Source organism: Panthera onca, chromosome D2, assembly GCF_046562875.1.
Source record: "Panthera onca isolate mPanOnc1 chromosome D2, mPanOnc1 haplotype 2, whole genome shotgun sequence".
NCBI classification, from domain to species: domain Eukaryota; kingdom Metazoa; phylum Chordata; class Mammalia; order Carnivora; family Felidae; genus Panthera; species Panthera onca.
In genome coordinates, this window is record NC_138349.1 from 76,764,430 (window position 1) to 76,876,831 (window position 112,402).

General features: G+C 43.7%; 1 protein-coding gene across 2 annotated transcripts; it reads left to right on the forward strand.

The window, feature by feature from the left end:
* The first annotated feature begins 32,483 nt into the window (after positions 1–32,483).
* Positions 32,484–104,499, forward strand: ACTN2 (actinin alpha 2). Of its 2 annotated transcripts, none has more exons than XM_060642918.3 (21): positions 32,484–32,827; positions 61,363–61,477; positions 62,403–62,522; positions 63,314–63,400; positions 67,130–67,217; positions 68,967–69,045; positions 72,886–72,967; positions 77,220–77,305; positions 78,958–79,050; positions 80,813–81,043; positions 83,795–83,942; positions 85,680–85,830; positions 89,281–89,389; positions 91,294–91,434; positions 93,618–93,800; positions 95,613–95,747; positions 96,880–97,059; positions 97,695–97,841; positions 101,286–101,351; positions 102,461–102,619; positions 104,270–104,499. In XM_060642918.3, exons 1-21 carry the CDS (start codon positions 32,702–32,704, stop codon positions 104,426–104,428), a joined length of 2,685 nt encoding a protein of 894 aa, XP_060498901.1. In that variant the 5' UTR covers positions 32,484–32,701; the 3' UTR covers positions 104,429–104,499. The 2 variants fall into 2 exon arrangements, with proteins under 2 accessions (XP_060498901.1, XP_060498902.1); XM_060642919.3 differs by lacking the exon at positions 77,220–77,305 and adding an exon at positions 75,990–76,075 and having other exon boundaries at positions 32,582–32,827.
* Positions 104,500–112,402: the final 7,903 nt, after the last annotated feature.

Sequence of the window (112,402 nt, forward strand, 5' to 3'; positions counted from 1 at the left end):
AATGTTCCATCTGAGGGACCTTGCTGAATCTTCACAGCTTTTTAGCTGTGCACCTTCACTGGGGTTGGGTACTACGTATTGAGCTGGACACATACTAAGTTAGTTTCTTTTAGGGCCTGACTTATTCCGCAGTTGTAAGTGTGGAATCTTACAAATTGCATAATATGCTCATGGTAAAGAAGTCACTGCACGGGTCCAAACACTACGGATGTTTTAAAAGGATTCCTGTAGGAAAAATACCCATGGAAGGAAATCAGGAGAACCTGCGGAATAGAAAGAGGAAAATCTAATTCTCAGAGTGCCATTTATAATGTAAAATAGAGAACAGTCAACAGTGCAGTAATTAAAACAGGCATTTGCAGAGAGTAATGCTAATAATAATACCCAGATTGTGTCATAGACCTACATGTAAAACGCAAAAGTGTGAAACTGCTTCAAGATAACAAGAGAAAGTCTAGGTGACCTTGGGTTTGGTGATAAGTTTTTATTATTTTTTTTATTATTATTTTTTTAACGTTTATTTATTTTTGAGACAGAGAGAGACAGAGCATGAACGGGGAGGGTCAGAGAGAGGGAGACACAGAATCCGAAACAGGCTCCAGGCTCTGAGCCGTCAGCACAAAGCCCGACGCGGGGCTTGAACTCACGAACCGCGAGACCATGACCTGAGCCGAAGTCGGCCGCCTAACCGACTGAGCCACCCAGGCGCCCCAAGTGATAAGTTTTTAGGTATGACACCAAAAAGTACAATCTGTGAAAAGAAAAAAAAATAATAAACAGGACTTCATTCAAATCAAAAGAATTTCTACCCTGTGAAAGATACTATATAAAGATAACGAAAAGACAAGCCACAGACTGGGAGAAAATATTTACAAAAGACACGTCTGACCAAAGACTGTTATCCAAAATATACAAAGAACTCTTACAACTCAATGATAAGAAACAACCCAATTAAAAATGAGCAAAATATCTGAACAGACGCTTGAAGAAAGAAGAGACGCATGTAGCAAATAAGCATGCAGAAAGATGTTTTACATCACAGGACGTTAGGGAATTGCAAATTAAAATACCAATGAGATACCACTGCGTATCCTTCAGCGTATCCCTTAGCATGGCTAAAACCCAAAGCACTGACAACACCAAGTGCTAATGAGGATATGGAACAACATGAACTCTCCTTACAATTGAGGAATGTCTTACAAAACTAAACGCGTTCTTACTATATGATCCCACAACAGTGTTTGGTATTTACTCAAATGATTTGAAAGTTTATGTATACACGAAAACTTGCGTATGAATGTCTATAGCAGTTTTATTTGTATTTGCCAAAACTTGGAGGTAAACCAGATGTCCTTTGGTTGGTGAATGGAGAAACAAATGGCCGACATCCAGGCAACGGAAGGAATATTATTTGGTGCTAAAAAGAAAGGAGCTCTCTGGGGAGCTTGGGTGGCTCAGTCAGTTAAGCGTCTGACTCTTGATTTCAGTTCAGGTCATGATTTTGCAGTTCATGGGATTGAGCCTGTGTTGAGCTCTGCTCTGAGCCTGCTTGGGATTTTCTCTCTCTCTCTCTCCCTTTGCCCCTTCCCCACTCATGTTCCCTCTCTCACAATAAATAAATAAACATTACAAAAAAAGAAATGCACTGGGGCTCCCGGGTGTCTCAGTCGGTTAAGCGTCCAACTTCAGCTCAGGTCATGATCTCACGGTTCATGAGTTCGAGCCCTGCATCAGGCTCTGTGCTGACAGCTCAAAGCCTGGAGCCTGCTTCGGATTCTGTGTGTGTGTGTGTCTCTCTCTGCCCCTCCCTGGCTCATGCTCTGCCTCTCTCTCTCTCTCTCTCTAAGATAGATGAACATTAAAAAAAATAATAAAAAAATGCACTATCAAGTTATGAAAAGACGTAGAGAAACCTTTTTTGTTGTTGTTTAAGTAGGCTCGACGCCCAGTGTGGAGCCCAACATGGAAATTCAACTCACGACCCTGAGATCAAGACCTAAGTGGAGATCAAGAGTCAGACGCTTAAACTGAGCCACCCAGGTGCTGTGATGTGGAGAGAAATCTTAAATGCATATTGCTTAGTGAAAGGAGCCAATCTGAAAAGTCTGTATACCGTATGACTCTGGCTATATGACATTCTGGAAAAGGCAAAACTGTTAGGACAATAAAAAGGTCAGTGTTCGACAGGGGATTGTGGAGAGAGAGGGATGAATTGGTGGAGCACAGGGCATTTTTAGGACAGTGAAACTATTCGGTATGACACTGTAATGATGACTACATATCATTATACATCTGTCAAAACTGATAGAATATACACCACCAAGTGTGAACCCTAATGTAAATTATGGATTTTAGTCAATAATAATGTCTTAACATTGGTGCACCAATTATAGCAAATGAACCACACCAATGCAAGATGTTAATAAAAGGGGTGATTGGGAGAAGATATTTGCAAATGACATATCTGATAAAGGGTTAGTACCCAAAATATATAAAGAATGATGCAACTCAATATCCAGAACACAAATAATCCAATTACAAAATCCAATTACAAAATTACAGAGGACATGGATGGACATTTCTCCAAAGAAGACATCCAGATGGCCAACAGACACATGAAAAGATGCTCAACGTCACCGATCGTCAGGGAAATACAAATCAAAACCACAATGAGATATCACCTCACATCTGTCAGAATGGCTAAAATCAACAACACAAGAAACAAGTATTGGCGAGGATGTGGAGAAAAAGGAGCCCTCTTGCACTGTCGGTGGGAATGCAAACTGGTGCAGCCACTGTGGAAAACGGTCTGGAGTTTCCTCAAAAACTTAAAAATAGGACTACCCTATGATCCAGTAATCGCATTACTGGATATTTACCCCCAAAATACAAAGACACTAATTCAAAAGGATACACGCGCTCCTATGTTTATTGCAGAATTATTTATGAAAGCCAACTTATGGAATCAGCCCAAGTGTCCACTGATTGAATGGATAAAGAAGATATGATATATATATATATATATATATATATATATATATATATACACAATGGAATATTACTCAGTCATAAAAAAGAATGAAATCCATGCAGCAACATGGATGGAGCTAGAGCGTATAATTCTAAGTGAAATAAGTCAGAGAAAGACAAGTACCATATGATTTCACTTACATGTGGATTTTAAGAAACAAAACATGGGAGCAAAGGGAAAAAAAAAGAGAAAAAGGGACAAGTTCTCTCAACTACAGAGAATAAACTGATGGTTACCGGAGGGGTTAGGGTGGGGCGGTGGGGGAAACAGGGATGGGGATTAAAGAGTACACTTACCATGCTGAAAAAATAAAATAAAGTGATCAAAACAAATAACCAGGGTAACTGTTAAGGGCTTAGGTGAGGGAGTTGATGGGAACTCTCTGTGCTTTCATCTCAATGTTTCTGTAAACCTAGAACTGCTCAAAAAAAAGTCTATTAATTAAAGAGTGCGTAGGGGTGCCTGGGTGGCTCTGTCGGTTAAGCGTCCAACTCTTCCTTTTGGCTCAGGTCATGATCTCACAGTTCATGAGTTTGACCTCAGGGTCGGGCTCTGTGCTGACAGCGTGGAGCCTGCTCGGTCGGGATTCTCTCTCTCCCTCTCTCTCTCTCTCTGCCCCTCCCCCGTTCACTCTCTCTGTCTCTCTCAAAATAAATAAACTTAAAAAAATTTTAAAGTATGTAAGCTTACAGTAGAATAAAGGATTAACTAAGCTTGAAACTCCTACCTACACATTTCTTGTTATGTGGAATATACATTTTCCTTATTGTTTAAGCAACTTCTAGTCGAATTTTCTATTATTTGCAGCTGAAAGTGTCCTGACATAAAATAGCTCTTTGTTTGTTTTTTGGTGGTAGTGTTTCTCAGAATCACACCATTGCCTCACTCTGTATCACTTTAACACATGCATTTTCAGTGAAGAGGTGGAAAGAAGTGTACTCTTTTTATGTAGAAAGCAGAGACACACATATAATAAACAGATACACAGATTATCTCTGGTATTTCAATGTCATTGGGGGACAAAAAAAGGCTAAAAAAGATTCTAGGTGAGGGGTTAGTAATGAAAATATGGTTGAGAATCACTGCTTTCGCATACAAGATCTGAAATTTAGGCAACAGAGTGAGGTACTGAAAAGAACATTTAATTTGTATCAGAAGACCAGCTACATGATCTTAGTTTCAAAGTCACCTAAAACCTGGTTACCAGAGGGGAGGTGGGTGGGTGAAATTGGTGAAGGCAATTAAAACTACACGGTTCAGGTCAGGCATCCGACTCTTGGTTTCGGCTCATGTCAGGATCTCTTGGTTGGTGGGATGGAGCCCAACGTCAGGCTCTGAGCTGGTGTCGAGGAGCCTGGGCAGGATTCTCTCTCTCCCTCTCTCCACCCCTCCCCTGCTCATGCTCTCTCTCTGGTCTTAAAAATAAAAGACTACACTTATCGTGATGAGCGCTAATGTGTAGAATTGTGGAATCACGATAGTGTATGCCTGGATCTAGAATAACACTGTGCATTAATTATACTGAAATTGAAAAATTAAAACAATTTACGGAAATAAATAAAGTCACCTAAACCCTTTGGCCACAAAAATTTGGGGATTGTATTGTTGATTGTTGATCTCTAAAGGTGTATTCAAGTCCTACTAGTCTGAGATTTTATTTTATTAAAAAAAATTTTTTTTACATTTATTTACTTTTGAGAGAGACAGAGCACAAGTGGCAGAGGGGCAGAGAGAGAAGGAGACACAGAATCCGAAGCAGGCTCCAGGCTTCTAGCTGTCAGCACAGAGCCCCACGCGGGGCGCAAACTCACAAACTGTGAGATCATGACCTGAGCCCGAGTCGGATGCCCAACCGACTGAGTCACCCAGGTGCCCCTGAAATTTTTTTTTTTTTAATCTTACAAACATCAACTTTTCTAGCATCCAAATACAGTGCCTTTGAAAGTGATCACAGGGGCAACAACACCATTTACCTTTACAGTGAAAGAAACAATATAAAAATTAAACAATGTTGCCCACAATGGAAGTGCTAGCTGCCATCAGCTTTCTGTGCATAGGGGCTCTTCAAGACCATGCACTGGAAAACTCAATTCATCTCGCTGACGACGATAAAGTTTTGAGAGCCTAATGCAACTGGTCCCAAGTGTGATAAATGCGTGACAGGGCATTTGGGGTACTTTTGGTTGGCTGTTGCCAGGGAATGTGACAACTTATCTCTCTCTCTCCATCTCCAACCCCCCTCTCCCACCGGAAATACACACATAGAGACATAGTCATGCACACAGCAGTTTTCGTCAACTAATACACACCTGGACATTGTAATTGTAACGGAGGTGGACAGAAGAGGCTGTGGTTGGGGAGGGAGCATGGAAAAAAATAAAAGGAAAGGATGAATTGACTGTTTAAAAACTGGGGCAGGTGAAGGGGTCTTGAGCAAAAGTGTGAAGTCTTGAAGTTGAAAGATCTCGCTAAGAAAGGTCTCCAAATGCAAGCAGAGCTAAGTGGTGTTCCAGATGTGACAGCTGGAAAGAAAGCCCATCTCCTGTCTTCTGCACAGACTCGGATAGTACCCAGACATCCCAGGTCCTGGAGGTGTTGGGGCTCCTAAGTTGGTGCCCTACTGTCGGGCAATCACTGAAGGTGGATCCAGGGTCCTTCTATAAGATAAGAGGCAGAGGAAGGCGAGGTCTGGCACTGCGGGGAAGTGAAGAGAACAAATTGCTTTGTGACTACCTGAGGATCACCTCCTCCCCAAAGTTTTCTAAAAATAAGTGTGGGAGTCTTCCAGTGGGCCCAAGATGCTGTTGTTATGCACATGGTGCTGTTGAACTAGTCAGTGTCTGGGTTAAGAATGACATCCTGTTTGGGGCACCTGGGAGGCTCAGTCAATAAAGCATCCACCTCTTAATTTGGGCTCAGGTCATGATCTCTTGTTTCAGCTCACGTCACGATCTCACGGTTTCTTGAGTTCGAGCCCTGATTCCAGCTTGGCACACTGACTACCTGGAACCTGCTTGGGATTCTCCCTCTGTCTCTGCCCCTGCCCAGCTCACGCTCTCTCTGTCTCTCTCAAAATAAATAAAAAAGAGAGAGAGAGAGAGCATGAGCAGGAGAAGAGCAAAAAGAGAGGGAGAGAGAGAATCTCAAGCAGACCTGTGATCGCAGTGGGGCTGGATCCCATGACCCCGGGTCATAACCCAAGCGGAAATCAAGAGTTGGGTGCTTAACCAACTAAGACACCCAAGTGCCCCTTTTTAAGTTTTAATGCAATGAAAATATATCCTGCAGAAATGCTAACTGCTCATTATCTTGTATTACCACAGTCTCCTTTGTAAATAAAATTAATAAAGCAGAGGTCTGGGGAAGAAAATTGGATTAATATTTCTGGGACCTTCTCATCTGTAACAATGATCTCCAATTTCCTCTAAGCTCTAACCATACCAAGCTTCCATAATTCTATGACTTAATTCGACAGGGCTATTTGCAAAACAGGAAGGTTGGATGGCTCATGAAGCAAAAATGAAATGGAAATTTTCATTTCCTATTTTATCACTTTGAGTCAGGCTCAGCTGTAGTCGTAAGTGTCTCAACGATCTGGAAGCAGAATCTTCTAGAAATGAGGTCCCATTATGAAGGGGTGAGTTTGTCTCCTGTTCCATTCGTAGTACTTTTGCCCTACCTGGGCAGAACCTCTGAGCCCTCTCACACCTCCCCACCCATCCTCCCTGGGCTGATGCCCTTGCCCCCTACACTGGTGACTCCAAGAGTCATCGTCCAAGGACCACGCCCAACGTGCATCTGTGCACTTCAACTCCCTGGTTCCTCCTCCTTAGTGGAGACCCCTCCCAACCCACCCCTTGCCTGTGTGCTCTGATTCCACCCCAGCAACCCCTGCCAGAGACCCTTCCTTGTTTCCCATTCCTCCCTGGAATCATCACTCTTGCTCCTGGATTCTTTCCCTCAACATTCAGATTTGCCTTCATATGTTCTATTTTTCTGCTTCCTTCCCTTTTTTCTCATCTCTTTATGGATAAAGTGTTTTTTTCCCTCAATCCAATTTTTCCCCTTTACTACTTGAAAGTTATTTCAAGTATTGTATTTCTACTTTTTATGGTAACTACAGGCGAATTACCACATGATATATAAGGTAACAGCTTCTAAAGTTATACGACATCCCTATCTTCCCACTGGACCGCACAAGGAACATGTCACCTTTTCCTAACGTACACATTATTGTTGCCACGTCTTTACCTTCCAACTTGACTTTTTTTTTTAATGGTGGTAAAATATACATGACATAAAATGTACCATTTTAACCATTTTTAAATGTATGGTTCAGAGGCATTAAGTCCATTCACATCGCTGTACAGCTGTCACCACCACCCATCTCCAGGACCTTTCCATCTTGCAAAATTAAACTCTATACCCCTTAAACACTAACTCCTCATTGCTTCCTCCCCCCAGACCCTGGCAACCACCATTCTATTTTCCGTTTCTGTGAATTTGAACCCGCTAGGTACTTCATATAAGTGGAATTATACAGTATTTGTTCTTTTTTTTTTTTTAACGTTTATTCATTTTTGAGAGATGGAGAGACACAGAGGGTGAGTGGGGGAGGGGCAGTGAGTGAGGGAGACACAGAATCCAAAGCAGGCTCAGCTGTGCTGAGCTGTCAGCACAGAGCCTGACGCAGGGTTCAAACTTGTGAACCACAAGATCATGACCTGAGCTAAAGTCAAACGATTCACCAGCTGAGCCACCCAGGCGCCCCCTACGGTCTTTGTTCTTTGTGTCTGGTTTATTAGCATAATGTCCTCAAGGTAACCTATGTTGTAGTATGTGTCACAAGTTCTTTCCATCTTAAGGATGAATAATATCCCTTCCTTTTTAAAGGATTAATAATATTATAACTAATTAATTATATAATCGATTAATAATACAATGAATATGTGTCACATTTTGCCTCTTCATTCATCCATGAATGGACACCTTGGGTTGCTTCCGTCTTTTGGCTATTGTGAATCACGTTGCTATAACATAGGTATAATGAATCCCTTTGAGTCCCTGCTTTCAATTATTTGGGGTAGATGCTAAATCATATGGCAATTCTATGTTGCTGGCTGATACGGTCATTCTATAGTTAACTTTTTGAAGAACACCATACTGTTTGCCACAGCAGCTGAGCCCTTTTATATTTCCATCAGCAGTACTCAAGGGTTCCAGTTTCCCCAACGTTCGCCAACATTTGTTATCGTCTGTGTGTGTTTTGTTCAGTTTTTGGTTTTGGGTTTTTTTCGTTCGTTTCTTTTTGCTTTGTGTTTGGTTTTTGTTTTTGTTTTGTGTAGGAACCATCCTAATGGGTAAAGGGTGGCAGATTTGGTTTCCTTTTAATCAACATGACGTTTCCACGTTCAAAGTGTGTAAAATGTTAATGATAGGAAAATGTGGTCAATACCAAAGTCCCCATTTGAGTCTGAAACTTTTCCAGATACGTGGCTGTGTGTTCGTGTGGGCAGTTCAAGTACTCTGGCACTGAGTTCTCTTGTGACATTGTGGCTTTGTAAGATCAGGTGGCTTTTGGGTTATAAAGGGAAAATGAAATAGCGTTCCAGTTTTGTGCTTTTTTTAGGGCAGAGGCTGGCAAACGTTTTCCGGGAAGGTCTGGATAGTAAACACTGTTTGGTTTTGTTGGCTACGTATATGGTATCTGTTGCAACTACTTAACTTACTGTACTTACAATAATATATTTGTTAGTAGACTTTGTACAAACAGTGTTCCATTGTCCGCACATTTTATTTTGACTTTTTAACCATCAAGACATTACTATTTTTGTTGGTAGTTTGTTTTTAAGATTACCTATGTATTCGCCGCTTTTGGGGGTGTGTTTTCTTGCTTCTCGGACCTTCTGGCTGAATTTCCTTTCTTTTCCATTTTTTAGAATATCCTTCAGAAAGGGTCTATTGATGACAGAACCTCTTAGATTTTTGCTTTCCCTTAAATGTCTTCAATTGACTTTAGTTGTTCAAAACCAGTTTTGTTGAAGATGATTCACGTTGAGGATGATGTTCTTATAACAATTTAAAGTGTCACGGGTTCAATGCTTTACCGCACTTTTCTACTGTCTTCTGGCTTCTGTTGTTGCTGTTGAGAAATAGATGTGAACCTAACTGTTGCTTCTTTGTGGCAATCTGTCTGGGTTTTCTAACTGCCTTCTCTTAAGATCTTTCTTTCTTTTTGGTGATCTAGAGTTTAACCATGTGTCTACATTATTCCTTCTCTTTATTATACCCTCTTGCTTGAGAGTCAATAAATTTCCAGAATCTGAAGAACAGAATCTTTCATCAGTCAGGACAATCTTAAGTCATTATTTCTTTGAATATTGCCTTCTTCCCATTCTCTGCTTTGTCCTCCTACAAGTCCCAAGGGTAATACTTGGATTGTCTCGGGGCACCTGGGTGGTTCAGTGGGTTAAGCATCTGATTTCAGCTCAGGTCATGATCCCACAGCCTTTGAGTTCGAACCCTGTGTCGTGTCGGGCTCTGTGTTGACAGCTCAGAGCCTGGAGCCTGTTTCTGATTCTGTGTCTCCCTCGCTCTCTGCCCCTCCCCTGCTCACACGCTGTCTCTGTCTCTCTCTCAAAAATCAATAAACATTAAAAAAAATACTTAGACTGCCTCATGTTATCCTCCATATTTTTAAACTTTCTTTCATATTTTCTAGCTCTTTCTCTCTGTGTTGCATTCTGGATCTTTTTCCTTTTTTTTTCCCCCCCCACATCAGTCTCTGGTTATTCACTTTCATTTCAAAATATCTGTATTAGTTTTCTCTTTCTGCCATAGCAAAATACCACAAATTTAATGGCTTCAAACAAGTACAAATGTATGATTTCACTCATCAGTAGGTCAGAAAGCCATTGACTATGGCTGTTTTCCCCTTGCCCATCTCCCACAAGACTGAAATCTGTGTTGTCAGGAGTGTGTTCCTTTCTGGAGACTCCAGAGGAGAATCTGTTTCCAGCTTATTCACATTATTGGTAGAACCGAGCTCCATGTGGCTGTAGGACTGAGATTCCCACTTCCTTTCTGGCTGGTAATCAGGGATTGTTCTCACCTTCTAGAAACTTCCTCAGTCTTTGGCTCGTAGCTCCCCTGTTCTGTCTTCAAAGCTAAGAGGGTCGAGTCTCTCTGACACTAATGCCTCCCATGTCTCTCTCCTGCTGCATCTGTCTCTGACCGCAGCTGGGGAAAGTCCTGCGCTGTTCAAGGCTCAGTATGACACTGGGCCCACCCAGATAATCCTGAATAATCTCATCTCAAGATCCATATCCTTAATTCCACCTGCAAAGTCCCTTTTGCCGTGTAACATAACATATCCATAGGTTCTAAGGATTAAGAAATAGACATTTGGGGGAGGATATTATTTGGCTTATCACAGTATATTCCTAGCTGTGTCTAACCTGCTATTTAACTCTTTTGGGTTTTAATTTCTAATTATTATATGGCTTTTTTAAAAAGTTTTACTTTGGTTAATTATTTTAAAAAATTTAAAAATATTTATTCATTTTTGAGAGACAGAAAGAGACAGAGTGTGAGTGGGGGAGGGGCAGAGAGCGAAGGAGACACAGAATCCGAAGCAGGCTCCAGGCTCTGAGCTGTCAGCACAGAGCCTGACACGGGGCTGGAGCCCATGAATTGTGAGATCATGACCTGAGCCGAGGTCAGACGCTCAATCGACTGAGCCACCCAGGCGTCCCTATTTAATTATTTTAGAATAGTCTTGTTTTTATAGTCCCTTGCATCTTCCTTATGTTTTTAATTCTCTTTTATTTCTTTCAACATATGAAGCACATTTTATTTTATATCCTGACTTCGACAATTCCAGTACCTTAAATGTTAGTGAGTCTGATTTTGATACCTTATAAAATATTTTTGTGAGTCCTTTCTTCTGTCTTCCTTCCTTACGTGTTTTGTGAATTTTGAACAGGAGCTTACATTCTTGTGGGTTTAATTGGTGGGGAGTTTTTGACACCATTTTTTCAGGTGTGTGATCTCCCAGACAGTGTTTGGGTTTACTGCTACCAGGAACGCTAGCCATTGATGACCATTTTTTTGGTTTCGTTTCATTTAAAAACTTTATTGAAGCACAATTAACATATCATAATGTACACAACTTTAAAATGTATCACTTGAGGGGGCTCCTGGGTGACTCAGTCAGTTAAGCGTCCAACTCTTGGTTTCGGCTCAGGTCACGGGCTCATAGTTCATGAGTTTGAGCCCCACATCCGGCTCTGTGCTGACATTGCAGAGCCTGCTTGGGATTCTCTCTCTTTCCCTCTCTCTGCCCCTCCTGTACTCTCTCTCTCTATGTTTCAAAATAAATAGATAAACTTAAAGAAAAACTCATAAAATGTATAATTTGATAAAATTGCATATGCATATACCTGTAAAGCCATCACCACAATTAACAAAATCAGGGGCGTCTGGGTGGCTCAATCGGTTAAGCATTTGACTTCGGCTCCCATCATGATCTCACGGTTTGTGAATTCGAGCCCCGTGTTGGACTCTGTGCTGACAGCTGGGAGCCTGGAGCCTGTATCTCCCTCTCTCTCTGCCCCTTCCCTGCTCATGCTCTATCTCTCTCTGTCTCTCAAAAATGAATAAATGTTAAAGAAAGAAAGAGAAGAAAAGAAAATAAAATGAACATACCTGTCACCCCCCAAAGTTTTCGGGTGCTGCTTTGTAATGTCTCATTTCCACCCTTTTCCATCCCCCAGGCAAACACAGATCTGCTTTCTGTAACCACAGTTTGCATTTCCTAGAATTTGCTATAGATGGAAATCATGCAGTATGTACTCTTTAGTGCCTGGCTTCTTCCTCTTAGCATAATTATTTTGAGATTTAGCCATATCATTTTGTGTGGATCATGTGTTCATCCCTTTATTTACTGAAATATCTTTTTTGTTGTATTAGTTTCCTGGGACTTCTGTAACAAACTGCCACTAAATGGCTCTGAACAACAGAAGTGTATTCCCTTGTGGTTCTGGGGACCAAACGTCTGAAGTCTGGCAAGACAACGCCTGCAGGGTTCTGGGGGAGAAACTGTCCCCTGCCTTTGCGAGCTTCTGGTGGCTGTCTACATTCCTTCCCTTGTGACTGCCTCCCTACCATTGCTGCCTCTGGGTCACATGACCTCTGCCCCTCGGCTGCTTCCTTTCTCCTCTGCAGGTGGCTCTTATTAGGTCACTTCTGATGGTATTTAAGGCTCATCTGAATAAACCAAGATTGTCTCTTAGCTTCAAACATCCTTAACTTAATCCTACATACAAAGACCCTTTTTCCAAATCAGGTAAACATCATTCCAGGCATCAGGAATGTCTTTGGGGGGCAATTTTTTCAGCCTATCACAGCCTACATGGATCATGATGATTTTATCCATTCACCTGTTGATGGATGCTTGGTGTATTTTCAGTTTGGGGCTGTAACAAATATGGAAATTCGTGCATACATCTTTGTATGGACATATGCTTTCTTGTCTCTTGGGTGGGTATCTAAGAGTGGATTGATTGGAACATATGGTAGGCATACGTTTCACTTCTTAAGAAACTGTCAAACCATTTTTCATCAGCTGTGTATAAGTTCCAGTTTTTCTGCTTCCTGTCCAACACTTGGTATATTAAGTCTTTTTTAATTTTAGCCACTCAAGTAGGTAGGTAATGTTATCTCATGGTGGTTTTAATGTGCATCTCTCTAATAACTGTTGATGTTTGTGCATCTTTTCTGTGATTATTTTCAACCCCTAGGCTTTCATTGATGAAGGGTCTTTCCAATATATTGTCCACTTTTTTTTTTTAACGTTTATTTATTTTTGAGACAGAGAGAGACAGAGCATGAACGGGGGAGGGTCAGAGAGAGGGAGACACAGAATCCGAAACAGGCTCCAGGCTCTGAGCTGTCAGCACAGAGCCCGACGCGGGGCTCGAACCCACGGACCGCGAGATCATGACCTGAGCCGAAGTCGGCCGCCCAACCGACTGAGCCACCCAGGCGCCCCTATTGTCCACTTTTTAATTGTATTGGCTCTTCTCTTATTATTGAGTTTTGGAACATTTTTCTATATTCTAAATTTTTTAATGTTTGTTTTTGAGAGAGACAGAGAGAGAAGGAGAGCAGGGGAGGGGCAGAGAGAGAGGGAGACACAGAATCCGAAGCAGGCTCCAGGCTCCTGTCAGCACAGAGCCTGACGCGGGGCTCAAACTCACAAACCACAAGATCATGACCTGAGCCAAAGTTGGACGCTTAACTGACTGAGCCACCCAGGCACCTGTTATATATTCTAGATATAGTTATTTCACTAAATACTATTTGCAAATATTTTCCCTCAGAGTGCTGCTTGTCTTTTTAGTCCCTTCACAGTGTCTTTTCACAGGCAGAATTTCCTAATTTTGATGAAACCCAATTTATCCATTTTTTTCTCTTTTGTGGGTAATGTGTTTGGTATTATATCTGAGAAACCTTTGTCTAACCAAAGGGCAAAGTGTCTCCTAAGTTTTCTTCCAGAACCTCTACCCTTCTGTGTTTTCATTTAGGTCCATAATCCATTTTGAGTTAATTTCTGTGTAAGACATAAGGGATGGGTCAAAGTTTATTGTTTCGTATTGTTTAGTTGTAAACTTTCCTTTGCCTATTTTTCATATGATTATTTGTTCCATCACCATGTTTTGAAAAGACTATGTTTTCTCCATTGCATACCTTTGCAACTTGGTCAAAAATTAGCTGCTCATCGGGGCACCTGAGGGGCTCAGTCGGTTGAGTGTCCGACTTCGGCTCAGGTCGTGATCTCATGGTTCGTGGGTTCGAGCCCTGTGTCGGGCTCTGTGCTGACAGCTCAGAGCCTGGAGCCTGCCTCGGATTCTATGTCTCCCTCTCTCCCTGCCCTCCCTCACTTGCACTCTGTCTCTCTCTGTCTCTCAAAAAATGAATAAACGTTAAAAAAAAATTAGTTGCTCATATATATAGGGGTCTATTTTTGGGGACTTTCTACCTTGTCCCATTGAACTATTTGTCTCTTATTATGTCAATATTACATTGTTTCATTGTTTGGTTGTATAAAAATTCTGGAAATTAGGTAGTGCTTGCTCTCTGACTTTGTTCTTCTTCAATTTTGTTTTGGCCACTGCAGATTCTTTACATTTTTACGTAACTTTTGAAACCAGTTTTTCAATTTTTACAAAAAGCCTGCTATGATTTTTGACTGGGATTGCACTGAATCTATAAACCAGTCTGGGGAGAAAGTACAGCTTAACAACATTGAGTTTTCTGAGCTATGAGCACAGGTCAGTATATCACTCCTTTTATTTATGTGTTTTAAAATAAACTTTTATAATTTTCAGTGTATAGGCCTTCTATATCTTTTGTCATATGTATCCCTAAGTAGTGCATGCTTTTTGATGCTATTATTAATGCCATTATTTTTAAATTACGCTTTCTGATTGTACACAGATGGTATATAGAAATATAATAGATTTTCGTACATCAGTCTTACATCCTACAACTTTATAAAACGCATTGGTAGAATTTACCAGTTAAGCCATCTGGGTCTGGGGTTTTCTTTGTGGAAAAGTTTTCAACTACAATCTCGATTTCTTCAATCAGGCTATTTAGGACACTTATTTTTTGTTGAGTGAGATTTAGTGAATTATGTCTTTCAAGGAAGCCATCCATTTTACCTAAGTTGATGACATTTAGGCGGGGGCATACAGTTGTTCATGATATTCCTTTATTATTGTGAGATAATATAAAATACATGTATTGGTCTCTCCCTCTAGCTCCTGGCACAGAGCTCCTGAATCCCTTGCAATTTCCTACGTGATTAGAACATTAGAAGTATAGCTAGTTCTAATATTTGTCTTTGAACCCATCCCTGACACACGCCTTTTAAAAGCCCTGTAAATTCCTGGGGCGCCTGGGTGGCTCAGTCAGTTGAGCGTCTGACTTCGGCTTAGGTCCTGATCTTGTGGTTTGTGAGTTTCAGCCCCACATCAGGCTCTATCTCCCTCTCTCTGACCCTCCCCAGCTCATGCTGTCCCTCTCTCTCACACACACACACACACACACACACACACACACTATCTCTCTGTCTCTCTCTCTCTCTCTCTCATGTACAGGTATGTGCACACTCTCAAAAATAAATAAACATTAAAAAAACACAGGATTTTCAGGAGGATGTGATTTACCTGTGGGGGAAGCGAAGGGGAAAAAAATAATTACAAACAGAGAGGGAAGGAGGCAAACCATAAGAGACTCTTAAATACACAGAACAAACTGAGGGTTGATGGAGGGGAAGAGAGGAAAATGGGTGATGGGCATTGAGGAGGGCACTTGTTGGGATGAGCAACTGGGTGTCTACCCCCAAAACCAAGAGCACAGTGTATACACTATATATTAGCCAACTTGACAATAAATTATATCAAAAGAAAGAAAGAAAGAAAGAAAGAAAGAAGAAAGAAAGAAAGAAAGAAAGAAAGAAAGAAAGAAAGAAAGAAAGAAAAGGAAAGGGGCTCCTGGGTGGCTCAGTCGGTTGAGTGTTCAACTTAGGCTCAGATCATGATCTCGTGGTTCGTGAGTTTGAGTCCTGCATCAGACTCTGTGCTGACAGTTCAGAGCCTGGAGCCTGCTTCAGATTCTGTGTCTCCCTCGCTCTCTACCCCTTCCCCACTCTCTCTCTCTCTCTCAAAAATAAAATAAAACAGAAAAATTTTTTAAAAAGCTTAGAATTTCAGCCTCACCCTCCATCCTCCAGAGAGAGAAGGGGGATTAGAAATGGAGTTAATAATTAATCATGCTTATGTCAGGAGGCCTCCAAAAAATCCCAGTAGTTCAGGATTCAGAGAGCTTCTAGGTTAGCAAGCACATCCACGCCGGAGGGTGATGCACCCCAACTCCATGGAGGGTCCTGTCCTTGGGACCCTCCCAGACCTCCCCCATGTATCTCTTCATTTGGCTGTTCATCTGTATCCCCTATTATATCCTTTAACAAATTTTATAATATCCTAAGTGTTTCCCTGAGTTCTATAAGTCACTCTAGCAAATTAATCAAACCCATAGAGGGGGTCATTGAAACCTCCAATCAGTAACTGGTTGGTCAGAAACACAGGTGACAACCCAGGTTTGCAACTAGCATCTGAAGTATGTCTATGGGATGGGGGCAGTCTTGTGGTGCTGAGACCTTAACTGTGTGATCTGATACTGTCTCCAGATAGATAGTGTCAGAATTGAGCTCAGTCAGAGGACCCCCAGCTGGTGTTGACTTGCTTATTGTTGAGAAAGCCCCGCACACAACTGGTGACCCGAAGTGTCAAAAGTGAAGTGTTGTGTGTGAGAGGAACACACAGGAAGAAAGACACAGTCTGGAAGACCTGGCTTTTTCCCTTAGGAAACTTTTTTTTAAAATTTTCTGTTTCAATTTCTGTTTAATGTCTGTTTTTAATTTCTATTTAATATTTGCAGAATCTGGTATTTGAGACTTGGAAAATGGATGTGAAAATGTTGATACTCTGGTTACTTTATTGTTGTGAGCAATAAAGTCCTTTATCTCTGATCCAGTGGTCTCATGTCTTCTGCCAGCATCCATGAAACTGAAGCAAGGCCAGATCATTGACTTGCAAATAGGGTAAAAATCTGCCATTTTTTACTTCCTGACATCCATCCTTTACTTTTAACCTTTTTGTGACTTTGCATTTAAGGTGAATTTCTTCCATCTTTAACAAAATGCAAGGGGAATCTATGGATTGAGAGACAATATTTTTAAATCATGTAACTGATAAGGGATTAATATCTTAAATATATAAAGAGCTCATACAACTCTACAGCCAAGAAAAAAAATTTTTTGATTAAAAAATGAGTAGAAGAGAGACATTTTCCCAAAGATATACAGATAGCCAATGGGTCCATGGAAAGGTGCTCAACATCATCATCAGGGAAATGCAAATCAAAACCACAGCAAGATGTCACCTCACGCCTGTCAGAATGGCTCGTATCAGAAAGACAAGAAATAGCAAGTTTTGGCAAGAATGTGGAGAAAAGGCAATGCTTGTGCACTCTTGGTGGGAATGTAAATTGGTGCAGCCACTATGGAAAAACAGTATGAGGCTTCTCAAAAAATTAGAAATAGAATTACCACGTGAGCCAGTAATTCATTTGCTGATTGTATGGCCCTTTGGAACGTCAACTTTTCAAGGAAGACTCTTGCATTTGACTTTCTCTACCAGTGTCTCCTAGCCTTTGTCTTCTGTGCTTTGCGCCCTGCGCGTATGTCCATGAGATCCCGCTCTTTTCTTCTGTTTTTAGCAAATGTCCTCAGGGTGAAATTTGGCTTTGGATGTTAGTATTACTTCTCATAGCTCCTACTTTGAATTAGTTTGGCCTTCTGGGCATGTTTTACTTTATTGCCAGTTCATCCCTGTGTGTGCAGAGATGTTTTTAAATATTTCATCCAGTCTACTAATTGACTTACGTGATTGAATTTCTTTCAATACCCTGCCCTATTAGAAAAACTTCACCATTTCGCAGAAGGGAGAGTGAGGTGGATGGAAGAGGGCTTCCATCGTCTCATAAACTTCACTAGACAGGTAATTACCTCTCTCTATAAACAAAACCCATCCTGTCAACTTCTCAAAAGTACCTGTTCTATTACCAATGGAGTCACGATGATCCCCTTTCTTAAAAGTTGCCTCTCTATGGTACTAAACATTTATAAACATTTTTTTTTTGCATATAGTATGTCATTTGCTTTTTATAATACTCCAGTACTCCTGGTAAAATATGTGAGGCAGAGATTATTCATATCTTACAGCTAGGGAGGCAGAGGCTTGGAGAATAGTTTGTCCAGCATCACACAAGGAATAAGTGATAATGCCGAATTCTGAATTCTCAAGTGCTGGTAATGTGAGATGTGACTTCGATCCTTACAGGAAGTAATTTGTGCAAATATGTCTCCAGCTTATTTACTTATTTTTAGTTTAAACGCATTACCTGGTTGCTATAGTTGAAAGGTTTATGATCAATACTATAGCACAGAATGTGCAAACACAGTGTTTCTCCAACTTTATTGCGCACACATGCCTGTTAATCCTGTTAAAATGCAGATTCTGATTTGTGAGTTCTAGTCTGCCTATGGTTCAGCCTGAGGCTCTGCTGTGTAAGAAGTCCCCAGGTGAGGTGCGGCTATGGGTCCAGGAAGAACCAGCCATTCTTGGAGTAGCAGGGGTTCGGCAATGTTTGCAAAAGAACAGAAGTTACAGCATGAGGGGCAGGAAAGAGTGGTTACAATGTCCTGGGCTAGCAACCGGGTAACGTTGCCTCTGAGCTTGAAAGAAATGCTTGGCTGCTCTATGCGTGTCCCTCCCACCCTTGTGTCCACCCATCATTGGCCCATGAGTGAGGCAGCAGCTCCCTCCTGGCCTGATGATAGGGCACATTGCATATGCAAGTGCAATGAAAACACCTACATCAACACAACCAACCAAACAACCAACAAGAAAGCGTTTGCAGGATGCTAGAATTTGAAGTGACCATCGAGATTTTATAACCCAGGTTTTTCGCTTTCTGTATGTATTGAAATCTAGCTCAGAGAGGTAACGAAAGCTGCCTGCAGTCCCATAGCACAGCCGGGCCCCGGGTCAGCTTGCTCTAATTCCAGTTTGTCTCTGCCATAGCACACCGCTTCTCCAGGCGGCAGCGATGGTTAGAGTGGGAGCAGGCCCCTTAATTTCTCGGCCTCAGTATCCTCATCTGTGAAGTGCGAGAGCTAGACCTGATCTCTAGAGTCCACTATCTCTAATTCTCTGAAAGTCGTGTCTCCTTTATTTCCCATATTAGAAGAGAAGAAGAAATGGGTCCCCCTCCTTTAGACCAAAGGCAATTAACCCAAGCACATAGTGGTGTTTAAAATAAAATTTCAAGTGGGAATGTACTCTTTCTGCTCTTAGAAGCGAGTTTCTGATTCTAAGACTCTATCAAGTGAGAAAATTGCATTGCCTTTTGCCTCATGGCACTGTCTTATTTTCAGCTGAGCTGCCTTAAGGACTAAATTACAGGAGGGACTTGGAACCTAGCTTATCTCTGTGACTGAGAAAACAACAAAAACTCATCATCCTGTCCCTTTATTATCATCCAATCCCCCAGGAGGGAACTTTAATAGCTCCTCAGTTGTGGTCTTTCTAGATCTTCTCCACTGCCTGGCTTTTTATTTTGTTCAGACTCTCAGGGTCCATTATGAGGGATTGGGAAAGAGATACAGTGTAATGGGTCCTTAAAAAGATGCATTTGAAGATTTCTTTCTGATAAAGGAAATAAAAATTCCTAGGGATTTTGTGATTTTTTGAGAAAGCAAGCATATTTTGTATGAACATTCAGAAAAAACAAATTGCGTTACTCAACACCCCATACAAAATAAAGAAAATGACAACAGAACAGGAAAATTTCAGGCTTTCTGCCAAAGAAAAGCAACCAGCCTTTTAGTATATTCAGTAGATCCATAGAACCTGATTAAATGCAGACTAACAATAACTATTTTTTGAATCTCTGCTGGTAAAGGTTGGTCCCACCACTAGGCTGTGTCCCGAGCATGGGACCTCACCTCTGCAAACACGCTTGAGCAGGACATTAGCAACGAAGCCTCCCAAGTCTTTCCTGACCAGACCTCTCTCCGGTGTTCCAGATCACAAGCTTGAGTCTGACTATTGGACATGTCTTAAGATGAATTCACCATCTTCCCCGCTCCTTCCCCATACCCGCCCCTGTCCTTCCTCTGTTGTCTCAAGGAATAGTACATATACCCACTGACCAAATCAGGAACTAGGAAGGAATCTACATTCCTTTTTCTCTCTTCCTCTGTCTCCACTTAATCCATTAAAATATCTTCTTCTACTTTCCAAATGTCTCCCAGAGCCATCCCGATTGTCACTGTCCCGGCTGCCCCTTGGCTGCTGGAATGATTTTTCTAACAGGATGATCCAGTTATGATCCCCTGGGCAAAATCTCCAGGGGGTCCTCCTGACTTACAGAACAAATCTGCACTGTCCAGTGTGGTACAGAAGACGCCACCTCAGGTTTGGACCAGCCCATGTGCCCACGTGTCCAGTTGTATTTCCTGCTCTGCCCCACACTGTCACCGCACATCAGATTCTCATGCTCAGGGCTCTCTACCGGGGCTCCATACCTTTGCCCGCGTTGTTCTCTCTTCCTAACCACCGACCTCAGCTTCTATACCTGGGAAACTCCTGCTCATCTTTCACACCTTAGCTCAAACCCAGCCTCCTCTGAAAAGTCTGCCTCGTCTCACCTGAATCCTGTCTTCCCGTACACCTGCATGTTTGCATATATTTCCATTACAACTATTGAATTATTGTACTGCAGCCCTTCTGTTGTGTGATTCTCTCCCCTGCAGTCTGTGAGCCCCTTGGAAGATAGCAATTTGTGTTGTTCTTGGTATCACCAGCATGTACCATGGTCCTTGGTACTTAGAACAGACTCAAAAAATAGTTGCTGAATTAAGAAGTGAACTTTTTGACCTGCCTTGTCCAAATTGTTTGGCTAAGCCAGAGGTGATTCATAGACAATTTCTGTCTTGTTATACTGGAGTATTCTTAAATTGGAGTGGCCCAGGGAGGTGGGTCATCCAAGAACAAGAGTTGAACCTCCTTTCCCCGAGCACATGTTTGGCAAATTCTTTTGCCTTGGGTTTCCTTATGCTCTCTTGACGAGAATCACTAGACTAAATTCAAGAATCGCATCAGAGGATATTTGGCCAACCTGGATCAGAATCAACCAGCTAAAATGAGATAGACTCAAAGGGCTAAGAAGTTTGAAATCGGGCAGATATGTATTTGAATCCTAACTGCAGTATTTACTACCTGTGCACTGATTTACTCATTGATTTGACAATCATTCCTTTTAATGGTCTACTACATGCCAGAGGTTGTCCTAGATCCTGGGAATAATGAAGTCTGATATTAGTGACGCACTTTGCATGTGCCTAGCATGCCCTTGACATGTGGTCAATATTATCAGTACATTCCTTTACTAGTTTTGACATCTAAAATTCAGACACTGGCACCCTAAGGGATGAAAAATATGTCAACATGGCATTTAAATGTGGTATTTAGTATGGTGCTAAATACATACAGTTTTTGAGGAATTATTCCGTCACCCAAGTTCCATCAAAATTATAAAACATGCAAAAGTCTTGGCTCACCTCTTTCACTTCCTCCTTGTTCCCTTCTAGCACAGTGCTCTGCCCTTTATCTCACATCCTACATTCCCACCCGCCATAGTATTCTCATTTTCCAGATGTTTAAATTAAATCAGACTACCTAGAGCTTAATCTCAAATTCACCAAATCCATCTTGAACGTTGCCTGAGTAAAATAAATGGGTGTTTGCGAACAGTCCATCAACCCTGTATATCATCCAGCGTCCCAGCCCCCACGGGAGAATGCCCTCCTGGGGCTAACCTGGATTGAGTGATTCTGAGGGGCAAGTCTGGCCAGGAGAGGGTCTCTTCCTTAGAGATTCAGATTTGCCAAAATGGAGAGTAGGGGAAGTGGAGTCAGATGGAAGGCAGGGAGTCCAAAGGCATTGCCCAAACAAGGGCAAGGAACTGAGGCAGATACCGAGGGCTGGAGAAATAATCCAGGGTGTGAAGGAGCCGTGGACTTGAGTCTAGTGCCTGGTGGACTGAGCAAACGGGATGTGACCTCCAGGAATGCATGAGACAGGGCTGCTGCTGCCCCGGTGCTTTCTGAGCTGTGATGTGAAGGTAATCTGCAGAAACAACATCTACATCCTAAATGGTCCTCCAGTTAGTGGACTATTTGGGACATACATTTTTGAGCAGATGGAATTCTGATGTTCCTTGCCTTCTGAAATTTCAGGAGGACACATATCCTTCCCCTCTCTACCCTTCCTACATACACACCAAGACTGATGATCAAGAGGTTAAATAAACATTATTGAGACAGTGCTGCCTCTAGGAAGAATGATCTGCCTGAAAGATACACAGAGGCATACGAGATATAGTCTATGGCCGTACCACCCTCAATGCACCAATCTTGTCTGACATGCAAGATACAGTGTTACAGTATTAAAAAAAAGTTGCATACAGTTCATGTAGCTTAATCCTATCTTAAGTTTTTAAAAAATAATACTCATGTTGTGTGAATACACATACAAAACTCTGAAAAGGTTCCACACGAATCTGTCAACGCTAATTGTTCGTAGGGTTAGGGAAAAGCATTCCATTTATAAATGTACATTTATAAAAAACAAACAAAGTGAAATACCCCAAAGCACTGTTGAATAGCTGGGTCTGCACCCCACCCCCCTGTCCTTTTTCACTTCCGTGGGGGACTCCGAACCTTGGGCAACTCAAGAAAGCTGTAAACATCATCATCAACAGAAAAGAGGATGTGGGCTGATGCACTAACAAATGTGGAAAATGCCAAGGTTTCCTGTCGTTCTACGTCTGTTCTTAACAATAAGTAACAATAATTGTATTGGATTTTATCTTGTGTAATTTTACCCACACGGCTTTCTGGTTCTGTGAGAAAAAGACCTAGGTGTCTTAACTGAGGTAAGTTCAATAGAAACCAGCTGTAGGCGGACAAAAAAAATCAAATGCAAAATTAAGCTGGATTAATGGATGTGATGTTTGGTTCTCGATGGTGTATTGTTCTCTGAGCTGGTGAGAGCACAGCTCGAGCAATACAAGCTATCATTTATTATAAATGTAACATGTGCCCATGGTAAAAAACAAATAGTTCAAAATTCTATGAAACAAATAGTTGAAGTTCCCGCATCTTTCCGCCCCCTACCTATTCCCCACGGTTCTCTGATAGGAACAGTTTGGAGTGTTTTCTTCTAAATGCAAAACATTTTATAGACATATATAATTTTCCTCCACAAAAGCCATCACTTTTGAAAATTGCCTTTCGTTTCTAAATCACAGACATCAAAATTGAGAGATTCAGCCTCCTACACACGGACATGTGTCCATGTCTAAAGGGTAGATTCACAAAAATACAATTTCTGGGTCAAAGGGTATATTTATAATTTTTGATAAGTGCTAATAAATCCTTTCCAAAACAGTTGCATGGAATTCACATTTTAGAAACCTGTACACACACACACACACACACACACACACACACACGAGTGTGTTCAGAAAAACAATTAAGAGGGTAATATGACATCGCTGTTGAATGTATGGGTTTTGTAATAATCCACTTCATGTTTGAGCTGTGTGACCTTGAACGAGTTCTACAACCTACAATCATAGCCCCTTTCCTCCTGGGTGGATGAGCAGATTTAATGGACACTTTCTATAACAAGATTACCACAGTGTTTATCGCATCAGGAGCCCTTAATAGATACTATTAATGTGGGAAAATCTGGAAAACAAGTGTCACTAGATAATGGAAACAAACTTTCTGTGTATTGCTTATTGTCTTAAAATATTTGAAATGTGATCATGTAGAATCAGATTAGACATCTCTACAGCTCCAGAAGACAGGGCTACTAATGGGTAGAGGCGACCTCACTTTTCCCAAAAATAAGATGAGTTCAGGGGCCCATAGATTATTCCATTTGGTGGGCCTATGTAAGAAAAAAGAACACAAAATTATGAACGCAAAATTTGGTACAGAGTCTTTGAAAGGCCATACAAGCAAAGATCTCTGAAATTTAAGATTCAGTGAATCTACTTTTCGATAAGTCACTTTTGAGGTGGTGAGTCTTCCGTGACTAGAAAATTATTTTCCAGTCATACCAGCCATCCCATAGGTCTAGAAATAAGGCAGGTAAGCAAGTAAAAATTTTTTTCTTTATGGTATTCTCCAGTTGATTCCTATAGTGGGCGGGAGCTGGAGTAGCTAACATCAAATAGATCTGAAATTCCTCAGTTTCTATGAATCTAGAAGTTATTACCCTATATAAAAATGGCCTAAATATATGTATTCAGAAAAAGAAAGAACAAGTAATTCACAATGTTAGTTACTATCGTATACAATCAGTATGAAATCAGAGTTAAGTTTTTTTGGGGAAGCAAGGATTGTGTGATTGCAGTGAAACAGGAGATTGGAAAGGGGACTGGGCAGGCCCAAGAAAAGATGACAGGAGGAGACAATGGAAGGAGGAAACCAGGAAGGGAGGAAATGAGTAAGGTTGGAATATCATTGGCAGGCTATTTGGATTCTTAAAGAGAACGTGATTCTTGAGCCATGGGATTTTTCGTTAGCTTGAGGCAAGAGAATGGCTGGTGAGAGTTAAGGCAGTTGACCTCAGAGAAGCCTTGATGAGGAGCCTGTGAGAATGGAGACATGCCTTCTCACTGTGGTTCTGTCGCTGGTTAGTTGATCTCAGCCAGATCCCAAGAGTGCCTGGTAGTGTTTAACAGCAGTCCTGGGTTCAACTTCTGTTTCTGACAACTGTTAGTGATACCATTTTGGGCGAGTCACTTAATTTCTCTAAGCCACAGGTTTTCCCTCTGTGAAAGGGGATAGTTATACTTACTTTGGACATAGGTTTTTGTGAGATTTAAATTAGGTAGCATCTGAAACATTCTCCGTAGTTCCTGACACAAAGCAATTAATATATGTTGACTGTATTTATCGATTTTTTAAAAATTATGGACATCTACCATATACTGTTTTTTTTTTAATCAGGTGTAATTGGTATTCCAAATAGTATAAGATAAGTCCTCTAGGAGCGTATAATCCAGTGAGTAAAATTATATATTATTATTTGCTATTCAAAGCAGTATTTGTTAGTTACATATCTAAAGGTTATTTAGAATGCAGAGGTGACTCACTTCAGGCTTCAATTAGCAGGCGTTGTGTTAGAGGAGAAGGCATTTTAGATGACTCTCCCAAAAGGGGCAGAATTTTAAAATTGAAACTTGTAAGATATATTGAAAGAACTACCATTGATAGATACCGAACCAGTACAAATTATTGAGGCAACAGGGAAATACACAGTTAATTTTAATTGTAATTTTTTAAAGTTTATTTATTTTGAGAGAGAGTGAGAGACTGCAAACAGGGAGGGGCAGAGAGAGAGCGAGAGAGAATCCCAAGCAGGCTCTGCGCTGACATCTCAGAACCAATGTGGGGCTCGGTATCACGAACTGTGAGATCATGACCTGAGCCGAAATCAAGCGTTGGGTGCCTAACTGACTGAGGCACCCAGGCGCCCCCAGAAAGTTTTCTTATGCCCTTTGTAAGCCTCCCTCCTCACCCTAGCTTGCATTTTCTGGAATTTTATATCAGTTGAATGGCTGATCTATATGTAGGCATATGTTTAATTTTTTAAGAAACTATCAAACTGTTTTCCAAACTGGTTGTACCATTTGATATTCCCACTGACAACATAGGAGAACTCTAATTCTTCCATGTTCTTGCCAGCACTTGACATGTTCAGACTTCTTAATTTTAGATATTTTTATGGGTGAAGTGGTATCTCATCATGCTGTGTGTGTGTGTGTGTGTGTGTGTGTGTGTGTGTGTGTGTGTTTTTTAAGTAGGCTTCACACACAGTGTGGAGCCCAATGTGGGGCTTGAACTCATGACCCTGAGATGAAGACCTGAGCTGAGATCAAGAGTTGGATGCTTAACCAACTGAGCCACCAGGTGCCCCATCACGGTTTTAGTTTGCATCTTTCTAGTGACCACTGATGTCGAGTATTCTTTCATGTGCTTGATTGCCATTAGTATTTGATGAATTATCTGTTCAAGTCTTTTGTCCATCTTTTCACCGAGTTGATCATTTTCTTACTGTTGCACTGAGTTGTTAATATACTTTTGGATATAAGTTTTGATTCAATATATGATTTGCAAATGCTTTTACTATTTTTCCATACTACTGAGTTCAATTTCCTAATATTTTGTTGAGGATTTTTGCATCTGTGTTAATTAGGGAAATTGGACTGTAGTTTTCTTTCTTTTTTTCTTGTTTTGTTTTTGTTTGTTTGTTTGTTTTGGATTGGTTTGTTTTGCCTGGATTTGGTTCCAAGATAATGCTGGCTTCATAAATGAATTCATAAAATGAAATGTTCCTCTCTCTTCCATTTTCTGGAAGAGATTGTGTAGGATTGGAGTTATTTCATTTTTAAATTTTGTTAGTATTGTCCAATAAAGCCAGCAAGGCCTGGAGATTTCTGAAGATGATTTATTTTTTGCACATTGATCTTGTATCCTGCAGTACTGATAAATTCATTTATTAGTCTAGTAGCTTTTTTGAAGAACCCACTGAATTTTCTACATATTTATTCTGTAATAATTATTATTATAGAACTTATTCTACACTAATATAATAATCCTATAATAATAATGATTTATTATAGAAATAAAATAAAGAGTTTTATTTCTTCTTTCCTAATTTGGATGACTGTTTTTCTTCTTGACTGATTGCCCTGGCTAGAATTGGTAGTACAATATTAAAAAAATTTTTTTTTTAAGTTTATTTATTATTGAGAGACAGAGCATGAGCATGGGAGGGGCAGAGAGAGGGGGAGACCCAGAATCTGAAGCAGGCTCCAGGCTCTGAGCTGTCAGCACAGAGCCTGATGTGGGGCTTGAACCCACAGACTGTGAGATTGTGACCTGAGCTGAAGTCAGACGCTTGATCGACTGAGCCACCCAGGAGCCCTGCTAGTACAATATTGAATAGAAGTTGTGATATCAGATACACCTGTTACGGTCCTGACTCGTTTTTGTTTTTAAGGAGAAAGCATTCAAGTTTTTAATAGTAAATTTGATGTTAGCTATAGTTTTTCTGTTCTTTTTTTTTATATGCCCTTAATTAGCTTCAGGAAGTTTCTTTATAATCTATTTTGCTAGAGCTTTATCAGTAATGGATGTTGGATTTTGTCAAATGCTTTTTCGTATCTATTGAGATAATCATGTGGTTCCCCTTTTTGAGTCTGTTAAGATGGCAATAAATCTGTTTTTATAATCCAGCAATTCCACTTCTGGGTATTTATCTAAAGAAAATGAAAGCACCGACTTGAAAAGATATGTGCATCCTTGTGTTCATTGCAGCATTATTTCCAACAGCCAAGATACAGAAGCCACCTAAGTGTTTACTATAGATAAATGGACAAAGAAGATGTGATACATATATTTTTAACAATGGAATATTATTCAGCCATGAGAAAGAATGGAATCTTTCCATTTATGAGAACATGGATGGGCCTAGTGGTATTATGCTAAGTGAAATAAATCAGACAGAGAAAGATACATACCATATGATTTCACTTACATGTGGAATCTAAAATCCAGGCAAATGAACAAACAAAACAGAAACAGAGTCATAAATATAGAGAACAAATGGGTGGTTGGCAGAATGGAAGGGGGTAGCATACACGTCAAATAGGTGTAGAGGATTAAGAGGTATAAACTTCAGTTTTCAAATAAACAAGTCACAGGATATAAAGTATATAGTCAATAATACTGTAATAATTTGGTATGTTGACAGATGATCAACTAGACTTAGCATGATGATCATTTCACAATGTATATAAATGTTGAATCACAATGTGGTACCCCTGAAACTAATATAACATAGTCTGTCAACTACACTTCAATGAAAACAATAAAAATTGATTGATTTTTGAATATTCAAACCACTCCTGAATTCCTGGAATAAATCCCACTTGATCATGATGGATCCAATTTGCTAAAATTTTGTTGAGAGTTTTTGCATTTATTTTCATGAGAGATACTGATCCATTGCTTCCTTATGCTATTTTTATCTACCTTTGGTATCAGACTAATACTGGTCTCATAGCATGAGTCGGAAAGCAGTCCTTTCTCTTTAGTTTCCTGGTTGTATATAACTGGAATTCTTTCTTAAATGTTTGATAAAATTTACCACAGAAGGCATGTTGCCCTTAAGAGATTTTATGTGTGTTTGGGGTGGAGTGGGTGGGAGAAGTTTTAAACTACCAATTGAGTTTCTTTAATAGATACATGGCTATTCAGAATTTTTATTTCTTCTTGAATGAGCTTTGATAGTTTGTGTCATTAAAGGAATTTTTTGATTTCATCTAAGCTATTGAATTTATTGGCATATAGTTGTTAGTAATATTCACATATTATTCTTTTAATATCTATAGAATCTGTAATGATGTCACCTCTTTCACTCCTGATATAGATAATTTGCATTCTTTTTTTTTCTTTTACAATCAGTATGGCTTTAAGTGTATCAATTTTATTGATGTCTTTTGGTTTCGGTGTAGGCTTACTGATTTTATTAATTTTCCTCTACTGGGTTTCTGTTTTACATGTTTTCTCAATTTCTACTTTGATCTTTATTATTTCCTTCTTTTGTTTATTTTGGGTTTACTCTGCTTTTTTTTTTCTAGTTTTTTAAGGTGGAAGCTTGAGGTCATTAACGTAAGATAGTTCTTTTCTTTCTTTTAAATTTTTAAAATGTTTTATTTATTTTTGAGGCAGAGAGAGACAGAGCATGAGCAGGAGAGGGGCAGAGAGAGAGGGAGACACAGAATCCGAAGCAGGCTCCAGGCTCTGAGCTGTCAGCACAGAGCCCGATGCAGGGCTCGAACTCACAGACCGTGAGATCATGACCTGAGCCAAAGTTGGACGCTTAACCAACTGAGCCACCCAGGCGCCCCAGATCATTCTTTTCTAATATAAGCACTTAGGACTACTAATTTTCCCTTAAGGACTGTTTCAGTGGCACCCCCAAACTTCTGATCTATTGTGTTTTCATTTTCATTTAGTTAAAAAAATACTTTCTAATATCTCTTTTCATTTCTCTTTTGATTTTTTGGGTTACCTAGATGTTACTTAATTTCCAAATATCTGGGGATTTTCTTTTTTTTTTTTTTTTTTTAAATTTTTTTTTCAATGTTTTTTATTTATTTTTGGGACAGAGAGAGACAGAGCATGAACGGGGGAGGGGCAGAGAGAGAGGGAGACACAGAATCGGAAACAGGCTCCAGGCTCCGAGCCATCAGCCCAGAACCTGACGCGGGGCTTGAACTCACGGACCGCGAGATCGTGACCTGGCTGAAGTCGGACGCTTAACCGACTGCGCCACCCAGGCGCCCCTATCTGGGGATTTTCTAGAGATCTTTTGGTTACCCATGTCTAATTTAATTCTATTGTGGTCTGAAAGCATACTTTGTAAGACTTGTATCCTTTTAAATTCATTGAGAGTTGTTTTATGGCCATGAATATGATCAATCTCACTGCTCATGCTGGTTTTCCATAATCCCCAAGTTTCACAGGTGTAGCCTGTTCACACAGTGGGTTTCATTAGAAGAGAGGAACACTGAACTTGGGGATTCATGAATTTTATGGCAAGAAGCAGCAAGACTGCTCTTTGTTTATGGATAGACATTACCTCATCTGTCAAGGTTGCTCGTTGCAAATACAACCTCGAGAAATGGCCTCAATAAACTGCTGCCAGGGTCCTGCAATTTTGGCATACCTGCAAGAATATGTAGGCATCCTCAGGACCACGGTGGATCACTCCTCCAACGATGTCACTGAAGCTCTTTTCATTCTTTTGGATTATTTTTTTTCTCTCTGTATTTTGGATAGTTTCTATTTCCATGCTTTCAAATTCACTAATCTTTTCTTTTGCAGTGTCTAATCTGCACTTAATCCCGCAGTGTATTCTTCATCTCAGATATTGTAGTCTTCATGTCTAAAAGTTTCACTTAGGTCTTTTAAAAATATCTTCCATGTTTCTATTTAACTTTAAATTTTTTAAAAATGTTTGTTTCTTTTTGAAGGAAAGAGAGAGACAGAGCATGAGCAGGGGAGGGGCAGAGAGAGAGAGGAAGACACGGAATCCCAAGCAGGCTCCAGGCTCTGAGCTGTCAGCACAGAGCCCAACATGGGGCTTGAACTCACAAGCCACCCAGGTGCCCCTATTTAACTTTTTGAATATACAGAACATAGTAGTAATAACTGTTTTAATGTCCTTGTCTGGTACCTAATTTGTGTGTCAGCCCTGGGTCAGTTTTGATTGATTGTTATTCTCATTATCATGGATGATGTTTTTCTCTCTCTTTCACCTGAGGGAATCTTTGATTGCTTGCCAGATTGTGGTTTTTACATTGTTGGGTGCTGGATATTTTTGTATTCCTATAAATCTTCCTGAGCTTTTGTTCTGCGATGTAGTTCAGTTACTTGGAAACAGTTCAGTCACTTGGTAACAGTTTATCCTTTTGGGTCTTGCTTTTGTGACTTTTATGACTGTTTGATGATTTGCTAGTCTGGGTTAGAGTCATGCTCATTCTAGGAGTAGCCAAGGAATAATTAGTTCCACAGTACTGAGACAAGTCATTCCCAAGTACTCTACTCTGCTCCACTGCTCTGTGAATTATGAGTCTCTGCCATCCGGTGGTTGGAGCAGACACCCGCCTGGCCCTGTGTGAATGCTGCGCAGTCTTCCCCTTACTCCTCTGAGATGGCTGTCTCAGTATATCATTTAGTGTAGGGGTAATTTCCCCCCACTTCTGAATACTCCATCTGATGTCCCGTGAATTGTGAGGTTTTCCACTCTGGCTAAGGAAAACAGGAACCACTCAGGCCCTTTATGAATTCCAAGGACCATTGCTTCCGGGTCTTTTGGCTGCTTCTTTCCTTGGCCTCAGGTATTTTTCTCCCATGCATTCACTGATCAGACTAGAGGGACAGTCTCTGGAAATCTCCAGGGTTCTCTCTCTTTGCAGCTCTCTCCTCTTCTGTAATTGGGTCTTGCAAAATCTAGCCACCTTGGTCTCTCTGAACTCCCAGCCTAGGGAGACCATTGAACTACGCGTGGGTCCCCTTTTATTGTATTGCACCTTAGAATCTACTCTAGGCAATAAACTGGGGAAATCATAGTTTTCATGTTTTTTTTTTTTTTTTATTTCCTTCCATCATCCTCCTTCTTTGCCTGATGACCAACGTCTTGAAGATCTTTGTTTCATAGATATTTTTCCCCTCGATTTTGGTTGTTTCAGGACGGATAGTAAATCTGGCTTTTATTCCATCTCAGCTGGAATCTGAGGTCCCCCAGTTAATTTTTTTAAGACTAAGATGACAGTTTTTATCATTGTCGGTACAGTTTCTAATTCTTAAAGTTTAGTGACAAACTTGTTCAGAGAGTATGACTTTAATGCAAAATATAAGCTTAAAATCTTAAGTTTAAATCCAGGCAAATTAGTGCAGTCACTGTTTCCAAGAGTGCTTATTCCTTCAACAAATATTTGAGCACCTACTAAGTAGTAGACATCCTTCTAGTTGCTGGTAATTCCGGCTGTGAACAAGGCAAAATTTCTGCTCTCATGGAGTTCATGTTCTTTCTAGTGAGTATGTTTCACAAAATGTTAATGCAGCATATATGCTAATTTGTCAAAGTCGTTTTGCAAAAAGCTCAAAATAATAAAAGTAAGTGATGTAAAAATTCTGAGGAACAATGATAAATCTGAGCATAGTTTCAGCTTGAAACATGTGAAGAAATTAAAAGCTTTTGAATCACGAACAGCTATGGAGCATCTGTGGGCAACTTTTATTCAATTTGGACATGAACTTCAGAAGGCACGTTTCCTGCCTATCAGCTCACATCTAGTATCCCAGTGTGTGGATTACAGGAAGCGCTTAATAAATATTCGATGAAAAAAATTTCAACCTGCTTGTCCCAAAGGACCTCACCTCGGTTCCTCCAGGGCATAACCGATAGGGAACAGCTAACCAGAACCACAGGAATGAAAAGGCTTATGTGCAACATACCAAGGCGAGTTTTAAGTGTAACATGAAGCTGGCTGCTTGTCCTCCATTGTCAGTTCTTTTAAATTTATGACTGGCAGGTGAGTGCTGATCCTTCCCGCCTTTGGTTCGGTTCCTGACATTTTAACACGGTTGATCCAAGTCCCCTGCCTTGATTTCCCCCAGGTGAGGGCGGGTAGAAGAAAACGAGGGGATTCTGTAGCTTTTAAACTTTACTTTTCAGGCGTGTATGTGCGTGTTATCTATGGAAATAGGTGGAAAACGTGAATATGCAAATGATATCTGGAAAACTTGGAGGCGTTGGAGGTGGTCAGGGATCCCGACCATGGGTGCCCCCTGCCCGGGCCCGCGTACACCCACCCCTCCTCCCCTCCGCCCCGTAACCGGCTCGGGCGCCCGCAACCGAGCCCGCCGCGAGGCAGAAGGGTAAGTGGGAGGCGTGGGCTGGTGCATGCAGGCTCCGCTCGCGGCCAAGGAGGTTTGCTGCAGCCGCGCATTGGGGACCCCCAGCCGCCCCGCGTCCCAGCCCGCCAGCACGTGCTCGGCGCAGCGGGGGCGGGGGCAGAGGCGGGGGCGGGCGGAGGGCGGGGCGGGGGCGCGGCCCGGCGGCCACGTGACGGGCGGCGCGGGTATTAAGCGGCGCGGCAGCTGCTCGCGGCTCGAGCTGGTGCTTCGCCCGCGACCCAGCGTCTAGGCGTGCCGCCCCGAGAGGAGCCGCGCGAAGGTCACCCCGCGCCCGCCAGTCCGCCGCCCGCGCCTCTGCCGAGCTCCGCGCGCCCGCCGGCCCCGCCGCGTCTCCGCCCGCCCGCCCGTCCGTCAGTCCGTCCGTCAGTCCGTGCGCGCCCCGCCGCAGCCCCGGCCCCCCGAGCGCCATGAACCAGATAGAGCCCGGCGTGCAGTACAACTACGTCTACGAAGATGACGAGTACATGATCCAGGAGGAGGAGTGGGACCGCGACCTGCTCCTCGACCCGGCCTGGGAGAAGCAGCAGAGGAAGGTCAGCAAGGGCCCCGTGCCCGCCGTCTGCGGGCTCGGCCCGCGCGTCTGTGTGTCCCGGTTCCCCCGCGGGCTCGCCCACTGCGTGCACCTGCGAGTGGGCGCGCGGTGGAGGTGTTGTGTTGTCCCGTGTCATCGTAGCCCGCGTGCCCCGTGAGGAAGGAGAACACGTCCAGGGACGGGCACGAACCCGGGCGCCCTGAGTGTGTGCGCGCGCGCGCGTGTGCGTGTGTGTCTGTGCGCGCGCGTGTGTAAGTAACTGAAGAGTCACAAAACGAAAAACGTTAAAGGGGGAACAGTGTGTGTGTTTCTGCTTTAACCAGTGTCAGACCAGAACCTGAAAGTCTCAGGTCGGTCTGCTCCTGACCCCTGGCGTCTGTGACCTTCGCCGCAAGAGTTATACTAACCTGCACCACTGTGTTCACTTGCCCCCAGCCCATCTCTCCTCAAATGAAAATGTCAAGTGAACATCAGCGTCAATGGGATAGTCACAGGGCTGCCCGAAGAGTAGATTTGCAAATCATTTCTTAAGTGTTTGGGGCTCCTAAGAGAGGGATGCTGTATGGACACTAGACATTCACCAATGAAGTAATAATTATTTCACGCTCTATTTGTGGTTCATTGAGGTAAGCACACAGGGACGAGGGAGTCAGCCAACTCTGAAAGCTCCCTGCCCAACTTGGTTGGCGCTCTGGGGGCCCAGTGGAATATTCCACTATTTCAAGGTTTCTTCTTGATCACCTTGGCTGGAACACGTAGAGAATGTTCATCAGGAGGCTAAACCCACCTCCTGTTTGACTGGGCACAGAGCCTGGTGGGGTCAGGCATGCCATCGCAGACCTGCGAACCCAACTTTATGATGACAGTGTCATGACAAAAGCAAAGTGCCCTACACTCCCGCCTCCCCTATTTTTCTGGGGGTGGAGCAAAGTGGATTTCCCTTCTAAGGACCTGCTTTGACGTGAATAACCTCTGTTGACCATATGCGTGCATAGGAAATGTAGCTGCCACTGTGAGTGAGTGTGCTGTGTTACTTGGTGAATTAGTGTACGACCGTGGGAAACACGTACATCTGTACTTTCTCTCCCAGTGAACAGTGTTAGCGAAGGATCTCTCCTGGAAGGATCTCTCCCTATTTGGATACTTGTCAAATAGCCAAGCATTGTTTTTATATCAAGATTCCTCTTTGGTTGTCTACCCTCTCTGGTAAAATACATTTACTGTTACTACTTTAAACCTCAAATTTGGCTACATTTCACCCTCCACGTTAGTTTCCTAAGACTTCCACTATCCCCACTTTCTTGGAAGCCAGAGAATTGGAAGTGATAAATATAAAGGAAAATAAAATTTCAAATCTTCTACAATTTTTAAATGACACTGTGAGGGAAAACACATGGATTATGAACGTGTCATCTGGACTAGGTGATGCGTGGTCAAACAGAAGTGCAAAAGTGACTTTAATTTTTAGCATGAGTGTTTCTCTTTAAAAAATTTCCCCAAAGTTTTGATTGGTACATTTTCATGGTCATGTTTTTGTTTTTGTTTTTTTTTTTGTTTTTGTTTTTTTTTTTTTTTTTGTATGGGAAACAGTAAATAGCTAAGGAATTGGGCAGATAGTCTGCCCATCATTTTTAGGAATAATAGTCTGATCACAGTGGTTTCTGCTTTTGTTTTTTAGTTTTGGATAGAGCTGATGTCAGTTTCCAAAAGCCACATTGACATATATCTCCTGTCATATTTTTTTTAATGCATTCACAATATTTTTTTGATATAATGGCATTGTTGTAATTTTTGTTTTAAGTTTGGGATACCTGCATGAATATAATATGATAATTGGATAGCCCTTGACATACATTATTATACTTCCTGATCCCGATTCAAAAGAATGCTAAGTTTAAAGTGAGAATTTATTTTTATTTTTATTTTTAAGCTAAATATGAGCTCACACACAGATCTTGCGGGTGTGAGTGGGGAATCCACTGCATTAGGACACAGGTCTGAACAGATCCAGAAGAGAACTCTGTTTCTACTTTTGGTATAGAACCTACTCAGGTCAATAAAATAATATCGAGCTGTGAGCTCAGTGTAGCCAGAGCAGTGGCCTCTATTTATGTCGTATGAGACAAACTGTTGGAACGGGACAAGGGTAAAATGCCATTGTTTCTATTGTGGGCTACCTTCTCCACACTTGCCATTTCAGTGATATGCTGGGTATGAGATCTGTCAACAGATGCTGGTAACACACGATGACGTCTGTGGCGTTATAATGGATGCGGTGCCTAATTATATCCACGGTTCAGAGAGTCTCATGGGCTGTGGTAATCCTTGCTCCCTGGTGTGGAATTCTTTGGTACAGAAGGACTTAACAAAAGTAGAGTGCTTGTTTCTTTCTTTCTTTCTTTCTTTCTTTCTTTCTTTCTTTCTTTCTTTCTTTTTTTTTTTTGATGATTTTTACAAATTTTGGTAAGAAACATATAAAATTGACCATCTTAAGCATGTTTCAGTGTGCAGTTCATCGGAGTTAAGAATACCCACATTGTTGTGTTATGCAACCAATCTTCTGAACTCTTTTCATCTTCCAAGACTAAACTCTGGATACCCATTAAAGAATAAGTTTGCATTCTCCCCTCTCCCCAGCCCCTGGCAACCACTGGTCTACTTTCTGTCTCTAAGAATTTAACTCCGCTAGGGACCTCATATAGGTAGAATCATAACGGTATTTGTCCTTTTGAGTCTGGCTCATTTCACTTAGCATAGTGTTCACAAGGTCCACCCGTGTTACGGGCTGTGTCAGAATTTCCTTCCTTCTTAAGGCTGACTGATATTCCGCTGTATGTATCTTCCACGTTTTGTTTATTTATCCGCAGGTGGACACTTGGACCGCTTTTGTCTATTGTGAATAATGCTGGTATAAACATGGGTGTACAAATACCTTTTCATGACCCTGCTTTCAATTTTGCTGGTTTTATACCCAGAAATGAAATTTCGGGACCATGTGGTAGTTCCATTTTCAATTTTTTTGAGGAAGTGTAGTGTTTTTTCCAAAAAGAGGCAATTCAGAAGACACTGAATTTAGAAGTATGTGCAGGCATTTCGAAGGGCTCCCTTTCTCTTTCAGGGGTGTTTAGTAACAGGGGTAGCGATATACATATTCATGTAAGTTAGGCTGTCTTCAGTGGACTTTTGAAACTCCTAGAGCTTTGGTATTTAGAAGCAAGCTTCTCTTGGAACCAAGGAACACATTCAACCTTCAGTTCAACGGAAGCCTAATCAGGAGGTGACTTGTGAGAACAGCAATGCTGAATATGTGTGCTATCTCTGTGAGCTTGGGGCGCTGTCCTTCACTCTGGGAGCCTCGCACAGGCCTTTTAAGGAAATGACTATGTGTTTTGAAGTATAAAGGGTCCCTACATCCTTAATTTGTTTATGGCTAGAGGACGGATAAACTTTTGTACCAGTCGTTGGGAGAATAAGAGAGTGGTTCATTTATTCTGTATTCGGAACTCTCACTGGTTTTAATCATTCTGGAGAGAAAGTCAAGTTGTTTTGCATGTCTGTCATTTAGAGGGTCCGATTCACGGTTCACCCTGGAGCAAGTCTGCCATCCAGGCCAAAGTGTCGCCGTGTCAGCTCAGGCAGCATGGACGGACACGTGTGGGAGCAGCTGCCCACAGGGTCCAGGTTAAACAGAGAGCCCAGGGGCCTGAGAGTTCTGTGTTCTGAGGAGAGCAGCTGCTGGTTAAGGGCACAAGGTGAAGCTGTTCCCCGCTGCATGTTGCAGTCTGCCTCTGCCTGAATATTTCCCTGGAGAAAAGGCACTGTGTGTTCCAACAAGGTGAACGGTTGATGAAACGCTTGTGAACTTTCTCAGATTGATGAGACCTAGAGGAATCCCGGCGCTCCCTGGTACTCTCTGACCGCGATCAAGTCCCTAAACCTTCAAGTTTCTGTTTCTTTATCTAGAAAATAAAGATACGTGGGACCTTTCTCACCTCGTCATGCTTTTCAAGATCCAGTGGTTAAATCAGTTTACGTTGAAGGGGCTTTAGACACTATACATGTTCAAATGTTATTACCTTCATGTGGCAAATATTTGTTTTAGCAACTGGTGTAGTGGTGGTTAGCTGTGCAGTAGGTCTGCACTTGGACTGCTGGGGGACAACAGAGCACAGATTTGTTCCTTAGTGACTTTGCTGTACTTTTGTTTTTTTATTGCGGAGAAATATATATAAAATTTACCATTTTAACCATTAAAATTTTTTTTAGTGTTTATTTTTGAGAGAGGGAGACAGAAGGAGACAGAGCACACACAGGGGAGGAGCAGAGAGAGAGAGAGAGAGAGAGACAGAATCCAAAGCAGGCTCCAGGCTCTGAGCTGTCAGCACAGAGCCTGACATGGGGCTCGAACTCACGAACCATGAGGTCACGACCTGAGCTAAAGTTGGTCACTTAACTGACTAAGCGACTCAGGCGCCCCTTAACCATTTTTAGGGGTACGATTCAGTGACATTAATACATTCACATGGCCATGCAGCCATCATCCCCATCCATCTGAACTTTTCCAGCATCCCAAACTGAAACTCTGTGCCCACTAAACACTAACTTCCCATCATCCCCCTCCCCTGATATACATTTTTTTTAAGTTTATTCGTTTATTTTGAGAGAGAATGAGGGTGTAAGGGAGGGGCAAAGAGAGAGGGAGACAAAGAATCCGAAGCAGGCTCCAGGCTCTGAGCTGTCAGCACAGAGCCTGACTCGGGGCTCGAACTCACAGACCACGAGATCATGACCTGAGCCAAAGTCGGACGCTTAACCAACTGAGCCACCCAGGCACCCTTTGGTGTACTTTTAAAAAGAGTGGATTTACACACTTGAACTTAGAAAATAAGACGTTGTTTAACATTAAGTGCCAGCGCTCGTTGTGTAAAGAACAAAAATTATGGGAGGTCAAACCAGGAAAGTCATCGTGGGTGAGAATAATGAGGAAGTAGCTTTGTAAAGGAGTAGGACTTGGGCCAGGCCATAATTTAAGTAGTAACTAAATATCAGCTGAGTGGCCAGTCACCCTTTCGTGCTATGAAAGCACCCTCACCCTTTTATTTCCTGGACCCCCCTCACCACCCTCTGACAAAGGGCTAAGGGAACAAGCTTAGAGAGTGAGAGCCTGAAAGGAGAAAGTGGCCAATGTGGCCAGCCTAGGACACCCAGCTCCATATTCTTGGATGCGTCTGCTGCTTCTGATGTGCTTGAGGGAGCAGGAAGAGACAGGCTTAGCTAAAGCTCAGGATGCAGGTTGAACTTCAGAGAGAAGAGAGAGAGGGCCAGCTTACAGGGGACCCAGGCTGCAGGTGATGGAGTCCAAGGGGCCGTGCTTGAAGAAGCCGACTGTTTGCGGAATGAATCGGATGCAGGAGGACCTGAGGCCAGGAGACCCAGGCAGAAGCCTGAGATGGGACCCGCAGGGTAGAGTGGCCAGGTTTAGATCTAGGGGCTGGTAGGAGAAATGGTGAGGAAGGCATCAATTTGAGAGTGGTCAGGAGGGATTATAAAAGTATTAAATGGCCCTGTGCTGTTCCACGGGAGGCTGCTGTATAAATCCAGTTAAGCAGACATGATCCCGCCGTCAGAGCTCCTGGACTGGAAAGTCAAGACCATGGTATTGACAAGGAACAAGCAAACTGATGAGGAGAATCGGTTTACCTGCCGGGAGATAGAAAGTGGCATATTTACAGGACATGTCATCCAGGGCAGGGGGGTGAGCTCCGGGGCTGTGGGACAAGTCATGTGTTCCCGAGGCCATCCATCACTTGAAGGGAGGGCTGGAGTTCTAAGGGGCCCCTGATGTCCAGAGAAGGATGCCGATGGGTAGGTGTGGAAAGGCAGAATCTAGTATGAGCACCAACACACCTCTGACCCCGGAGGGACGGTTGTTCTAAATACACACTTGGTTCGAGTGGTAAGGCAGAAAAGTCGCTTTTTGTCTTCAGACCCTCCCCGAGACGCTGGGGCCCCACGCCTTCAGCCAAGTTCACCAGGGAAGAAACTTGAACTCAAAAGAAGATTCTACAAGGGTGTGGGAGGACGGATATAATTCTTAGCTGGGAAACTTAATGAACGTGGCTTCAGAAAGCTGTCAGAAAGCTGCAGTCAGTGGCTGCAGCTGGGAGACACCTACAGAAAAGGCACAGTCCCCGAGTGGGCGGGGGAGCCACCATGATGAGCAGAGGAGTCGGTACGGAATACGTTGGAGGACAGTCAGAATTGTACCGCTGTTTCCCTGGGAACGGTACTAATTCTTCCAGAAAGAACAGAGAGCAAAGATTAGGGGGAGCGTTTGCTAACTGCTGTGCTAGACAAATTCCAAAGGAAGGAAAATCTTGAGCGCAAGGGATTGGTCTTTCCAAAGAAGTCTGGGGGGAACATTTTCTACACAAACGCACATCTGGGGGCACGCACCTGTCCCCCTCCCTGCAATTTTCCAGATTGGAAACGTTCTTTGCTTTTTTGGTTTTTTTTTTTACCTGCAGCCCTACTGAAGAGCAAAATCTAAACGGACCACAGGCACGGTCTTTCTTTCTTTCATTCGTTGGACATTTTTCGTGTCCAGGGATAGAGAATTGAGTTGACACCACCTTAGGCCTTAAGGAACTTACAGCCCAGTTCAAGAGACAGAAAGGTCAGTGCGAAGCGCACAGGAAGGACACCCCATTCCACTAGGCTGGTGAAAGAAAGGAGAGAATATTTCCCGAATGTCCCACCTGGGTGGTTTCCTGTCGCGGTGAATGGAAACATCTTCCTCCGTGTCACCCAAGCGGGATTCTGGGAGTTATCCTTGGTGCCTCCCTCCCTGTCAACTCTGGTGGAGCCCATCTGCTGAAGTCCTCTGGACCCTGCCCCTTCCTCCTGTTATATACGTTAAGGTCTTCAGAGCTTCTGTGTTTCCTGCCTGGATTAGGGTGGTGGCCTCCTGTGCTGTCACCCTCCCATAGCTCATGCTTTTCTCCATGATCCTGGCAGGAATGATCTTTATAAAACACAAGCCTGGTCATGGTATTTCCTGCTTAAAGTTCCTCTGTGTTTTTTTTTAATTGCCATCAGGAGAGAATTTGGACCCCATGCAGTGGTTTGTGAGGCCAGGTCTCACCTAGCCTCTGTCTACTATTCCATTTCTCCCCCACAGGTTCAAGGTCCAACCCCACAGAGTGGTATTCACCCCTTTGCCTTATGCCCAGCCCCTATGTCCTCTGCTCATTCTGGAGTTCCTCCTCCATCAGGCCCCTCCTCCAGGAGGCTAGCCTTCTAGAACATGGGTCACCTGGTAGTGTTTTGGTCTCCCTCTGAGGGCTGTGGGCAGACACTCTCTGGTTCCCGGAGCCCTGCACTGAGCCTGCTCAGACTCTGAACTCATTTGTGGAATGAAAAAAGTTATGAGTTCTATTTCCAAAAGGCATTTAGTACAATTAAAAATTTTAAGTGTAATAATTAACAACCTAGTTTTGCAGTCTTTATAACTACTTGAGCTATATATGTATTAACTCCAAATCATGCTTACTGTCTAGTGCTTTTAAAAAATATTTTCTTGGAGCGCCTGGGTGACTTAGTTAAGCATCCGACTTCGGCTCAGGTCATGATCTCACAGTTCATGAGTTCAAGCCCTGCATGGGGCTCTGTGCTGACAGCTCAGAGCCTGGAGCCTGCTTCAGATTCTGTGTCTCCCTCTCTCCTTCTGCCCCTCCCCCGTTCGTGCTCCGTCTCTCAAAAATAAATGTTAAAAAAAAAATTTTCTTAAAGTGTTTTTCTCAAGTCCTCAACATGATGGAGTTGTCTGACTTAATCCTTAGTCTAAGATTGAGCCTTCAAAGACAAGCTGCTTAATTTAAAAATAATTGGAATTTAGAGATTTTTGGAATTAAACTTTCATACATGCAGATTTATTTAAATTATAATGTGTCACCATCTTAATGAACAAAGTTTCTGGTAACCTAAATTTGATTTGAAATGACCAGTTTTATTTTCCAGATTGAAAATCTTTACCCACTTAATAAAGAAAATTACAAATTCACTTATGATTCAGATAAGTATAATTTAAGTGTGTGTTTTTGTGGTAAAACCAATTTTTTTGGAAAATGTGCTGTACTTCCCAGTAGAACTGGATAAGAGAGAATAGACGTGGGTGATTCTGAAGAATATATGTGTCCTGGAAAGGACAGGCCAAGTTCATGACTAAGACGTTAGCATGACTTTGGGTTGTCTTGCTTTGTTTGTTTCTTTTTGCCAGCAGGTAAATTTGTTAGATATAACCCCCAGGAATCGTTATACATTATAAATAGATTCTTAATAGTATCTGTGACAACCTTTTCATTAAAAGGCATGCTGTCTTGGAAAAATCTCCTTTTTTAGTGATCATGAGGACCAAATGGACAAAGAGGTGAATATACACTTATTTGGGGCAAATGAGACCTATACTGAATATAAACCTGTGATTGAGTCTTACATAGACAATTATAATTGAGACTGGCCAACCAAGAAATCCTACCTTTTACAGTCATAAGGAATCTTTAAGTTATTTCATGATAGTCAAATAAGATGTGAAAGTAATATTTATTTATTAAAGTTTATTTATTTATTTTGAGAGAGTGAGAGAGAGCATGAGAGAGGGAGAGAGAGAATCCCAAGCAGACTCCAGGCTGTCAGCACAGAGCTTGACACGGGGCTCGATCTCATGAACCATGAGATCATGACCTGAGCCAAGAGTTGGACGTTTAACCTACTGAGCCACTGCTCCATGAAAATAATTATTTAGAAGTTACGTAATGTCATTGCTCTTTATTAGAATTTTGAGGTATTTTACACGTATTAGGATGAACGTATGAAATTCTCAATATTGACCACTTCGACTTCCAAAAATTGCAGTTTCTTCTGTTCAACCCAGTAAAACTATGTTACCACTATGTCCCGTTGTATTTGAGATCCTTGACCAATACCATGCAATAGCCAAACCATAAAACTGAATCCTAATCATTTCTAGCCTTATCTCTAATGTCTTTGGTGTTCATTTAGGGAAGTAAAGGGATCGTTGGGTTTCATAGAAGGTAAAAATGGGAGGTTTGGATCAAGAGCTTGATATTCAATGGAAATATCAAGGAGAAAGGTCAAGCCTGGAGGTTTAGGTGTAGCAGTTATCTGCTCATAGGCAATGGTTGAAACTATGGGGAGGGGAACATGGGAGAAATCCAGAGAAGACAAGAGGACTCTAGATGGGGGGTACCTGGGTGGCTCAATCGGTTAAGTATCCGACTTTAGCTCAGGTCACGATCTCATGGTTTGTGGGTTTGAGCCCCGCATTGGGCTCTGTGCTGATAGCTCAGAGCCTGGAGCCTGCTTTGGATTCTGTGTCTCCCTCTCTCTCTGCCCCTCCCCGACTCACACTCTGTCTTTCTCTCTCTCAAAAAATAAATAAACATTAAAAAAAAAAAAAAAAGGGCTCTAGAGGAAGCAGTGTCATTGCCTGCACCTGGGAGCATTGCTCCTCTGCATGAAGATGGGGACACATCAGAGGACTTGGAACAACTCGAACTGTCACAACGTCTTTGATTTTCTTCCTGGAGAAATCTCACCTTGGTATTCCAATGGAGCTTCGCCAGTCTGAATGTGGCATTTGAATTGATTTAGTTGCTGGAAGAGAAACGCAGGGATTTGGCACCGTGGGATGGGATATCTTTTAGCCGATGAGCTGAGTTATGCTTTCAAAGGAGGTGAAAAGCTGTAAGAAATTATTTATGGTGATGTGCTCAGGTCTGTGGCATGAAACGCTTACTGCAGTTGAAATGGCCAGTGGTAGGCTTTCCTGAGGAAGACTATACTAAAATGTCACGAGGATTGCTGAAGACAGTAGAATTTGTTTCATCTTCTACTAAATGTAGAATTTAACCCCCAGATAGGTTTCCTTTTTTTCTATGTTATCATTTATATAATTAAGGGAGTAGAATGAATTGTTGCCCTCATTTAGATATTTGGTCTTGAGGATTTTAGAAAATATTATTAGTATTTGGGGTTGGGAGAGTGTTGGTCAAGAAAATGATGACAGATGTATTCAGAATTGTAATCAGTTTAGAGGTCACCCACAGAGGATAATATTTTTCTATTTTGAAACAAACGCACTTTTGAGAGGAGGCAGGGGTGAGAGGGTGAGCGTCAGATTGGGCTGGGATGTGGGGAGAGATTTGTTGGAAAAAGGCAAGGCATGCATTTTACATTTTGCAAACTGTGTAATTTCTATCCTATTATTGGAAATTTATGAAATAGGAAGTGGCTGATTATTTTATTGCATACTTTGATCTATTCTGTTAAATTTTGAAACAGAAGAATATTTACAAGAAAAATTTGTTTTCAGTATAACACCAAAACAAAAAGAATTCCAAGACAGTAAAAGTGATACTTTAGTATGTGAAAGATTAAGAAAAAGGGTGGAGAAGGGATTTGGTCTGTTATCCTTAGTATCCCAAACTATGCACTGTGCAGGGCAGAGCAGTTATTTATTGAGAATTACTAGGCACTGTTTTAACCATAGATATTATTTTATTAAATCTTCACAACAACCTTGAGAATGGAGTATTATTATTCTCCTTTTTTTCAGCCAGGTTAAGTGACTTGTCCAAGGGTTGTTGAGGGTGGGGAAGTGTAGCCAGAAAACACACACAGAGTTCTAGATTACAAAGATACAGTTCTGTCTCACAATGAGAGCTTTATCAAATGCAGAGATGCTGCTATTTTATGGCATATTCTGGTCCACCAGGGACGGAGCTGAGTTTTAGAGCCATGCTGCTTAACTCTGAAGGCTGTGCTTTGAACTACTAATCGTTTTCTGGGGTTTTTCAATTGCTTTGTACTCAGACTTATCACCTACAACTCTGAGTAGAATTCTGGGATTCTGTATTCCTAATTTCTCACTTACCAATAACCTGTTGCCTTTGTGGAAGGCTGTGTGTGCCTGTGAATTTTTCGTTCCACAATGTGTACAACTGGGAGTGTCTGATGAAATGAGAGAACTGAGTTTTAGGGCATGGTAAATACTGTCATTCAAGGGTTTTTCTCCAGGTCAGGCTGTGTAGCAGTTGCTTCGTCCAACAGAGGTACCTACAGGAGGAGAAAAGGCACCACAGGGAAAGCTAACAAAACCCTCTCAGATGGAGTTTAGTAGGACACGCCATTAAGGGCATCCCTTTGGAGTTAACTGCTGGTCTGACTCAGTTCCAAAAGAAGCCAGAGTTCATGATGCCTAAGAACTCGAGTCAGCTCTCTTTTGGAACCAGCCAACGAGACTCCAGGAGGCAAGAGCACAGATCAGTTCTCCCCGTGCAGGCGTGCTGTCTTAGTGCAGGAACGCTCTCTAAGATTTGGGTCCCACCAAGATTCAGCATAAACACTGTGACGTCGCAGTGCCAAGGACTCTCTTTATATTAAAAAAAAATTGCTGGGGCTCCTGGGTGGCTCAGTTGGTTAAGCATCTGACTCTTGGTTTAGGCTCAGGTCATTATCTCAGTTTGAGTTTGAGCCCTGTATTAGGCTCTATGCTGACAGTGGGGAGCCTGCTTGGGATTCTCTCCTCTCTTTGCCCCTTCCTGGCTTGTTCTCTCTCTCTCTCAAAAAAAAAAAAAAGATTAATTTTAAAAAAATTAAAAGAATTCTGCTTTTCTTTAACTTCACATTATGGAAAGTTTCAAACATACACAAAACCAGGGAGAATGCAGAACATAGTGAATCCTTCTGAACCCAACTGCCAACTGGCCAAGGAAAACCTGTTTCGTGGATAGGGGATGTCTGATTCTTTTTCCCCCCAGCTTTATGGAGGTGTAATTGGTTGACAGATAAAAATTATAGATATTTAAAGTGTACAGGATGTTTTGATATATGCATACATTGTGAAATGGTTACCAGGGATGTCCACCTCTAAAAGTGAAACAGTTTTTATGCTCAACCAGTGTTTTATTCCGTAAAAAATTTTTGAAAGACTCAGCACAAAGCAGAACTTTGAAGGAGGCCATTTGTCACCTGCTCCCTTTAATCTTTTTTTTTTTAAGCTTATTTATTTATTTTGAGGGACAGAGAGAGTGAGGGGGAGCGGGGCGGAGAGAGAGGAAGACAGAGAATCCCAAGCAGGCTTCGCACTTTTCAGCATGGAGACTGATGTGGGGTTTGAACCCATGAACCGTGAGATCATGGCCTGAGCCGAAACCAAGTTGGACACTTAACCGACTGCGCCACCCAGACGCCCCTCACCTTCTTCCTTTAAATGAAAGATTCCCAAGACCTGCCTTTCCAGACATCACCCGCATTTTAAAGGTAACCTTTCTAGGATGATAATCCCGTTGTCTAATTCCAGGAAGAACCCTCAGCATAGATTTCAGGCTGACAAGAGGAGAGGCTGGCATGGTGTGAGGCGTTTTGGGCAGAGGCAAAGCCTCTTAGCATCCTGTAAATGTGAATGGTTCACTGCTACGAGTTTGTGCCCGTGTGTCTGTGCTGATAGGGTGTGTGCTGTGTGTAAGGAGTCTCTCTCGCCTCCTGCTGCAAACTGATCTGATAAAGTGACCCTATAACCTCTTGCAGGGTTATTGGTCTAGTTCCCTCTTAGTTCGTATGACCTCTGCTTTTACCGCGTTGGACGGTGAGCTTGGATCAGAGACAGGAGGTGGGGAAGGTGTCTGAGGATGCTGAATTTGATACATCTGTGTCTTTATTTCCTCCACCACCCCCAGAGTACAGCCGGAGGAAGGAGAGAAGAGACATTTAAAGGGTTCTTGGGGAAAGGTTATTTTTAGGGGCAGTCTTGCCAAGACTGCTTCCGGGGATTTTATTTAGACCTAGATCAGGCCCTTGCCTGCTTACATGTGTGCATATCTAGGGGAGTCCTGGAAGTGAGGGGGGGGGGGGGGAGGGTGGCCGCATGCATGCCAAGTCCCAGGCTACCTCACTCTGTGCAAAAACTCACTTTTATTTATTTTATATCCCCCCCCAGCTTTACTGAGATATAATTAACATAACATGGGAATGCAAGCTGGTGCAGCCACTCTGGAAAACAGTATGGAGGTTGCTCAAAAAATTAAAAATGGAACTACCCTATGACCCAACAATTGCACTACTGGGTATTTATCCAAGGGATACAGGTGTGCTGTTTCGAAGGGACACATGCACCCCCATGTTTATAGCAGCACTATCAACAATAGCCAAAGTATGGAAGGAGCCCAAATGTCCATCGATGGATGAATGGATAAAGAAGATGTGGTATATATATATACAATGGAGTATTACTCAGCAATCAAAAAGAACGAAATCTTGCCATTTGCAACTACGTGGATGGAACTGGAGGGTATTATGCTAAGTGAAATTAATCAGAGAAAGGCAAAAATCATATGACTTCACTCATATGAGGACTTTAAGAGAAAACAGATGAACATAAGGGAAGGGAGGCAAAAATAATATAAAAACAGGCAGGGGGACAAAACAGAAGAGACTCCCATAAATATGGAGAACAAACTGAGGGTTACTGGAGGGGGATGGGCTAAATGGGTAAGGGGCACTAAGGAATCTACTCCTGAAATTGTTGCACTGTATGCTAACTAATTTGGATGTAAATTTAAAAAAATAAAAAATAAAATTAAAATAAATACAGTACAACTTTAAAAAACATAACAACACTGTATAAATTTAAGGTGTATGACGTGGTGTTCATTTCTCAGGGCCTCTGTTCTTCAGGAAGGGATATGACGAAAAGGCGGAGTGAGAGGTAGGAAGCCCACATCCAAGTCTGCCCAGAAAGGTCCCACTGGGGGCTGTAGCAATAACCGCGTTTCCTTGGACTCTCAGAAGTGGTCCAGGCTAGATGCAGACTCTGTGGTCCCTGTGTTCCGAGGACATACACGTAGCAACCTCAGAACATTAAAATAATGTTGAGACCCAAGTAATGTATATATAGGATAGCAATGCCTTTTCTCAAAATACGGGCCTATTTCTGAACTTTAAAAAATGCAGATATTGGCCAAGTGAGATTTCTTACGTTTTGAACAGATTTAAATACCAGAGTCTAGTAATTTCCAAATCTTTTAATTCATGTATCTTTTAGAAGGCCAAGCCTTGCAGAGAGCCATGGGGGTGGAGCCCTGTGTGTGGAGGGACACGGGGCCACCGACCCCCCACGGTGGGTCAGGCTCCCCTCTGAAATGCATGCCACCATGTGCTTTTGGTATTTGATATGTTATCTTTATGGTTTCATCAATACTGTGTAGATTCACACTTCAGACAGTTTGATATTAATATGTGCTGTGCTTTAAGAATGCTTATTTTGCGAGTCTGAAAAACGAAGGGTCACACGTTATTTAAATAGGTAGCGCGGTCACCAAAGTCAAATTCTATCTAGCTTTGTTCTTCAGACAATTTAAGTTTTATGTATTTATATTTATATTTGAAAACATATATATATATATATATATGTAAACTCTGGGAGTGCAGCAATGATAATAAGTACATTTACTGTGTGATAAAATCATGCTTACTGTAAAAATTCCCCGTGTTTCTATAATCAGACACAGGTGGGGCTGTCACTGGTGGAGTCCTTTAAGGACTTGGTAGGGAGGCCGGAAAAATCCTGTCAGAAATACCTGGTGTGTGACAGTGGGTTGTATTGCTGTAACTGGCATCTGGGTAACTGGATATTATGGACTCCAAAGGATTTCTGTTCTGCGATCCTAGAACTTGGACAGTGTGTACCTTCTCCATTAGGGTTTTGAAATGTGATGTCGAAATAGGGATTTTAATGTGAAACTTGAAAAAAAAATCCTGGAGGAGCCCTCCATTGGCTAACTTCAGAAATCTGGGGTTGCTTAATTATATCCAATTTAGGTCGTTTTTCTTTTTCAGGGAGAAATATGGAGGATTAATGAAGTAAAGCTAGCTTAACGTAATTACAGATAACCAGGATGAAGACCAAAGAATCTAGGCTAACACGTTGTGTATACTTCCCCGAGTTACTTTTTTAAGATACATTTCTGCATAAGTCATACACGTTCCCTACAGAAAATATGGATAAGAAATTTTTAAAAGTCACAATCTAGAGAAAACTGGTGTTAACATTTTGCCATATCGTCTACTAGAACACTTTATGCTATAGTATGGAAGCATATGTTTATGAATTTTGTATCATAGTATGTGATTGTCTGAAATGGCTCACGATACGAAGGCTTCATCGTATATTTTTGTGAACACTGTCCACTCAGCATGAGCCCTAGGCAGGAACTTTTTGAAGGAGGAAATCGGAGCCTGGTTCCCTCAGGACGGAGTGAGCAGGAACTTTGGAAATGGCCGGCTCCCCTGTTTTTACCCCTTCTGCTAACCAGAGGTTTCCCCGTGTGGAGAGGAATCCTGTAGACGTACCTGATGGGGACTATTTCTGGTTTAGGATTGCGCTCTGGCCCAAAACACCAATGCAGAGCATGTGGTGTCTTACGGAGAGCTGTTTCGTTCTAAATGAGCGCTGTAATCCCTTATGAGGCAGCCATTTATTTGGGTCCCTGAAAGTAGTAACATTATGGTGAACTGTTTCTTCAGTTCCCCGGATGGGCTGAGGAGGGAAACATCAGTTTGCTTTTCTAAAGAAAAGCCTTGCATTCATCCTCAGGAACAGAATAATAAAAGTGTAATAAATGTTGCTGTTGCCTAAAACCAAGCAACAGTTGGGTTTGCCCTGTCACTGAGCCACATCTTGCCCATAATTACCCAGGCTGCAAGGGAACAAGTTATTTTGGGAAGCATAGCTCAGGATCAATCATATGTAAGGCTGTTTGTTGGGAGCTGTAGATGCTTGCTTACCAGAAAGTCCTCAAAGGAATTCTCCGCATAGCTCATGCCAGCTTGGGGGAGGCAGGTGTGACCCCAGAGAACTCCCAGCCAGTGGCTAAGTCAGGCTCCTGGCCCGGGAATTGCTCTGTCTTGGCTGACCAGGCACCTGAGAGCTTTCATGTGGTTCTTTGAGCTTACCCCCACCTCCTTTATTTAAAAAACAAAAAACCTTTTAGAGCAAGAATGACTGAGACTTTGATATTGAAGATACTTGATCTGATTAGTTTAACATATGCTTCCAGCCCTCGAATAGTTTGGGTAGAATCTGCGTATTTCTAACCTCTGCCTTTTTCCGTTCAACAGTTACAACGGGGGAGTTTCACCAAGATCATTTACTAACGGTCCTTTAGAAGAGCTAGGGGTTTTTTTAAATAAAAGGTTTTAAAAATAAGTTTTATAAATTTTTATATAAAAATTTTGTTTCCAAAAAATTCAAAACAATTTTTTTTTGGTTTCAAAACACGGGGAATCGGTGGAGCAGAGACGTGTCTGATGTTCTTGCTTGTTACTTTACGTACTTTGCCGATAATAGGAATTTAGAGATGAGTAAGTGGAGCTGAGAAATGAAAATCAAGAGCATGAGTAATAAAGACTCCTGTAAGTGGTGATAAAATGTTTGTGGGAAATTTTCTTGAGCAGGGAGGAAATTAACAGATGGAAATACTTTAGCTTCTAGATAAATGTAAGATCTTTATGAAACAGGGAAACGTGCTAAATAATTCAACCCAAATTTAGTATTATTTATGGTGATTCGTATGAGAGGGAACATGGGGACACGTATTAGACTTTAAATGGAGGCTTTGACATGGAAGAGGAATCCAGTAAGCTGAGACTTAGGACAGTTGTCATTTTCACAGGACAAGGGAAGCATACCGTCACTTAAGATCAGCAAATGATAGACTTCGATTCCGCAGATCATTCTTGTCTTCACTGAAATCAATAACATTTTGATTGGAATAACGAATATTTTAGCGTGTTTGAGGGTTGACCTGTCTTTAGAAAATGGACCCTAAAGCCTGAAGTATGAAAAGACAATTCTCAAATAAAGGTAAAAAGCGTGACTCTCACACAAACATAGAAGTGAATGCATGTTAAAGATGTTATTTAACTCATTAAAGAAAAATGAAGAGGAGTTAACGAGCAGTTCAAGAGAAAATCCAAAGAAGAGGCACATTTATAGGTTAGGAATAGTGAGATGAACGTCCACAGGGCAGGAGACGTTTTTCTATGGGAGGAAGGAGGATGGTCCCTGTACAGAACAGAATGCCTTTCTTGTCTATAGGCAAGAATTATTTGATTGCTCTCCTTTATCTATGATTTAGGAGTTGGACAATAGCATAGATGGGGTGCTGTAGACAAGGCACAGGTTTCCTATTGAAGCCTAGACTTTTCCCGATACAAAGTAGCCTGATTAGCTGTCCTTACCCCTTTCCAAATTCATAACTTTAATCTGTCCCGTCCTTTTCTGGAAGTTGTGGAGGAGAGTCCACATACTGGAGAGGCCATTCCTCAAGCCGGAATCAGTCTGGGCTAGATTTGGCTTTGTGAAAAAACCTAAAAACCATTTTTTTTTTCCTGTTAGCAGCCTTAGGGCTTTACAGAACCTTTCTTTCTGTATTCTGAACAGCCCAGGACCTAAATGGAAGTCAGTCTTAGGAGCCTGGTGACTGAAGCCCAAAATGCACGGTTCAGAATTTCTGATGAAAACCAGACATGGGTGGAACTATCTTTCCAAGTGCTGGGAGAGCCATCTTTAACCTACCCACTTAAAGGATCATCCATTAGCCTGATTCTATTTTCGGATACCCTCAGCCATGAGGTTGTCTTTTATTTTTTTACAAGGGTTTTTTTTTTTTTTTCCTTCTTTTTTTGGCAAGGTTACAGAGTCTCTTTTAACATTTAAGGATTCCGTAATGAAGTTTGACACGATAATTTTTTAAAAACCTGGAACTTGAACAGATAACAGATTTTAAACTCCTCAGTCTTTTTTATTTTTTCAGCAAAAAAAAAAAAAAAATCTGACTGCTTTCGTCTTTACTAATTGTCCCAGAAAGTCTGGCAAATGAGATCCTATTGAGCAAATACTGAGTGTTAGCATGCTCCAGGCACCTGTCAGGAGCACAGAGCAAAGACCCCCGCTTATAAGTGTATCACTTACACCAGCATTTTATTTTATTTTAATTTTTTTAATATAATTTATTGTCCAGATGGCTAGTATACAGTGTATACAGTTGCTCTTGGTTTTGGGGGTAGATTCCCCTGATTCATCACTTACATACGACACCCAGTGCTCCTCCCAACAAGTGCCCTCCTCAATGCCCATCCCCCATTTTCCCCTCTCCCCCGACCCCCCATCAACCCTCAGTCTGATCTCTGTATTTAAGAGTCCCTTACGGTTTGCCTCCCTCCCTCTCTGTTTGTAACTATTTTTTTTACGTGGTGTCCCACGTCAGGTATTTCTGACAGTATTTTTTCTGCTTTCCCACCAGGTCCTTTAAGGACTCTGATAGTGACAGCCCCCCTTGAGTTGTTCGTAGGCTACCCTACCCCCCAATTTGAGATTGCCAGACATCCTAACTTTGGGTAGAAGAGACCCCCGAACGCTGCTTGCTGACAGAATTTGGGGGGGAGGCAGTGAATCATCAGTGGAAAAAGACTTCTTCTTTTTTCCCCACTTACTGTGTCTTTGAGTAATTAAATTTGTATTTCTGAGTATCCCTGGGATTCAAGTTAAAAACAGTATTTTGGGGACACCTGGGTGGCTCAGTCGGTTAAGCGCCTGACTCTTGATATCAGCTCAGGTCATGATCTTATGGTTGGTGAGTTCCAGCCCTGAGTCAGGCACAGAACCTTCTTGGGATTCTCTCTCCCTTTCTCTCTCTGCCCCTCCCCTGCTTGCTCTTTCTCTCTCTCAAAATAAATAAACATTAAAAAAAAAAGCAGTGTTTGGTACTGTTGAGCTTCCAGCTTATTTATGACTGGAATTGTCACCATTTCAAGTGTTGAAAATTCAAATAAGTGCTAGTCCTCTCTGTGTGAATCCAGGTATGCCTGCTGGGTGTTGGGTTCTGTGGGTGATACAGAGGTGAGTAAGACAGGATTACTGTGGTCGTTTTGGTGTCGGCTTGCAGGCATATGAAAGTCTGAGAAATCAGTGTGTGTCTGCCATTTGCAATGGGATGAAATGGGATTTGCCTTTTTTTTTTTTTTTTTTTTAGAGGGAAAGTGACTCATCTTTATTTCAAGGATTTGCCTTTTTATAAGAGTTAATTTTTAAAAACTTTTTAAATGTTTATTTACTTTTGAGAGAGGAGCAGGCAGAGGCAGGGAGAGAGGGAGACACAGAATCCGAAACAGCCTCCAGGTCCGAGCTGTCAGCACAGAGCCCGACGTGGGGCTTGAACTCGTGAACAGTGAGATTGTGACCTGAGCCAAAGTCGGACACTCCACCGACTGAGCCACCCAGGTGCCCCTTACAAGACTTAAATTTTAAGGCTCTTTATACTTAGTGTATTTGGAACCAAGTCCTGATGCAAATGTAGCCCTTTATATTAATTGTCTCTTGGGAATACGTTAAAAAAAAATTACACAGGCATAATATTTTTTCCTGCTATCAGCCAGAATTAATGTTCTGAACACCTTGTGCCTTGAGGAAGTGAAGAGATGCTAACGATGTTCTTTGTTCTCTGACCAGTGGTGTGAGTACTTGTGGAAAATCCGGAAAAGATGAAGAAGACCTGGCATCTTTCCGGCTTCTTGGATCCCAGACCTTCTCGCCTCCCTTTTCTGTCTGTGTTACTGCAACAGTTTATGAACTGTGCTAAGCAACAGCTTGTTTATGCTTAGTTATTGGAGGTGGAATATCTCTTATGCTCAAGTAGACTGAGATCGTGACTGTAGGCTGTCTGTTTTTCTATGCAATGGTTTAATTCCCTTTTAAATTAAACCCCAAAGCACCTCAGCTCTCTCTGAATTATTGCCATCACTGAGTGCTGTTCTTTTGTGTTTCTACATTTGTGACATATTTTGCGTTCTCTTTAATTCATCACGCATCACAGTCAACTCGTTGAATTAGGTCAACGGTGCATTCCTTAGGGGAAGAAACAAGCCATAGGAGAGAGGAGCCGACTTGCCCACACCAGATGCTGAGCCGGTCACAGAGCTAGGCTTCAGATTTTAGGGCTGCTGTTCTTCAGCGACTGCTGACCTGAGCGGTTGCACGCTGTGTTACCTAGCAGGATCTTGGAGCTGTAAGCCGAGGGCTGCCCACTGTGTGCTTAGGTCCCTGGTTAACATTAGGGCTCCGTCTTGCAATTGGTTGTCGCACAGGCAGGATCCTTACAAGTAAGCCTTTAATGCTTACATACTTCTTTCTCTGGTTACATTTTTTTGTAATGTTGTGTGAGTATGATGTTGTGTGGCAACCTTGAAGGTTTGGGATTTTTTTCAAGATCAGATGATTATGCTGACCAGTCAATATTGTGAGTGACTTCTGGGTCCACAGCACTTCCTTAAATGTTTTCCAAGATGGTTATGTGTCTGAATATTTAAATGAAAGGCTATGTTGCTGATTTCTGATGTGATTCTGGAGTGGCCCATCGTATGGATCGCCCAGCGCGTGTCCTCACGTGGTGTGTGGACTGGAATCTCTCTCTCGGCTGAGGGGACGGTGAAGCTTTGTGGTGAACCAGAACGTTCTGCCTCTGCAAGCCACAAGGGGCAGGAATTTCTGCCCTCTCTGTCAGTGGGCTCCCTGCTCTTTGTGAGGGCACTGTCTCCTTTTTAAACACTAAAGCTGAAATCACGTTTACTCCAGAGGAACAGCTCTGACCTCCTCTCCTGCATTAACCAGAGATTTTATAAATCTGTGCAGCTTTCTAGATGCTCCCCACCCCTTACTTTTCAAATATTAAAACACACACACACACACACACACACACACACACACACACACGAAAGGGATTAGAAGAAATCTTGGCAAATTGGGAGTCTATGGAGTGGAAAAGAACACACCATTAAAGTGATTATTGTAAATAGAAAAATAAATGGAGCATTTTTAGAAAAATCAACTTAAACCACAGAGTGGTTTCCGGTAGGCGTACATGAGAGTGTGTTCAGAACCAGTGCAGTAGGTAACGTTGGCTGACTGGCTTTCACAGTTCTTCTCCTCCTGATAATTTTTTCAGCAATTTCATAGAGTTGATCGTGACAATTATCCGGTGTTTTTGTAGCTGGGAAAGTGTCAGGGCATGAAGGACAAACAGTTACATGGGTCAGAGTCAGAAATAGAATCTGAGTTCTGAGCCATGACTGCAGGCTGGGCCAGGCTTGACCTCCGCCTCTCCTGGGGCCCACTGCCCCCGCTTACCTGGGGCCAGTTCGTCCCACCCCACAGGATGCGGGCCAGGGTGGACACGGCGAGCCTCCCGGCATCTCCACTCGCTGGGGAAAGCAAGCTATCGGCAATCTCAAAGTCACAGAGCGCTTTGACAATGCCCCAAACTGATTTGGATCTGACAACAGTACTGTTTCATAATTGGTGGGCTTGAAAGCTAAGACCTTTCTACCCCCTGAGCCTCATGCTATGGGCCTCTGCCCAAATGTCCCAGCCCTCAGCGGGCCCTGTTCTGTTTCATTCAGAAAAATCCTGTAAGCTTTTCTGAGTACCCATTTCAGGAAATGTGACCTGAAATGAGTATTTTATGGCATTATCATCAGTTAAAGCTAGTTTAACAAGCATGAAAGAAATGTATAGGTGTTGTCTTGCCACATTTTTGTTTAGTAAATTGAACAGTTAGTCTTACAAGAGGCAGGCCACACCTAGAACCAAATTGCTGAAAGAATTAATAATTAACTGATAGCATGAAATAGATTGCTATGCAGACAACCGTGTCAGACTCAAGGTGGATTTTTTTTTTTTTTTTTTGGTCCTTATCTGGGTAATACTCTCTTCCAGGTAGAGATATGAACTTGTGTTATGTCAATGACCATAGTTATTACACATCTCGATTAAAAGACCTTCTTCCCTTTTTCTCTGTGGAAAAGTCTAAAATATAGGTGTTTATGTCTATAGGCTTAATTCATTGAAAAAGAAACCAAATGCAAATGTATAGCCTTCAGTAACACAGGCTTATCTCAGCATTTCATGTAGTACTTTTTTTTGTCATTTAGCACAGTGTGCTGATTGGCATAGAATTCATCTTTGAGAAAGACAGTGGTCAGTATTATAGTTCTTGTGGACTTAAACTAGGGGCTTTGCCGGTACATTCTTCATGAAGAAGGAGTGGCCTCGCCCACCGCTGAATGGGACCGACAGTTCTTGGTAACAGCTACTCCTGGGAAACTCCTTCAACAGATATTGTTCTCAGCCACCATGTTTCAGGGGTTAAAGAACATTTTCTGTGCCTCTTGATTACGTTTAGGAATATAACAGAGGAGGGACTGCTGATAGTTTGAATATCCTTCAGGCTTTCTGTGTGAAAACCTCCTCCTACAAGCCATGGGAACACAGCCTTCACCTCTGGGCCCTTCTCCTTTGCACCGTGTTTCTGAAGAGTTTTTATGCCATGGCCAGGGCAGGCCTGTATTCAGGAAGATCAGTCTGTGCCCCCAGGACTGCCCATCCTGGCCGGTGCCTCACAGGTGGTGATTCCTTCTCTTTTGGGAATAGATGCTGATATTTGCTTCTGTTGTCTCAGGAATATACATGTCGAGACAGTGCTTTCCACTGCCTTCCTGCCTTTTCCTTTTGTTTTCATGTGAGCTTCTTTGGAAGGTGGTAAGGACTTCAAATACTATCAGCCTTTCCTTTCTGGAGATACGGATCTTCCTTGACTTCTGATGGCATCACATTTGGATAAACCCATTGTAAGTTGAAAATACCGTAAGTCAAAAATGCATTCTCTACAGCTAACTTCCTGAACATCATAGCTCAGCCCAGCTGACTTTCAGCGTGCTCGGAACACTTCTCCTAGCCTGCGGTTGAGCAAGAGCTTCTAACACCACGCCTGTTTTATAACAGAGTGTTGACTGTCATGTAGTTGAATACCGTACCAAAAGTGAGCAACAGAAGGGCCATGTATATGGGTGCAGAATGTTGGTAAGTGTATCAGTTGTTTACCCTCGTGGTCCTGTGGCTGCAAGGAGCTGCTGTCCCTGACCAGCGTCACAAGAGAGGACCCTACCACATAGCACAAGCCTGGGGAAAGCTACAGATCCAAAATTCCAAGTATGGTTTCTACCGAATGCGAGTGGCTTTTATGCCGATAGGAAGTCAAAAATTAGAAGTTGGACCATCGTAAGTCAGGAACATCTGTAGATGGTTCTGTGGTTTCCTGTCTGGTTATCTTTGGATGGCCCTGAAAGTTTTTTTTCACATGCTTGTCTTTGAGCTGCAGAAAGCATTGGTACTTATCGCTAGGTGTAGAGGCGTGGGGAATGAACTGTTCTCCAGGAGGGAGGTAGAGGAAGCAGGAGAGGAGGTTGGAGAACCTCACCTGTGACTGAGCAGTTTCTGGGTTGAGCTGTGACCTGTGGAGACTGTGGCCTGTTTCCTTGTTGGACTCTGTCTAGTTCATAGAGCATCGTTTTTCCTAAGAAAGGACATCTGGCTTGGTAATCTGGTTTGACCCAAGGAGCCTGCCTCAAAAACCGTGTGGACCTACCCTCATTCCACACTAGTCCTCCAAGATTTAGTTCCCACAGACTTTAAAGATGTGCGTTGCTATCAACCAGCAAGACAAGCCACAAAGAAGCCTTCAGGGAAAATGTATGGGGGTTTGCTCTGGCTGTTGTTGCTCCGTCTCCTCCATAATTAGCAGGCTTTTCCGAGAAACCGAGGACGATTGGAAATGCATTAAGAACGGTCTCTATAGACCGTGGTAATTAAAACTGTAAATAGAATGAAAATGAAACGTTCTAACAAAGCTTAAAATTCCTTTTCAGAGTGCACTGGCCTCTTTGCCAGCTATTATCTCAGAGCTGTTGGGGTCCTTTCTTCACATTCCAATTGGTTAGTTACCTTTATTGGCTCCTTGGAATGCTCATTAAAGATAGAGACCCTTCATTAGACTTAACTAAATAAATTGACCTTTTAGATTAGATTCATTCTCTGGATTTGCACAAAGGAATAATTACCTCTGGGAAATTACCTTCCCTGTTATGTATACCTATAAAAAGGTAGGATCAAACAGACCTCCACGGCGTTGCATAGCGGGGTCAGGAAGCTTGCACGGATTTCATGAGCAGCTTTGGGGTTCTATCCAGGAGTGTTTCTGATACTCTTATTATGAAAGGACTTAAATCATGTGGTAACAGGATAAGGTAATTTTCATCAGCAGTAGTTGCTCATTTTAAGTTGAATCTGAACAAAAAGAACTCGATAAATATTTTAGGTCATGATATTTTTTGCCTGTCAATTCAGTTTTTAAAAAGCATGACCTACAACAGACACATGAAAAGATGCTCAATGTCATGCCTCATCAGGGAAATACAAATCAAAGCCACACTGAGATACCACCTCACATTGGTCAGAGTGGCTAAAATGAACAAATCAGGAGACTGTAGATGCTGGCGAGGATGTGGAGAAACGGGAACCCTCTTGTACTCTTGGTGGGAATGCAAACTGGTGCAGCCGCTATGGAAAACAGTGTGGAGGTTCCTCAAAAAATTAAAACCAGATCTACCCTACAACCCAGCAATAGCACTACTAGGAATTTATCCAAAGGATAGAGGAGTGCGGATGCATAGGGGCACATGTACCCCACTGTTTATAGCAGCACTTTCAACAATAGCCAAATCATGGAAAGAGCCCAAATGTCCATCGATGGATGAATGGATAAAGAAGATGTGGTTTATATGTACAATGGACTACTATTTGGCAACGAGAAAGAATGAATTCCTGCCATTTGCAACAACATAGATATGGAACTGGAGGGTATTATGCTAAGTGAAGTAAGTCAGTCAGAGAAAGACAGATGTCCTATGTTTTCACTCATATGTGGAATTTGAGAAACTTAACTGAAGACCATAGGAGAAGGAAAGGGGAAAAATAGTGTCAAACAGAGAGGGAGGGAAACCATAAGAGACTTTTAAATACAGAGATCAGACTGAGGGTTGATGGGGGTGTGGGGAAAGGGGAAAATGGGTGATGAGGATTGAGGAGGGCACTTGCTGGGAGGAGCACTAGGTGCTGTATTAAGCAATGAATCACGAGAATGTACCCCCAAAACCAAGAGCACACTGTATACACTGTATGTTAGCCAATTTGACAAAATATCATATTAAAAAAAAATCATGGCCTGTTTTCTTGTGCCTGTCCCAACAGGTTATATATATGATTAATCTCAGTATTGTGAGTTAAAAAAAAAAAAAAAAAACAAAACCAAAACCCAAACCATGTTTAAAGTAGTTTTTCTTGCTGAAAATGGGGCCTGGGATGTGTTCTACTGAAGGATAACTGTCTGGAAAGAGCTTAACTGTCCATCCACAGGGAGCTAGTTACATAAAGTATCGTATATGCACTACAGGGAAATACTATGTAGTCATGAAAAGGAATGATCTGTACTGATGCAGAATGACCCCTAGGTTATATTTTTTAAGTGGGTAAAAAAAAAAAAATCCAGGTAGAGAACAATGCGTATACTCTGATTTGTATTAAAGGGACAAAAAACGATGTGTGTATCTGTCTCTATATCTGTCAAAGATCATTGAGGAGATACACAAACGAATGTGTGTGTTCCCTCTGGGGAAGAAAGCTGGGTGGTTGGGAGTAGGAAGAGAGGGATGCTTTTCACTTCATACCCTTTTGTACCACTTGAATTTTTTTTTTAAGTTTTTGTATTTATTTTGAAAGAGAGCAGGTGCACATGCGCAAGTGAGGGAGGGGCAGAGAAGGAGAGGGAGAGGGAAAATCCCAAGCAGGCTCTGCACAGACAGCACAGAGCCCGATGCGGGGCTTGAACCCACGAACCGTGAGATCATGACCTGAGCCAAAGTTGGATGCTTGACCGACTGAGCCACCCAGGTGCCCCTACGTGAAGTTTGAACCAAGGAAATTCATTACTTGTTCAAAAAGTAAATAGATAGGGGTGCCAGGGTGGCTCAGTTGGTTAAGTGTCCGACTTGGGCTCAAGTCATGATCTCATGGTTTGTGAGTTTGCATCCTGCATCAGGCTCTGAGCCTGCTTCGGATTCTGTCTCCCTCTCTCTCTGCCCCTCCCCCAACTCATGCTCTGTATCTCTCTCTCTCTCTCTCTCTCTCTCTCTCTCAAAAATAAATAAACTTAAAATAAAAAATAAATCGCTTCTCGGCCTTTTGGCTAAGATCAAGTGTAAAAAAAGAAGTAAATAGATAAACTAATATTGAAATAAATAAATGATGGACTCTTTGTAACAATCTTAGTTTCAAACACCAAAGTTGGGTTATCTAGAGTAACTCTGTCCCATAGAGCTTTCCATGATGCTGGAAATGTTCCGTATGGGCACCATCCAGCTCAGTAGCCACCAGCCACATGTGGCTTTTGAGCACTTGAAAAGGGGCTGTGCCCAGCAAGAAGTTGCTGTGGCTGAGGTCAGAGAGATTGTTGCCTGTTTTCCCCTCTAGGGTTTTGATGGCTTCCTGTCTCACATTTAGGTCTTTCATCCATCTTGGGTTTATTTTTGTCTGTGATGTAAGAAAGTGGTCTAGTTTCATTCTTCTGCTGCCTGTTGCTGTCCAGTTCTCCCAGCACCATTTGCTAAAGAGATGGTCTTTTTTTCTATTGGATACTCTTTCCTGCTTTGTCAAAGATTAGTAACCAAGAGCACACTGTATACACTGTATGTTAGCTAACCTGACAATAAATTCTGTTTTAAAAAATAAGAGAGAAGTGGCTTGTGCAACTGAGGAACTAAAATTTTAATTTCCTTTGATTTTTATTAATTCACACTTAAATAGCTACACATGGCTAGTGGCTGCCCCATCGACTGGGGATAGATCTAGAGTATATGTTTTCAAGTTGTTCTTCTGTTTAAAGCTGACTAAAGTTTAGATGTGTTTTGGGAGACCTCATTATTACTGTAGGCTCTCCGAGTAAAATGAATTCTTCTAAGTCCAAGAAAACGCCTACATTTTTGCCCTTGAACTTAATGCCATCACATATTTGTTGAAAAAAGTGACAATCAGATTTTTAAATCTTCTTTATTACTCAGGAAAATCATTTTTATGGAAACTATGTCTTTTTGTGGCGTTGCATGAAAGCTGTTTATTTTTTAGGTTTTCATTTTTTCATCTAGAACACAGACCCTATCTGCGTGTCTCCCCACAGAGTAACGTGCCGGGCATTTTGTTCTTGAGCCCCACAGCTGTTGTGAGACAAGGGGACAGTTTGCATTCTTAGCCAGCAGCTGCCAGAAGCACTTCTAAAATGGTTTTGGCAGGAAATCGTGCACAAGTGGAAGCCAAGTTAAATGCGGCTTGAAAAATAAACAGAATGACTTTGGATGTCACTTCATATATAGTCCATCTTTCCACTGAAGATTGTCTTTGTAATTTGTTAACCTGACTAGGCTGTATCTAATGGTCTTTGAAATGCGGGGTCTAGCTCAGGGCCTGAAATATGCCAGCCAGTAGGAAGTTATTCTTACTATTACTGTTATCATTATTTTTAATGACTGACTCTACTGCAAATCTGTTTAATTAATTTAGTTACTGGCTTAACATTGTTGTGCATTCAGGATAAACTAGATGTAGGTAATTAGTGGTTATGGGTCCCCTCCTCTCTTCTCCTTTCTGCGACACAATACCGCCCACCCTCTGCTCTAAAGTAAGACATTATGAACATTCCTGAAACATTATTTATTCATCCGTTCTGCAAGCAAGCTTATTTTTGTTGTATGCAGGGAATAAGCACACTCTAATGTAGTCTGTATTTCCTACAAAGTAAGAGGTTTTCGGAAGGCATAGGTGTGAACATGGTACCTTTTTTTAAAGTCCATTTATTTTGAGAGAAAGAGCACAAGTGGGAGAGGGGCAGAGAGAGAGAGAGAAAATCCCAGGCAGGTTCCATGCTGTCAGTGTAGAGCCAGACACAGGGTTCGATCCCATAAAATGTGAGATCATGATCTGAGCGGAGATTAAGAGTCGGATGCTCATCCTCCTGAGCCACCCCAATGCCCCTGATCATGGTACCTGTTTTGTTTTTTTTTTCTATGTTTATTTTTGAGAAAGAGACAGAGTGAGCAGGGAAGAGGCAGAGAGAGAGAGGGAGACACAGAATCTGAAGCAGGCTCCAGGCTCTGAGCTGTCAGCACAGAGCCCGACACAGGGCTCGAACTGACCAACCGTGAGATCATGACCTGAGCTGAAGTCGGATGCTTAACCAGCTGAGCCACCCTGGCGGCCCTGAACGTGGTACCGTTTTAAACAGAAGGCACAAATTCCTCAGGCTGGCATATCAAATAAATGATTTTCTTTTGTCCCTAAAGGGGAAACTAACAAAATCTTACTTTAGTCTTTCAAGTCGTTCTTTCCACCAAATTCTCCCCAGAGGAGTTCCAGCCTCTTAGACTCCCCAGAGTACATACGATGTCAAGTGTTGTCTGCATGGAGGGGGGCTGACCGCTGATGGGTCTGTGCCCAGCAGTGTCTGGTTCTCGTTGCAGACCTTCACGGCCTGGTGTAATTCCCACCTAAGGAAAGCTGGCACCCAGATTGAGAACATCGAGGAGGACTTCAGGAATGGCCTTAAACTCATGCTGCTTTTGGAAGTCATCTCAGGTTGGTCCTGGATATTGCATAGCCGTCCTACCCGAATCCCGTGCATCCGCGTGTGAGCGCTAGATATGCGTCTAGTTAGAGATGACTGTATCAGAAATTCCCTTTGAACCTGGCTGGGCAAGAACATGGTATTATTAGCAAAGAAAACCTTTCCAAAGAGCAGTCTGCCTGGACTTCTTTTTCTGCCCTGAAAAAGGAGTAAATTCTGCTTAAAACTGACTAATTAGAATCATGTTTGTACCACCCACCTCGAAACAAAATAAAAGAAAAAAAGTGACGTTTATGTGACTACCCACCAAGCTGCCCTCTCTACTCTTAGCCCAGCTAGCGCATCTCCCAAATGTTGTCGTTCATGCAGCCAGCCGCTGTATGTGTTGGCGTAACTCGGAAAACATGAGCTCAAATCCCAGAGGGGTTGTGTTTTGCCCTGAATTTCAGTTGGCTGGATTAGAGTTTGGATGAGAGGAGGGATCACCCTTGAAGAAGTGTGACTGGGAGGGCGATGGCAAGTCTGCCCCGATCCATATATCTTCATAATCAGGTGTCTCAGCCCTGGCAGCCACCGCGGTGATTTGGACTAGGCTCTCCTGACTTCCTCTAATAGCTAGTCGGCGGCTCCAGACGCTCCCAGGATACCAACCAGCTTTTCTCCGTTCTCCTTTGTAAGTTGGCTCGTATGGGGACCAAACTGGAGTCTCCCGGCAGATCTGAAAAGCATATGGCTCCACATCAGTCCGTTGGTCTTGAAAGTTTTTTTGGTCCGTGTTCCTCTACACTGTGATTTACAGAAACCAGAGACCCATCAGAAATAGTCCGATACCGTGCTTTCCATTTAAGGAAGCACCGACTCTGAATGTTGGCATCTTGGTTCCACGTCAAGGAATTAGCTTCTCTGTGCCTACGCTATTCTTTTTTCATCTGACAGGGGAAAGGCTGCCGAAACCTGACCGAGGAAAAATGCGATTCCACAAAATTGCTAATGTCAACAAAGCCTTGGATTACATAGCCAGCAAAGGCGTGAAACTGGTGTCCATCGGGGCTGAAGGTAAATGAGGTGTGAGAAGAATAACCTTGGCTGCCACACTGATCTCACAGTGGGGGGCAGGTGTGCCTGCTGCCAGGTGAATTCTTCCCTCCCTCCCTTCTGTTGCTTGTGTCTGCTTCACGTCAGGCTCTCTGGTAGGCTCTGGTGTCTAGAGATGAGAATGAAAGGTAGCATGAATGGGAGACCAGGCTCCGAGATTATCCGTAAAGACGAGAGTCAAATATAATGCTGTCTTCTTCAGACCGATTATCGGCATGAGAAAGACCTTAACCTTCCCAGTCACTCTTAAAAAGAACTAATTAATAGGAGGAAAGTGACCTCTTCATTCTCTGGGATATTGGGAACCCTGGAGAGTTTGGTAGGAGCTGAGACGCCCCTGCTTCTTAGTTTACACAACTGAATCCTGTGAACCTGCCACCTGGGGACCACTGGAAGGATCGGGGTCTGAAGAACAGCCTGTGTTCTGTGTATCTGATGACTTAGAACCCTAGCCCATCTAGTCTTTACACTTTGGAAACTCTTGGGTTGTTTTTGGTGATTATGCATTCGCAAGATTTGTGCTTATGATTAACTCAGAATTCATTTAATCTAGAGACATTTGGTTATGAATACTGTATTTATAACTAGACACGCTGCCACACTTACAAAAACATCAACTGGTCTTTCTGCGTATGGATGTAGTTTCCGATAGCTCGAAGTCAAAGCTTAGGGGGAGCGTACAAGTTATAGAAGTTTATGCACCGGTTATGTTATCATGACGCTAATTTGTTGTTGTGTTTTCTCACCTAAAGAAATTGTGGATGGCAACGTGAAAATGACGCTGGGTATGATCTGGACCATCATCCTTCGCTTTGCTATTCAGGATATTTCAGTTGAAGGTAAGAGACGTGGTTGAAGATCTGATGGTAATAAGATACTTGGAGTGATTGTGTAAATTGAGTTCGTAAAGTCAAATTTGAATAGGGCTTTTAAACTGGAAGTGCCATTTACATGATTTAAGGAAAGATATGGGAGTTGGGTTTTCACAGGTTTTATATTTGTATGGGAAAAGACCCCAGCAATACTGTTTCATTCATGGGGGTGGAGTCATTTGGGGAAAAGATGAGCACGTGTTCAGAACAGAAGTTGCTTTTTAAAATGAGCATTTTTTTGAGCTTCTAATTGCTTATTATGCTAGTAGGTTCACAACTAGAACAGTGCTGTTAAGACTTAAAGCTGAAACACTTTTTTTCAGGTGCAAAAAAACAGTTGAAATCTGAGTTCATTCATTCACCCTCTCTCCTTCCCTCCCTTCCTCCCTTCCTCCTTTCACTGTCTGTTTCTGTCTTTCTGTCCCTCTTTCTGTCTTTCTGTTAACAAAATCTCTATTGTTATTGTATCTTTCGGCCCAACAACTGTTCTGTCACTATAATAGAATCGTAATCCTTGGCGTTCCACCGAAGATGAAAATCTTTAGTCTTTTACGCCCACTGTACTCCTAAATATTTTGATGAATTCAGCACTGTTGAAAAGTGTCAAATTGACATTCTCAAAATTAGAAGTTGGCCTGTTTAGGCTTCACATCACAAAATGTATAGCCGCAGAACATATTTAAATAAGGCGGTGTGAATTGTCCAGCCAGTCAGCATCCTGTCATTTGTCACCTGACAGGTAACCAGGTACCTGCATGGTGAGGGGGGCGTTGTTTATAATTCTGCCCAGGATGGAGTCCCTGTTGACGCTGGTTTTTCAGATGACGTCAGTTGCTAATCAACCAACAAACACTAAAAAACCACTAATTTATCTACTGCTGGACCAGATGGCATGAAGCCTATGGTATTTACCCTTAAGGAGTTTCTTACCCACTTAGATTATTCTCGTCTGGCACTGAAGTCCCACTTGTGTCATCTAAAAATCCAAGTAAGATATGATGTATTAAAATCTCAATAATTCAGGCTCAGAAATGACAGCCAGCTTGAATTAATAAACAGCCTGAATTTGAAAACTTCCATAAATGTACTTTTATTCAAGCACATTTCTTTCATTCCGGCGAAAATAACAAAATGCTTCTTAAAAGTTCTCACTGTATTAAGAGGCGGTAACTCGTAATAACTTTACCAATTTTATGTACTTCCAGATATAGATATTTAAACGGTTAAACCCACCTTAAAGAACAAATATGAATTTTTTGGTTTTACTATTTTAAAAATGTTTACTTATTTTGAGAGAGAGAGTGTGTGAGCAGGGGAAGAATAGAGAGAGAGAGTCCCAAGCAGGCTCCATGCTCAGTGCAGAGCCCAGTGTGGGACTTCATCTAACTAGGAGATTGTGACCTGAGCTGAAATCAAGAGTCAGACACTTAACTGACTGAGCCACCCAGGTGCCCCTATTTTTATTTATTTTTATTTTCTTTTACTTTTTTAATGCTTGTTTGTTTTTAAGAGAGAGGCGGCACATGAGCAGGGGAGGGGCAACGAGGGAGACGGAGACACAGAATCCGAAGCAGGCTCCAGTCTCTGAGCTGTGAGATCATGACCTGAGCTGAAGTCGGATACTTAACCGACTAAGCCACCCAGGTGCCCCAGTGACTGGCAGATTTAAATTTCCATAGCAGTTGTGAGATTTTATTCATCTACTTTACCTCTGTTTGCCTTGCTAGCCTGTTTCATTTAAACTTTGTAATGCACAGTACATTATTTCCTCCTGACGTACTTTTTCTTATTAGTTCTATTGGCCAGGACCACTAGATAGGGAGTTTCATCCTTCAGCATCTGTACCAATTAATATTTGAATGAGGTCTTAGAACTTTCAGTTGCTTTTCCAAACAAGAATTTTCTAGAGAAGAGATGTGAACAGGAATCATTCAAGTTATTCCATAGCACATGAAATTTTGGGAGTGTGTTTATTTAAACTGGGTTATAGGTCAAAAGGAAGTCAGAACTAGAATGGATAATTTAAATAAATAATTACGGAGTACTTATTTTGATATTAAAAAAAAATAAACTTCAAGCTCTAACTGAAATGGGAGGCCAAGTTCCAGAGTTAGTCAAGAGTCCATGTGTTTACAGGGGTTTTCTAAACTGTTAACACTTAAATACAGACAGAATCCTAGATTTTAGGAGCGGGTTTGAGGAACTGTTTGGATATATGTAACTTTGGGTTCTCCAAGAAGCAAGTGCCAGGTGGGTATTAGATGCTGTCTTAGTCTGCCCAAAAACACCATAGACTGAGTGGCTTGAACAGCAGAACTTTATTTTCTCATGGTTGTGGAGGCTAGAAGTCCAAGATGAGGGTGCCACTGTGGTCAGTTTTTGATAAGGACCTTCATTTTGGCTTGTAGATGACCACCGTCTTGCTATGTCCTGTATCTCTTCTTATAAGGGTGCTAATCCCATCATGGGAGCCCCACCCTCATGACCTTATCCAACCCTAATTGACTCCCAAAGCCTCCCTATCTAAATAAGGTCAGGGCTTTAACATCAGAATTTTGGGGGGATAGAAACATTCAGTCCAGAACAGACATGCAGGAGATTTGGGGGAGGGGGGGTGGAGGGGAATGCCTGTGAAGAACAGGAAATGGCCAGTGCGCTTGGCCAACACCCATGCTGGAGAAAGGAAGGGAAGGCTTGGGGGAGAAAAGTCTTACCTGCAATGTGGTCCTTAGGTCTGTTCACAGGCTGGCGGGGAGCCCTTATGCCTCAGTTGCTCTTAGAGGAGCCCCACATGCACAGGATGGCCCAGTTCTAGGGCCCCTCCCTCGCTCAGTCTTTGGCTGGAGCAGCTGAGGAAGTATGGCCTCTGGGGAGTGAAGGGTGGATTCAGAGTGCCACCTGGGACCTCTGTGAGCTGCCCTGTGCTCCCAGCAGCAGGACATCGGAGCCGCACACCTTCATGGCTACCACAGGGGGGTGGTGTCGTTTCCACTTGGTCAGAACTCAGGTGGCCAAACCTGAAATGCACTAATGAAAGCCTTTCAGTATTATAACAATCACTGGGTAAGGGAGTAAATCTGAGACACTGTGGCCTCTAGTGAATTCCATTTACCCAGGATTCCAAATGGTAAGTGAATTGAATGACAGGTTAGTGAAGTCATAAACTACACACAGATTTTAAAGTTTCCTTTAAAAATGGTAAATTGCCCAAATCCCTGAAGTCTGGTTGTTTGATACTTATGGTATCATAACTGGCAGTTGCTCCTGCATTGTCCTTTTCAGGTCTCTCTTTTTATTGTTTGAAGTTTATTGTATTTATTTTGAGAGAGGGAATGAGGGAGGGGCAGAGAGGGAGAGAGAATCCCAAGCAGGCCCCACGCTGTCAGCATGGAGTCCAACGCAGGGCTCGAACTCATGAACCGTGAGATCATGACTTGAGCCAAAAATCAAGAGCCAGATGCTTGACTGACTGAGCCACCCAGGTGCCCCTCCTCCGCAAGTCTCTTAAGTGTCATCACAAGGCAGTCCCTGGGCACAGGGTTCTGGCTCCCGCCCTTCTACAGAGACCACAGGAAGAGAGGATGTGTTTGATGGTTGGCCCCCCCAGGACGTCTCCTTTTAGAAAGTGACTGGGAGTTGGGTGCATTAAGTAGTGAGTATTTCCACGCGGACACTTTTTCCTGGCTGTCATTACAGAAACCTCTGCCAAAGAAGGTCTCCTGCTTTGGTGTCAAAGGAAAACCGCTCCTTATAGAAATGTGAACATTCAGAACTTCCACACCAGGTAAGCAGCCAGGGCCCTGGGTTCTTACATTCTTACTGGGATCCTTAGATGGCAGGGAAGACAGTGGTTCCTTATACTGGTGTCTTCCTGCTCCTGTCTGAGCCATGTTTTATGTATATAGAGGAACCGAGGCCATAGAATGCTTAAGATCTCTCTGGGGGTGGGTGGGGGTGTCTGATTAAGGCTTGAGGCGCTGGTAGAACAGCTTGGTATTGATAAGTGAATACCTTGCAGCACCTGAATGGGGCTTCACAGTTTGGGGGTGTAGGACTGCACCTCACCGTTGCCTTCACCTGGTGTTGGGAGGAGGTAGAAGGCGGGGCTTCTCGGTGAGAAGGCCTCGGAGGCAAAATGCGTGTTCCCACAATGGATCCTCTGCACACCGATGCCTCCCTGTGTACGACGGGGAAAGACGCTTTATCGGCCAACTTCGTATGCTGGGATTCGAGAGAAGTAGAACACTCACATTTGCAGAATGACAGGAACCTGGATAAATGAAAGCTAAATGCCATTCGAGAGCACGGTTTTTCACGTGCTTCAGTATTCTACCTCATGCAGGTCTTCTGTCATTGCTATCTGTGGGTAGACGAGCTGTCTGTATTGTCGCCCTTTATACCGTGGGTTACCTATGAATATAAACGAGTCCCCAGCCACTGTGGGTAATCAGAGAAATGAAGGGTGAGGATGAGCCACAGGGGAAAATCGGGGAGGTTCTTCTGGGGAGACAAGTATCAGTAGAGTGTCTACCAAGTGTCAGGCACCGAGCCTTGAGGGGCAGAGGTGGGAAAGAGGACTTCCTGTCCCTGTAACACGCAGTCTGGAGGGCATGAGGAGCCACCAAGGGCTGAGACCTTCTGCCAGCATAGAAGTCAACCAGTTCCAGACTTGCTTCTCATTGACCTTCTTGCTTTCCTCCTTGGGCCCAAGATTGGCCCAGGCAACTTCAGCTGTGTTGCCCCTGGGGCTTTCCTCCTGCCCTGCCTCCCCTTCCTTCCCTGGAGGAACAGAACTCCAGCTCCCAGCCCTCAGTGAACCCCTGGTCGTCGCTGGGAGGCTCACAGCCCTAGGTCGTCTGAAGAACGGTTAGCGCAGGTGTCTCTGGGGAATCAGACCGGAAGCCCAGGCCCTCCTTGCTAAGTCCCTCAGGTGCTCGCTTGTCTTTGCCTTTTTAAAAACATGTAAAGAACCTTACGAGGAAAGACATGGGAGTACCTGGGAGCTCATGGTGACTTTTCAAGTATACTAAGAATCTTGGAGAGAAGTATGTCGTGGACGTTTCGGGGTAGATGTCCTCGTGTGTGTTTATTGGGTAGAGCCTGGCACTTGGATCCACATGGGAGACTTGGAGGAGAGAGGGAGGAGGGGTTTAGGATGGAGGGCACTGAACCGGGAGGAGAGCAAGACACAGTAGAGGGGCGTCTTCCTTCTCGTCACTGCCGGGTCTCCCAGCCCAGAACCAGAGTGGACTGGCGGGACGGGGAAGAGTCCTGGGCCCGAAGCTGTAAATGAAGAAGAACCGAGGACGCTAGAAACACCCCAGAAAGAAGACTGGTGTTCAAGGAAGGGACCACAGTATACTGGGTTGGGTAGGGAGGGAGGTACATGGGGCCTTTGGTGCGTTAAGTCAGACAGAAGGGCGTTAGGGGCCATGCGTCCCAAATTTCGGGGCTCCATCTGACCCAGGGCAGACCCTTGCTGCTGCTTTTTCTCCATTAACACGTGTTCCTGTTCTTCCTGACCATCATGCAGCTGGAAAGACGGCCTTGGACTCTGTGCGCTCATCCACAGACACCGGCCCGACCTCATTGACTACTCAAAGCTTAACAAGGTCATTCTGGGGACCTGGCATGCAGCGTCCCCCCGCCCTGCCCCTCAGCATGTTGTCCTGATATGAGCACATCAGCACTGAACTCACACGAACACCCAGGCTGCCACCAGCATCGTGTCCCCAGCTAGCCTTGCACGTAGTGCAAGTGGGAAGGGGAGCCAGGAAAATCCTTTTATTAGCGATTAATTAATTATTAATATTAAATAATGAAGATGGGACAAGACCCAGAGCCACATCAGCCTTTTGGCCCAAATTAAGATATGTTCGTCCATTTGGCTTGATTTACTCTGAAGGTTTTTAGAGATGTGTCTCAGAGATTTTACGCTCCCAGATTGTAAATATGAGAAGAGAAACATCTATGGTTTGGGGTAAAGAAAGGTTCAAATTCCCTACGCCTTCCTTTCAGATTCCCTTTACCTTTCCTGCAGGGTTGAGCTGCAGACATTCTCACTCAGAATTGATTAATTTCTCACACAAGGGACCTTCCATAATCATCTTGCCATTGACAGAAGGTATTAGCCGTAGCCTCGGAAAAGGGTTTCTGTCGTTCAGTTTTGCTCTGTTTAGAAACTTCAGCTGAGGAAATTTTAATTCTCTGTTTAAGCTTAAGCTTCAGTTCGCTTAAGTTTCCATTAGCGTCAGAATCCTTTCTTTAACAGTGGTTTAAAAGCGTGAATCTGTGACCGAGAAAAGAATGCCAGGCCCCTTCTAAACCTTGCAGTTAGGTAGTCCTGCTGCCCTAGACTTAACGACATGTGAAGATCGAGGGCTAGAAGGCGTTGCCTGCCCTGAAGATGTTCCCCCAAGCGATGGTTACGGCCCAGTTCCTCCCGGTTGCTGGTGTGCTTCGTGGCCTTCATGTTGAGTCACGTGTTTTGCTGTGGAACTGTTGCTGCTGCATGCTGCCCTCACCTGTGTGGTGCGCACGGTCATGGGAAGAGTGTCCTGGCTTTTGCCACCTTCTTATTACTTTTTTGCAATTATTATTATTTTAATGGTTGTTTTTGTTGTTGTTTGTCTTAAAAAAAATTTTTTTTTTAACATTTATTTATTTTTGAGACACAGAGAGACAGAGCATGAACGGGGGAGGGGCAGAGAGAGGGAGACACAGAATCCAAAACAGGCTCCAGGCTCTGAGCGGTCAGCACAGAGCCCGATGCGGGGCTTGAACTCACAGACCGCGAGATCATGACCTGAGCTGAAGTCGGACGCTTAACCGACTGAGCCACCTAGGTGCCCCTAATGGTTGTTTATTTTTGAGAGAAAGAGGGCGCCTGCAGGGGAGGGGCAGAGAGAGAGGGAGACACAGAGTCCGAAGTAGGGTCTAGGCTCCGAGCTGCCAGCACAGAGCCCGATGTGGGGCTTAAAGTCACGGACCGTGAGATCATGACCTGAGCCGGAGTCCGACACTTAACTGACTGAGCCACTCAGGTGCCCCTGGCACCTTTTTAGCTGTCACCTGCTCACTGCCTCCCTCCCGGCCTGTCTCCGATGACAGTGAGCTACTCCTGAGAAATTTACTTGTACCGTAACGGAAGGTTGCCTGAGCGCCTCAGCTTTTCAAACACATTCTCTTATTCTGGAGTTATTTTGAAAAGTTTCAGACTTGGAGATAGTGTGTATTTTTTTCAGTGAATCTCTATCTTGTTTGCAAAATGAAGAGATTGTTCTAGATCGAACGAGTTTCATTAGCAGTTTACGGTGGTCGATTTTTATTACCAATGGTCCACAGACCTGTGGTAATTTGCCATGTCTGATGAGTGAAAAATGATAGCAATTAACAGTAGCAGTTAATACTTACACAGCTCTAGATTAGAGTCGGTTATAAATAAATACGTATATTTATTATACACATACGTATGTATTAATATGTAGGTTGCACATGCATAGATATCACACATACATATATTCATACATGTACTAATACGTATATTGTGTATATGTATTATTTTGTGTATGTTACATATACATGCATAGTCATTCAGTACAATGCACAGTAAAATATAATGCACTGATGAAGTAGGTACTGTTATTATCCCAGTTTTATAGATGAAGGAAGTAACGGAATTCAGAAATCTGCCCAAGGTCACACGGCCAGTAGCTGAGCCAAGAAAATACTTAACTGCCACATTTTCTCTCTCTCAATCACAGTATAAATGAGGTAGTTTTCACAGAGTCGCAGAATCATTGTTGTAATTTTTTTGAGAGCGAAAGAGAGAGAGAGAGTGTGCAAGTGAGTGAGGGGCAGAGAGAGAAGTGGGGCTTACAGGATGTATGATTTGATCTCACGAACTATGAGATCAGGACCTGAGCTGATGTCAGGTGGTTAATGGCTGAGCCACCAAGGCGCCCCATTATTCTATTTTTAATACTGAAATTTTTCTTACGTGTTTAAAACAAAAAGATACTTTTACTCAGCGATTTGGCTTTATAAATAGATGCATAAAATACACAGGTAAGACTCACTTGATGATAAGGCTGCTTTTAATGAAATGATGATATGCTTTGTTAAAACATTTACTGGAAAAAATGTTTTGCCTGAAATGTATACTCTGTGGGGCCAGGAAGCTTACTTGGGTTTCTTTGCTGAGCCTTGTGAATGTGTTTTTGAAGGCTGCCCTTCTAAAACCACTTCAGCATATGAAACTCATTCTGCTCCTGTAAACCATCGCAGTTTCTAAAATATTTAAATGGCTTTGATGTTAAAATTCATTCAGGCGATCCCAGGACTAACACTACTTTTCAGTTTGATTTTCTATCTTACCTACCCCCATCCCATTTAAGGTTCCTAATAATCTCTTAAGTGGATCAAAACAAGAAGGGTTAAATAAGTCTTTAAATTTTTCTATGTTTTGGATATACACTTCTGGTTAAATTTATTTTGTTATGTTATAAATTAACACACACACACACACACACACACACACACACACATATAATTTAACCAATCTTACTGTGAAGGTAAATGTAATCTTAAGAACAAAAATTTCTTCACAATTTTCATAATTTTAGTCTTTAGCTTCCCAGAAGCATACTTTTTTTTTCAAATGTTTTAATGTTTGTTTATTTTGATTATTTATTTCGAGGCACAGAGAGCATGAGTGGGGGAGGGGGGCAGAGAGAGAGGGAGACAAAGAATCCAAAGCAGGCTCCAGGCTCTGAGCTGTCAGCACAGAGCCCAACACGGAGCTCCAACCCACGGACCATGAGCTCATGACCTGAGCCGAAGTAGGACACTTAAGCGACTAGGCCACCCGGGTGCCCCTAGAAGCATAATTTTTGCTCTTGGCAGCCATCTTGGTAGCCGTCTTGCTCAAGGGTAGCCACCCTTGCTTCTTTAGGGATCCAGGTGTTTCACCGGCTACCATGTTTTGTCCTCTTTACCCCTCAGCTTTCTTACATCTAAAACAAAGGTGTTAGACATTCTCCATTGATGCCCCTCCAGATCTGGAAAATGTACGTTTCGTGATTTCTTCTGGAATCATTTAAATGTTGTTATCAGTAGAGTTGAAAATAAGCTTGGAGGTCTTCAGGCTTTTTCCGGTCCAGGAGAGAATATCTGTCAACTTTTCTGTCTACAAAGCAGTTGGCCTCTTCATTTGGCTCACATCTTATGATTTGCAGTGTGCATGGCTCGTGTGGCTTTCGCATCACTTTTGGTTTTTCTCTAAATGTTTTGAGGGATTGGGAAAAGATAAGAAGGAATATTACTTACACTCTCACGGTTATGTGGTGGGCATGAGAGAGTCTCCTCTGAAAAGTAAGGTATGTAAAAAACATTACTCGTAACCCCTGTCCAAAAGATACTTTCAAAAACTGGCTATGCTGTGTTTCACACAGGATGACCCAATAGGAAATATTAACCTGGCCATGGAAATTGCAGAGAAACACCTGGATATTCCCAAAATGCTGGATGCTGAAGGTAAGAGGAAAATTGTGTTTACCGACTCGTATAAAATCCATGGACTGTGCATGCTATGGCCACGTGTGGGGGTTTGTAAAACTTTAGAGCCAAGTTACATCCGGAGTACTTAAGAATCCGAGGAAGTTTCTGTCCTTGGCCACAGGAGGGTTAAGGGAATTTTCCTTGTACCTGGCTCTTGAATTCTTTTTAAAAATCCTGCTCAAAACCACGTAGCAAAACTATAGTGAAAATAATTTGATAAAAGGTTCAGCTTTGGCAAAGAAAAGGCGGAATGCTTTGCTTTGTGATTTTTATTTTTGTAACAACACATCGTTATTTCTCTTAACAATGGAGACAAGTTTAGCAAAGAAATCTTGTGAAGTGTCAGGACTTCACAAGGGAAAAAAAAATCCTTCCAGCCAGAAGAAGTTACAGAATTGAAATACACAATACTGAATGTTCAGCCATCAGTGTGCCTCTCAAGCTTCCACGTTTCATTTTGGGTCTAGATTACATCTAGTTAGATCTGAAAGAAGCTAACTTTCTCAGCATTTTTCAGCTGAGCACCATTCATTCTGGGGACTGGTTTCCAGTAACTTCTGTGCTCTCTGCATGTGATGAATTTGTGTGCGTTGTACCTACGGCACACCATTGAAAGGACAGATATGTGGAGACCATCGATTCAGTTCACTTGTTTGCGATTCTCTTCTCACTCAACAGACGTGTATCGAGCGCCCACTGTGTGATCACGAGGTGTGGAAGGCAGGGTCCTACCCTCAAGGAACTTCTATTACTATGTTTGTTGTTGGTACTATTCTTCCCTGATGGTCCATTTCTTCCCCTAACTGACATGGTTGGGGGAAAGCAAAGAACTCGATTAGAGGCAATTGTCAATCTTCTGATCCTCCTTATTTTTGGCGATTGCATTTTGAATTATAAACGAGGTGGCTTGAAACAACGCAGATGTATTCTTTCATGGTTCTGTGGGCTATGAGTCTGGAATCGAGCTGTCGGCAGCCTCGTGCTTCTTGCAAAATCTGGAGAAGAGGTTTCTTCCTTCCTCTTCCAGCTTCAAGAAGCCCCAGGCATTCGTTGGCTTATGGTATCATCCATCACTCCAACCTCTGGCTTTGTCCTTACATGACCACCTTCTGTCCCTGTCTGTCTCTCCATCTCTTTCCCTCTTCTTATAAGAACACCAGTCATATTGGGTTAAGGATCTTCCCTACCCCAGCATGACCTCATCTTAACTTGAGTATATTAGTGAAGGTCTACTTACAAACAAGGTCACATTCTCAGGTACTGGGGGCGGGAGTTAGGACTTCAGCATATCTTTTTGAGGGACACAGTGCAACTCAAAACAGTGATCTTTGAAGTAGGGTTCTAATTTTACCCACTTATTTGAGCATTTAAAGAAATGTTTATTCATTTAGAGAGAAAGAGTGTGTGTGTGCGTGAATGGGAAGGAGAGAGAGAGAGAGAGAGAGAGAGAGAGAGAGAGAATCTCAAGCAGGTTCCATGCTCAGTGCAGAGCCTGACACAGGGCTCAGTCTCACGAACCTCAAGATCATGACCTGAGCCAAAATCAAGAGTCAGATGCTCAGCCGACTGAGCTACCCAGGCGCCCTTTAATTTAATCATTTTATCAAACACCCACATTATTGGGTGTTAACACTTGCATATGCTCCTCCGAATCTGTGTACGGTTTTCAAAAGCTCTTTAGAGAGAGAAAGTAATAAAATAATGAAGTAGCAATGGAGAACAGTTGCTTTTCCTTTTTGTCTGTCTGTCCTCTCTAAGCCAAGTTTACATTTGTGCGATATCTCCTTGGACCTTTCCATAGAGTAAATAACTACCCAGAGTTTACCCACTTGAGTTAATAGCTAGAATACTAAAGGGAGGAAAAAACAGGAGACACTTAGCTAATTAATGCCTCCTTAATACACTGCAGTTGAGGGTGAGTTCAGGGTCACCATCATTATTCCTCTGGCATGCTGACATGCTTCTTCGTCAGTAGGTTTTCCCCCTTAGTTTCTGAGCCCTGGTCTGAGCGTGTATCCATCCTATGTATCCTTCCAGGCCAGTGAGATGTCCTGGTACGCCTTCATTTCCTCTTCCCTTGTGACACATCTTAGTCTATGCCTTTTCTTTTCTTTTCCTTTCAAATGGTTCAGAAAAAGGCTTACATACTATGTTATTTTGTTTGTAATTTCTCACAGGAATCTTCTGGCAGTGTCGTGAACTTGACTGCCTTGAGTGTGGGGCATGTTGTGATATGACTGCCCAACAGGTCCCGGGCTATGTGACCGACCCTTTGTCCTTGCTACCTGCACTCAGACTTCTCATCACCACAGCACTGTATTAGCATGTCCCTGTTTTGGCCACAGCACGTGCTGGCCACCTCCTCTCAGAACGTCCACCCCTCTGGTGAAGGCTTGCCTTCCCGCCTGCTGCTGCTGACCTCACTTCCTGTCATTTGTGTTGGTCTCCGGACCGTATGTGGGGATTTTCCAGTGGCTACTTGGGTCTCTCTCCGACGAACAGGTTACCTGTAATAAACACTGGGGAAACTTTTCTAATCTTACCCGTCTTCCCTGCTTTTAAAACATTCTGGAAGTTGTTTCCCTATTTTCCTCAACAAACCTTTCCTTAAGGTGAGCACCAGGCTTCGATTCGTGGGTGCGTATGTTCTGTGTGGATCTTGGTTGACCATGGGGCCCTCCTTGCGTACCGCGGTAGAGAGTCTCTGGAAATGTGCCGTTGTGTGCATTCTGTGGAATCCTGGCGTTCTGATTCCGGCTGTGGATGTGACTTCCTTGCCAGTCTAGGGGTCTTCTGCACTAGCCGTGTTCTTCTCTTTGGCAATTCTCAGAAGTATACAGAGAGTAACGACTTCTTTGATCAGAGCCAAAGTTTTGACAACATAAGTGTGTGGGGGTGAGGGGGGAAGATTCATTGCTTTGGCTTCTCTGAGGCCGCACTTGGCAAAGCCTGTGGGTACTAGAACATCCGAGTAGTTAACCTTCTTTTCTCCACACAGATTTAGTATACACTGCCAGACCCGATGAGAGAGCCATAATGACTTATGTTTCCTGTTACTATCATGCTTTTGCTGGTGCACAGAAGGTGAGGATGTAAAACATGAGTCGCCACTCACCCTTCACCTTCTGTGTCTTAATTTTTGTTTTTTTTCCCAATCATTTTTCTCTTTCCCCCTCTCCTCTGAGTAAGGAGACCTGTCTGGTTCTGAGAAGGCAGTCATTTGTCTTTTTTAGTCTAGTTTTCTTTGCAACTTCCTTTCTGTCCATGCAGTAGTATGCTGTTCGTGTTTGTTTTCCAGAAGATTCCATACTGTTACACAACCCCCGCATCCTTTCTAGTAATACCCTCTGAAAACCCAATGACTAGGTTTTCACTCTTAGGGAATTACAAGGTATCTTTTTTTTTTTTCTTCAACTTCGTTTTGTCCAGTGACGGAACGGAGTTTACAGGTAAAAAGCAATTCAGGAAAAAAAAAAAAAAATGGTGTTGCCAAGGTGAAGGAAGAAAGGATGTGTGTTCACACGGTTCTGTTTTCTCTCTTCCTGTTGGTTATTTCGGCAGCTAATGCAAACGGTAGCAAGAGTCACAATAAGTACAAGCCGTGTATATCCTTCTCTTTAGATGTTTTGTTACCCATGGTGATTTCTGTAAATGGCAAGGTAAGTACGCGCAGAAGGCATTAAAAGCCATGCCCTCTCCGGTGAACATCCTCCTTACAGGATCCAGAAAGCCAGCAGTTACAAAGGTGGGGTGGGAAGGTGGCAGGAGAGATGGGGCCTCGGAGCGCTGCCCTGATTCACAGCATCTTGCGAGGTCACGTGCGTCGCTCAGAGCAAAAGCGGCAGATGACCCGATGTGGTCAAAAGATGAGCGGACGTGGGCCTCACACGTCATTAGGAAGTGATAGCAAGCCCTGAGGTGCAGCACCCAGTCCCCCCCCACCCCCCCCAGTTAATGCCTCAGCTGTACTTTTACAAGCTCATCACGGGGCAGGGGAGGAAGAAAGGCCCTCCGTTGGATTGTTTTAAAGCTATGCCGGTCCAAGTCGTTCTGTTCACAAACCACGTCGGGGCTGGAGAGCCTTCCTGAGCGCCGGCACTGTGGGCCCGAGAAACACACAGAAAATGGATCAGTGTAAACCAATTTGTTCTTCCCTTTGTTCACCCTGGTTTCTACTCTTCATCTGTGTGTGTGTTTGTTCTCTGTGTTATTTTTTCCCTCCCTTCAGACATTGTGAACACTCCCAAGCCCGATGAAAGAGCTATCATGACATACGTTTCCTGCTTCTACCATGCGTTTGCGGGCGCGGAGCAGGTATTCAACACGTGTCGATCTGGGCTGCTGTTCTGCATCGGTTTTAGTTGTGTGTGTGTGTGCGTGCGTGTGTGTATGCGCGTGTGCCTACCTGGGCGTGCATTTGTACGCTTTACATCTTACCCTGGAATCCTTCTAAGTGTTCTGTAATGACCTAATATGGCAAGTTCCAAACTGGGAATTGTTTTTGGTAATAGCTTTAACTTTAGACAGTTCCTGAAGGTTTTTTTAAATTTTTTTTTATCTTTCCTCCTTTTTAAAAAAAAATTTTTTTTTTATCGTTTATTCAATTTTGAGAGACAGAGACAGAGTGCAAGCTGGGGGAGGGGCAGACAGAGAGGGAGACACAGAATCTGAAGCAGGCTCCAGGCTCCCAGCTGTCAGCACAGAGCCTGATGCACGGCTCGAACCCACGGACCGTGAGATCACAACCTGAGCCGAAGTCAGACGCTTAACCGACTGACCTACCCAGGCGCTCCTATCTTTCCTTCCTTCTAAGCTCCTGCTTTTATTTCATTAGTAAATTGTGGGAAACATTTGTGCTTTAGGAAAAAACAGGTGCCTTGAAAATGGCGCCACGTTCGTTGAACAGTGAAGGGGACATTTGTTGAGGAGAGACGAGCACCTTGCTGGTGTCCCTTATTCTCCTCTGCCTAGAGACTGCCTTCACTGCTCAGTGATTGGTTCTGACATCCTTCAAGACTAATCTTAATTGAAATAGCAAAAGGATAGTAAGGTTAAAACCTGAGAAAAATCCACATTTCTTAAGACACACGTTGTGGGTGATGGTCCCTCAGCTACCTCCATATGCACCTGTCTCTTGCCCCTTCACCTGTCTCTGCTTGGAGAAAACCGATGGATTGGGGCGACAACATAGTATTGTTTTCTGTGATTTCTTTATGACTGTCACCAGCACATGATGCTAACTGCAGATGGGCCCTCTGGCGGGCTTTAGAGGCAAGGCTTCGGGACAGGTTGGGGGGCCGGGGGGGCAACTTGGCTCTTCTTGATTCATCACATGGTCGTGGTTCGGGGCACTTTGCCACTCCTGGCCCAAGTGCCCCTCCACAAAGTGATGGCCGAGAATCATGTACACCTCAACCACTTCTCATGTACGTTAAACAAATCTCGCTCTGTGGAAGGATCCCACCTAGCAAGATCCACATATTTATTTTAGGACAAGAGGTCTTCTGTTAATTCGGTGCAATGCCAATATATATTCAGGAGCCAATTATTTTTTGCTTTGATTTCCAAAGGCTGATGGTATTTAGAGAGTTCTCACCCCACTGTCAGGAGGTCAGTAGAGTACTCGGGTGGACATTCAGGGACGGGAGAATTTGGCTTCCTTGACCCATTTATTTCTGTCACTAACTTGCTTGCTGTTTTACGAAGCTTCTGTTTTAGACTAATGGTATCTCCCCGTTACTCCCCCACAGTACATTCAGCCTGCCGTGTAAGTCTGTGTAACAAAAGGTGTGAAACGATCCATAGTGTTGAACAGCCATACCCTCAGCCTTACTCCACCCTAACTTTGAATCTGCACTGTTTACAGCACGCCATCTCCTCATCCCCTCTCCTGCCCTCTCACGCTCCGTTCTGTGCATGCGCCTCCCTGTCACAGAGCTGTCCTGTTTACCTATTGTGTTTTACAGGCCGAGACAGCAGCTAACAGGATATGTAAGGTTCTTGCTGTGAATCAAGAGAATGAGAGGCTGATGGAAGAATATGAGAGGCTAGCAAGTGAGGTAAAGGAAGCGGGTGACCGGCAGTCCTGTCCATTCCCACCCAGAGGGTGAGGCACGGAGGGTGAACCCCGACTGTCAGTGTTGCCTTTCTTTGCATTTTTCATCTCAGATGGAATCAAAAGTAGGGAGCTACACTCGATCTCAGAGGTGGTTCGTCTCGTAACAACCTACTTACTGGCCCAAGAGCAATCCTGATGGGCTTCCCAGCCACCCCGAGGCATAGAGGTCGTTTGTGTGTTTTAAGAAGGGGGGGTGTGTGATGCCATTCTCAGCTCTGCGCCCCCAGGGTCGGACGCCCCCAGATGACTCACTTGCATTACTTGTTTTTTCTCTCTGCTTCATTGGTTACTGACCTCACATAGGGTACCCTGTGTTATTCAGAAGCCCTGCTCTGCACAGTGACTGAGCATCATAGGAACTGTTGTGAGACGAGGCTCAGCCTTGTGTTGTCTATGAAAACCTAGAGGGAAATGTGGGGGAGACAGGGCCCTCCATCCAACGTGCTTGCACATGAGTTTCCATGATGCCTCCTGCAGCTCTTCAGCCAGATTCTCGGTTACATAAGTACTTTCCACGTCGTTCTTCTTTCTGTTCTGATTTTGGCCGAAGTAGCAACTTGCACAGCCTCGTCCTGCCGCGACATGGCTTCTCCCATACAAGGGATGGGCTGAGTGCCGTGCACGGCCTCGTACCCCTCTGGCTTGATCTCCGTGACAGTGACGCATTATCACAGACCAAATAATTTTCGCTCTGACTGAATTTAGCTGATACGTGGTCCGTCCTGGCAAAAGTGTCGGGATCCTGGGAAGCAGTCTTCCAAAGGAGTGTTCATGGTAATCCCGCCGGATGGTGCCGAGTTTCTATTTCCATCCTGCCGTGATGGGAAAATTCAGTTTGTCAGCAGTGTTTAACCCCAGCAGCCCACTTCAGGCACCACCAGGATCAAAGGACAGATACTCCCCAGCAATTACATCCTTCCTTTTCTCCCCTGGTCCTTTGTTTATCCTCCTCAGACCCTTAGACTGCCGGTGTATCACCGTTTTAACTAGCTTTCATTCTCACCTGCTGTCATTTTCCGAGTAATAAATGCAAATTATTAGTGGCCTTTCAGCTTGTCAGCAATTTAAGAGAAGGGGGTATATCACTTCATGCTTAGAAATTCACTACTATTTTCACTTCGACCATGTGGATTTCCTTGAAAGCTAGATAACAAATCAAAATATACATTGGTGGGGGGTCGGTCCCAGATTGACAGTACATTTCTCTGGTGAATAGCTTCATTAGATTTGAGCTTGTTTAAAAGAGAGTTACATTTTTAAGCCAAACCCAAGTCTTTGCTGATTTTCCATTTCACCCTGTCAGGTTTTTGTTTTTCATTTGAAAGCTCCATCCAGCATTTGTCTGCTAATGTCCGGTCCCCGAATTTCCTGTTAATGTCCCATTTTTGTGAAAACATGACTCGTGCTGACTCTAAGTTTCCGACCTGTGTGTGGCATCGTTGGGGTGATCGCCAGTGGCCATGGTGGGAGGGACATCGAAGTTTTCATTCATGCCACTGTGCATTGGGGTGCCGTTTTATTTTCTCCTCTCGGTCAGGAGTCACTGTATTCATACTCTGTAATTTTAGGAACGTTAGGTGAATCCGTGCCAATTGTTAGGTGCTTCTGTTTTTTTGGTTTTGTTGTTTTTGGTTTTGTTTTTGTTTTTTAACGGGGGGCAGTTTGCTGGTGTTTTCAGCAGCGTTTCTGTGTTTTGGGAGCAGCTGTTGGAATGGATTCGTCGCACGATCCCCTGGCTGGAGAACCGGACCCCCGAGAAGGCCATGCACGCCATGCAGCAGAAGCTGGAGGACTTCCGGGACTATCGGCGCAAGCACAAGCCGCCCAAGGTGCAGGAGAAGTGCCAGCTGGAGATCAACTTCAACACGCTGCAGACCAAGCTTCGGATCAGCAACCGGCCCGCCTTCATGCCCTCCGAGGGCAAGATGGTGTCGGTGAGTGCCGGGCCGGGTTCCCCCTTTTGTTCAGGGAGCCTGTTCTCTGATGGGCCGCCCACAAGGCCGCCTTGACTTCTCCAGTCCTTGCAGCTACCAGATACAACTTTGGCCCCGTAACCCCTTCCTTCCAGATGTCTCCTCCTCACCAGCATGCAGGTCTGTACCCCTCACTGCTCCGAGTGCGGGGCCTTGCCAAGAGCAGCCTCTACCGCCCTCCTCCCCTCCCTGCCCTCCTGCGACCTGGTCTCGTCTTCCCAGGCCTCCTAGCATCTACATCTCGTTCCCTCTCTTCCCTGTTCTTACGACCCGGGCACCTTCCCGGGGCTGGTGCTACATGCGTATCCCTCCCTGCACCTTGGCTTCCCGGCTCCGCTGACTCACTCACACCAGCACACGGGGGACTGGAAAATCCCAGACGCCACCGCCTTCGCTGCCTCCCTGTGGCCCAGGCCTGCCCTCGGCTCCCCTCGCAGCAGGCAATCCAGAGGGAGCTGTCAGTGGCAGCCCTTCTCACCTCCTCGCTGCTTCTTTACTCCTTCTGCCCTTCACCACGCGGCCACCTGGCGTGTCCCCTCCTGAGACCGTTCCTGTGCAGCTCAGCGGCATCTGTGGTGACATTCTGGTTGTCACTTTTATTTTCATACTCTCTGCTGCTTTGACCCCATTAACCACACCTCCTCCTTGACACTCTTTCCGCCCTGTTTCCTTCCCACTCCATCCAGGGCTCGGCTCAGAGCTTGGCCGCCTCCTGCCCCCTGCCCCAGGGTCCATGGGAGGACATCTCTCGGTGGGGGGGGGGGGGGGGGGGGGGGGCTGACGCTCTTCTCCACCTCCGTACTCCCACGCGATCTCCCCCTCAGCACCTGAACGCCATTGCCTCCCAAGCTGTCCATCTCGAGCTTTGATTCCTCCCCGACATCCAGGTTCACGTACCCACGTGGACGTCTCAGAGCATTTTCAAAGCTGACCTGTCCCCGAGCCCCTCTGTGGCTTGCTGTCTTAGCAGATGGCATCACGACCCCCCGAGTTACTGATGCCCCAAACCCTGGCCTCATCCTGGACTCTTCCTGTCTGTCACCTTCTCGCAGGCAGTTGTTCAGCAGTCCCACCGGCTCTGGTCCAGATTCCAGATTGTATCTTGTCTGTGCCCTGGCCTGCACAGCCATGCTGTCTGCTAAGCCACCTCTCTCTCTTCTAGGGCCCCCCGTGGTCCTCCTCTCCCTGGCCCCTAACATTCACTTTCGGCACAGCAGCTGCTGGGCTCTTTTCAGAATGTAACCCAGGATGTGTCTCTACTTAAAACCCTCCAGTGACTTCCTAGAATATTTCAACTAAGGTCCAGATTATGTTATATATATTATATTATTATCTGGACTAAGGTCCAGATTATATTATATAATATATAAGCCTATATTATAGGATCCCATGTGATCTGACTCCCTTCCCACCCAGCTGATCCCCACTCCATGTTGTGTCACGTGCCCTTGGTGCTGTTCTCTGCACACAGGGCCATCCCCGCTTCAGGCATCAGTGCTGACTCCCACCTCTTCATGTGACTGGCTTTTTCTGTCATTGAGGTCTTGGCTAAAATGCCACCTCCTTGGATGTGTCTTCTCCAAGTGACCTACCTGAAGGAACACCGCCCCCCCCCACTAGTCTCTCAGCATCACTCGACCCCATTTTGTTTTTTACCTCACAGCCGATCACTTGTTTAATTATAGTTGTCCCTTGAACAACACAAGTTTGAACCAAACCGATCACATGGATTTTTTTTCCAGTAAATACAGGACAGTACTGTAAATGTAGTTTCTTTTTGATTTTTTTCTTTTTTTTAATGTTTATTTTTGAGAGAGAGAGAGAAAGAGAGCACACACAAGTGGGGGAGGGAAGAGAGAGCAGGAGACACAAAATCTGAAGCAGGCTCCAAGTTCTGAGCTGTCGACACCGAGCCCTACGTGGGGCTTGAACTCACGAACCGCGAGATCTTTACCTGAGCCAAAGTCGGAAGCCTAACCGACGGAGCCACCCAGGTGTCCCTCCTTTTGATTTTCTTATAACATTTTCTTTAGTGTGCTCTATGGTAAGAATATAGTATATAACCCATATGACATACAAAATATGTGTTAATCAGCCGTTGATGTTACCAATAGGCCTTTGGTCAACAGTAGGCTATTGATGGTTAAGTTTTGGGGAAGTCGAAGTTTATCCGTTGGTTTTCACCTGTGCAGGAGGTCGGTGCTCCTGTGTTGTTGTTCAAGGGTTAACTGCACTCACTTATTCTTTCCTTCCCGACAATCACGAAAGCTACTTGGGGCAGGGAACTTCACAGGTGTTGCTTACTCTTGTACAAAAGTTTCTCCCTAGTGCCCGGCACGTGTGTGTTGTCCAGGAAATGATTGTTGGTGGCTGGCTGGCTGATTGAGCACAGTCACTGAGTAGTAGTCAATTTGAATCGAGTCACCCCGCGGCTTCATGTTTTTCTAGCCAGAAAAGTCAAGCCCTGTAAGCCTCTGTCCACATCTGGACGAGTGTCGGGCATTTACCGGCTGATACGAACAACCATATGGGTTGTAAAAGGCCCTGGTGAGAACGAAGACGTTGAAAAGCCAAAGCAGTTGAACAGTTAGTTATTTGGGGATAGGGAGGGCGGGTAGCAAGGAGAAGAAAAGGCTGTCGGACTCGTAGCAGAGGGGATTTTATAGAGGAGCCCAGAACGTAACCTGCGTTTTCATCCTCGAATGCCCCCAGGATATCGCCGGCGCCTGGCAGAGGCTGGAGCAGGCGGAGAAGGGCTACGAGGAATGGCTCCTCAACGAGATTCGGAGGCTGGAGCGCGTGGAGCACCTGGCGGAGAAGTTCAAGCAGAAGGCTTCGACGCACGAAACGTGGGCTTATGGCAAGTACACTAGCCTGGGGTTGGGTTTGTCAACACCGGACAGGGCCACACTGTGCGGTCTCTGCTAACCCTGTCCCTAATGCCAGTGACCCTGTGGGCAGGTGTCCTCACCTCGCCCCACCCTGCTGTCCCAGTACTAAATTTCTTCGGGAGGTGGGCGTGAAGGCGTATTTTCTAGTTGAGCAGATAATGTACTTTTTCACAAAATGGCACTCGAAAATGCATTCTTCCCACGCTTCCTTATGTAAGTCCTGGCCTCCTTCTGTCTTCCCCCACTTTCTTTCTGTTTGATCCATAAGTATCTGTTTATTCCCTGTCGGTCAGACAGCCCTGGCCCAGATACTGGCTCCTGCCACAAAGCAACATAATTTCCCATTTAGAAGATCTGCTTGGAAGGAGGAATGCCAGGGATCGTTTTCTATAGTCTTAGCTTCCTGATTTCACTGGATTCATCTATTTTCAGCCCTTGCAAATCTTTCCACAGCCGTGACACCATGATCATAATTTTGCTGAGGTAGAGGAACAAAACCTTCTCTCCATAATCTATTTGGAGAAAGGTCAGGGAGGTTCCCCTCACCCTTTGGTTCCTTTTGCTTTAGTGTTGTTTGACGGTTGATGTCGCACAGCACGATGGTTGGAGGCGTGGGCCTGGAGGCAGGGAGGTGGGAGTCCCAGCTCAGACACTTCCCAGCTGTGCACTTTGGATGAGCTCCCGACCTATCAGTGCCTCAATGTCCTCTTCAAAGTGGAAGGGCAATGATACCTCCAACACAGGCCTTTGATTTAATGACGATTTAATGAGTCCACATTATAAAGTATTTAAATCGGTATCTGGTGCCTAGTAAGTGCTATGTTGTCACCGTTAAATATACGAACATTTGCTTTCTGTTTGTAGCTGTATAGAATTAAATTTGTTAAAAAGTTTTTGCCTTATTGATTTATTTTGAGAGAGACAGAGACAGCGTGCATGGAGAAGGGGCAGAGAGAGAGGGAGAGAGAGAATCCCAAGCAGGCTCTGTGCTGTCGGCACAGAGCCCGATGTGGGGGGCTCGAACTCATGACACTGGAAGATCATGACCTGAGCTGAAACCAAGAGTCGGATGCTTAATTGACTGAGCCACCCAGGCGCCCCTGGAATTAAATTCTTAAAGGTCATCAACTGGGGAATGAATGTGGGTCTGGTTATAACCGCAGCAGTTGCTTGACTTAAGAAATACTTGTGGGGAAATAGGTGGAGGTTCAAAGAGAAAAGCTTCTCATACTATTAGGAAGGAAACCACAGGTTATATTTAACCAGAGAAAATGAGGCTCTTAAGCATAAAGAAGTGGGGTCAAGGTTGAACCCGAGGGTGGGCCAGTAGAGTACGAGTGTGTCCAACTATCCCAGGTAATGCTTGCGCACTAATCATCGCTAACTTAACCGAGCGTCACGATGCACAATCAGTTACTTGTTACTCAGGGTTATGGAGAATGTGGACCTGTTAGTGTGGACTCCACATGCTTCCCCTCTCTATGTGTAGACATGAGCTTTTAGAACACAGAGGGGCTCGGGCAGCAGCCTTAGCACAGCTACAGCCTGGAAACCGATTGAAACAGCACCTCTGTGTCTTCGGTCCCGTCATTCTCGGTCCTTCTCTTGGTTCTTTGGAGTCCTAAGGATCGCCGAGAAGTTTGCAGGTGCAAGGAAGCCGATGCGTGACATCAGAGTAGTCATATCCCCTTATGCAACCTTTGCAGGCAAAGAGCAGATCTTGCTGCAGAAGGACTACGAGTCGGCCACGCTGACCGAGGTCCGGGCCATGCTGCGGAAACACGAGGCGTTCGAGAGCGACCTGGCGGCGCACCAGGACCGGGTGGAGCAGATAGCGGCCATCGCGCAGGAGCTCAAGTACGTGCTGTGCGTGCTGTGCGTGCTGTGCGTAGGCGCGCTGCTCGCGTGCAGCGGTGCGGCTCCGCCGGCGCCGGGGCCGGGGGCGCGGTGGGAGGGTTCCACCAACAGCTTCTTCCCCCGGGGGGCGTCCAGGGCGGGTGAGGCTGGCTCGCCCTTCCTTCCTGGTGCTCAGTTTAGGGGCAACGAAGCTGGAGGCCCTGCCTTACCTCGGAGGAGGAGACATGATGGCCCCGCTTTTTCTTTGTCGACACATACGTGCTTTCTCATTTCCATGCTTTCTGTTTTATGGGAGGGACCCAGCCTGATTTAAGTCTCGAGGCCCACTTGCTCCCGGGTGCAGCGTCTGTCTGTGGCCGCCCTCTGGGGGAGGCCCCTTCCTGTAGTCTTTCTAAGCCTTTTTGGGTTTTAATTTTTTTTTTTTTTTTTTAAGTTTATTTTCAGAAAGACAGAGACAGTGTAAGTGGGTGAGGGGCAGAGAGAGGGGGAGAAAGAGAGAGAATCCCAAGCGGGCTCCCCACTGTCAGCACAGAGCCCCCATATGGGGCTTGAACTCATTGACCATGAGATCATGACCTGAGCTGAAGTCAAGAGTCAGACACTTAACCGACTGAGCCACCCAGGTGCCCCGAGGGGGGAGGGTCTTTAAAGAAGTCTTAGGAAGGGGCACTTCTGTGGCTCCGTGAGTTGAGCCTCCCAACTCTTGATTTCGGGTCAGGTCATGATCTCGCGGTTTGTGAGTTGGAGCCCTGATTCGGCCTCTACGCTCGCTGCCAGTGCAGAGCCTGCTTGGGATTCTCGCTCTGTCCTCTCTCTGCCCCTCCCCACTCACGTGTTTTCTCTCTCTCTCTCTCAAGAATAAACTTGAAAAACAAAAAAGTAAATACACTAACTCTCTTGATTAATAAAATATTTCATTCCCTACTCCCGTCCCACTGATACAGCTGCAGAAGTTTGAGTGCCCAAAATCACATAATGATAACTGTCACAAAACAATTTTTAAAAACATATAATAAACATTTACTACGTTACATTTTTATGACTTCCGTGTTCCTCACAACTCGTTAATTACCAGCGACGGCCTCTTTTAAGAGTATCCTACTGTTTTTTTAGCCTTGGTAAATAAACTCTTAATTATTTGAGATCTTCATAATCCAATTTGTACACTGTATTTGTGGTCTTGACGTGATCTTCTCATGGTTCTTGAAGATTGGGTGTTTGGCTGCTTGTTAACAATTACAATTAAAATAAGGGATGAAAGGAACTCAAGCTATTTAATGCCCTTTAACCACTCCTGTGAGCAATTTGGAATGCTTTTAAGTGTTGCCCATAACATTTAAGTAGTAATTTTGTATCATCATTCCTGGTATCCCCAGTGACTGTTTCTTCACATGGTCAAAAGAGGCAGCACGTATAAAATTTAAATCTGCATTCTTCTTTTTTTTTGTTAATTTTTTTAAAAGTTTACTTTTGAGAGAGAGAGAGAAGAGTGCAAGTGGGAAGGGGCAGAGAGAAAGGGAGACAGAGGATCCAAAACAGGCTCCGCACTGACATTGGAGAACCCGATGCGGGGCTTGAACTCATGAACCGTGAGATCATAACCTGAGCCCAAGTGAGACACTTAACAGACTGAACCATCCAGGTGCCCTCGTGTTCATTTTAATGTATTGCTTCTTTGTCCTTTTTACCTTTCCTAAAATAATAAAGTGTTTGTGCAGCTCTCAAAGTGTGCACAGTTATGCAAACCCCTCACTCCTTGAGAGCAGGTATGTATGGAACTCTTACGAATGAATTAGAAAAAGGAGAAATGTATATACCTCTAAAGGTAATTATGGAGAAGTGAGCATTGGTGTCTCCATCATGGGGTCTGTAGGATTCAATGTTTCGGTTTTTGTTCTCGAAGCCTTTATTCTCTTTAATATTTGCACTTTGAAGAGCCATAGCCTTTTCACTTTGTATTCAAGGCTGTGCAAATTGGTGGTGCATTTTGGGGTTTTTTGGGTTATAGCAAAGAACACAAGAAGTTAAGTCTGTCTCAGACTGGTGATGTGTATGTGTATGTAAAAGGCTGCTTGTAAGAGCTGGACAAGCTTTACCCACTGAAAAAGAACACTCAGATCACAACCACATGCATTCAGTGGCAGAGGCAATAACATTCAATAAGGACAAGTTAATATTATTTAAGAGGAAAAGAAAAGCACAGGGTGAACAACCATTGCCTTAAGCTAAGGTCAAAGAAGAAATAAACAAGCTAAGTCTCAGGGAAATGAATTTGGCTGGAGGGGAGGGATTTTCCTTAAAGCTGTCTTATCTTGGACTGTTCATGACAGAGGAGTCCGCTAAAGGTGTCTTTAAACCTCTGTGAATCAAATTTTTATCTTAACTGAAAGGGTGATTACATTTTATACATCATTCCAACTTTTTATCCCCAGCAATACTAGGTTAACCTTCTAGTTTGAAATTTGTTTTAATGCTAATTTCAGGGGCGCCTGGGTGGCTCCGTTGTTTAAGTGTCCAGCTTTGGCTCAGGTCATGATCTTGCGGTTCATGGGTTCAAGCCCCGTGTTGGGCTCTGTGCTGACAGCTCAGAGCCTGGAGCCTACTTCCGATTCTGTGTCTCCCTCTCTCTCTGCCCCTCTGCTCACACACTGTCTCCCCCTCCTCTGTCTCCCCCTCCTCTGCTCACACACACACACTCTCTCTCTCTCTCTCTCTTTCTTTCTCTCAAAAAACCAAAAAACATTAATCCTAAATTCAAATTACTTCACCTTACAAAGGAGAGGGGGTTGGTGAGGAAGAATAGTTATTTAGCAAGAAGTCATTTTGTTCTTACTGTCACACCGGTGGCATTAGACAAGTCAGAACTTTTGTTTGGAAGAGGAAGGGCTGTGTTCTGCTGGTTTTTCAAAGTCCTTGCAATGCTAGATAAAGTCACAGCGCCCCTTCTGGACTCAGTGCTCCATCCCAGCCGCAAGGCCTGTGCCCTTTGAGGGGAGCCAAGGACACAATGGGGTGCAAGCCGATACCTCCCTCCCCCTTGACTCACTTTGGTGTTCCAGTCACTGTGGCTTCAGGCGGCCCACAGGACTGTCCTCCAGGTCAGATGGTTGGCTTCATTTACAGGTACATCGCCACTTAAAAATAATACTCTGGGGGCCTGGCCAAGAAAACCAAGGGAGAATGGAGTTAGCTGGGGGCACTGAGAAGACAGCATTTCTGTCTATTCAGAAAACTGTTTGACCAGCAAGAGTTTTACTAATTTTTCTTGTAGTCCGTCGAAGAGTAATGATCCTGTTTGCAGTGGTGGCAGTTAATAAAACCCCAAAATACCCTGCCATTTTTCTATCAGATCTTTGATATTTAAAAAAAAAAAAATCTGTTTATTTTGAGCCCATGTCCATTTTCCTGATAGCATCAGGGAAAGTTAATCTTTCTTTTCACTTCTAACAGTGAACTGGACTACCATGATGCTGTGAATGTCAATGATCGGTGCCAGAAAATCTGTGACCAGTGGGACAGATTGGGAACGCTTACTCAGAAGAGGAGAGAAGCCTTGGAGGTGAAGCCTGTTGACATGAAATCTTTTCTTAGAAGCTCTTAAGTTCCTGTTTTTGTTTTTCCGTGGCGTGATGTGTGTAAAACACAACAGGTTGTCTCATGAGAGGAGCCACCACAGAGAATATGAAAAATAGGAGAAAGTGGGAAATGTATAGTTGGTGGCTTTGTACTGTATTTATCCGTATAGCAGTGAAGCGTGCTTTTTTTTTTCCCCCGGGGAGCCATACTTTCTATTTCCAGTGAAGCATTGGTTGTTTTTGTTTTTTGTTTTTTCAGTGAAGCATACTTTTGAAATAAAAAGAAAAATCCAGGGGTAATAAGATTATGGTATAAACCCATTTTGTATCAGGTAGTGATTATAGTGAATTTCCAAAGGGCCTTTTCTAAAGAGTAAATTGAGCTGTGATGGAGTCAGGGAATCAGGAAGAACTTCACTTGCAGGTGGGCAAAGGGAAAATGGCAACAAATGTTGGAGGATAAAGGGAAATGAAACAGATCCAGGATGAACTTGGCCTTATTCAAGTAGAAGAGTTGGATAAGCAACAGGAAGTGGCTGGTAGGTGGCTGTGCCCCGTTGTCTCTCCCCACGGAAGACGCACACGTACGCTGCAAAGGAAGGAAGCAGTGACCCGTTTTCTGAGTCTGATGAAACTTTTATTATTTTTTTTTAACATTTTTTTTTTTAATTTTTTTTTCAACTTTTTTTATTTATTTTTGGGACAGAGAGAGACAGAGCATGAACGGGGGAGGGGCAGAGAGAGAGGGAGACACAGAATCGGAAACAGGCTCCAGGCTCCGAGCCATCAGCCCAGAGCCCGACGCGGGGCTCGAACTCACAGACCGCGAGATCGTGACCTGGCTGAAGTCGGACGCTTAACCGACTGCGCCACCCAGGCGCCCCTTTTTAAACATTTTTTAATGTTTAGTTTTGACCGACAGAGCATGAGTGAGGGAGGGGCAGAGAGAGAGGGAGACACAGAACCCAAAGCAGGCTCCAGGCTCTGAGCTGCCAGCACAGAGCCCGATGCGGGGCTCGAACCCATGAACTGTGAGATCATGAGCTGAGCCAAAGTCAGACGCTCAACCGATTGAGCCACCCAGGCGCCCCTGATGAAAATTTTATAATATGTGATATCAAGCTTCCTAGATGCCAAATGGCTGTTAGCATATCCACCTAAAGAAAGGAAGGTTGAGGAAAGAAGCACCAGGCAAACAGAGACCCCTCCAAGATTTTAGGGCAGGAGGAAAAAATGAATAACTATGGGACATCTCTAGTTGGGCATGCTTGTTTTCCCTGTCTGCCCCCATCATCTCTGTCAGATGAAACAGTTACAGTGTTCTCTCTGGCTCGAAGCCAGGTGCTTCCCCATGCCCAGAAGGGCAAAGAAGATCTCTGTATTAAATCCCGAATGAAGATTTGAGGACATTAAATTGTAGTTCTTCTGTCGTCTTCACTTAGGCAGGTGACTTCTGGGAAAGGCGTGCATCTTCTCTGCACACCGTTGTGTATAAAATGAGGAAGATGCCCTGAATGATCTGGTTAACATGGTTAGGGAATCAGATCTAACCTTAAAGGTACTGCTTTAGCTGAAAGCAAGTTACTATATCCCCCATGCGGATTCTCAGTTTTCAAAAAAAGTAGCACTTAGCAGAGCATTCTTTCAAAACAAGGCTGCGCTGGCTGTTATTCAATCCTTTTTTGATTCGGAAGGCACTTCAGAGACCTGCAGGGCTCAGTCTCCTCATTGGACGTTGGCTAATCTTTGGGATGCACGAGCTAGTGGTGAGAGCGTGTTGCGATGAACACGATGTCAGAGGAGAGTTTATTGTCCTGGAATGCACGTTTGTGTCTTTGGAGAACAGTTTATCAATCTAGGATAACACTTCTATTTCACTGATCTCCAGAGAACTGAGAAATTGCTAGAAACCATCGATCAGCTTCACCTGGAGTTTGCCAAGAGAGCTGCCCCTTTCAACAACTGGATGGAAGGAGCTATGGAGGATCTGCAGGACATGTTTATTGTGCACAGCATCGAGGAGATCCAGGTAACCGAACCCCCCCCTCCCCCGAACCCCCGGACTCCTGCCGTACTAGAGATGAACTGCAATTTTTAAAAACTTAGAATTCTTTTTTGTTTCGTTGCTTCTTCTTTCTTCTTTTGTTTTTGTTTTTTGTTGTTTGTTTTTGTTTATTTTTTTCCCCTGAGGAAAATGTAACTAGGAAGCCAAAATTACCCCTTGATCTTTAGCTTAAAAATGGGTATACTGCTATTGGCTGCAGCTAAATTCATATCAATCAGACAATGGTGAATACATCTAAAAGGGCCTGTTTTTAAAACATACTGTGGAATCATCGAGCAAAATAGACCTATACGCTCTTGGGAGGTATCCACGGAAAGTTGTGAGTTTATTGGCTGCTGCGTTAAGTACTTTCTTAATTTTTTTTTTAACATTTATGTATTTTTGAGACAGAGAGAGAGAAAGAGTGTGAGCCGGAGAGGGGCAGAGAGAGAGGGAGACACAGAATCCAAAGCAGGCTCCAGGCTCTGAGCTGTCAGCACAGAGCCCGACGCAGGGCTCGAACTCACAGACTGCGAGATCATGACCTGAGCTGAAGTCAGACCCTTAACCGATTGAGCCACCCACTCGCCCCAAGTACTTTGCAAATATATCCACACGACTGTTTATTAAGATCTGTATACTTTTGCTGGGTCATAAAGCAAAAGAAACCATGAAGCAGCACCTCCTGTCTCCCACAGACCAAAATGTTCTGCTTCTGATTTCTTCTGGAACTTCAAAGTTTGTAAATAAGACTTTTCAGGAGTCACGTGAGGGAGGAGAGTTACTCTTAAATAGCCAGGACCCAGTTTATTGAGAGACCAGTGTACCATGAACTTGATGTACAATGGAATAGAAAGGGAAATACTTTCAAATTCTTCTTTCTGTAAAATAGTCATCAAAAAGAATCCAAATATAAAGAATGCTAAAGGTTGGGATTTGGACCCACCTCTCCCCGCTCAGGAGCGTTCTAGAGTGTTCTATTTGCACCTGGGTGGAGGGGGAAAGAAATTACTTTGTTGAACATTGCGTTTTTTGCATGAGCTCTGAAGCAGAGGTTAGCAACCTGAAATCCTTTATTTTTGGAATAAGTGAGATTTCTAAGTGTCGTGGAAGCTCTACCTGATGCATGAAGCAGTTTCTCTGTTTAGTGAAAGGTCACTCTACATTGCAGCGCCTGAAGCGACCGTTAGCGTGGCAGACGGTGGTTTCCATGGCACCTACAGACACCAGAACCAAGGGGCTGAGGTCTTACACCTTAGGGCCAAAGGAGAGGCTTTTTTTTTTTTTTTCTTTATTTTGAAAGAGAGACAGTGTGAGTGGGAGAGGGGCAGAGAGAGAGGGAGAGAGAGAATCCCAAGCAGGCTCCACACTGTCAGCGCAGAGCCTGATGCGGGGCTCGAATGCATGAAACTGAGAGATCGTGACCTGAGCTGAAACCAAGAGCTGGGTACTCAACTGGCTGAGCCACCCAGGCATCCCTATGGAGGTTTTTAAAGACGTAGAGGAACAAATTGGTTTTTGCCGCCTTTTCTTTTCGAGAGATGTATTTCCTGGTGGTCTTTAGATAGAAAGACAGCAAATGTTATGTTCTCTTGTTGGACTGCAGAGGTTAGGAAGGGCAGCTAAGTTCTGTTTGTCAGTGGAGGGTAAGACCTAAATAGTAGCTGGGGAAGTGGAAGTGATGGCTCAGCTGGTTGAGCATCCCACTTCAGCTCAGGTCATGATCTCTTGGTTTGTGAGTTCGAGCCCCACTTTGGGCTCTGTGCTGACGGCTCAGAGCCTGGAGCCTGCTTCAGATTCTGTATCTCCCTTTCTCTCTGCCCCTTTCCCACTCATATTCTGTCTCTCTCTGAAAAATAAATAGACATTCAATAAAATAAAAAATTGTGAACGCAAACATGATTTTTGTTTAAAAAGAAAATGATGGGTTTTTTTTTTTTTTTTTCAAGACTTTGGATTACTAGCCATCACTTCATCATCCTGGTGTCTTTTTTCCATTTCTGAGGAACTCCTGTGCACAAAATAGCATCTTTAAAACATCCAGAATTTGTTTCCCCGCAGAGATTCCTGCAATTAAAAAAGGCATTTGCACGTGTGCAGAAGGGAACGTCGCAGCCTGTAACATTCGCGCTGTCATAACGTTTTCCCCACTTTTGTCTCCGGGTTAGAGTCTGATCACTGCCCATGAGCAGTTCAAGGCCACGCTGCCCGAGGCGGATGGTGAGCGGCAGTCCATCATGGCCATCCAGAACGAGGTGGAGAAGGTGATCCAGAGCTACAGCATCAGAATCAGTTCCAGCAATCCCTACAGCACTGTGACCGTGGATGAGCTCCGGGCCAAGTGGGACAAGGTGGGTGACTGAGGACCGGCTGTGGGGCAGGGTGGGCACTCCTGAAGCCGAGGCTGAGGGGAGAGGTAAAAACTTGGGGGAACCAGAGTGACTGATTTGCATCACGATTGGGGTTTTCCTTTGCCCCGAATGTCACAGGTGTGTTTGAAGGTAAACTGAGGCATAGTAAAAATTTAAGAGTTTATCTGAGCCAAAATCGATTCGAATCCTGCAAACATCCCATCCGGCAGCTACAAAGGAGCTCTGGGGAGCTGTATGAAGTGAAAGACTTTTGTGGGCAGAGGGGGAGCGGGAACAAGGAAATTATACTAGGCGAAAAAAGCTGGTTGGTTATTGCAAGGTTACTTTCCTTCAGGGGATGGTGGGGGTCTGTCTGTCAGCCGATGACCTAACTAGTGCGGATCAGGTGATTGGCCAGTTTAAGATTCCATTCCTGGGCAACCTGAAACTGTAATTGAGTTCTCCAGTTGGTGACATGGGGCTTAGCCTAAGTAACTCCATTTTGGGCTAGTTGTCTTGTTTCTAGCAGATGAAGTAAGTTAAACTCTTAAATGCCACTCGGCAGTCTTGGGTTTGTAAGGAAAGAAAGCAGAAATGTTTTTCTTTAAGGAAAATCTTACAAAATGTTGGCAAAATCAGTATAGGCCAGGATGCTAATACCATAAGGGAAACCATTTTTAAAACCCCAGCTGGAAATTGGGTGCACTCGAGCTTGCCTACCGTAAGAACTTCATTAAAGAATTTTTAGAATGTGGGGTAGACATTTCCCAAATGTGTGTGAAATTTTAAATGCAGAAAAATTGCTCAGAAAACTAGGGAGGGAAAGTATTCCTGCTAACTTGCAGCCCTTTAGATTTTGGGAAACTGTCCACGGATTTAATTATAGTCCAAATGGGATCGTTTGAGCCTTTTTGTCTTACTCTTAAGAAAGATTTATTTCCACGGTTTAAACGATAGCCCAGCTATCTGTGTGTGCCACCACGTGGCCTCCAAGGAATAAGTCCACCAAGTGGATCGGAGGTGGCTTCGTACAGAAACATGCGTACGACAATTGTGTAGTTGTCAACAGTGCAAAAGAGGAGAAAAACAGGTACGGCAAGGAGAGCGTTTATCTGGGAGACGGGGACTGACTTCAAATTTAGCTGCAGCCTTCTGACAGCCGACATGGAAAGGGAAACATGTTGAGCTAAGTAGTTCCCCTGAAGAGAAGGGAAATCTGTCATTTCTTCAAGTGGGGCAAACATTCCTCCCAGCGCGAAGTTAAAAAGCAAATTGGACACGTGGATTTTTGTGAAAGGGACATTATGAATGGTAACGTCTGTGGGAGCAGTTTTGCAGAAGACCCAAAAAAGACTTCTGAGGTAGCTCCTTTGTGGATTCACAGAGAACTCACGTTATATGAGAATGTCTGTGATTTCTACTGTGATCAAGTCACAGTACTACTAAATACTACTGTGGATTTGCTGCCCACATTCGTAATCGAAGGAAACACTAACTTTCAATTAGAGATAGTGAAAATAAAGATGTCCGCTTTCCCTCAGTCAAGTTCACAAATCCTCTGCAGGGAGCCCCTGCCTGGAGGAATGTCCGTGTCCCTAATGCAGATGCACCCAGGTTTTCAGCAGGCACTGGGGGGGGGGGGGGGCCATCAGGACTAGACTGAGCTCTCCCTTTGGTTCCTGTAGTGGGGGCCCCCACTCCCCCCGCCCTCTCTGTTTCCACCCCTCCGCTCTGGACTCTCAGCACATATCTCGGTCACTCCTGTTGGAAGAAAGCTGGTGTCTTATCCCTGTTGCCCTTGGTCCCTGACAGGTGAAGCAGCTTGTGCCCATCCGGGATCAGTCCCTGCAGGAGGAGCTGGCCCGTCAGCATGCCAATGAGCGTCTGCGTCGCCAGTTTGCTGCACAGGCCAATGCCATCGGGCCGTGGATCCAGAACAAGATGGAGGTAGTGTGGCGCCCTTCGCAGAGAGCTTTTCCCCAGCCTCAAAATTAGTCCCTGAGTTGACCCAACGATGACACCTCTTCTGCTCCCGGTTGCTCCACTCAGGGCTGGGAGGGCCTTTCCTGTCATGCTGGGCTTTGCTCTTTTGGGCTCCTGAGCTTTTGTGGCCTGTGGACACTGGTGCGGTGTGTGGGGGCACACTAACGGGGACCAGGCTGTTCATGCTGCCATCCGTTCATTGTGTCATTAAAAAGGATGACGGGGCTCTTTCTCCGTGCTCAGCTTCTATGGGACCTAGATTTTAAACCATCCATCCCTAAGGAGGACATGTGAAGAGTCACAAAGATTGCGTTTTCAAGGGCACCTGGGTGGCTCAGTTGGTTAAGTGTCCAACTCTTGGTTCGGACAGATCACGATCACACGGTTTCATGAGTTCGAGCCCTGCCTTGGGAGCCTGCTTGGGATTCTCTCTCACTCCCTCTCTACCTGCCCCTTCCGGATTCATGCTACCTCTGTCTCTCTCAAAATAAATAAACTTAAATTTTTTTTTTTTTTAAATAAAGCAGATATTTTGCATTTTCAGAACATTTAAGGAAAAGTGATCTTTGAATGACACTGATTTCTGGGTTCATTTTATCCCTGAGAACAGCCAAGAGACATATATTGCCCTTCTTGTGTTTCTCCCAACCTCCTATGGTGGTAAATTGTTACCTTCTTTCTTAAAGGGAGAACGTATAAAACTATAAGAAATTATTTTGACTCTCCAGTGGTCTTACATCTGTCCACAGCTCGTTTCATGAAGAACATCACACCGCCGCCTCCAGAACAGGGCAGCGCTGACCCAGGCAGGCCTCCGTCTTTAGTGGAAGGAGGCTGAGATAACGCTCACCCCTCTTCCTGCTTTGCTCTTTCGGCTCTCGGTTGATTTTTCCCCACCCTGTAGATGAATCATAACCAGAGCTGCTTTCACACTGTGGTCCTGCCCCGTTTCCCACCCCACCTGAGAAAATCCCGTGACTCTGGCTGCAGCTGAATGCCAGCATGGCGTCTGCAGCAGCATCAGGAACTGGGACTCCCACACGGTCATCTGTAGAGGCCCACTCACCTGTTTCTTCCCTCCTCTTGCCTCCGTCAGGAGATTGCCCGGAGCTCCATCCAGATCACAGGAGCCCTGGAAGACCAGATGAACCAGCTGAAGCAGTACGAGCACAACATCATCAACTACAAGAACAACATCGACAAGCTAGAGGGAGACCATCAGCTCATCCAGGAGGCCCTGGTCTTTGACAACAAGCACACCAATTACACCATGGAGGTACAGCGGCCACACAGGCGGGGGTCGCTGTGGCTTTTAGTCGTGACCATCTCACCTTCTCTTGGGGTGTTTCCCCCCCACCCACAGTTGTCTGTGTCTGTTCCTGTGAAGTTCTGCACGGTGGAAGTTAGGGATCTTCAGGCCTTCCCCATCACTATATGTGAAAAAGCTTTGTGAACTAGATCAAGCACTATAAAATTGTTGGTTTCCATGGTCACCACCACCATCATCATCATCATGACAATGAATCCAGTGCACTGCTTTGAAAGCCAAAACAAATGGTTAACATTGCTACCAGTTTGGCCCAATTTCCTGTCCTTGGAGTGAGCAGGTGCAATCCAGGGCCCTTCCTGCTATTTGGTAAATGGAAAGATATTTGTAATGACAAATAGACTCTGTATTGTATGTTTTGTTTACGAAGTGCCAGTCACCATCGTTAGAACCCCCACTCTCACTTCTGAGCACTTCCTACTACAGAGTCTTAGGAAGAGTGAAAAATTAGAGTGGAATAATGAAAGAGTTTGGTAAGCCCTACTTACCTCCCTTTGAGTCTGCTCTCCGGCTATGAAAATGAGGAGGCAAGATTGATGTGCTGATAAGACCCAGGGCTGATCATTTCCTTTTTGCTTTGGTAGCACATTCGTGTTGGGTGGGAGGTGCTGCTGACGACCATCGCCAGAACCATCAATGAAGTGGAGACCCAGATCCTGACGAGAGACGCGAAAGGCATCACCCAAGAGCAGATGAATGAGTTCAGGGCCTCCTTCAACCACTTTGACAGGGTACGTCTACCTCTCCCTGTAGTTACTCGAAAAGCAATACTGGGGACATTAAAAAGTGCATTTGAACTAATATTCGTGCTATTAGTTTAAGTGTTAATGCCCAATAGATATTACAGGGAAACCGGATAATTAATGCCAAATGAAAACAGCCACCAAAGATGAAGTGCTAGGCTCTGATGTTGTTCAAGGTGATTCAGTCAAGGTTCACGTGTGGCTTTATGCAGACCACCTGACGGATGCCTTTGTAGTTGATGGCAAAGCTAGATTTGTTCCAAGCAAAAGTGCATCCTTGATGAGATGTGGTTGCTGGACTTAGATCTTTTCTAAAGACTCAAAGACAACATTCTGAGATGCTTTTCCTAAGTAACTACTTAGATAAAGCGCCTAATGAAAACTTAACCTACCATTTTGACACATAAAACTTAATTTGTTTGCTTGTTTTAATTTTTTTTAATTAATAAAACTGACTCACGACATGTTTTAAGGAAAATGCACCAACAGAATGATGATCATTTGCATGGTACAGGCATATAAATAGTTAAGTGCTGTTTCTAAAATATTACCTGGTATTTTATTTGAATAATAGCGAGTAAAACCAATTATAATTTTTTAAGGTTTATCCATTTATTTAGAGAGAGAGAGAAAGTGTGGGTCAGGGAGGAACAGAGAGACAGAGGGAGAGAGAGAGAGAGTGAATGCATGTGGGGACGGGACAGAGAGAGAAGGAGAGAGAAAGGATCCCAAGCAGGCTCTGTGCTGTCAGCATGGACATTGACAGTGGCTGGAATCCACGAACCGTGAGATCATGACTTGAGTGAAAAGTCTGACGCTTAGGTAACTGAGCCACCCAGGAGCCCTTAAAACCAAGTCTTTGTAAGAAAATTCCCAGTTTTCTTATCGTAATGGCTAAAAGAGACTTCTAAGACCACCTTTCATTTGGTAAAAATCCCGTAAAAAGGGATATCCCAGTACTCTGAACAGGACTCTGTGTATGCTTTACAGTTTTCAGTAGATGGTTCTTAAAAATGCCTCTGGGCTGTGCACCTGTCAAAGAGTTCAGACTGTAGACCTGTGATCGGGGCCTGAGACACAATAAAGAGTGAAATACAGAGAGGAGTACAGAAGTCAGCATGTTGTGAGCGCTGCTTTACTGCGTAGGAACATGTTCCACTGCTGACCCGATCCATACATTCAAGTCCACGTCAGGGATCGCTGTCCCCGCACAAACCCAGCCGGGCTCCTTGGAGGACCTCTCTCCCTCACTGGGGCCGCCTCACAGGAAAAAGCACATTTATTTGAATCCAAGATAACGAGATTGTCTTTTGCAACTGAAGTCCAAAGGAGGGCAACACAGGATGTGCCAAGTTTTTTTTCTTTTAAGGTTTATTTGTTTTTGAGAGAGAGAGAGAGAGAGAGAGAGAGAGAGAGACAGCATGAGCAGGGGAGGGGCAGAGAGAGAGAGAGGCTCCAGGCTCTGAGCTGTCAGCACACAGCCCGTCGCGGAGCTGGAACTCCCAAACGGCAAGATCACGACCCGAGCTGAAGTCGGACACCTAACCGACTGAGCCACACAGGCGCCCCAGGACCTGCCAAGTTCAAAAGTTCGTGTCAATGTTAAGAAGTGTATGTCCTGGGGGGAACGACGTTTGCTTGAACTTAGTGGGGAGAGCTGTCAGGAATGTGGATCCACTTTGCTGCGTCCTCTCATTGAATAGTAAGGGTTAGGAATGGCAGAGGACCCAGCGGATGTGCCCTGAGGGAATTCTTGCTGGGCTTTCAGAGCACAGACGTAACCTGATCGTGGCTGTGTTTCAGAAAAAACGTGCCTGGCTGCAGTGGCTACGATGGACTGGACTGGACGGTAGGGGGCGGGGAGTGGAGGCACAGACCGGAGGCTCTTGGAGAAGGGAGAGGAGAGGAACGGGAGTTCCTGGGCGGGGGCATAGCAGAGGTACAAGTGAGGACAAGAGGGCAGAGCTGAGATTCGCTGAGACAGAAATCGGGGAGAACGTAACCACAGGATTGGGGGGCGGAGGAGAGAGAGAGATTACAAATAACATGGATATTCCAAGCCTTGAGGGCATGAGAACAGGAGTGCCGTGCAAGTGGAGTGAGCATTATATGAAGAGGTGCCCTGGCCAGCTGGCAACCCGGTTAGGGCTCAGGGCTGAGCCCTGCAGGGGTCCCCACGTGCTGGTGTTTGTGGCAGCACAGCCTGGAGAGCAGGAAGAGGGAAGGGCCCAGACTGTGGGGAATTAACTGTGTGTGAAGGAGGCAGAGGAACCAGAGAAAGAGAAGTAAGGAAAGTCAGCCTGAAATAAGTGTCAGTGAGGTAGGAAAGCATGTTCCCGGAAGGGCAGGTCAGTGACTGAGCCCCAGGCACAGGCATGAGAACAGACATGTGCAGTTTCCATTCATAGGAAAGCAGAACTTGCCATTCGCTTCTGGGACGGGCCATTTCATGGGCAAGTGAAAATGTCAAAAAATAACCTTAAAGGTGTTTTCTTATTTTTAAGTTCATACTGATGCTGAGCCTTAGCTGTCTCCTCAATACTTGCAAGAAAATCTTCAGCACGGCACGCACTTCCTATCACACCCAGGGCTTTGTGGGGACACCTGGGTATCTGTAGAGTTGAGGGCACTGTTTGTCCTGACCCGGCCTTTCCTCGGCTGTGACAGCCGTCGTCCCTTTGGGCCTTCTTGCACACTGCTCTGGGCAGACGCCCACTGCATTTCCGAGCATGGCTGTCTGATGCGTGGGAGGGCCGCTCCATCCTGGCCCACGAGCCGGAGAGTGATTTGGGGGTCGCTGTGCCATTGTGGGAGTCCTAGGAATGCTGGTGTCTTCCGGGAGCTTCATAAAGAGGACCGCCTGGGGCCATGAGAGCGTGATAATTTCTCTGGACCATTAGTGATCTGTCATCAGTAGGTGGCAGTAGTTAGTTCTGACCGGGCCATTCTCTTGGCACTAGGTGGTTTTTTTCCTGCTGCTTTCTTGCAAGTGTAATCTCTTTTAATTTTTGTCTGGTGGTTAGCCCCCTTTCCACTTTTTTCCTTTTTTTTTTTTTTTTTAAGTTTATTTATTTTGAGACAGAGAGAATGAGCAGGGTGGGGGGACAGAGAGAGAGGGGGACAGAGGATCCGAAGCAAGCTGACCAGAGAGAGCCCGACACGGGGCTCGAACTCCCCCAACCGTGAGATCATGACCTGGGCCGAAGTCGGACACTCAGCCAACTGAGCCACCCAGGCATTGCCCTCCTTTTTCCTTTTCAAGAAACTATTTTGTAACATCCCCGTGTTAGCCCCATCCCCTGATAAATAGAGTGACCTTTACAGTCTCTTCGGCAGGGCTCAACATGGCCCTTCTCTTACTGGATTCTTACTGGATTCTTACTTGATCCGTCCCTAACGTTCAGCTTCTCTGTTCATTTTCTTTGTTGGCAGAGGAAGAATGGCCTGATGGATCATGAAGATTTCCGAGCCTGCTTGATTTCCATGGGTTATGATTTGGTAAGACAGAAGTGAAAATTTTACTAAGATTTGATATTTTATTGACTTTGGACTTCTAGGAGGTGACTCACTTAAATTATGATGGCACACTTGGGATCAGTGCACTTTCATCATATAGGATATTTTTGAAGGCTTGCCTGCTACTATATAGAAAGAATTTCACAGAGCCAGAATATGTGTGTTTATTCAGGAATTGGTCAGATTTTTATTTTCTAATAAAAGAAGAGAACATGAAGTTTTCTGATGATTTTTTTTTTATTCTTTAAAGTTTTTTTTTTTAAGTTTATTTATTTGAGGTGGGGGGGAGGAGTTGAAGGAGAGCATGAGCAGGGGAGGGGCAGAGAGAGAGGGAGATAGGGAATCCCAAGCAGGCTCCACACTGTCAACACAGAGCCCAGCATGGGGCTGGATCTCATGAACCGTTAGAAGGAGGTGAGATGGAGACCTGAGCTGAAATCAAGAGTCGGATGCTTAACCGACTGAGCCACCCAGGCACCCCTTCTGATGATTTGTTAACAGCCATGTTGAGATGTAATTCATATACTGTACAGTTTATCCTTCATAAAGTGTATACACTTGAATGGTATTTAGTAGCCTGATGATTTTCAAAGTGCTTTTCCCACTAATATCTTAGAAGGTAAAAACTTTTTTAGTAATAAATCAGCTAAGAAAATCTTACATTTACAGTATACCCCGGCTTCTCTATTACCCATCAATGTGGATTTTGAACATGAGCTACTTTGGTTCTTCTCAGACCCTTACAATAAAAATCATGAGAGCCACGTTCTGAACTGCCTTCCATTTAGCAATGTTACTCTTGTTGATTGATTGGAGTCCGAGAAAAGGCCCATCTCTCTTTCTCTCTGAAGTCCTCTTCCGGAAATATGTTAAGGCCTGAAGGCTACATGGGTCAGAGGGAGGAAGGAATTCTGACCTTCAGCAGCTTCTGGCTTGATGCTACAGCAACTTGTAACATCATTTCATGGCAATAAACTTAAGTCGCTATTTAAATTTTCAGACGCTAAGGAATTTGCATGTCGGGAGGTAAAAAGGCCTCATTGAGGGTTGTGTCCCGTTGAATTACATGTTTCTTTGCAACCTTGCCTCAGGGCGAAGCTGAATTTGCCCGCATCATGACCCTGGTGGATCCCAATGGACAGGGCACCGTCACCTTCCAGTCCTTCATCGACTTCATGACTAGAGAGACGGCGGACACGGACACGGCCGAGCAGGTCATCGCCTCCTTCCGGATCCTGGCTTCTGATAAGGTCTGCAGTGACAGATTTCCTTCTGCTTTTGTGGTAGTCCGGTGCATTGATCTGGTAAAACAAGAAACAGCGTTGCCAAGTAAAAACCATTTTGATATTTTGTACCACATCAGCATTGAAATAAAAAAGCAGCAAGTAAACCTAACGATGGCAAACACAGAACAGAGAAAACACAGACATTCTGTTCCTGGCACTTTGTGTGGGCCTCACAGTGAATTTGACAGAAGGAACCAAGTGCATATTTGGTAGAGTTTTTTTCTGTGCTTCACTGGTTAAATGCCATTTTACATTCTGGGTCAGTAGATGCCACACAAATCAGATACCGTGGAACCGGGAACCTTTTCTTAAGGATCAGTGACCTCAACTTTGTGCCCAACCACGGGAGCAAAGTTAAATATAGCCATTCGGTCATTTAAAATATTGGCAGGCTTTTCATTACGTGTGGGCTAGAAATGAAGTAGGAGTTTAATTGCATGTTCAAGATTTTTGAATCTCATTCCCCAAACAATAACATCTCAGTATGTATAAATTCAATGTGGGACATGATTCTTTTATTCTGTGTTCTGGCTGAGAGGGAAGAGGAATTTAGGGTGTTAAAACATCAGCATGGCCATGCTTATTACCTTAAAACATCAGATAAGTTAAACTATCCTAAAAACAATAATGTTTATTTTAAAATTCATCCTGTTCTCATGAGAGTGGGGGTAGAGGGAGAGGAGGTAATAAAGCAAAGCTCATCTAATGCACCCACCCCATAAGAAAACTACTATAAGTTATAGTGTATTTGCTATTTATTTTTTTGACTCTCACCAACCAGTCTGGTTTTTAAAATTTTTTTTTAATGTTTATTTATTTTTGAGAGAGAGAGAGTGTGAGCAGGGGAGGGGCAGAGAGCGAGGGACACACAGAATCCAAAGCAGGCTCTAGGCTCCAAGCTGTCAGCATAGAACCCGATGCGGGGCTTGAACTCACAAACTGTGAGATCACAACCTGAGCTGAAGTCAGACACTTAACCAATTGAGCCACCCAGCTGCCCCCAGCCAGTCTGTTTTACTAGAATTATGCTGTTTCCTGTTGGACATTTGACATTTACCAAAAAAAAAAAAAAAAAGAAAAAACAATCCATTGCTAATGTTAATTTTATTTTGCTTTAGAAAGAGGTTTTCTCCAGTGGCAAAGTTAGCTTTATAATAAACTGAGTAGGAAAATGACTCCATTTCCTAAAAACACAATCACATACGTTAAAAAAAAGAAAACGTTGATCACGTTAAGTAACCATCCCTATATTCTCATCAGTGTATGATATAAACCAACTGTCCCTTTATCTTCCCAGTGTGAATCTTAGGCTGTAGTATTTTCCCCTTGCATTATGGCTCATTTTGAGGAATACTGGTGATAGTCCTCCCTCTGCCTTTATGAAGCATATTACGATTTCCTGCTCTGGCCACAAGACAAATCACCTTGCACATACGCTCTTAGGAGTGAAACGCAGCCTTCCGTCCATTGTCCGCTACCGCCCCTGTTAGACCCCCGACTTCGATCCTTTGTTTAAATCCAACAGATGCAGGCGATGTGTAAGTATCAACGCCGCTGACATTCCTGTGTTTTCTGCCACTGATCTTAACCGACACTTGTGCGTTTTTTTTCCAGCCGTACATCCTGGCAGAAGAGCTCCGTCGAGAGCTGCCACCAGATCAGGCCCAGTACTGCATCAAGAGGATGCCCGCCTACTCCGGGCCGGGCAGCGTGCCCGGCGCCCTGGATTACACCGCGTTCTCCTCCGCCCTGTATGGGGAGAGTGATCTGTGATGCTGGGGCCCTGTAACCACTGATCCCATCAGAACGCAATAAAAGCCGAAGTCACAGTTGGTTTCTTGGAACCTTTGACAAGCTTTATTAAGAGAGAGAGAAAGAAACACTTTGCAGCTCAGTGATTGGCAGCAGTGTAACTTGGCTGAGATTAAGTTTCTACAGTGTATGAGGTAGCGTGCTTTGTAAGTAGGTTTCTTTATTTCTGGATTTTTAGGTAAATACAAGGAGATAGCAGGTTTTTCTTGTTTTCTTTGATAAAGCAAATTACTTGTGTAGTATGAAATTAGGAGGCCCCCGGGACAGAAGGAAAGTAAAAAACGGGAAATTACAAAATAACCCAGGATTCAAGATCGGGGGGGGACAAAATCACGAATTAGGTAAACGTTTGATACTTTAAAAAATATTCTTCATATTTAATGTGTTTACGTCATTATCCCTAGGGGAATATATTTGGGCTATTAGCGTTTTACTTTACTGCTCATCCAAAGATTAGGTATATTTGAATTTAATACTGTCCAGGGAACAAAAACGACCCGAAGGATCTCTAGTACTGAAAACTTTTTAAGTAGAGATTATAGTCAGTTCTTCATTATTTAGGATTATGTAGTCAATTAGTGGGTCTCAATGCCTTACAATCGTCCAAACTAGGGACCTCCTCAGGAAATACGAGAATCAGTTTAATTGCCAGAGAGGAAGAAAAAAAAGCACTAGATAAAATGAGTTTTTAAGGATTGTTTATTGAGTCCAGGTTTCTGTGCTTTTTCTAGAGCTTGTGAGTACAGGTCCTCCATCCGTAAGTGCTCGGTTTTTAAACAAGTGTCTGTGGTAGCAGTTCATAACCGGGGACAGGTCAGAGACTGGAACCCTTCCAGCTCTCCAGGCCGAACTGCCTTATGCCTCTGGTTTTACGACCTGGGAAGAAGGAGTTCTTAGGAAAAAGTAGGAAAGGCCTAAGTCTCAACAGGGGCAGAGGTAAGTTCTTGCATTGCAGAAGCTTTACGTATCTTCGGGTAAATGCATTCTGCACAGCAGGTGTTTCCGTGAGCCCGTGGTGTGCATCCACCGCCGGGATTAGATGTTACATCCTAACGGGTTGGGAGTCTGGCACCGTCTGCATCTGAAGCCTCCTCACAGAGGACACCCCATGTGTGCCCAGCACCTCCTTGGTTTTGTCAATGTTCATCCATTTTTCTGCTTGCGCTGCGGTATGCTGTCACCCCCCCTCTGCTCCTTCCATCTTGTTGATAGCTTCTAGAGAATAAAGCAGGAATTCTTTTTGTATCTCGGTCCTCAACGATCAGGAAATGAATTATAAACAAGCAACAACAGTTGCAAACAGCAGTTAAAGTGTTACTAGAAAAGCAGTAATGTGCTCATTACCTACAGTCTGTTTCCTCAGATTTTTATAGACTTCCATCAACAGAAACATGGTATTTTCCATTCATAACTGTCTGGTAACTTAACACTTTTACGGCATTGGCCCATTTAGAACCTTCAGCCTTTATAAATTTAATTGGATGGGCTTCGTTTTCGTAGGTAGCTGGTAGTTTGCAAATTCCTGAAATATCTGAGTCCATGAGTTAAATGCCAGACACCTTTGGGGTCGTGTTTAAGTGAACTCTGAGTCCCTATTTTACTTCAACCAGGTGCTATATTCCAGCCATAAACATTACGGAAAAACTGGGGAGGCGTTTTGCCTTCAAGGCTACTAGGGATTTGTGGTGTTTTAGGATGGGAATAGGTAGCTCATCTACCTAAAATTTTAATTTCTTTATAACATTCAGGCAAGAGAATGGATCAGCACTGTATGCAAAGAAAGAAAGAAAAGAAATAAACTCTGAAAAACACTCACTAAACATATTTATACTCTTCATTTCGGAAGTTATTTTTATTCCTGAAGCTGAATTATCAATTAAACTTCATTTGGAAAAGGAAAAGAAAAGAATTCCTGTTTTTTATCACTCCAAACAATAACCGGTTTCTTTGGTTGACCACAAATTTCATCACTTAAAATCTCCATCATATTTTAAAACTCTTGTTTGAGTTCGTATTTGTCTGCCTTGAAGAGTCAGAGATGGGCTTTTTGGGTAGAGGGTGAATTTGAGATGAGGAATTTAAGGTTGACCCAGTTAGAGATGAGTGGACCAGGAAACTAAATGGATTAGGAAGGAGTTTTTACCTAGCAGCTCACTTTCAGAAAGCTAATAGGTATTTTTAAAATGTGTGGATATCCAGCTTTCACCCCAGAGTTTCAAGAAGGTCCAGGTTAAGACCTGGACATCCTTATGTTTTTAAAAGCTCCTTGGAGGATTCTCATAATTAATTGAAAACCACTGGATTAGGGGTAAAGGAAAGGATTGTTAGAATTAAAAAGTCTAAAAAAATAAAGAACCTCTTAGTGGAAAGGTAAACAGTAGGACAAATATAAATGGCCAAACTCCGGCAAGGTCTGGTTGCTGACCTAGAAATGCCTGGCAATGACTTCGTTTTAGATGGATTCATTGGGCTTGGGATTCTCTCCTACTGTGTACCTGACTCATGTAGGTTCATGAAATACGCTGGAGATGACCTCCCTACAGCCCTTAAGTGAAAGGACACAAATCTAAATGATACAAAGTTAGAGACTTGAACTTTAAGGCGAAGTTGCCAGTTGTTAACAAGCTGACAAAAGTTCACCCATAGTTTCTCTGGATTATTTGACAGGAAGACACTGTGTCCTTGAGCTTTCTTTAATACCCAGGGGCCTGTGCAGTGATGATACTGTCCTGTGTGGGGCATTTTCATGTTCTATACAGAATCAGCATCGAAGGAGACAGGTTTTATTTCCCTTTTACATTTATTAACAACTCAATACTTAAGGAACTGACAGACCATCATTCATTTCAAACCGGGAGCTGGAGGCGGTTGTGATTTGTCAGTGGGGATCTCTGGCCAAGGATTCCCCAGGGCCTTAAAGTCTTTCTGAAGTTATCCCCACAGCAGTGCAGACATCCCCACTGATAAACATATGAGGGGAAGAAATGCCTGGGGGTCCACCAAGGTACACGTTGCAAATCCTTTTTCATGGCCAGGAAACCACAGTGGCAAATACACCGATAAAAAGTCACGGTGCGTCCTTGCATGACGAGCTACCAGAGATGGAGAAGGATTTGCTATAGAAACAGTAGTTGTTAAGAGAGAGACTTTTTGAATACTTGGTATGAACGATGAAATGGGATTATGGTCAGCATTTAAGTGTATAATTTCAAAATCACCTGGGTGCCCAGTGGCCAAAACCAAGCATGCCAGCCCTCATCAAAATTACCTCCCCGCTCAGGGGCGTACCGTCTGCTCCAGGCCCCTTCCTGGTGCTCAGAGCCCTTGTGCTGCCTTAAAATTCAAAGGTCCTGTCCATGCAGCATCGCTGGGGACATTTCCTTCCCCTGACCTGTTTTTTCCTCAACATGTCCCACTCCTGTGTCTCAGCTCCAGATGTATATGAGGTTCACCAAGAATGCTTTTTTTAAAATAACTGATGCCGGATCCCACCCTAGACCGCCCAGATCAGAGTTCTGATGGCGGTGGAGGTGGGAGAATCCAGTCCTCTGTACCACTGTTTCCCCTCGATCCATCTAATGTATGTATGCTTGAGGCTGAGAACCGCTGCTTTCTCTGTGCCTCAGGACTCTGTGCTCTGCTCGGGTGATTGTCGCCAATGGGATAGGCAAACAAATACAGGGAAATCGATGCGTTAATGTCCGTGAGTGCCCGTAGGGAACCAGCCTTCCCGCTGGCCACTGTTCCCACAGGCACCTCATACCCACCCATCCCTGAGCAGTGTTACTTCCAAAACCTCAACGATTCTAACAATTGGGTCAAGCGTCTCAGAGGTTGGGGAGGGTCTTTGCTCTTCTCCAGGTGGGGCAAATCCAATCATCCTTCCGGGTCTCTCTCCTCCTTTGTGAGGTGTTCCCTAGGCTCGCCCAGTCTTCACAGCCTTAATCTCCTCTACATCCGGAGCTTATTCCTGCTCCTGCTTTGAGTCTGTCACATAGTGCCCTGGGGTAGTGCTGTGCTGAGGTCACCGAAGGGCAGGGACTTGTCTTCCCCGTGCAACCTTTAGCACAGGACCCGGCACAGGGCAGGTAGTAAGCACTGAATGAACAGTTTTGCATGGTTTTGTGAGTTTCCGTGTTGGTGAATAGCATGCACAGGAATGAGAAAAGGTGGAACTAATCAGGCCGATGGCTGGCCGGAGAGGGGCAGGAAAGAACTCAAACTGATCAGTGACTTCGAGTAGCAGCCTTCCAGCACAAGTCCCTGTGCGCGTGAAGATTCCAAGTACTTCGTGGACATGGGCGCCTTTAATGCATTTCTGGATCTTCCGCTTCCCAGATGTCCTCTTTCCTGATATCACAGGGTCTCCTTTGTCACTTTTGCTTGTAGAACTCTCCTTCTCCCACTTCTCAAAAGGAAAGCGCACCCCTCACCTATTCGAATTCTAAGGTGCACCGACCTAAGGTGTAAAAATCTCCAGGGCTCCAAACAACGGGATCATTTGAACCATTATTTGGGTGTGCTTAGTCGAGTTGCCATACTCCCAGCTGTAAAACTTTTTACCTTTTCTTGTCTTAGTCATTGCTCTGCTGAAGGTGAACTGGGGCTTCAGGCATAGAACGCGCTGGCCCTCGTGGGGACTTTCTGAAATCAGGTACGTGTATCATAAAGTATGGGCAGTACCAGTAACGCCCATTTTCACTTACTGACCTCCCCTTTTCCATTCCTCAGTTATTGCCAAAAGAATGAATTACTCATGAGGGAGACTGGAGATGGAAAATCAGAGCATCAGTAAGAAAGATTAACCATCTAAATGGCACTTTTTGGGGTGCTGTATTTAAAACACAAGCAATTCTTTTCAGCTACTCTCTAGACCAATCCTTAGAATGAGCTCGCTGGTTTAGAAAAACACCACCCAACAACCAAAGCAGCACAGGTCAGTACAGGAGAGCTTTCTGACTTTTCATATTTCACCAGGCAAAATCTGTGGTAAATTTTTACGTGGCTTCTTTGAGATCTGGCATGCATGACACAAGAAGCTATTTAAGACATATTTATCCAGGCATCTAAAATATTCCAGTTACAGTCCTGAACTTAATTCATCTTATAAAATGTTTAATATATACTATTTCATGTTAGAAAAAAAAAATCCATTTATACTAGATATGAGACCAATTGACTTTTACCAGTCTATATTTACTCTCATTAATCACTTTGAAAAAGTTTGATCAGTGTGTCTAACAAAATTAATGGAATTACTTAATTTTATACGTGATTTGTATTTATTTCCAAACACCAGAGTTCGGTATACATATGCGCACATGTGTGCCAAAGGAGTAACATTCCTTTTAGCATCCCCTCTGCTTTATGAATAACTTAAGACTGTAGCTGCATAGTATATTGCATAAGTAAATGAGAAAAATTTACAGAATAAAAATGTTCTACTACATTGCTGTTCTACAACAGCATTTTAATCTTGACTTAACTGCTCTTACAAGATTTGTTGCATCATTTATCTCTTGGTAGTTTTTTTTCTATTCCTCAAAATATGTTAACAGTTTATTTGACTTGAAAAATAAAGTCACTTTTTTTTTTTAATGATAGAAAGGAAGACTCATTGAGTTAACTGTTTAGCGTGATTTTGGCAATTAGGTTGCATGGGAGACATTTTCCATTTTTTTAATTATCTAAATCTGCAGCTCCAGTGTTTTGATGAAAATATAATTAAAGCAGGTAGTAATAGAAATGCATTTTTTACAAAAGATTATTGGCAAAGGTGTGTTAAAATAAACAAGTGCCCCCAACACTTCCTGAGTGTAATGGACTGAACAAGGAGTCCTGAGGAAAGAGACAGCAGGCATTAACCAACAGTCGGTTGTTAAGTCCGAGGGGTGGAAGAGCCACAGCTTAGAAGACATCTGGGTCCTTGTTTGACAGATCTGTGCCTGTGACATGGGCTCCTCACCTCAAGACTGCCATGGAAGGAGACACTTGGATAGTTGACCCTTGAACATACGGGTTTGAACTGCATGGATCCATTTACATGCAGGGTGTTTATATATATATATATATGAGATAGATATATATCTATATATATATATATATATATATATATAAGATATATATCTATCTATATATATGAGATATATATATGAGATATATATATATGAGATATATATAGATATATATATATATATGCAGAACTGAGCAGAACTAGAAATGTATTTTCCTTATGATTTTCTTAATAACACCTTATTTTCTCTGACTTACTTTATTGTAAGAATACAGTATATAATGCATATAACATACAGATGCGTGTTAATAGACAGTTATCAGTAAAATTCCAGTCAGCAGTTAGCTACTAGTAGTTAAGTTTGCAGGGAATCAAAAGTTATATGTGGACTCTTAGCTGCGAGGGGGGTTGGCACTCTTAACCGCCACGTTGTTCAAGGGTCAACTGTGTATGCTTTAAGCCACTATATTTAGTGTCTCTGTTTTAGCAGCCTAGCCTTACCCCAAATAATAACATTATGAACTTTTAAAAAAATATTTACTGGGGAGAGCACAAGCAGGGGAGGGGCAAAGAGAGGGGGACAGAGGATGGGAAGTGGGCTTTGGGCTGACAGGCTGACAACAGCAAGCCCAATGTGGGGCTCAGGAGATCATGACCTGAGCTCGAGTCACATGCTCAACTGACTGAGCCACCCAGATGCCCCAATAACATTATGAACTTTGACAGCTTCCTGACCTGGTTGCACACCTGTGTTAAATACAGCTGTATATATACTATAATAGTATACACACATATACTATATTAATATACTTAGTAATAGCTTTCATATTATAGTATCTTAGATTGTCCTAAACACTTCCACTTTTTTTTCCTGTCAACTCATTTTTATAGACGTTTCATAATCGAAGATAGTGACATTTTGTACCAAACTCAACACATCTATTCATTCATTCAATCCATTCATTCATTCATTTGCAACCACTGCGTATAATTTAATTTGAAGCACAATTTTCAGACACTCTTTGTTTTCATATGCTTTAGTCCTCTGTTTTATATACAGTTTCACCATTCAGCACCCCTCTGACTCTTTGCCATCAGAGTGAATGTCAGCAATTTTGCCGTAACAGAATACTTCTATCTCCGGGGGTAAGGTTCTTTGTCTTCTTCCTGTCCCCACTCATCCATTTCTTCTCTTTAAAATAATTTCTGTCCTCTTTTGAGAACATCGTTTGATCAACAGAGACCACGTGATATGGCTCTTGAAGGAGAAGCATGTTAAATGTCTTACCTTCCACCTGGACCTTCCATTATGACATCACTTTCTTACAAGGAGATTCACAGATGTCATCAGGGGGGAAAGGCTCCTGCTCAGCCTTGCCCCTCGCCTTGCCATTTTATGTCTCTGGTCCCTGATCACCACAGCGTTTGGGATGCTGGTTATATGGGGCTGTCAAACCACGTACAACTTGGCTGGCCACTCCTGATGCCCTCTTGCTACTGCAGTGCTTCTGAGCCCAAGAAATCAACCACAGGGTGTTAAGGCTAATGCCTGTTCCCTCCTTATACTGCAGTGGGCCTCCAGGGTCTGGGGTCCCCACAGCAGTACCAGACTCAGCTCTCTCCCCCTTCCAGCTGAGGGGTCTGTTCTAGGATTCCTCCAGAAGCTCACGCGCTGAATGAGTCTACATGCCCGAATCTCCCAGTGGGCAGTTCTGTGTGCACCAAGTTGTTGCTATGGAATTAAACTTGTATTGCCTCTTCTTCCTATATCCCACGGCCCCCAAATGGTTATAAAACTAGTCGTTCATCGCCTCACTTACTTTTGATAATCACGGAAAGCTGTGGGGTAGCGTCTTGAGAGGCAGCTGGGATTTGTGAGGCCGAGCAAACCTGACTGCAGGCCGCAGGCATATCCCCTTAGC

What these genes read in the sequence shown, in the direction of transcription:
- ACTN2 (XM_060642918.3), top strand. Translation starts at nt 32,702, where the DNA reads ATGAACCAGATAGAGCCCGGCGTGCAGTACAACTACGTCTACGAAGAT. An exon ending in GGGAGAAGCAGCAGAGGAAG is followed by an intron (nt 32,828 to 61,362) that starts GTCAGCAAGGGC and finishes TTCTCGTTGCAG; the next exon opens with ACCTTCACGGCCTGGTGTAA. An exon ending in TCAGGATATTTCAGTTGAAG is followed by an intron (nt 63,401 to 67,129) that starts GTAAGAGACGTG and finishes CTGTCATTACAG; the next exon opens with AAACCTCTGCCAAAGAAGGT.